The sequence below is a fragment of the Siphateles boraxobius genome, unplaced genomic scaffold, assembly GCF_051911475.1.
Source record: "Siphateles boraxobius isolate OS27281-9 unplaced genomic scaffold, OSU_SipBor_1 25, whole genome shotgun sequence".
Classification (NCBI taxonomy): domain Eukaryota; kingdom Metazoa; phylum Chordata; class Actinopteri; order Cypriniformes; family Leuciscidae; genus Siphateles; species Siphateles boraxobius.
This window is the reverse complement of record NW_027508866.1, coordinates 25,014,267-25,158,445: the sequence shown is the minus strand read 5'-3', so window position 1 is coordinate 25,158,445 and position 144,179 is coordinate 25,014,267. Positions and strand designations below refer to the sequence as shown.

Below are 144,179 nucleotides of genomic sequence, written 5' to 3'. Positions count from 1 at the left end.
TAGTTTACACAAGTCATGTCAAGTCAATCTTTAAATATGTAACAACATCAGACTGCAGTACCAGTAACTCAATTAATTTTCAAATTCTCACGTTCACATTTATGTATAGTGCATACAGAGAATGAATTATATAATTTCACTTTTTTCCTTTCATAATTAATCTTTTGGTTTTTGCCCAAGTTCGAAATAAACACAGAATACTCAAATATTCACTTTTTTGTGATAAGAATTTGCTAAATAAAACTTTTTCTACTTGAAGAAATAAAAACTACATTAGGGTATATACTGCAATTTTGGGCCAAAAATATAGAGTAAAAACAGTACAATTATTATTTAAAATAACGGTTTTGTATCGAATACATTTTAAAGTCTATGTATAACGTAAAGGGAGCTTCGCAAATTTTCTGATAGTGCTACAGTGTCCAGTGGATTTAATGCTCAAATTACATTAATTCAAATGTCAAATACATGCATGCAAACTGCATGCCGCCTTTTGTGTTTATTTCTGGGTTACCAAGTGTTGTATATATGCAAATTCACTTATAAAATGGGCACTCAGAAATAAAGATTGCATGTTTTCTAAACTGTTATCATGCATATTGTTTTGCTCATACTGGTCACCCTTATTCAGCAACATTCAGCATTTTTAATCACTGTACCATCCCAGTCAAAACCTGAGCAGTGTTGCAGAAATATTGATCTAGCTGATTGATAAATCAATAAAGAAATGTACTTTCTCTATATTAACTCTGAGATCTAGAGCTTTGGAAAGGTAGGTGTGAGTTCCTGCAATCTCTGACTGTGGTCATGAAAGGCCCCTTTGAGACCGACGGCATCTGACCGGCCCATCTACTGGCATCCTTATCCACGCTGGAGTTGTTTTCTCACTGGATCTCCCCAACTTTCCCTCTCTGTATGTGTCTTTGTTGTTTGTCAGCCCTCACCTTTCTTTATGTCAAAGTACTGTTAACGACCCTTAACAAAGCACCATTTACTCTCAGTCAAAATGAGAGCCTTTTGGCCTGAATAACACCCCTGCTTAGGCATATTGTTGGTGAAGGGTATAAAACACTGCTTCTCAGAAACATGATTTACATTGGACATCAAATTGTGATGCAACCCAGTGCCAACATTATTGTACATAAGTAAACAACAATGTCAATATAGCAATGAACTAAATAGTAGGGCTGCAAGATTTGGGGGAAAATTCTAATAAAAATTGCAATTGCGATTTAAAATGTGATTCTAATAAAACTAAATTAGGCTTGTATGGCTGCACAATTTGGCCAAAAATGTTGTGCTTATATCACTGACTGCGACATTATAATAATTGAATAATAAGATAAATAAAATAACTATTATTATTACTGATTAAATTAATTAAACAATTAATATTACTAAGAAAAAGATGCATTTAGTACTCAAAAAAATACTATGGGTGCTTCAGAAAGGATGCAAAATGCAAACAATTGTAAGTGGGTCCTTCCTCACGAAAGAGACAAAATTCCACATCCAGGCATAGGTTTTAGCATTTAAAAAGCCTTTCTTTGCAAGGCTACATATTAAATAACACCAATGTGTATTGGCCCAAACAAGCCTACATCAGGGTGCCAAACAACTGAGAGCAAGAAGTGATAGAAGTAGAAACATTCCTGTCGAAAAAAGGGACTGACAATAGATATATTACTACTTTCTATAATTTCAATTATAGAAATTATTAAATTATTAAAAATAATAATTTCATTTTATAGTACACCTGTAAAATTACAATATTTCTGGCTGGTTGAAAATTGCAGAGCGCCCTTAAAGCTTCTTTTGATAAACGACTCAAACACAGACGCTTCGATGAGTTTGTGTGGAGCAGCATTTACTGTGAACCGAGCCGCTGAGACACTGAAAACACCAGATCATGAGCTGAACGCGCGTCAACGCACTTCACTCTGAAACACGCAGATTAATTGCAGCCTTTGTGATTTAATAACCCCAATGATCCATATCACAAATTTGGGTTTATTTTGTTTAACTGTGCAGCCCTACTGTAGAAGTACAACAATATGCAAAATTATTAATCTAAATAATAAAACCATATAATTTGACTTTCTAAAATTTGAGTTATATTGTCTCATGGATTTTAATAAATTTAGGTCCCATGCTCAATTATAAATTTCAACCAAAATAATACAAGACGACTAGGGGTGTAACGATATTTAAACCGAACCGAAAAACACGATACAGCCAAATTCAGCCCAGGCCCATCGTTGAAGTTACCTTATGTCACAAAACTCATTTTTCTTCCTTGACATGCGATTAAATAGTAAGCACGGTTGTAATGGTACACGTATTCGGCCCAAAAATTTTCGTGTGTCTTATGAGTACAAGACAAATACAGCGTTGTTGCCTAACCACCATTAACAACCAATAATCGCAATAAGCTCTGCATTTTGTTATATTTCAATAAGAAACAAAGTGTCATTTTTCAAAAACTGCCCATTTTATCATGAAATTCAAACAATAAATGCCTTTTTGACACTCTTTAATGTGGCGTGACAGCTCACTAGGCGCCTCAGTTTAAGCAGCAGTGTGCGAGTGAACGAGATCATCTTTTCATGAATAAACATCTGAAGGTATGTTGAAAGATACAGTACAACTTACTGAAACATTATATCTCCTGTATCTCTGAATTCATTTAAAGACAGAGACACAATTTGTTCAGTAAACCAACATTTAAAAAAAAACAAAAAAAAAACAACGGTCTGTATAGTTTTCATTTACATTACGGGGCTGCAACCCACCAGAAGCTTTTAAAATGCGGTTTCCAAATATGGAAAGAAGACGCGACTTAGTGCTTCTTGTTCAGAGCAGACCACACACACACACACACACACACTAATGTGATAAATCCCTCACTGCTGATGTGTGTCATATACTGCCTCATGGGACTTTGATGATAATACCCAGGGCTGGAATAAACAGTGCTGGGACCCTCGTGACTCTGCACGTATAATATCATCATCATAACTTCAGTTTCCATATACACAGAGCCCTGTGGTCGGCCAGGGCTTGGCTTTTCTTCTTTGCCCTGTTTTTTTTCATAAAGCGTGCCTCTCCTAGCTTAGAGGGCTTCAATAGCGCATACTTCAGCACCTCACGCAAAGTTTACAGTTTCTCTACATAAACACAGCTCAAACAGGTCAGTGTGATTGGGATTAAGAGTCAATCTCAACCACTTTGACGTGCTGCTGGTTTTCCTTACAATACTTGGGATTAGAAGTGCAGCGAGCGGAAAAACACCTTCAGATCAGCTTCAGTGACATACTGCACATACCAGGACAATAACCTTTTCAAAACTATATTTACTGAAAGAATTGTCAACAAGCATCAGATGATTTTAAAGTGAGACCATGTGAAAGTATGAAAGAATTAAAATTTTACACTGTAAAAAAATAAGTAGTGGACTTAACTTAAAAAAGTGAGGAAACCTGTTTATTGGAAATTAAGTAAATAAACTTCATGCATAATTAAAAAAATTAAGTTATGTGGAATTATCAAGCAATTGCCAGTTATTTTTGTCAAGTTTGTTTACTTTTAAAAAAGTGAGGAAACCCGTTGCGTTAAGTAAACTGATCACTTTTTACAGTGTTATTATACTTTAGATGGCAACTTCTTGATTCTGTAATACTACTGTTTTATTTCTCACAAATACAGAAATTGTTAAAAAAAAATTAGTACGAGTAGAAATCTAATCTAGAAATCTGGTAATTTAAAATGCAATATTAAAAAACTCCAGATTTCAAGGGCAGCACAAAAATGTTGTGCTTGTATATCAATTACTATAAAATAAAATAAATATTACTACTGCAAAAATTCACTGTAAAATAAAAAGTATTATTTTTTTAAATAATTTATTTTACAATATCTGTAAAATTACAATACTACTGTTTATGGCTGTCAAAAAGAAATTGTTTTAAAAAAATATGAATAGAAATCTTAGAAATCTGGTAAGTCCGTGTGCACTGGAGATCATATAAAGAGCAAGACAATTAAAAAAATAATTCTTTGCTAATTTTACATACAGTACAGAGATAAAAAGCCAAATATGGACATATTTTTGCAGTTTCTTCTGCTGAGTAGTCCTGCCTTTTGTAAATTCCAGAATCAGAGGCAATTTCATCATAAAATTACTATTGTTTTGCATTATTAAGTCTAATAATCTTTATTTCTTGTAAAAGCACTGAACTTGAGTTGCAGATAAAACTTACTTTTAACAACAACCTAACATAACTTATTAAATGTACCATTTTTTTCTATAGTATCATACTGAACTGACCAACAGCTTCAGTGATTATAAAAGGAGTGCTTCTAATAGCTTTCTATGAAATACTTTACCATTTAAAGAAGTTTATTTCTTGATTTGATATTTTATAATAGGCATTTCATAATATCTAAACATAAATTTAAAAGCAAGTCCGTGAGGAGAAAAAAAAACGATATTAGTTAGCGGAAATGTCTAATAAGCCAATAAGTGCTCCTAGTGGTAATTTCTTTTAATTTTTTTATTTTATTTATTTATTTATTTTAATTTTTTTCCTACATCTTGAAACTTTAATGTGGAATAATTTTGATAGATAAACATAATATTTTTGCTCATCATATTAAAAATAACATTTAAGCTCATCATATTAAAAATAACATTTAAACGGGATAATATTTAGAGATTCGAAGTGCTGGAAAAAGTGTGAAGCACTTGAAAGTCCATGAAAAGTGCTTGAATTTCACTCTAAAACGGTTGTACGAATAAATGTAAACTATTTTTACTGTAACTATTTCTGCCACAATATCATGGTTACAGTTACCATTACATTAATCCCATGGTGAACGTTGGTGATTTCTGGACTGAAAAGCCTTCTTTAACTTGGTCATTCATGGCACAATGTTTCTCCTGCGCTGTTTGATCTGATATCTGTGGTCTAGAATTCAGCAGTAAATTTGAATGCTTCCCACTAGATCTCGCAGGACAACTCAAAGGAAATTATTTGTCTTTTTTGGAAGCTAAGTTGATTAATTGTTCGGATACTGGAGAAAAAAAAAAGAAAAGAAAAATAACCATGGTAGTTGGGTTGTTTCAAATGTGGAGAAGGTTATTACATTAATTATATTCTGAAAACAGGCATATGTATTTATCTGGAATAACAGGCACCAGTTGGAACCAACAATGTGCATTAATCAGGTAAAAGCAGAGCCAATGCTCAATTCTCACTTGCCAATAAACGAACCGTAACTTCCTGTGAACTGAATCTCCTTCCATTGATCATGTGCACCACAGGCGTAACTATCGGTAAGCAGGATACGCAGTTGCTTACGGGCCCGGACCAATCAGGGGCCCGCGTGACTGGAAGATATTGATTGACAGCCGGGGCCCCCTATCGCATTTTACTACTTTTAGTCTGATCGCATTTTACTTTATCGCAAATTTATTTGAATAAATAATGACAACAACATATTTTACTGATCATTGAATACATGTGTGAAACAAACAATGATGGATTTTGGTTTAATTTGTTTCGAATTGGGACTGGGGAATCCCTGGGTCGGTAAGTGAACATGATGATGGGGTCCCGCCTTGATAATCCTGCATAAGGGCCCGGTGTTGGCTCGTTGCGCCACTGATGTGCACACATTCAAATACAACTCAAGCCTCTGGTTCTTCACCTTAGGACATCACCATTTCACTTGTTGTTTTTTGTACTGGATTAAATCACAGTATTAATCATAAATGTCCAACATGCCATTCTAAAGGCCGTGCGATTAACAAGGTGTTTGTAGGATTAACACTGATCTGCAATCAAGCTTTCAGGTGTTGTGAACTTTTTCTTCTAAAGTGTAGGCAACTCAGAAGCGAAAACCAGGAGATGTTGGGATATCTTTCAAAGCAAAAGTTACTCTTTACTGAGGACTTTGCTGTTGCATCGCTGTAGTCATCATCCAAATCTAAACTTACTCAATAGCTAAAACACAGTGTTTTATACCTTTCAAGAGGGAGGGATTTACATAGAGATGGAGATCAGCATGACAGTGTAACCCAGAGCCTCTGAAACAAAGTAGGTAAATAAAAGCCTGTTTCCTGGAGATTCCTCAGAACTGCCTTATCATAGAGAAACAAAGTCCAGCTGTTCTGAAGTCATCATTTATGCCTCCAAATGGTAAACACTTGTATGAACTTTCTCAGTTAAAATACTGTTGAACCTAAATTAGATCACTTAATAAATTTGTAACACTACACAGGTAAGAAAGGATCAAACCTAACTAATGTGGCCTAATGTCTCAAATATATCTCAAAATAGGGCTAACTAGCAATCATTTTCATTATTGATTAATCTGTTGATTATTTATTTGGTTAAAAAAACGAATGAAAATGAATTTAAAATAAATAGATTTGAATCAAATCTTCACACTATTGTTATTCCACATCCTGCCCAGTGTTGTCCTCCAAACATTGTGCAATTTGAAGGCAATAAAAACAAAGAGAGATTGCTTAGATCTATAAAGGCTCTGTGTAATTAAACATTATGTACAAAAAAGTGGTTCAAATTAAACCTGGTTGCTTATGATTTGAAAGCATTAGTTAAAATCACCAAATTCAAAATAATAATCAGAAAAACAAATGAAGGAGGAGGAACACACATGCATGCTGTCAGGGCAAGCCTTTTTGCAAAATGGAAATACTCTCAAGACACTTACATAAAATTAGGGCTGCACGATTTGGGGAAAATGTCATATTGCGATTATTGAGGTCAATATTGCGAATTATTGAGGTCAATATTGCGATTGTGATATAATAAACAAATGGTTTCATTAGTGAACTTGCTTGTTTCAAAAGCAAAATGCACACACAGATTAGTGATAATTCTGAAATGTGTATTTCTCAACTAAACTAGCAACAACAATTAAATGATTGATAACACCAGTAATGATCAATAAGCCATTGAAGTCTGTGGATAAAAATGAGTTTTCTGTGAGTCACAGTCAGGACATTCACAGGCAGCGCTCCTATTTGACTTGTCGCGCATGAATGGTTTAAAAGCATTCGCACATATAAGAGCGGGATCATGAAACACTAGCCAAAGGATGACAAAAAATAACAAAATGCTGCGATAATTGCGTTAACAGCACTAATTTGTTTATTTCATATAAAATCGCAGCATTTTGCGTCATATAATTGAATAGGCTTGACATCGTGATTGCGATATAATTAATCGTGCACTGCAGCTCTACATAAAATGTACGTTTTCCCCAAGGTAGCCTCTACGACAGAGATGTCTTGACCTTATTATCTCTGTGCAACTTCACATGAAGAAACCCTGACATCTTAAAGGAAATAAGGACAGATCAGCATGGAGACAAGACGTATGAGACGGTGTGGTGAGGCACAACTGAATTAGTGTGGCCTTTTCAAAAGGTACGAACTTACAGCTGCTGGACTCCACCCGCTAGACATACTTTCTACATACCTGGAAAATAAACAGATCCTGGCCACACAACCGAGGCCTTTTGAGCAAATGTATTACACAGAGAGTAACAGTGATGCAGGGAACACCACACACACACACACACGCACGCACGCACGCACGCACGCACGCACTATATATAAAATAGGGTGAAAATTCTGGTACGAAATAAAAACTTCAGGATGCACTGGATAAACTGAAAATAAATAATAAGTTTGATAAATAGATTTTTAAATTTGTTTAATACATTTTATTTATTTAAATTGTAAAAACATTTAACTGTTTCAGCTGAAAAGTTTCATTAGCTGAAATTTCGGTGCATCCCTAATATAAAAGAGGAAATGTAATAAAGTCAATTTCACATATTCCATCTTCTTTATTAACAGCCTACACTTCAGCCAACAGTGGCATATTATAGTATGGACTTCATTTAACTATGATAGCTTCATTACACAGGAAATCAATACAAAAAAAGTTGATTTTTTTACAATTATATTGATAAAAGTAAGTTGTACACAACTTGCAATTAATTCAACTTATGGCAATGCATGGTTTTGGTGAATTCTTTGTAATTTGTTTTCACATTTGATATCTTAAGAGAAGCAAATTCAGATCGCTCCACAAATGCAAATTCACACGATACTCGTTGTCTTTTTTTTTAAGCCTTCTAATTGAGTGAAACCGGATATTCAACATACACTCATGTTTCCTTGTAGGGTTTCAGACCGATTCACTGCACTCAAAAAAATAAATTTTGCCTCTTGTTAAATTTAATTAATTAAAATAATCAAAAGTAACACGATTGTTTAATATTTTGTCACAACTTAATTTAATTGTGTTCAATCAATCTAATATATTTAAAACTGAAGTTTACTTAATTAATTTGTGTGAGAACTACTAACTTGGCAGTGGATCTGTAGCTCCCAGCATGCTTTGCAAGGGACTGCATTATGAGGGTAAATTTAGGGATTAAAATGTTATTTTATGTGTTTTTCAGTAAACGGAAAGATGTTGTTAGTTGATGTTAGTATTTAATGTTCAGTTATGTTAGAAACTTAGAGGACTTTATGTAATGTTTTTGAATTTTTTGGCTACCATTATGCAGAAGAGTGACGACTGTGTTTAGACTGTGCGAACTCAGTAAACACTCCATATGCATTAAACCTCACTTGCATCCCTGCCTAAGTCATATCTAATATTACTATGCGAAAAATTGTTCTAATTAAATCGAATGCTAGTTGCTAATATCATTGGAAGAAACTATAGAGTCAAACTAACTAAAATTATAATGTTGATGATTTTAGACAGGACAAAAATTAAATCTGGGTAACTTGACAAAATTCTATCTAGTAGAAATGACACAATTATTTTAGTAGTCTTGACCAAATTAATTTAAGTTCATAAAGCAAGATTACAACAAATCATTTCGAACAAATTTGATTGTGTTGGATAAATATAATTCAATTTCGTGGAAAACCGTTCCTTAATTTAATTAAGTTGGTTCAACAGATTATTTTTTTGAGTGTGGGTTTGCTGAGCTCAACTTCTACACACTCTGACCCAAGACTCCCGGCGGTCATACACATCAAATTGTTTGCAGGCTGGCAAGTTGGACAAAGACCACAGCTAGCTTGTGTTTGAGGCAGCAATTGCTGGACTACAGGAACAAAGTAGGAGGGATATAACACTGGCTTATGCCTCACACCTGCATTAGATTAAACTAATCGTCACAGATGTGGATGGGATTGGAATGGGTTACATTTTCACAAATTTTATCATCTGTAAATTATTAAAAAATAATTCATTGATATTTAGTAAATTAATCAGATAGTTCAAGATACAAAGTCCATCAGATGTATGATATGAATCACTTAAATCACTTGCTATGCAGTGTTTTAATGCAATGCTAAGCCAAATCAAAAGCCAAATTGAAAAAGTAATTAATAATGACTGCAGTTTTTCTTAATAAACCGCCTGTATTAAACATCATAATGCCAAAAGTAAAACAGATTTCATGGTTCAGTAACGCTACTAAAATGTCTTTCATGAGGAGGATACACATTTTGTCAAACTGTCAGAGTGCATGTGGACAGAATAGACCCCCTCAGGAGAAGACTTGTTCCTCAGACACCAGACATCAACATCTGCTCTGATCTGTGTCTCATTACACACACAGAGCTCCTCTGAATTCATGAGCATGTTTAATGGGAACAAGGCAGGACTTGTGTTGGGAGGAACACACTAGATTCTACAGCGTCTTCTGCAAAACTCCCAACATGCTTTAGGACCAGTTAAACATTGGCATGTGAATATAGCATTGAACACTGAATATATCCAGAGGTGTCAATTCCAGGGGTCAGAAAGTAAAAGTCCTGCATTTATGTTTATTCCACCCATTAACTCAGCCAGCTGATTTCACTAATTAGTTCTATCTCCTGGCTGAAAAACTGTGCTAATTAGCAAATCCAGGTGATTGAAACAAAATACTGAGGAGGAATTTTACTTTCTGAACCTGGACTTGACACCTCTGATCTGAGCCTGCCGAAACACACAGAGTCAAGCATGATTACCTCCAAGAATTCGATGGATTCATCTAAACAGTTGAATTTTTGATATGTGATGCACATTAATGCAATCATATCTTTCCAAAAAGAAAATCCCAGAACCTCAATGTTCTTGTATTGATGTCAGGATTTTAAATCAGAAAAGGAAAGCATTTTAACTTAATAAATTATACTCACTAATAAGGTCTTTTCTGCATTATTCATAAGCACACTTGAAATGGAAAGAATTACATCCCCCTGAATCCAGTTATCTTTTCTATTACAAAGCGAATCAGATTTTAATATATAGCCTATATATATATATAATATATATTAGGGCTGGGCAGGTTAACGCGTTATTATCGCGTTAACGCAATTATTAATTAATGCCAACAATTTTTTTATCGCACGTTAACGCAGTTTTTAAAAAAATTATTATTATTATTTTGAAAGTCCGTTGCTCACTGGCTCTGAATACACATAGGACTACAGTCAAACTATGATCACAGGAGGGGTGGGATGTTGGTCCGCCAGCAAATAACCCACCCAAACAAGCAGTGGAGAGAGGCAGGTTCTCTGTGGTGAACAGTTAAAGGGTTGCGCTCCGCGAGTGAATGACAGGCGCTCTCTATGGATAGTACCTATAAACCTATAGATAATAACTATTTAGATTCTAGAAACTCACTTACAGCGAGCCGAGGATCAGTCTCTCTTCTAATGATTTGTGCTGCGCGTCCTTTATAAAAAGTTATAGACAATTAAACTTCGGCAACGAGCGGGCGCGGGCGCGTGCGTGAGGCGAGCATGACCGCAACAGTTTCACAGGAACGCACCCGCTTGTCGCTGCACCTTGTGCTCGACCACTTCACCTCACTCTTGGCTGATTTATACTTCTGCGTCGGACTTACGACGAAGACTATACGCTATAGACTACGCGTTGGTTTTCATTTATATCTCTGCGTCGTTGTCCGCGTTGACGCGCAATTACACATGCAGAGGGAGCGTGTGAAACCCGGGGAGAGGTTCTAGCAATCACAGCGCTTGCGGTACGCGTAGATTTGACGTTACATTTTTGGAGAGGTGCACGTCAGGGTACGCCGAAGTGTACGCGCTCTACACAGCTACGGCGTGAGTATAAAGTGTATTTGTTTTTTTACTCTGTTTAATGTAATCTTACGTGGGAAACCATGCCATGACCAAACCTACGCTATAAGTAACATGCAAGGAAAAAGCCTTTTCTCACTAACACTCACAAACGAAAACAACAAACACTAAGTGGGTCTGGCGTAAAACAAAAGATGAGTATGCCGAAAAGCACCTCATCCCCACCGTGAAGTATGGTGGAGGATCTGTGATGCTTCTCTTCCAAAGGCCCTGGGAACCTTGTTAGGGTGCATGGCATTATGAACGCTTTGAACTACCAGGACATTTTAAATAAAAACCTGATGGCCTCTGCCAGAAAGCTGAAGATGGGTCGTCATTGGGTCTTTCAGCAGGATAATGATCCAAAACATGTGGCAAAATCTACACAAAAATGGTTCAGCAGTCACAAACTCAAGGTCCTCCCATGGCCATCTCAGTCCCCAGACCTCAACCCAATCGAAAACCTGTGGGGCGAGCTAAAGAGGAGAGTGCATAAGAGAGGACCCAGGACACTGGATGATCTAGAAAGATTGTGCAAAGAAGAATGGTCAAAGATCCCTCTCTCTCTGTGTTCTCCAATCTTGTGAAATGTTATAGGAGGAGATTAAATGCTGTCTTGTTGGCAAAAGGGGGTTGTGCAAAGTATTAACATCAGGGCAGCCAATAATTGTGGGACACATGATTTCAATTTTGGTTTTATATATATATATATATATATAGATATATATGCACACACACACGTATAAATACAAGTGTATAAATATAAAACTGGGGGTGGTGATGGCGCAATGGATAAGACACATGCCATTGGTGTGAGAGACCCGGGTTCGAATCCACTGTGATACACCAATGTGTCCCTGAGCAAGACACTTAACCCCTAGTTGCTCCAGAGGCGTGCGACCTCTGACATACAGCAATTGTAAGTCGCTTTGGATAAAAGCGTCAGCTAAATGAATAAATATAAAATGTAAAATGTAAATGTAAGTGATGGTATAACCACTTAAGTGATGGTTATAGAGAACATATGCCTCTTGAGAAGCACAATAGAAGGGTATTGGACATCTACAAGGCTAAGAACAGAAAGTGAGGAGGATTGTATTTGGACATGCTGATAATGAAGCTCTTCAGTCATTCATTTAGTCCCACTTTCAGACCAATATCTTTGAGTAACTTTCATACTGAAGTATCTCTGACAGTGAGAGTGCAACTCAATCCCCTACAGCTGACCACACTGTTCAGTGAGTTTACCCACAGCCACAATAATAGACTGCACTACAATGAAGAGGTAGATACTCAAATAATGGCACAGAAGCCTCTGTGAACAGAAAACACAGAGGAAATTGGTGGAAAAGGTTACTCTGTGCGGTAGAAATTAATAAATGCTGACAACTGCACAAATGGTACGTTTTAAACGTCTTTAAAAGAAGACGTTTAAAAATTAAAGCCTAATTACGTAAAATATTTACGGTTCTTTTATATCGTAAAGATAATTTTATAATTGGTTTTTAGCCTTTTTGCAGATAAATTATAGATCCTTTAACCCTATACACCAAACATATAGCTAAACATTATACTAAACAATATAGCATTAAAAAGATATTTTGAGCAGCTAGCCCTTCGGGTGTAAATAAATTTCATTGTATTGCTGTCAATACATAAATATTGTTTCAGTGTGTATAAAAACGTAAGAAAATGTGGTAGAACCTAACATTACGTAAAAATACACACAAACACGTGATGAGATCATGTTGAATAAAAACTAGCAATTGTGTAAAACCAGACCAGATGGACTTTTTCAAAGGCACAAATTAATTTTTCTGCGGTTGACTCTCTCTGTGGCCGAAACCAGATTTTTTTTAAATCCACGTCATCCTCTCTTTAGTAGCGAGTAGCTCATAGATCTGCACAGTCAACTACTCCAAAATCCCACCATAATAAAGGGTTTTATTTAAGGCAATGTAAAAAGTGCATGAGCAGACAAAATAACTGGTAGTGGAAAAATGATGTAGGAATAAAAACATTGTGTGAGGTGTAGCGAGAAACTTGAAATGTGTTATTTTAGGAAGAAGGGGCACAGAGAGTGCAAAAAGTCAGGATGGTTGTGGGCTGCTGTATGAAAACGGACTCGGAAATGGAGAACAGCGAGAGCCAGGGACTCCCTTTTGGGCCTGTGCTCTCTGAAAGACAAGCCCAATTTATCATGTGTGAAGTGCAGCTCTCCGTTAACACCCCGAACGATTAAACGAGCAGACATGAGATGTCCTGGGGAGCAGAAAAATAACAGAGTCTGGAAAAATCATTCAAGAATCCATGAACCTCTCGTGCCTGTTCCATCGGCAAAGAAAAACACACCTCAAATGTTATAGTTCCTCTAAGTGTCTTGGCCAGAATGATTCCGGTTAAGAGGGCCAAGACAAAAACCATCAATTTGCTCTGAACGTTGGGTTCTGTTGGAAGACTAAACAGGGTTTACTGCTAACAGTCTCATCTGCCGTTTGACCATATACACTCACAATCCATAAGAACTGTTAAATAATCAATCAAAGGGGCGGCAGCCGTTTAGTACCGCAACAGAAAGATGGGATCTCATACACTGCCTGAAGTTCGGTACAAAATTGCATGTATTGCACAAAAATGACAAAATCTTTCTCTACAACCTTATTTCAAATGTTAAAAGTCCCCCTGTGGTGAAAATCAAGCTTTTAATTTAGTTTACATGTCTATGTGGTGTTGTTAATATGCTTTAAGACAAACCATGTGTAAATTCATAAGTCAACACCATTGCTGAGTATTTTCTCCTTAAAACTGCAGTGAACCAAAGACAGTCTCAAAAACACAGTTTGAAATCGCTGGTGTTTCTGACGTCACAAACTACCTTGTAACCGATCAGATCAACGTGTGATCAACGAGTGGATCTCTGACCTGCTGTGAGTGAGTGGAGGCGGGGCTCATTTGCATATTCATAGAACCACGCATACTAAATGAGGCAAGGGTGTCAAATTACATTCAAGCTATTTTAAAGACGAAAGACTCGGACCCGTCCGAACCCGAACCAGACGAACTAATCATTTCTCTTTCCGGTACTGACAGCATAGCCTATATGGGACTGACAGGAAGAACGAAAGACTCGGACCCGGACGAACCCGAAGACTCGAGAGAGATGACCTAATCATTTCTGTTTCCAGTACAGATTCAGAACCCATATGTTGCGCAATGCGCATGCGCGGTCAACACAAAATGAACGAATCACTCTCTGAGACAACTCGGTAGTCCCGAGTCATATTAAAGATTCGTTCAAAATGAACGAATCATTCATGAACGACACATCACTGGACAGGATGCACGTGACAGATCTGTCCATTAAAGATGACGTGATAGTATGTCCCAAAGCTTGCCTACTCTTTTGCGACACACTCAAAAGTATGTACTTTTTCTTCACAAAAAGAGTACATACTTTTAGGTCGTAGTACAAGTAGGCGAATTGGGACTGGGTCCGAGTGTGTCCGAGATTTTTTCCACAATTTGCAGCACTGAATTTTTCTTTACTCTAAATGACTCAGAGAAACTTTACTACGGTATATGCTAAGAAAGGATGAGCTGTAAAATACATTACACACTATAGGAGGTGGTCAACCCATTGTATTTGTTTATTTTATTTTATATTGTATTTATATTTTACATACATTATATTTATAATTAATATTAGGATAGACTAGAGATATTTTCTTCTGTTGTAATTATTATTATTGCTATTATTATTACCTATTATCCATGCAAAAATCCAAAAAAGACTTGTCTTTTTTTGTGCATTTGCTTAATGTCAAATAATGTCAAACATTTTGTTAAAGATTACAACATCTTTGACAAAAAACAAAACAAAACAAGTTTGTGAGTGTGTGCATCTGTGAGTTTTAGAGTTTGTGAGTGTGTGCATCTGTGAGTGTGAGAGTTTGTGAGTGTGTGCATCTGTGAGTGTGAGAGTTTGTGAGTGTGTGCATCTGTGAGTGTGAGAGTTTGTGAGTGTGTGCATCTGTGAGTGTGTGAGAGTTTGTGAGTGTGTTCATCTGTGAGTGTGAGAGTTTGTGAGTGTGTGCATCTGTGAGAGTGAGAGTTTGTGAGTGTGTGCATCTGTGAGTGTGAGAGTTTGTGAGTGTGTTCATCTGTGAGTTTGAGAGTTTGAGAGTGTGTGGATCTGTGAGTGTGAGAGTTTGTGAGTGTGTGCATCTGTGAGTTTGAGAGTTTGTGAGTGTGTGCATCTGTGAGTGTGAGAGTTTGTGAGTGTGTGCATCTGTGAGAGTGAGAGTTTGTGAGTGTGTGCATCTGTGAGTGTGAGAGTTTGTGAGTGTGTGCATCTGTGAGTGTGAGAGTTTGTGAGTGTGTGCATCTGTGAGAGTGAGAGTTTGTGAGTGTGTGCATCTGTGAGTGTGAGAGTTTGTGAGTGTGTGCATCTGTGAGTGTGAGAGTTTGTGAGTGTGTTCATCTGTGAGTGTGAGAGTTTGTGAGTGTGTGCATCTGTGAGTTTTAGAGTTTGTGAGTGTGTTCATCTGTGAGTGTGAGAGTTTGTGAGTGTGTTCATCTGTGAGTGTGAGAGTTTGTGAGTGTGTTCATCTGTGAGTGTGAGAGTTTGTGAGTGTGTTCATCTGTGAGTGTGAGAGTTTGTGAGTGTGTTCATCTGTGAGTGTGAGAGTTTGTGAGTGTGTTCATCTGGGAGTGTGAGAGTTTGTGAGTGTGTGCATCTGTGAGTGTGAGAGTTTGTGAGTGTGTGCATCTGTGAGTGTGAGAGTTTGTGAGTGTGTGCATCTGTGAGTGTGAGAGTTTGTGAGTGTGTGCATCTGTGAGTGTGAGAGTTTGTGAGTGTGTGCATCTGTGAGTGTGAGAGTTTGTGAGTGTGTTCATCTGTGAGTGTGAGAGTTTGTGAGTGTGTGCATCTGTGAGTTTGAGAGTTTGTGAGTGTGTGCATCTGTGAGTGTGAGAGTTTGTGAGTGTGTGCATCTGTGAGTGTGAGAGTTTGTGAGTGTGTTCATCTGTGAGTGTGAGAGTTTGTGAGTGTGTGCATCTGTGAGTGTGAGAGTTTGTGAGTGTGTGCATCTGTGAGTGTGAGAGTTTGTGAGTGTGTTCATCTGTGAGTGTGAGAGTTTGTGAGTGTGTGCATCTGTGAGTGTGAGAGTTTGTGAGTGTGTTCATCTGTGAGTGTGAGAGTTTGTGAGTGTGTGCATCTGTGAGAGTGAGAGTTTGTGAGTGTGTGCATCTGTGAGTGTGAGAGTTTGTGAGTGTGTGCATCTGTGAGTTTGAGAGTTTGTGAGTGTGTGCATCTGTGAGTGTGAGAGTTTGTGAGTGTGTGCATCTGTGAGAGTGAGAGTTTGTGAGTGTGTGCGAGTGTAGTGTAGAAAACAAGTTCTGACATTCAAACAAATCAACAAGTTTTCTGATTTGTATTTTTCTTTATTTTTTATAAATTATTTATTGTACTGACAGCTCGGGTCCCTTTAAACAAAAATAAACATCTTTTTGTGCACTTTATTTATTTTTATTTTATATTAAAACCCTGTGTATTTGGCAGATGTAAAGCATACATGTGTATGTTTTTTTGTGTTAGTCCATTTGTTTATTCTTACTTTAAGAGCTCAGGGATGTTCAAGGAGCAACCTGTTTGTGCACTTTCTGAAGATTTTTTGCACTGTGAATATGCACTGTCAGTTCTGTTTTTGAATAAAGGGTTGGAAATTAATGCTTTTTTAAATTTTTTATCCGATTCATCAATGAATCGAAAAAACAATCGACAGATTAATCGACTATTAAAATAATTGTTAGTTGCAGCCCTAAAGATGAGTTTTAAGGGATAAAATGATGCACGAACGTACACTACAGAACCAAACTACAAGTGTGAATCGCCCAGATTTCATTAATCTGTGGTGTTTTGGACACAGGTGTGTATGGCACGCATTGAGTGCTAAAAGAGCTGCAACCAGGTGAAACATGGGCACAGGAAATGAGGAGGGAGGAATAATGAGGCTCTTTGGTTTCTGAGTCACCCTGACTGTACACTAACGCTTTTTACAGAGCGTCTCAGATGTATATCTGCACAAAGACAGGCCTGTAATTAGCGAGTCTGACGCAAACAGACTTAGACTCCACTTTTATTGCTGCCGTCCTATTCTCATGACTGATAACAACAAATGGGTTACTCGAGTGGGCAGACACATGAAAAAGCTTGAAGCCTCTTCTTACCTTACTTGGAGAGGAGCTCTCTCAGTTTGATGTGCTTTGTCATCCCCGCTAGTACATCTACCCGTATCACAGTCCTGATCAAATGAGGGCTTTCCACTTAAAGTAACCTTTCATATTACCAGCTGCTCCACTTTATCAAATTCTTGATAAGATCAAGGCATCTGAAACATCCACAGAACCAAACTCTGAACCGACAAGATCCTAAATATGTGTAACGGATAGAATATGTTTTCCATCAATGAAGATGGTGATATATACTACCGTTCAAGTTTGGGGATTACATTTTTTTTTTACTGTATTCAAAAGAATCTTGAAAACTAAAATATTCATCAGCAGAAACTGTTTTCAACATTAATGATCAGATATCTTTCTTGAGCATCAAATCAGCATATCAGAATGATTTCTGAAGGCTCATGTGACACTGAAGACTGTTACATTTTAAAATCTATTACATAAGAATATCAGTTATTTTAAATTGCAATATTGCACAATATGGCTGTTTTAGCTGTTTGGTTCAGTGAATGCAGCCTTGATGAGCATAAGAGACTATGTTTTAGAGACTTTCTAAAACATAAAATATTACGGTAGTGTATCCATGAGAACCAATGACATTTGGTGTCAAAGACATTAAATCTGGCGTGATGCAGGGGCCCTTTCTTTTCTTTTCTTTTCTTTAGAAGAGCCACAAAACAAAAGTCAGATGGACTTTCTATGTTTTTTCTACTTTGTGAAGCTTGACTGTATAAATTAAAATCCACTTTTGCTGAGTGGAAACAACAACTCAGACATTAATGATAATTATGTGTGATTAAAGGATGCCATTTTTCGTTTTGAGTGAAATATCCCTTTAAACTTCTAACATGAGTCACTACAGATGGAGTGGGATAGAGCCTTGGCCAAACTCAAATACAGGCCCTTTCGCAAACCTGCATCATCTGGTCTTTATTAATATAGTAAACCCTCCAACTGTGCTCAAAGAACGCGGTGTGAGGCGGCGTATGTGTCCCAACCAGGCAAAAACAATCCATTTCCAACTGCTGACCCCGATCTTTAGGTTTAAACTGATTCCTGAATCCAATCAGAAAGAAGAGAACTGTAAACATCATGACATCAAACACACAAGAGAGAAAGTGAGAGAGCGCTCATAACATAAGCCATGAATGATTGCACAGGCTGAGAAATGAAACGCAGATGTCATTGTGTACACGTTCAATAAATAGAGGCACATCTAGTTTCACTGCCTGTGTTCCATTAAGTAACAAACTTTTTTTATTAAGGGCATTTTATTGATAACTTAACTCTCTAGACAGTTCTCATTAGAGTTTCTTGTACTTCTAATGCTCATCCATAGAAAAGGGATTTGAACTTTGACTTCTAGCAATTTCTAACTACTTCTAATTTTGTTTATACCTTATCCTGCACCATTTGTGCTACAGACAGGATTGATATTGTACGACTGGTTTTCTTATGTTTCTTATGCTCACCAAAATTGCATTTCTTGGTCAAAAAAAACCCAGTAAAACACTAACATTCTGAATAATTATTTTTACAATTTTCTAATCAGAGCAGCGTAAACCAATTTACAACAGACTGGGTCATCTGACCAATCAGAGCAGAGTAAACCGATCACAACAGACTGGGCCATCTGACCAATCAGAGCAGAGTAGACCAATCACAACAGACTGTGCCATCTGACCAATCAGAGCAGAGTAGACCAATCACAACAGACTGTGCCATCTGACCAATCAGAGCAGAGTAAACCGATCACAACAGACTGGGTCATCTGACCAATCAGAGCAGAGTAAACCAATCACAACAGACTGGGTCATCTGACCAATCAGAGCAGAGTAAACCAATCACAACAGACTGGGTCATCTGACCAATCAGAGCAGAGTAAACCGATCACAACACACTGGGTCATCTGACCAATCAGAGTTTAGGCTCTCAGAAAGTAGATCCTTTATCGAACCGTTTGAGAAACTGTGAGAAAAGAGCTTATGCTGCCATGTAGATTATGAGAAAAATTCTCATAAGATTATAAGATTGTGGCCCAGTCCCAATTCGCCTACTTATACTACGACCTAAAAGTATACTCTTTTTGTGAAGAAAAAGTACATACTTTTGAGTGTGTAGCAAAAGAGTAGGCAAGCTTTGGGACATACTATCACGTCATCTTTAACGGACAGATCTGTCGCGTGCATCACCGTAAACTGCCTTGTCAATCATCTCGTCACAGTTAAAATCCTCCATTCAATCTAATTTGATTTCCTACCGTTTCGGAGAGCACGTTCATCTGCCAGTCGTGGGTCTTTCATGCGGAGACTCTCATCATTTGTTTGCAATTTGAATATAATGATGCATTTAAAAGGTAATGGCTAAACATCTTTACAAAAGTTCACAATGCTGCTGCAGATGCAATATAATGTAGACAACGTTGAATAAATACATTTTCGTCAGGTTAGATACTGATAATTAATCACTCAAACCCCTTTATCTAAACCTCTCTACATAACCGCCGGCCTTGCGCGTCCTCCATGTCTGTACACTCTAAAAACGAATTCAGAGGACCTTTAGTCATTACTTAAATATATATATTGGTGTGAAATAAAAAATCAAGTTCTGAAATGCTGTTAGACTTTTTACTTGTAATTGTTATTTTATTGAGCTTGGATGACACACAAATAATGCCTATTGATTAAATGTACTATCATGACTTTAACCTTCAGAGTTTAACCTTTTCAGTTAATCAAAAAATAATGTAATTTTAAGTTCTGTTAATGTAAGATACTATTTGATGACGTGTAAACGGCCCACAGTTTCCCTCTTTGCATGTGCACGCATTTTCAAAACTAGACGAGTGACCACACGGCCACAGCTGAAACTCATTGAAGCGTGATGTGGTGAATGGTAAGTAATCTTATGCTTAATTAGGCCTACATTTATTTGCATTCGCTCAGGATTCTGCTGGTGATAGCCGTTGGCGGTTCAAAACCAGAGTAAAGATAGTTTGAGGTTTGATATTTAGATTTCGCTTCGCTGTGGTCCCGCAGTGCGGTGTCGTAGACATGCAAATAATATCTCATGTCGTTATTCACGATTTGTGAATTCGTGAAAGTTGGTCACTTAGAAGTCTGAACCCAGTGTCATCTTGACATGCTAGATTTGAATTTTTTCACATCAATGCTCTGTAAACCAGTCGCTATAAGTCCGTTTTTCATGTTTAACAATGTAAGTTATAATAACAATTTATAATAAACACACACACCGCTGGATTACAAAAACACTAGACTGAGCTTGATTTGTGAAAACTTTCACAGTTCAGTTTGGGTTCGTTAACCCTTCCCTGTTTAACTTAACCATTCTGATTTGAGAAAACCTTCACATGTTAGTTTAGGTCAAGTTAACTCTTCCCTGAGTGTTTAACTTAACAGTTCTGATTTGTGAAAACGTTCACATGTCAGTTTGGGTCAGTTAACCCTTCCCTGAGTGTTTAACTTAACCATTCTGATTTGAGAACGTTCATAGGTCAGTTTGGGTCAGTTAACCTTTCCCTGAGTGTTTTAAATGAACCATTCTGATTTGTGAACACTTTCACAATGCAGTTTGGGTCAGTTAACCCTTCCCTGAGTTTAGTTTTGTGCTACTCATGACATTTTTCCACGTGGCTTTTCAAGTTCTGTCGGTATTCTGTGTTGGATTACTGTAGTACTCACCAGTGTTTTGGTTCCTGTCTGGATTTTGTCTCAAAACTGACAGTTAACAAATCAAGATAGAGGTATCAAACCAGACTAGTAGAGTTAAACTCTCAGGGTAGGGTTAACTGACCTAAAAATGCATTTTGAAAGTTTTCTCATATCAGAAAGGTTAAGTTAAACACTCAGGGAAAAAAACGAAAATACTTGGGCCAGCAGCATGTGTCCAATTTTCAATCTTAACCGTTCTATTTCATCAGAAACGATCTTAAAACCGGGCTTTAAAGGGTTAGTTCACCCAAAAATTAAAATTCTGTCAGTAATTACTCACCCATGTTGTTCCAACCCCGTAAGACTTTCGTTCATCTTCGGAACACAAATTAAGATATTTTTGATTAAATCTGAGAGCTGGACACTCCTCCATAGCCTTCTTAAGGGATCGAAACTGGTCGGCCCAAAAGTTATTAAAGACATCGTTAAAATAGTCCGAGTGATTACAGTGGCTCAATCTTAAGTTTATAAAGCGACGAAAATACTTTTTGTGCGCAAAAAACAAACAAAAATAACGACTTTATTTAACTATTCATTTCCTTCTCTGTGGGCCTCGAGTGAGTTCACGTAGTTACACTACGCAAAGCTTCTAGGTTGAACGTCACACGTAGGCTCACTATTGGCCGACGTTGGTCATGTGTGTGATGCGTGTGACGTACAACCTAGAAGCTTTGCGTAGTTTCACTTCGTGAAATATCACGGCCGTACAGAGAAGGAAATGAATAGTCGAATAAAGTCGTTTTTTTGTTTGTATTTTGCGCACAAAAAGTATTCTCGTCGCTTGATAAACTTAAGGTTGAGCCACTGTAGTCACTCAGACTATTTTAACGATGTCTTTCATAACTTTGGGCCGGCCAGTTTCGATCCCTTAAAGCCTGGTTCACACGGGACGATTTTAAAATTGTCGGCCGATTTTTCCAAACCTGAGAGACCCCACAAACGGTGATAAAAAAATCACGGATCTAACAGTTTTGGTTGTACAGTGTGAGGTGCGCAGCCACACAGCAAAAAATATCCCCGATTTGAGATCGGAGCGGTCCCCACGTCCTCCAGAGCAGACGAGAGCACTCTTAACACACCACACACGGCAGGAATATCTGATCGGATTATTTTACGATAATCGGAGCATCCTTAAGATTGTCGGAAGGGGTGAATCGGGGCTAAAATCGACCTAATTATCATGCCGTGGGAACCAGGCTTAAGAAGGCTATGGAGGAGTGATCCAGCTCTCAGATTTAATCAAAAATATCTTAATTTGTGTTCCGAAGATGAACGAAAGTCTTACGGGTTGGAACAACATGAGGGTGAGTAATTACTGACAGAATTTTCATTTTTGTTGAACTAACCCTTTAAGTGTAAAATACCGAACTTGTCCTTTAAGTTAAACACTCAGGGAAGGGTTAACTGACCCAAACTGACATGTGAAAGTTTTCACAAATCAAGCTCAATCTAGTTTTTTTGTAATCCAACGGTGTGTGTGTTTATTATAAATTGTTATTATACATTGTTAAACATGAAGACTTAGCGACCGGTTTACAGACAAGAGCTTTGCTGTGAAAAAAATCACAAATCTAGCATGTCAAGATGACACTAGGTTCAGACTTCTAAGTGAGCGACTTTGAGCTATGCCGAACTTAAAATTAAAATTCAGGGGATAAAAACACTGATTTCGGACCGGAGTAACCCGTTACACAAATTCACAAATCATAACGACACGAGATATTATTTGCATGTCTACGACACCGCACCTTTTGCTCGTATTTTAACACAAAAGGGTGTTGTTAATGTTTATGAATAAAATGTAACGTACACAAATAAAATAAAAGTGACCAGCGTCTATCTCCTGTTCTCTGCTGTTAGCGAGCAGCTGCTCTCTCCCTGGGTCTCAGTGCTTGTTTTCAACAGAAACACTCTGACAGCCTGCTCTCATTGTCTGTTGAGAATCTATTTTGAAGAACCATATTTCATTTATAAGGGTTAATAATTTAATATTCATGTTAAGACAGTTAATGTGATAAATAATTAGTTCAAAACATGGATTCAAGTTCTCCGTCGCTATCAGGCAATTTATGAGATCAATGTATCGGAGAACAAAAAAGTGTTGGCTGATTTTTATTGACAGATTGTCACACTCTACAGCCAATGGTATCGTTAACAGCGTGTGCACGCCTGACCAATGACAGTGTAGTGACCACCATACATTTCAATTGAATGTTTGATTTGAAGGGATAATTACTCTGGTTAATTTCTACGAAAATTGATGCTTTACGTTGTAGAAAGGCCAGTAATTGTAATACAGTTCATTTAAATGTTTTGAAAGGGAAATATATTAAAAGATGAATGTTACAGGTATGTTTAAAAGAGAAATATATTACAATTTAAAAATGTTGTTAAAAAGATAGTGATTGGAAAGCTGTTTAAAAATATAAATAATTCCTTATAAAAGTCAGTCATTTCATTTGTTTTATTTAACATACAGATTGTGAATTCATGATGAATAATTGTTTTGCTTGCACTAAAATATACTTGCATTCATGTTGAAAATTATTAAGTTCATGCTACTTAGAAATGTGTTTTAATGTGGCCTAAAAGCTTCTTCACCTTACTTAAAACATTATGTTGGATCAACTTAAATACTTGCATTTGTGTTAGTTAGAAATGCGTTTTATTGTGGCCTAAAACATCGCTTTGAATTAATGTAATTCTGCCAGCAGTCTTAACCTAAAAATTCTAGTGGAAAACGTTAACAGATTTTTTTTCTGTTGACCCAATGTTTTATTTTTTAGAGTGTAGTTTTTTAACACTTTTTACTCGTGTTTGTAGTTCTAACCGAATCCTCTTCCAATGCGCGAATGGGTTGTGGGCAATATTAGCCGTAGAGTGCGCATCGATCTGCACTTCGGATTCTGACCGGAAATAGTAGACCATCCGGGTATCTTTGGAACACTCATTTCAACATACTATGATTTGGGACGTACTAATTCTATTTTCGAATACTATTTAGGACGGATAGTATGCAAATTGGGGCTGGGCCTGTGAGGTTTTTTTTACCTGGGATGCATCTAAACCTATTGTAGCAGACTCCAAAACAAGATTAGGAACCTTTAAAATAGCACAACAGAGGCTCTTTAAATTGGTGCAACAATCTCCTTGGAGTAATCGTTTCCTCTTAGGCCAATATGAAATCAAAACTTATTGCATGTTCAGGGTGTAAGTGATTTATATTTGAACATTATTTCAAATAAAAAAAAGTTTGTCTTAATCTTTCATCAAAATGTAATAACTTACTAATCTCTGAAGACATCTTACAACTGCCACAGTATCACTGTATCCCGAAAGCCTCCTCGACGACCAAAACCTTTTATGACTATTATTTTCAAAGTTCCTTCTTTTCAGAATATTGAAAACAAATATATCCTACGGCCCAAAAATGTGGAAATGATCGTATAGGCAGCTCAGGTTTTGGAACAGAGATAAATGTTAAAAGCTTTTCAAAAAAAATCTTGGTTATTTCATAATGAAACACTGTTTTGGTATGAAGTAATTTGAAACGACAATTCTATTAAGATTTTGAACAAAAACAGCTAGTCTTCTTTCCAGTTTTAGAGCTGTTTTTAAGGCCAATCACATACAAACAATGTGAGACTAAACTACACAGGTTTGGAATGAAGCCCATGCGTTTCAATTATGATAAAAGAAAGTGAGACTTAAAATGAGCCTAGAGTGCAAGAAGAAAATTTACATCCCACTCCAAGAGGGCCAGCCGATGCTAGACTGTTACATACTTGTGGAAGTATGCTGTATTAAACATGAGGCAATGTCCTGTGACTGTTTATGAGGCAAATTAAAAACAGATTTCAGAGCGTTTGCTAGCGTATCATTAAAGAACCAGCATCTCAGCAGCTCAACATGAAACAGCAATCTATTGAAAATAGACTTCCATCTTTATCAGAGCAGGAATGAATCAAAATCAATGGCACAATATCACTTTCAGACAACTCCAGAGAAAAAAAACAAGTGTTCACACACCCTTCCACAGCTTACACATGAAACAGATTAAATCACTTTGCATGAATCTGCAAAAACACATCTAACATCTTGTATTAAGTGCCGGTAATGACAGTGGGAAAGGCTACTTTGATTCAAATAATTTATAGCTAAATAGTTCACAAATTACTGACTTCACAATGTCTACCAATTTACAGTATTGAAATTTTTCAAAGCTTTAAAACTAGGAACAAACTCATCATTTTCAATTGTTTCATGTACTTTTTTACTATACATTCTGTCATCATTTACTCACATCAATACAAATCTGTATGACTATGAAACAATGTTGGTAATCAAACCATTTGGTTACCACTGACTTCCATTGTATGTATGGAAAACTTAATTATTTTATGTCCCTCAGAACAAAGAAAGTCACACAGATTTGGAGTGGCATGAGTGCGAGTGAGTAAATGATGACAGTATTTACTTTTTTTTTTTTTTTTGGTGGGGGTTGAAATATCCCTTTAAGGACGTAGAAATGTTCCATGCATTTCTTTTTCTAGCTTATAAAACCAGATAAGTCCTCGTAGACATGCATAGACATGGCCAGCTACAACTCCCTCTCACCAAACACCGGCACTTCTACATTTGCCAATCTTCAAGCAGGAGGAACCAATCAACAATTCTGACTTGTGGTGCAGCCTGAATCATAAGCACACCATGTTGGTTAGTTTGGCGAGAGGAGAATTAGTCCTGGGTTCTCCCAAGGTTTTTTCCTCCATTTCTGTCACTGATGGAGTTTGGGTTCTTGTCAATGTCGCTTGTTTAGTTGAGGAAACTTAATGTTCAACAGTATTATTGATCTGACTGTTGGATGAGAACTGAACTGAGCTGTTTTCTGCAGAGCTGCTGTATAGATGAAATGAACTAATTTCATAATTGATGATTGGTAACACTTTACAATAAGGTTCATTAGTTAACATTAGTTAACTACATTAGTTACCGTGAGCTAATAATGAACTGCATTTTTACAGCATTCATTAATCTTTGTTAATGTTAATTTCAACATTTACTAATACATTATTAAAATATGGTTAACACTAGTTAATGCACTGTGAACTAACATGAACAAACAATGAACAGCTGGATTTTAATTAACTAATGTTAAAGATTAATACAGTAACGAAATACAGTAACGAATGTATTGCTCATAGTTAGTTCATGTTAGTTAATACATTAACCAATGTTAACTAATGAACCTTATTGTAAAGTGTTACCTGATGATCTTTACAGTTATTGAACTGAATCAACACTGAACAATGACACTGATGTGTTTTTAGAGCTGCTTTACAGCAGAATTGAACTTCGTTTGAATCATTGAATCATTATTTTCCTGTTCTCACTGTAAAGCTGCTTTGAAACAATCTGTATTGCATAAAGCCCTATATAAATAAAGGTGACTTGACTATTAAACTTTTTTACTTATTATGCTGATAACATAATTTACATGTGTATATATATATATATATATATATATATATACACACACACACACACACACACACACACACACACACACACACACACACACACACACATTGACCACACTGTATATTATCCACCATGGTGCTTTGCTTCATGACCCCTTCATCTAGACACAAAATATTTGCCAATCTCCTGTCAGTGCTGAATATGAACATAACGTATTTTTGAATAAATTCCTCCAGTGAGTGTGAAGCCAACAGAACATGCCTGTGGGTTATTAGTTTTTGGCTTATCTCATCTGAAAGGCTCTGAGGATCAGTCACCTGGAGGAATGCAGCGAGCCGCGCTGAACACCTGCCGAAGCAGACGTGAATGAGTGTGTGTGTGTGTGTGTGTGCGTGTGCGTGTGCGTGTGCGTGTGCGTGTGTGTGTGTGTGTGTGTGTGTGTGTGTGTGTGTGTGTGTGTGTGTGTGTGTGTGTGTGTGTGATGGACACGCTGAGATCTACCGCTGGCTGACGGCCATCACACTCCAGCAGATCCATGATTCATGAAGGTGTAAGGATTACAAACTTAAACCTATCTGGACAGGCGCGCTTGACGTTTGTTACTTTTTCTGTGGGAGAGGTAGAGGGAAGGACAGTTTATACATTTCAGATAGGATGCAAGACCTACAGGATTTACAAATGTCTTATTTAAGTGCCATTCATAAAATGTAATGTTTTTGCACTATAAAACGGTCACATTGTGCGCTGAAAACATTTCAGTTAGAAATATTCCATGTATGTTTGTTTATCCATTTGCATAACGAGACAAATTTTAAAACAAATTTGCTGTTTATATATTATATACATTATATGTGCAGCAAGATTATGGTTAAAACGAGATGAGACAGCAAAGTTATTCAGACCTCAAACTTTAAACAATGTATTTTGAACAAAATCTGGCCAAAACTAATGAGTTTGGAGTTTGTTTTGGGGTTTGCAAACACAAGCTTTCCAGAAAACTTTGCACCGTCTGTGAAATACGTTCAAATATTGACACTGAAATCTTTTCAGGTTCATTACTTCATTTAATCCAAAGTTAGACATGAGCAAAAATACAGTTCTTAGCATAAGTGAACACACCCATGCTAAAGTTGACTAAAAAGAGGAATAAAAAAATCATCTTTTGGAAATTGATCTTAATGCCTTAATTTAAAACATGAGGAAAAATCCAACCTTTAAGGACACCAATTTTCTTTGTAAATGAATAATATATCATAAATAAATAAATGTTCTTCCTTAAAATACAGGGGGCATAAGTCAGTACACCCCTGTGTTAAATTCCCATAGAGGCAGGCAGATTTTTATTTTTAAATGCCAGTTATTTCATGGATCCAGGATGCTATGCATCCTGAAAAAGTTCCCTTGGCCTTTGGAATTAAAATTACCCCACATCATCACATACTCTTCACTCTACCTAGAGATTGGCATGGTTTTATTTCAGTTCGTCTAATAGCTGGTTTGATTTGCATTGAGAGATCTTATGGAAAGTATCCCATGCCAATCTCTAGGTATGGTGAAGTGTATGTGTTCCTCATTTTTTTAATTAAGGCTTTAAGATTAATTTCCAAAAGATGATTTTTTATTCCTCTTTTTAGTCGACTTTAGCATGTGTGTGTTCACTTATGCTAAGCACTGTACATGAATACACTGGAGTGCAGAAAACCTGCAGAAAAAGTACAACGTTGTGCAGGTATTTTGGACTTGAACAAAGAACAAAAAAGTAGAGCTAGGTATTGACACAAATTACATGATCCAATTTGATTTTGATTCAGATTTCGATTAGATTCGCTTCGATATCTATTATTTTGGATATATCAGGTACAGTACATGGCAAATTTTCTCAAAGAAAAAATCTCTCTCAACTAATGCTGTAAAAACTATACATGGGAGTCAGTTGGTAGTTCTACATTACTAAAATATTGAAGGTTGAAGTTAACTGATTTGTATACAAAAAATTAAATTACCTTCAAGGTAGTTTTTATAATAATAAAGTTATAATAGGCCTACTAACATTATTTCTACTCCAACAAATTTTTGGAAAAATAAACATTGAATAAATCCGTCAAGTTGACGGCCACCATTTAAAACATGCAATATATATTGAAGAACATTAAAAATCATAATAAATATGTAATATGGTGCTTATATTTAACAAAATTCTCCTCATCTAGAGTTAATTTTTCTAGCTGTGACTAACCAATTTTTTGGTCATAGAAAATGTTTTTTCTGTGGTAAATATGACGATACGTGACATTGTTTACAAGCTGATGTCTTTATATGGTACTGATTTCAGTAAGTTGTACTGCATCTTCTAACACTTTCTGATGTTCATTCATGTTTATTTCGCGCTGTAACAGGTGTTAAAGCGGAGGAGATGATCGTTCACGTGCGCTCCGCTTCTCTTGAACTGTCAAGCCACATTAAAGAGTGCCAAAACGGTATTTATTGTTTGAATTTTGTAATAAAATGGACAGAATTTGAAATTTGAGACTTTGTTTTATAATAAACTGAAAACAGGATAGACTAATGGATTCTTGGGATTTAGGACTCGATATCGCAAAAATGAAAATCTATTAAAATCAAGAAATCAATATTTTTTACCCAGCCATACAAAATTATTTTGCCATGAGTTTATCATGGCTATTAAAGGTTTGCTAATAGTTGGAACTCAAAAACTTTCTACTTATACTTACTACTAATCTACTTATACTTCATAATTGTAACTAATAAAGTCATACCAGCTGACAAAAATATGTTCTAAGAATGTTTTGCTAATGTTCCCATTGAGTTATAATACATTATGCTCTCTGAATGTTACAAAATGTCCAGTTTTCTTTTAAATGTTTTAAACACATTTGTCTTGGTTATGTGAGCGTTATACGGGAACATTCTATGTTATCAATGCAAATATTATGAAAACATTACAGCTGAATGTACTATGAACACTCTAAAACGAGTAGAAACATTTCAAAAATGTTAGACGAACGTCCACTAAAACGTTTCAGAAAAAGCACCATGAACGATGTACAGATAATGTTTTAGTGAGTCATCACATTCTCAATGTTTAGTTGAGAACAGTATTAACATTACCGGATGAATTTTTGTTCATAAATTTGAGAGAACATAAGGGAAAATCTGAGAAGGTTCCCTGTTAGCTGGGATATTTAGGGTTGCTTTTATATGTGCTTTCCATAAATGTTACATATATATACACACTATAGAGATCTGAGGTAGCAGTAACAACAGCTTTTTTATGTCTTGATTTCAACAACATCTAGTAGTGCACTGGATGTTTGTTCAATGTCATATCTTGAAAGTAATTTTTATTCTACAGTCCTCCTTTTATCCATTTTTGCAAGTTACACCCAAGCCTCCCTTTGAGCACACAGCTTTCTAACCCTGTTTGGGAAAAATTGCCACACACACACACACACACACACACACACACACACACACACACACACACACACACACACACACACACACACACCACACACACACACACACACACACACACACGTACTGTTGATTAACATCTTACAAGGCATTAGATTAAAGGCATTTTAGCTTGAGGATCGGCCATTTCCTCATCTCAGCACATCAAGTGGTATTTATGAAGCGCACAGCTGGTTTTCACTCTGCTTTCCCCAACAGGATTCACACCCAATTAAATATGTTTGTTCCCTTCAAATTTGGACTAAATAAAACACGTTGATGTTGTACAGGTACAGTTTAACTCCTCAGACTAAAATGTCCCAAACACCAATAGTTGTTCCGGCCAAGACTCGCAGAGTTACTGAGTAAAGTGGCTTAGAAATGTCTTTAAAAAAATAATAATAATCAGCTGCCCTCACCTAAGAACTTCTCAGAGAGTATATATATTCAAACCACTGAAACATTCACCAAAACACCCTGGTTTTGGCCAGCTTTTGTTTCAAATGACATCACACCCCTCAGTTCTTCTGGTCCTTCAGTGGTCTCGTGATTTTCCTGCACGGGATTCAATTCTCCAGTAGATGTGGATAAATTGAGTAAGAAATCCAGGCGCTTTCTCAAAAGCTAATATCTTTTATAGCAGAAAAGCATCCATTTCTCTAATGAAAAACACAGCTCAAGGCAGCCATATGAATATGTATTTAAACATGAATAAGCACTTTGCTTTTTGTCTGATATTCTATTTATATCTGTCATGCAGAGTGGAAAAAACAAACTCGGAAATCAGCAGAGTGGCACCACAGAAGGAGATGCAGGCCAATTTTCCACCAGAAGGCAGCCGCATTAATGCTCTTCTCCGAGGAGAGATCAGTGCTGAAGTACTCAAGTTTATTCCCGATCTAACGCTGGGTGGCCTTTGGAAAAATGTCACCTAGTTGGTTTAATGTGGCGCTTGGACGAATTTGGGTCTTCAAGCTGCCAATGGAAATCATAGGTTTGGGAGTCAGGACAAATTCCACTGACTCAAGACATCCAACAACTGGCACTGGGAAAGTAACTCCAGAACATGTTTGGCACAAGGCATTGAAGCTGTTTATCACAGGACTGTGATAACGTATGCCTGATGTAAAATCTGAGCAGATATATAGTCCACTAATGGCTACAAACAAAGGAATGGAACGTTTAAATAACTTAAACCTGACTTTAAAAAAAATGACAATGAGGCTTGGGAACAATCAGTTCGTATGTTGTTACGAGTGCCTATCCACCTTCCTCTGAACACAGAAGTAGGCTGTCCTGTGAATGTGTGCGACACTTCCCATCTGTTAGCTGCTATAGAGAAATAACTACGAGAATAACAATGTGCAGCAACTATTTGCGCTACAAACCAGTGCGTTTATGATTTTGATAATAAATTAAAATATGATACCAAATAGTTTGCAGCAGACCAGCAAAAAAACGGACTGTTTTTGTGTGGCTAAAATAACTGGACGTGAATGACTCCAGAAGCACATCCGATCAGAGGTACATCCGATCTTGCATTAAAAATAAGGTGGATAAGTTATATCCAAGAAAGAGATCAAGGTTTTCACATTGATAATTGTTTTTATAACCCAAGAGACTGCTATATATTGCGGTAATCTATTATCATTGTAGCACTGACTTTACACTGCGTCACATTTTTTCCTATAAAATAAAATGTGTCAGTTATAACCCCTTGCGATATTCTAAAGCTTTCAAAAACAAGTGTCTAAATGAGACTACATAGGTTGTCTGGTACTACCTCTTAGCGTTTTTGATCATTTTCATAAAAATTTCATCCTGAGTCGACGCATCACATTTTTAGCTACTTGATATAATGTTAGTCCTTTTTAACCTTAGATGTTGGATTGTGATTGTCATTTCTGCAGTATTGTTATTTTTTTTATATATGTTTACTGGTTTGACAGTGGTGTCTATGTTTTTAGAGAATATGTTATGACAAGGGCGCGTAATGAATGACCACATGAATTTCCCCTTGTGGGATAATAAAGTTCACCTTGACCTTGATTTTATTCGGTAACGTTAGGCAGTTTTAATTTATATGCTGTTTATTGTTGACGATCGCGTTATTTTACATATGCACCTGCTCGTAGTAAAATCGCAGTAAAATCTGCATTTTACAGATCGCTCGTTTCTGCTACTTCTTTGCATGTGTTTTGATCTGGAGATACTGCACTTGTTCAGGAGACGTGTAATAGCGCCCCCTACCTTTTGAAAGTGAAAACGCGGAAAGCGGGAAAATCTAGTCCATGGCAGCAATGGTAACTTTCAAAGCCTCGTTGTGTTTATAATCACGCTCTTGCAAACTATTCCAACTCAAAGTTTGAGGGGAAATGGTTTTTAATAAAGACTGAGAGAGTCGGAAGCTTAATGATGATGTTGAAGTCATATGATCATTGGTCACAGAGCTCATTTTCTGCAATAATCCAAAAATCGTATTGTTTTTTGTTGTTGTTGAGGGAACCAGGGTGATGCTAATGTACGGATTGGCCCACAGAAACACATCATCACTGCAGCGCTCAATAGTGAATAATCTGAATCAGCAAGATAAGGACAACAACAAACTGCTGATAGGTACACAATAAATAAGAATATGAGAAAGTAGCACAGAAAAAAAACATAGCCTACATGATTTATTGTGGCTAAATAAGTATGAATCAAGTGCAATTCTTTTGACATTTCTTTCAGGCTTGTTCTTACACACACGAGCATTAAGTAGAGCAAGCAGTGAGTTTAACACAACAGAAGGAGGAAGAATGGTGTAATAAGTTAAAGATTACACAGGAAAAGCCATTAACTTGTTTGAATGTCACTGACCTGAATCAACATTTAAAAACAGTGTTGTTTTCATTCTGCTAAGAGGACCAATGAGTCAGTCATCACACTCTTAATTTACTAATGTATAAAACAGCAATACAGTATGCAAGAGAGATTGGCCACAGTGTTTATCACTAAGTAGTTGGTCTAATACCCATAACGTAACACATTTTATGGTATCATTCAGGAAAAAAATGTTTATTGTTATGTCACCATGTATCAATACAAAACAACAACTACACATTCAATATCCTTTTATGCACTGACAAACACTTACGCAGAGCCACTTCACACAACCAGCAACAAAGACACACAATCCTGTTTAAATGTCCTATTGTTACCAAGCTGCATTTATTTGAACAAAAATACAGTAAAAACAGTAATAGCTTGAAATGTTACAAATAGTTGTTTTCTATGTGAAGTGTAATTCATTCCTGTGATCAAAGCTGAGTTTTCAGCATCATTACTCCAGTCTCAGTGTCACATGATCCTTCAGAAATCATTCTAATGTGATGATTTGATGCTCAAGAAACATTTCTGGTGTTGAAAACCGTTGTGATGCTTCATATTTCTGTGGAAACGAGGATACATTCTATTTTCCAGGATTCTTTGATGAATAGAATGTTGAAAAAAAGAACATTTATTTGAAAGGGAAATCTTTTGTAACATTATCTCTTACCAGTAACTTTGATTAATTCAATGTGTCCGACTCCTTGACCAACAGAAGTGTTAAACCTCACTAAGCCCAAACTTTTGAACAACACATCTCTTTTGGGTTACGCCGACAGCATGCCGTCACTTCATCAGTCAGCACTGCTCTTTTCCCAGCATCACTCCAGCATTGAGTGTGTCCGCATGGATCGGGTTCCCTGATGACGCACTGCGAGATCTCTTCTTCTTATGGTGCTGTTTTCTGCTAAACACCTCGCCTTCTTCAGGACGGACACTGCGGCCCACTGGTTTCAACTTCTGCTGCTGTGTTTTGATTACAGACGCTTGGATTAGTGATGCGAGGGTTCAATAATGTTACAAAAACATATTTCCATTCCTCAAGCACGACCACCGACCGCAGAGCTCTTAACTGCTGTCAGGACTACGGCTTGGCAGTCGACGACATATTTCCTCTTTCTGATGTCTCTTTCTATGAGCAGAAGCAAAAGCTTGGGCTGATGCCATCCTGAATCTACTCGTTCATTGCAGTTTAACACATTTGTTTTCATCATATTGCAATTGCGATAAAATGGATAAAACTCACTTTTAATACCAGTCTTGCTCTGTCTGTTTGTACTAGTCAGCCTAGGGGTCACTTATTTAAATATGTTAACCAACAAGTGCATGGTATAAATCTTAACCAAAGTATATCAGCCATTTCTCCCATGCATTTTATGCAGAAATTATTTATTTTGTAATATTCCATTTGGTTTTTTGTTCCTTTCTTTAATCAAATGAAGCAGCACCACTGTTTTCAACATTGATAATAATCAGAAATGTCACTTGAGCATCAAATCATCATATTAAAATGATTTCTGAAGGATCATGTGACACTGAAGACTGGAGTAATGATGCTGAAAATTCAGCTTTGATCACAGGTATAAATTACAGTTAACAATATAATCACATAGAAAACAGCTATTTTAAATTGTAACAATATTTCACAATATTACGGTTGCATTTTTTGCTTTTTGTTGCATTTTTAATCAAATAAACACATTCAAAAACATTTAAAAATCTTACCAACCCCAAACTGTCCTCAATATCACTTCGTTCGGCTTTAGGTATAATGTATTTCTAATAATATATAATATTTCTGTAAGTCTAGTAAACCGCGCAGAACCAAAACTACTTCCTAAATATTACAGACAGGCATGTGGATTTAATAAAGGCTACAGCGGTTCTGCAGAACCAGAATGATCAAGATGTTACAACATGAGTATTTCTTCACACTAATTGACGAGGCCTTTCCCATGGTTAAATTGGCTGTTTCCAAAAGAATTAAAGGATCAGCTGCCTTAGCGCGTTTTTTTATGACGTACGCTTTGAAGATTTTCCTCTTGCCCTGGTCAACTGTGGATTAACAGACTGAACTCTGAGTAACTCTACAACCATGTCCAGTTCCTCTCCGTCCAGCTCATTTCACAGCTCAACAGCAGCGCTGCCGACGGGGGTTTGACCGAGAGCCATAAAACACGGCAATCAAACGCGTTTCTCTTTGTTTCAAAAATCAAGGCAAACCTGCTTTCTTTGAGTCAGGCCTTTTTTGATGGACTTAATGCTGATATTCTTCAGATGTCATGAACCTCATCAAGGTATAGCAGGATGGATCTCATGGAGAAAAAAAAAAAAAGTCCAGGTCATATTTCACCCCATAGTGGTAAACAAAATAAAATATATAGGGTCATTCCGTGTCAACTCAGGGGCCATTTCATGACAGCAGTTTCAAGTAAAAACAGAAAACTTTTGTGCGTTTTGGCCGTTCATTTAAACAACAACAGTGTTTTGGGAGCCTGAAAATGCGAAATTTTGAAAACGGGATTCAAAGCGCAAGTTTTTTTAAATAACAAAATAGTTATCGTTTCCATGTAAACAACAAAACCTTTGTGAAAACTGTGACATCATCCGCATGTGTATCGCCCGTTCAGTCTAGCGTTTCTTTACAAAGAAGCTTTCTTTTCTTTTCACCTGATATTTGGAGCCAAATTACAGGGGGATAAAATGACTTTAGAAAGATTGCAGCATCATTATTTTTTAGAGAGATCGGTAGGTCTATTAATAAAAAAAAAAAATTTAAATTACAAAAATATTCTTATTTTTAAGTGTTCATTTTTCTTTCATCCAAAAGCGATACTTTCAATATAAATAATCTTTTTAGGATTTTCTCCTCTCTTTATATTTTAGGAAGAGGATCCTGATATTAGGAGGGGGCCTGAGGCATCAAACAGTGTGAAAACCCCTGATGCAGAGTACAGCCTTACGCCGGCCCCTTTTGTTTTTAATGATTAACAGATTCATTCTGCATTAACATCCAAAGACTCAAAAGTGTAAACATGCAAATGGCTCAAAGGAAGCGGCATTAAAAGCTGAAAGTAACTTGACTATTTAAAATCACAAGCCCACTTCTTCTCAGTCTACATTGTTTGAAGCTGATTCAGTTGTCTGTGGGTTCAGGGACTCTTATTAGCAAGTGAATCAATTACCATGTCAATGGGCATGTTGAACATCTCCAACACCTTTTTGATGGTTGAAAGTGTGAGCCAAAAGAGATGAACCTCCTGTGGACAGGCAGAAACACAGCTGAAAGCGAGCAGCGTGAAGCCGTAGGCCGGCGAGGGCCCACCAGAACAAAAACTCATGCATTTCAACATGGACAGGGGCGCTTTGATTGTTTATATCGTCACAAAATGTAAACTGTATTGTTTACATCCCCCCCCCCATTCAACTTCCCTGAGTCTCCCGTTTTCTAAACACAAAAACGTGTTCAAGTGAACGAGTGTGTTCAAGTGTGAGGTGAAAACTGTGGCTGCTCACTTGCAGTCTTCAACAAATAGTTTGTGGCGATAGTTGCCAGGCTGATGAAGAAGAATCAGTCACGTGTTGTTGACGCACAGACACCTAATCAATGAGCCAAACACTTCCACTGCGCCCGGCCCACAGGCTCAAGAGCTGGGACAAAGCCTCGGCGCGGGGTGATAAAGGGGTCCCATCCCCCTTAAACCTCCAGACAAATGGCCAAAAGAGAGCAAATTCAAAACAGGAAATTTCAACATCTGTCACACTCCTCCCTGCAGTGAAGGAAATGAATTAACACGAAATCACTCTCAAAATATGCATCCGATTACCTACAGCCAATTTCAACAAACTAACCCATGTAAATGCATTATATCTGATTTAAAAGGGGAATAATAGAATTCTTATTTGTTAAAACAGGCACAGTGAATTACAGATCAAAGTGAAGCAAAGGTGCATTCAGTTAGAGATGCTTAGATTAAATGCACTTAAAAGGGATAGTTCGAACAAAATTTTTTAATTCGGTCATCAATTACTCACCCGAAACCTTCCAAAATTTCTTTATTCTGTTGAACACAAAAGAAGATATTTGAATAATATGGGTAACCAAACAGATGTGAGGCCCAGTGACCATAGTAGGAAAAAATTACTCAGAAGTCGATGAGGACCAGAAACTGCTTGGTTACCCATATTTTCCTTTTTCTTTTTTTATTGTGTTCAACAGATCAAAGAAATTTTGACATTTTGAAAGGTTTGGATCAACAAGAGGGTGAATAAATAAATGACAGAGTTTAAAATTTTGGGTGAACTATCCCTTTAATCTGCTTCCCTTACAGTATATTCAATAATTTTGCAGCAATATGAACACCATATTTAGGTGACAAGATAATAAATCCTCTCACATCTTCAGCAACAGGAACGGGTATTAAACTAACGTTACACGAAAAGCAAAAAAAAAACTTCTATTAATCATGCACACTCTTCAAATGATAAAATTCAGCAGACATTGCTTGCAATAGAATGTAATTAATGCGAGCATACAAATAGAAATCACGTTTATGAAAACTCAGAAAAAATTATAATAAAAGCACGAATTCTTACCTGCATGTGTAAAAGTTGCGAAGAAGATGAATATCGCCAGCAGACGAGTTAGAGTTGTAATCCTCAGTGTGTACATCCTTACAGGGAGCATTCCTCTGGAGCAGCGGGATTCCGGGATAAAGCCTCTCTCGCTCCACAAGTGAGGATGAAAGTTGAGTTTGCGCGTGCGAACAAAGCGCGTTTTCCCAAGCGCTCAAGTGTGCAGTGAATGAAACTGTTTATGACGGTTCGGTTGCGAAACAATAACGCGTTTCATCCCGCTCAGTCGAAAGGTGTTCGTCGAGCGCCGCGGATCCTGTTCAAGTGTCCCCAAAGTCTCCTAACACACCACAGTGAGCGAGTAACTCCAACTCCTAGTGACGTAGAATGGATCCGTCCCAAGGGAAAGAAGCGAATTTACCAATCCTACTACCGCAACGGCTCAGCTCATGAATATTAATTGACAAACGAAACCCTCAATTGATTTAGCTGAATAGCGAACTTCGATTGGCTCTTGAATATTAACGAGGTCCCGTGTCGCGACGCTCCACGAAGTTTTTTTAGGGAACGTCGGCATGAATTTCTAGCCATAGTAAGATTAGTGATTTGGGAATGAGAGTGAATGGAAGTTCGATCACCTGGGGAAAATACGACACCTGCCGGTGAAAGCAGTATGTTGATAAAAATTAGTGGACTTTCAAATTGTTACAAGAGCTGATTTCAAAATTGATAATAATATGAAATGTTTATTGAGCAGAAAATCAGCATATTAAACATGTAAAGCCTGAAGTATGAAATAATAGTCAGAAAATATTTTCGAAAATGGAGCAGGAGTTCGTAAAATCTAAAGGAGTGAAAAATCTGCCCAAACCGAGCAAAAATGGGCAAAAAGTCATGAAATTCTGATGCTTGTAATGCAAATCATAGCAACTATTACTAACCATAACAATATAAAAGTTATTCTTATGTTGACTTTATAAAAATCAGCAAAAAGACGTGAAGCACGAGCTAAAGGAGCACGTTTGTAGCCTACAATTATTCTGCAAGAACCTTTACTTGCTGAAAAAGTATGAACTATCAATCAGACAACAGAAGGACTTGGATTGAGTAAACCAGGCTTTTAGCTACGATTTGATCAGGTTGCTCATTTAGAGGCCTGACAAATTTGCAAATTAAACATGATTCAGCAGCTTTATAGGCTTCAGACTGATTGAATGAAGATGCTGAAAACGGAGCTTTACTAAATTACGTGCGTTACATAATCAGATTACCTTTTCAAGTAACTCAAAAAGTAGCGCAAGTTGCTGCAAACCTGCAATAATTAAATTACACGCATATATAATTTATGCATTTAATCTCACTTTATTAAACAATATCTTTTCTTCTGACCTTTGATGATCCAATTTAACCTTACGAAAAAGCAAAATTACTTCAGAGAAACATTACATTTTTGTTTATTTTTTTAAATTGCTGAAATAAGAGTGTTGAACTCTCTTCTGGTGTCACTGCACTTTTGGTGATTAAAAAAGAAGCAGGCAAGTCCAGCCCAGGTGTGAACAAGTAACGCATCACATTACTTTCCATTAAGTAATGCAATTGGTTACTTTTTTAGGGAGTAATGTAATATTGTAAATCATTACTTTTAAAAGTAGCTTTCCCCAATACTTATTACAGGAATAAATAATATTCTAAAATATGTTAAAATAGAAAAGTTATTTTAAATAGTTATAATTTCTTACTGTATTCTTGATCAAATAAATGCAGCCTTGGTGAGCAGAATTGACTTCTTTCAAAAAATGTTACAGACTTTTTCAAAAAGTTTTGAACAGTAGTGTATATTTCTGTAGGCTATATACATTTATTTTTGGAGATGAAAAAGATTATAAAAACCAATGCAACACGACTAATTTGTATAAAGGCTCAAACATGTTTTATTCCTGAATTTTGCTTGAAAACAAGTCATATTTTGACATGAAAACCACTGAATTAAATGTACTTTGATCATATTTGATATGTGTGTGAGCTTTTGATCCATTACACTCTGCACTGTAACCAGAAAGTAAAAAACAAACAAAAAACTGATTCCAAGAAAAAATAACGCATTATTTAATGTATGATTCCTCGAAGCAAGAGAAAAAATACAATTCGAATGCAGTGAATGAACATTTTTAAATGTGGTATAGAAGCAACTCTTTGGTCAAAGGTAACAAACAAAATGTAAACACTAGTGTATAACAAAAAGATACTAGTATTCCTTTTTATGGTACATTTATTGTTGATTAGTTAAGATCTCCCATCATTACTCAAGGCATTGAACGGATCATGAACAGGTTTGATGTGCACAGCAACTGCAAACAGCGTGAAGAACCAGCTCTGCATTTATTTCAACGTGAAATAAAGACTAAAATAATCCACAGTATCTGTACACATAAATATAATACAAACAGGTTAGCTCAAGTGTTGCGGAGGTTTTCAGGGTCAAAGGTCATCTAGCCACGACTCTCACTTCCATGTCTCTGCTGATCTCGTGTCGATGCGCGTGGTCATTTCAGCATCTTCACAGCTGCTTCTCCAATGCATTTCGCTGCTTTCTGGATGTCCTCCTGCGTCTGCTCCACGGTGACGACTACTCTAATGCTGAGGACACAGCAGATGTTCAGGTCAACACATCAGTTTCAGATCAGAACATCATTGCAAAGAGGTTTAACTGATGAGATCATTCCCAGCTGACCTTGGCGGTGGCAGGAATCGCTCTTCTTTGTCCAGGTATCGAGCCAAAGTGAGCGCGATCTGTCTCTCCAAACTCTACAGAAATCACCAAAACACAGATTATTTTACTCACACCGCATCAACTACACTTCCTCAAAGCCAACTTGAATTCAAAATCTACCTTTTTCAAAACTTTGTTTAATAAATGTCATATATATATACATATATATACCTGTATATATATAAAATGTAATGAGAAACTTGTTACATTTTGATTCATCACTGTATCTCTGCCCCTGAAATAATGATACTTTTCTGGTTATATAGCCATGGGTTAATAAATATCATAAAATGGACAATTCTAACTCTAAATTGTGATTGGATGAGCCACCTTCAAACGCCCACGTCATCACAAGTTGTAACCGTAAAAATCCAAAAATCAAACTATATGACTTGATGGAAGAATACATTTAATTATTTATTGAACATAAAATATGTATTTTATGATCACCAATACTGCTTTTATTGGATCAAAATACAGTAAAAACAGTAATATTATGAAATAACTATTATATCAAAATAATAATAATAATAATGCAATTTAAAATATCAGTTTTCTATGTGCATATATGGTAAAATGTAATTTATTCCTGTGATCAAAGCTGAATTTTCAGCATCATTACTCCAGTGTCACATGACCCTTCCGAAAACATTTTTGATTATTATTATTATTATCAGTGTTGAAAACAGTTGTGCTGCTGCTTCATGTTTTTGTGAATACATAACTGAGATACATTTCAGAATTATTTGATGAACAAATCTTTTGTAACATTATAAATCTCTTTACTGTCCCTTTCGTCCAATGTAATGCATCCTTGCTGAATAAAAGTATTAATAAAAGTATTTTATATTATTATTTAAACTTTTCAACGTTCATTTTGGTATCTAAAACTGCGAAATGCTTCATATTACAAAAGTAGAATGGGTTGCGAAACGCATTTATACGGACTGCTATGAGGTTACAGCGATGTTTTTTTCCATTATTACACAGGATTGAATACTTTCAACGATATGCTGATGATTGAGACTCATTTTGTCTGTGATTTGCTGGTTGAACGTACGTAATCGACGATTGTTCGGAGCAGCTTCAGGTCATTTGCTCTGGATCCTGTGCTGTTTTCCAGCTGTAGATGGAGAGCCGGAGCAAAAGACTCTCCCACCACCTTCAGTCCTGGAGTCCTGCAATAAACCCCAACATCATCACTCCAGACCAGCCAACAACACTAGTGCATTCGCTCAGTAAGAGCTTCTAATTCCTGGACATTTGGCATGTCGGCGTGCAGATATTATTGTTTCATTTTTCTAATGACAAGATTTATTTTCATGGAAAGAAGTAGGATTGACTTGCCCTTGCAGAGCTTTGTGGGCGTGTTTGCACTTCTCCCGAAGAACCCTGAAAATGCCTGTGAGAGAACATGAAAAACACTGCACTCAATGTGAGGGTTTGACAGAAACACGCTCAATTCAATTCAATTCACATGTACCTGTATAGAGCTTTTCACAATACACATCGTTTCAAAGCAGCTTTACAGAAAGTGCATGAGTCCATATTACAATGTGTTATCAGAGGTAACTGGATAAGTTATGCATTTCAGAAATTCGTTTCTCAGTTTAGCGATAAGTAGGACTTTTAATTTGACATATTTCAAAATAAGATTAAGTATAAAATAAAAGTACATACAATATAAATCTGTTTATTTTACTTTAAATGTTAATAGATTAATAGATTCATTCTCAAATTTTTTGTTGCTAATTATTTTAGTAAATATGTTAAATGAATATAAATTTAAATGCAGCAATTGTTTTGGACGGAGCCCCTAAAGGGACACTGCAGCGGAGATGGGAGGAAAAATATTAAGTCAATGCTTTTGCGCTCTCTTGAGAAACTTTATTTTTCTCCCAAAAACTTTTGAGCTCTTCGCGAGGGAATGCAAAGGTTCTCGGGAGAAACGCAAAACATTTGCAAGAGAACACAAAAGTATTGACAAGTAATTCTTATGTTAAAGTTATGGTTGTGCCATTTATGGTAGTGTTATTTACACTCTTTAAATGAAATAGTGTGATATTACATATTTTTGTCTTTATATCTGCCATCTGCTCTTTAAAATATCGGTATCTGCCATTAAAAATCAGTCGATCACAACTTGCCATAACGGTGATGCAGGAACGCACATTAAGTATATAAAACAGGACCCTGCGCTTGACACTCACAATTTGTCAGTTTGTTTGCGTATTTGCATAGAGTTTGTTTCCGCCTAAAAATATGTTACTAGAGCAAAAGATCCAGGAACAATGGGTAGTTAGTTTCTCCTGGCATGAGTCCGGCTGGAGCTCCACACACACACACACACACACACACACACACACACACACACACACACACACACACACACACACACACACACACACACACACACACACACACACACACACACACACACACACACACACACACACACACACACACACACACACACACACACACACACACACACACACACACACACACACTAAAGTGAGATGCTGGACTCACTCAACTCAAGTGTTGAACCAGTCTGAACACAGTCTCTCAACACTCATTCAAGTCAAACACCACTGACGGGCTCAGAGACACACAACTGCCCGAACACTCACTGATCAACACTATAAACATCATTATCTAATGGAGTAGTTAAAGGACCCGATATACTGACGAAGAAGTTGCTTTTTTGTTCTTCTCTTTGGGGTAAAGAGAAGTTGACCAGTGATGAACAAATAGCGAAGATCCAGACGAGCAGCGTTTAAATGATCAATATGTTAATACAGCTGCATGAGTTCCTCTCAATAACAAAATAGACACACAGCTAAAATTACAGCGTGAGAAAACAGCAGTTCAGAAAGCCTCTGATCTTAGTGATGTGGATGTTTGCAGCAGCTCTGAGATTCAGCTCTCTGGTCACGACAAGTTTATTTATATAGCACTTTATACAACAGATCGCTTTAAATCAGCAGCTTTACTGAATTAAAGATGAAAACAGTGTCAGTGTCACTTTTAGTTAGAATTACAACGATGTAATTTCCGACCTCGAGGGACTGAACAGAAGAAATGAACCGGAGAAGATTTGCACGTCAAAAAAGGCGGACCCTCAGAGCCACACCCACCTATTACATCATGGCAGCATCGGACCAATGGCAGCTCGAAGGCGTTTGCCAGCCGGAGAGAACTTTTCAAGAAAGTTCAATTTTGAAAACTGTTTCAAACTCCAAACGAACTTATTCAAAATGACATCACCAGTTCATTCCTCCATTTTGCTCGAAGTATACCTTGCCCTTAAGACTGTTTCTATACGGTTACTTCTGGAGCAAGTCAAAAAGAGCTGGGGATAATCTGGTGTTTCGACATGGCATGGTTCCCTCGTCAATGTAAGTCTATGGGATTTTCAGCCCTTTTAAAGTCCGCCAAGCAAAAGTCTGATCGTACTTAAGAGTTTTATTCAAGTGCCTGAACTAAATGATGTCTGTTTTTATGTCTGAGCGTCGCTGCATATGGTTTAGATCAGCTGATTATCAGAGGGTCTCTTTAAAGTCCAGCCAAATCAGTCACTAAAACAGTTAAAAGTTAAAAAGAAAGAAAAGAAATGGTTAGTCGTTATATAAAGGACGATGAAAAATCTTAATTCTGGTTGTGTATATATACATATATACAGTGGTGGTCAAAAACTATTAGAACAGTAAGGTTTTTTTAATGCTTTAAAAGAAGTCTCTTCTGCTCACGAAGGCTTCGTTTATTTGATCCAAAATACAGCAAAAACAGAAATAGTGTGAAATATTTTTACAATTTATTTTCTATTTGAATATATTTTAAATTGTTATTTATTCCTGTGATCGAAGCTGAATTTTCAGCATCATTACTTCAGTCTTCAGTGTCACATGACACATGACGCCTTCAGAAATCATTTTGATTTTGATCATGATGATTTGATGCTCAAGAAACATTTATTATTATTATTATGAATGTTGAAAGCAGTTGTGTACAATTTCTATTCAGGATTCTTTGATGAATAAAATTCAAAAGACAGCATTGACCCCAAGCCTTTGAACGGTAGTGTTAATGTTAAAAAAGCTTTCTATACTTACTCATCAAATAATCCTGAAAAAAATTTTTACACAACTGTTTTCAACATTGATAATAATAATAATTGTTTCTTGATCATCTAATCATCATATTAGACTGATTCCTGAAGGATCGTGTGAAACTGAAGACTGATGCTGAAAATTGAGCTTTACCAACACAGAAATAAATTGCATTTTAAAAATTATTAAAATAGAAACAGTTATTTTACAATATTCCCCAATCACAATATTACTATTTTTGCTTTCTTTTTGATCAAATAAATGAAGCCTTGGTGAGCAGAAGAGACTTCTTTTAAAACATTAAAAAATCTTACCGTTCTAATCATTTTGGCCACCACTGTATGTAGAGGTGTATCTAAAAGTATGTTCCCATCTAGCAAAAAAATGATGTACAAAATGGCTAGAGAAGATAAAATGCATGCTTTATTCAAGTAAATATTACCTGGATCTTCCTCCATGATGTTCAGGCCTTCGATAGCAGCCGCAGCCAGCATGGGTGGAAGAGACGCTGAGAAACAGTAGCCCTGACCTGACAGACGCTGACAACACAAAACAAACATTCATAATCAATTCACAACAGAAAATATTCATATTCAATTTAGAGTAGAATACTGGTGGGAAAATCTTTATTAGAAGCCAAGCAATGAAGGATCCATCTGGATTTGTGATTTTCGCAACCATTACAAAAACGAAGCTATACAACATTTCATCGCATTTAAACAAAACTTTGATTTGGACAGTGGAGACAGTGGCACCTGGTGGTTATTATTAATCATTAATATGCTTATAACTTTACAATTATAAATACGCTTTTAACCATCCCAGCAGAATCCAACAATACCACATTTATCAAGGTTGCCAATATTATTGGTTCATTTGAAAAAGACTGAAACTGCGGGATATTTGCCACACTTTGAAACTTAAGCATTTTTGGAACCAAAACTTGATAAATATGCTTTTAAAGATTCAGTTTTTTCCCCCACTGAACTCTTTCCTATCCCTTTAGGGAACAAAATCAATATTGCCCCATCTGTTTACTTGTCTGACATTTTTAACATTATAAATGTTTGTATATTTAATACATATAGTCAAACTTCACCAAAGTGGACTAAAAATTGAATGCTTGATCTTCACATCGAGCCACAGGTTATCACACTGAGTTATTGGGTTTTGAGTCTCGAGGGGCATTTTTTCAAAGTAACTGGGCAGTAAAAGTGTACGAAAATCTGCAAACAGCCCAGATTGTTGATGCTCCATATGCATTTCAGTAGAGTGTGTGGATTCACTTCCTTCACATCATTAAAGGGAAGAACGAATCTGATATGATCCGTGTGATTCGCAAGCCATGTTATACGACAGTCAAATAGGAAAGGAAAAGAATAAATGACTATATGACGGTAAAATCAAACCTCATAAATACAGAGGATGGCAAAATGCATCATATGGTAACAAGTGGAATGATGTCATAGCAAAAGATTGATTTCTGTCAATTATCAACCAGATACTTTAAAGAAACAGTGTTAGAAACTCCCATCTCATAAGGATCTGGATCACATATCAAAGAGATTCGGTCACATGAGGATAATCCCACACGTTCGTCCAGATTTTAAAAAGCATATGTATAGAATTACAGTTTTATCTTCAGAATATAAAAACCATATGTACAGAAATATACATCAAAAGAAGCCTCTTTTGCTCATTCAAAAAATAACCAGAAGGCTAAATCTTTTGGATTCGCAGCACCAAACAGCTAAGAGTATGTACAACATACAGTTCCCTAATAAAACTCTTTGCTTACTGAACACAAAGACAAAACCAACGTCAAATATTGAAAATACAGATTCTTTTCGGCTGTCACTATTTGCTGTAAACACATTTCCCATGCGCTAATATACACACCGAGTCAAAATGATTGTGTGTGGAAAAATGGACAGCAAGCCAGAGATGATGTAAACAGACATTAGACTGAAGCCAGGTATTATGCCTTCAGCCTTTCATTCAAAGTCGGATGTGGAATATTCCTCCGTGATATCGTCGGCTTCAGACAATGAAGGTGCTCCACTGCGCTACCATCAGCTTTACAGGAGTTTGACTATCAACAAAGAAGTTTCCAGGGATACACAATTTTGTGGAAATCTATCAGACATGCAGGATCTTGAGGTGCGCTTCAAGTGGCGTACTTATGCACTATTCTATACCGTTTTATTGTAGAAATATCCTGATTAGTGTGTTCACACTGAAAATCCCAAATAGAACGAGTGCACTTTAAACACCCGGATAATCATTACATCCGTGTGGAAATGTTGGACTCTTCATGGTCTCAACTGACGCAGCTATAATCACGTAGTGAATTGGGGTGGGGGGTAGATGCACTTTAATGGTGAATAGATGCCCTTTTATCACAGATAGATGCACTTTTATCACAGATAGATGCCCTTTTATCACAGATAGATGCACTTTTATCACAGATAGATGCCCTTTTATCACAGATAGATGCACTTTTATCCAGATAGATACACTTTTATCACAGATAGATACACTTTTATCATGGATAAATGCACTTTTATCACGGATATATGCACTTTTATGATGGATAGATGCACTTTTATTACGGATGGACGCACTTTTATAATGGATAAATGCAATTTTATGGACTTCAAAACATAAACAGCCATTCACCGCCATTATAAAGCTTGGAAGAGCCAGGACATTTTTAATATAACTCCGATTGTATTCGTCTGAAAGAAGAATGTCATAAACAACCAGGATGACTTGTGGGTGAGTAAATCATGGGCTGATTTTAATTTTTGGGTGAACTATCCCTAGTACTTGGTGCATCAGTTGTTTGGGACGCAACCTTGAAGATTCTGACTTTCTGAGTTGAATGGAACAATAGACATTATGCTGAATATTGTGATAATGTGCCAATTTAAAAAGTAAGTTTGATGGTGCAGATCAGTTGTTATTTTGTAGTCATACCTGATGATCAATAACGAATGATCGTCCACAGCAGAAACCTCCGATGGATGCCAACGCATTCTCCATGTTGGCACTTATGAGGTCAATATCATCAATCTGAAATTAAAACAAACATCATTATTTTTCAGCTGAGCACCTAGAACTGTAGAAAAGTGTACTGTTTATTCTAGACATTACGTACGTTGACCCCAAAATGCTCTGTGACTCCTCTTCCATGTTCTCCAAGCACCCCAAAAGACATGCTCTCCTCCAGAAAGATCCGTACTTTATATTTGTACTTCAGTTTTACCTGGAAGAAAAGATGCATCCATTAAAAACACCAGCTTGTGTGGAAAAATGCAACCAGAGCAATGTAATAGTAGCAGTGGTATGCAGAAGTTTAATATTTATGGTTAGGTGTTTGTTCAAATCCCATAAAAGTTATAAACAGTAATAGAAGAGGTATACAGAGCATTCAGAAAGATAATTGGATCCTTTTCTTTTTCTTTTAATACTTCTTATGTTGCAGCCTTATGATGAAATGCTTTATTTAAATGCTTTTTAATAATCTGCACCCCATTTGATATATTTCAGTTTTATCTTTCTATCACAAATCTGTTTATTTGTCGTTATGGAGAAAGGAGTGCAGATTTATGTGAAAAAATCATAAAGGTGAAAAGAGAAAAAGTGTGTGTGGGGGGAAAAGCTGAATTATTCTCTGAATGCGCTGCAGGTTAAATGATCTTACCAGTTCAGGCAGTGGACAGATATCTGCAGTGTTGATATAGAGACCCTCAACTAAAATGAACCGTCTGATTACTCTCGCCTTACGTGGATTCTGAAATTAAAAAACATAACTATGAATGAACTAGCATGTCTCTTTCAATATATGTTCTGAGTGAATGTAGACTGTTGCTAAGGTCTTTTGAGTGGTTGTTAGGGTGGATAGATGAATATATGTACTATATATATATACATACCGGTATGTACTATATATATGTGTGTGTGTGTGTGTGTGTGTGTGTGTGTGTGTGTGTGTGTGTGTGTGTGTGTGTGTGTGTGTGTGTGTATAATATGTACTATCGGTGCATGTTCTATTAAAAAATATTTTATTTTTTATCCTTTATCAAAAAGTAAAAAATCACTCTATTTCAAATAAAAATTCTGTTGACAAACTTTTCACTATCCAGTCAAATCCCAATTGTTAAAATCGTTTACACATTAGGGCTGCACGATTTGGGGAAAATTACATAATGTGATTATTGAAGTCAATATTGCGATTTGTGATATAATAAACAAATGGTTTCATGAGTCAACTTGCTTGGTTCTCAAGGAAAATGCACACACAGATTAGTGATAATTCTGAAATGTTTATATCTCAACTCAAACTAGCAACAAAAACTAAATGATTGATAACACCTATAATGATCAATAAGCCATTGATGTCTGGATAAAAATATAAATATTAAAATATTCATATAAATCGCAGCATTTTGAGTCATATAATCGCATAGGCTTGACATTGCGATTGCGATATGATTAATCATGCAGCACTATTACACATCAATTCAATGTGTCCTTGTTACAGTGTATTTATGTGCTGCGTAATACTAATTAACAACATGTATTTGCTATAGGTTTAGGGTTAGTTGGTTGTAATTATGCATAATTTACTGTTATTACTATAGGAAGTAAATGTAACGTGTGTAACAAGGACACAGTAAAAGAAAGTGATACCTTAAAGTTGCAGTAATTTCTGAGAAACGCTGTTGAACATTTAAAACAACACATAAACAAACAATTTTGTGAATATATGTTTGATGTCTCTTCTGTGTGTGTGTGTGCTGAAAAAATATGTTTCTCAGAAATCGCTTACTGCACCTTTAAAATCAAGTCTACATTATTTAATACTGCTTTACCAGGAAACAGGTCACGAACACCATTTTATGCTTTAGTTATTGAATTTCTTTTCATGTCACCTGGTCAAATCCCTCCTCACCTTCTGATCTTCAATCTCTTGCTCCTTCAGAAGGCGCTCTAGGTCCTCCATATCGTTGTGTTTGAAGTATTTGATGAAGCTGCGTGAAGCCTGGAGGCCTTTCTGAATGGAGAAACAGGCCGCTTCGTCGCTGAGAACACCAGAGACACACACAAATCAGGATCCGCTTTATCATCTCTAAAGATGTTCCCGTTTCACTACAGATGATCAGCTGTGGATGCGAACTTACACAAAGATGATGTCTCCTCTCTTGGAGTAAGCTGGAATGGCACTGGCGATGGTGGCGAAGCCATACGAGTAGATGATGGCCTCCTCTGTTCTCATGAACTTTGCCAAGCGCTCCTCCAACTCCAGATGAACATCTGCAGAACATTTACATGCTTTAAACTGGCACAGTATCATCAGACAGACAGACAGAAACCTGGTGATAAATCCACCCACCGAAGGTCCCATAGAATCCTCTCGGTCCACATGTTCCCACGCCGTATTTTTTTAGTGATGTCAGTGCCTTCAACTGAAAACAGATTAATGATACCGTAAAACGCAGTGGATTAATGCTTTTGTTGAAGTACGATAAGATTTTAATCACAAACAGAGTTCCGTAATGACCAAGAATATCAAAATCTTTATACTGGCCAATTTATTTACATGAATTCTTCAAGGTGAATAATAAAAATTAAAAAAATGGCCCCATTTCCTAACGTTAATTTTGTTAAAGAAAAGTATAAAGAAAAATGTTAGTTGACGACCTTTCATGACTAAAACGAGACGATGATGAGACGACACCAACGTCATTAGATGATAACTATTATTACATTCAAAAAATAGAAACTTTACCAAAATCTTGCATTGGTTTTGGTCTAAAAAAAAAAGGACAAAAACAAATATAATAGCAAGGAGGCTTTAAATTGATGAAGAAATACATTTAAGACATTTATATTATTACAAAAAAATTATAGAACAAATAAATGCTGTTCTCACAACTGTTTTCAAAATTGATAATAATCAGAAATGTTTTATCATATTAGATGATTTCTGAAAGATCATATGAGTAATGATGCTGAACATTCAGCTTTGATCACAGGACTAAATTACATTTTACAAAATATCCACATAGAAAACAGCATCAATGGTAATCATTTTTGTCAATATTACTGTTTCTACTGTATTTTTGATCAGATAAAAGCAGCCATGGTGAGTCGTAAGTCATTTACAGTAAGTGTAAGTGCCATGTTAACTACGCCTTCCCAATCAAGATGTATTTAGCACAGGTTTTGTACTCCTTTTCTAAGGTCAAATTCAAGCACTTTCAAAGTCTAATTTAAAGCTTTTTCCAGCACCTTACACCACCGTAAATTACATACCAATACATAGTCAACATTATTATTTAGTGTTTTTATCGCATTAAAAGAGATAATGCTATAAACAGACAAAATTGTGTTTCGTAATAGCAGAAGGATCAGATATTTAAGCAAATCACAAGTTTTATTTTTCAAAATGTATCACTTTTCAAGTAGATAATGCCTATAAATAATACTTTTCATTATATTAAAGGGATAGTTCACCCAAAAATGAAAATTCTGTCAGTATTTACTCACCCTCATGTTGTTCCAACCCCCTAAGACCTTCGTTCATCTTCGGAACACGAATTAAGATATTTTTGATGAAATCTGAGAGCTGGATCACTCCTCCATACTAGTCCATTGGCTCCTTGAGGGATTGAACTTGCAGGCCTCGAAAACTTAATAGTCCAAGTGACTACAGTGGCTCAATCTTAAGTTTATCAAGCGATGAGAATACTTTTTGTGTGCAAAAACAAACAAAAATAACGACTTTATTTCAACTATTCATTTCCTTCTCTGTGGGCCTCTAGTCAGTTAACGTAGTCTGATTTCTTAGAGCTACGTCACACGTAGGCTCACTATTGGCCGACACTGGTCATGTGTGTGATGCGTGTATTGTACAACAACAGAAGCTTACGAGTGATCCAGCTGTCAGATTTCATCAAAAATATCTTAATTTGTGTTCCGAAGATGAACTAAGGTCTTACGGGGTTGGAACATGAGGGTGAGTAAATACTGACAGAATTTTCATTTTTGGGTGAACTATCCCTTTAATGTCCAAATATTGCTTCCCAGATAATGTGATTTTCAGGCTATAAAACTGAAGAAATTTCAAGGGCTGAAAATATGAAGACATAGGATTTAAACAGAAATATTTAACAGGGCTTGGTTTTGGGACACATTCTAGATATAGACAAGGTTTGAACAAAATCTGAGATAGTACAACAATAACCTGTAATTCAATCTTAACCCAGAAGACTTTATTTCAATGGCTTACGCCGCGCGAGGACGTTTTGTTGCCGAGTCGACCAAAGCGGAGCGCAGCATAGGCGAACTCCCTCGCACGACGCGTTCGAAGTTAAAAATAGTTAAACTTTTGGCGCTGCGCTCTGTGACGATTACCTGCGCGGCCAAAAAAACGGGGCATCCAAACAAGCCGGAAATCAAAATGCAAAACTCTGCCTATTTTTACTCTGGCCGGCGTACCGCAAATCGCTCTGTATCTGAAGGGCTAAATTATATTTCTCCATTTAATAAATAAACTATTCAGTCAGACAGGTATTTGTTGTGAAAGAAAAACAGTTACAATTTCAAGAATTTTAAAGCATTTTATCCAAAATGTAAGCACTTTTCAAACGTTGAAAACACAACATCAAAATTCAAGCATTTCAAGCACCCGTACGAACCTTGTTAGCATTAACGATCAAACCGCACATCAAAATCAGGAACAGCTACTATGACTGTAAATGTGAAGAATGGAAAAGCACTTGGACTAGCGCCTGTGCTGCTACAAACCTTCACACGCTCGTTGTCCAGCAGACCCAAGAAGTTAAATGAGGCGAAGTTAATGCACTCTTTCCCATTTACGATGATTTTGTGGCTTGGAGGGCTGTAAAAGAAAAACACAGCCTCAGTCAGGATCATTTACGCAGTAATTATTATTCCATATGGGGGCAGACAGAGCTGTGATGGAGGGAGACATGTTAATTTGAACATTGTTTCAAGTAAGAAATGACTCGCTGACTGCACACACACAAGACGTACCCTGTGACCACATCGTAATGAAGGGAAGGATGATCTTTGGATACGGGAGTAACCAGCGGCTCAGGCTGCCACTCTTCAATTAACTCCTCTTTCTCCTGAAACACACGAATAAAGGACACAAACAAATGCTTATACAAATCAAGATACATTTCCTGTCTTGAAGTTAAATTACCATTACCAGTATAACAATACTGTCATTTCATTTTACACATTTCTAAATTGTCTTAAGTGCAAACGGTTGCTCAGGTAGGTCAAAATACACGTGAGGAAAAGCGTTAGGGTAATATAACATCAGAAATCAGACATTCACATTCGGATGGATTAGATTTCTCAGAGGACCGTTGAGCTCGCCGAAAAACAGTAGGTTTTTGATCTGTGTGAGAAAAACACAGACTTGGCAGATTCGGACGGGATCAAAATCACAAAATACATATGTGAAAATTTTATTTCCCCCCTGTCCGAATAGGGCTTATGTTGTGTTTTGATCTTATGCAGTTTTTAAATTGAATAAAAATCAATTATAGTTAACAAACAGCAACTGTATTATTCACATTAATACTTAAACTTAAATTTGTAGTATTTTATTAATGGTTATTAAAAAGAAATCTGATAGATCATGGCAGTTCGTTTCTTTAAATGGATATACAATTAGCAAAATACGTCATATTTCATATTTTTCAGTAAAACACAAAAGTTTGGGGTCAGTACAAGTTTTTTTTATTAATATATGCATTAAATTGACAGTAAGCGACAGTAAAGGTATTAATAACCTTCTATTCTTTAAAAAAATCCTCAAACATTTACATAGAAATATTAATCAGCGCAACTGTTTTCAACACTGATAATAATCAGAAATGTTTCATCATATCAGAATGATTTCTGAAGGATCATGTGACACTGAAGACTAGAGTAATGATGCTGAAAATTCAGCTTTGATTACAGGAATAAATTACATATATATTCACAGAAAACAAATATTTTAAATGGTAATAATATTTCACAATATAACTGTTTTCACTGTATTTAAAAAAAAATTGCAGTCTTGGTGAGCAGAAGAGACTTTCAAAATCAAAATCAAAAAATCATACTAGCCACAATCTTTTGAACGATGGTGAACAATAAGCTTGCCTGAATACCAAATACCCACAGAAATACAGAAATCATCCTTCAGCTAACATTGAACCAGTGTCTGATTGATGTGCAGAATGGATTGCTCACCTTTTCTGTGAGGTCTGATCTCTCCTGAAGTTTATATGTTTTGGAAAACAGCAGTCTGATAATCCACAAAATGAGAATACCTTCTAAAATCAAATGATATGCTGGTGCCTAGAGGACAAATCAACATTATTACGAAACGAACTGCATCACTTCCTCATCTGATTGAACACATTCATTAGACATGTATAATGGTATAATGGTGATAAATGAACATTTGGGATGCACATCATTTATTATGTTTTCATCATTCATCAGATGAATTTACACCATAAAATAAATGCAATGCTTTCCAGATGAAGCACTCCATGTAAGACATTCTAAAGATGAATGTGTGCTTGCTTGGCAAGATAATGGTTTATTCTACTTATTAATATTAGAAGAGTCTTATTAACATCGGTGTCTTGTTTTATAACAGTATAACTCGTCCTATAACAGCAGCAGTTGAAAGTTTTATATAACTTGCAATGAGTTGCGCAATGAAGTGATTATACCACTTACACTAAATATACCACTTGTCTTATACCACTAAATATTATATTTTATCGTCGATTATTCCTTTATTTCTCCAGTTCCAGATTCAGAATAAACAGCACAAAATCCATTAAAACATTTGCCACGATTTACACGTAAATACATTTGTTGTTTTTACTAACGTTACAATAACTTGGAATCAACCACAACATGACAGGGCGATGCTGAAAGCTTCTTATTTATATTTTTTTATGAGAGCTCATATTAATGTCATACTTTTAGTGTATTAACAGTAAGGGTAATAACTTTTTGACGGGGTAACGTTACTGTAGTAAATTCAGGTGAAGATGAGTGAGTCTCACCTGTCTGACTGTTAAACACTTCCTGGAGTTACAACACTGAAGATAATGTGTGTGAAATATAGACCAATTCAATCATATGGGCGGCGCTGTTTAGCCGAACACACGCAAAAAGTCTGTCGATATTTACGAAAATTACAAAATAAATAATAAAAGCAGAAAGTTTGTAGTTACCTCATAGAAAGCTTGCACCATCTCCACCAACACCCACTGTTGCCCCGACGCCATTTTGACTGAGTCATGTGACTGAGTGCCCGTTCCTGATTCATGTGAGGCGCCATCGCGTGGAGATCACGCGCTGGTGCCTTTTTCCTGTTTTTTTTTTAAATATATATGTATATACTGTATATATGCTGTCAATCACTAACATAGGATATCAGAATTTAACCACAGTGTCGATGTTTTATAACATCATTGTAGCAATACGGTTATTATAAACGCTCTCTTTGTTCTGTCTCTTTCCTACAGAGAATGGGGAGTTACGTCACGATCTTTTGGTCTTCTTTATTTGGGACAAAGCATGAGAAATGCGAAACAAATTTTGTTTTGGAAAGAATTACGGCGAACATTTCTACCTGCCAATTTTGCGGACTAGAAAAATAAACAGTTTTGCAATTGTGCATGAATGATAGACATTTGTTTATTTGATGCACTTTTAGGCAGAATCAGTTTTAGGCCTTGGCTATGTGAAGAACAGCTTATGCAATTATTTATTTTATTAGGAAAACACATTGGATAAAAAGTGGACTCTTTGCAAACCAAATTTGTTAGCCTATATTTTATAAAGCATTTTAAATTATGCATAAACAATGTGAAATAAACTACAAATTACTTTTTTTTTAAGGTGCACTGAAAGAATGTTTTTCTGGCAGCTAATGTTGTTAATAATGTGACTATAATATCTCCTGTTGTTGTGTAATTGTTGAAAACAGACTCGGGCTGCTTCATATTTTTGTGGAAACCATAATAAATTTTTCAGGATTGTTGTATGAGTAAAAAGTAACTTTTGATCAATTTAATGCATCACTGCTTAAAAAAAAAGAAGAAAAAATAAATAATCTAAAAATCTAACTGACACAAGCTTAAGTCAGTTGACAGAATCAGAATCACATTAACATATTATACATAAACAGTATATTTATTATGCCTAAATATCTTTTGAAATGTAGAAATAGCCTATATTCACAGTTTCTGCCTCAGCATATATCTCGGCTCTGTGTGTGTGTGTGTGTGTGTGTGTGTGTGTGTGTGTGTGTGTGTGTGTGTGTGTGTGTGTGTGTGTGTGTGTGTGTGTGTGTGTTTGTTTTGGTGTGACCCTTAAACCACCATTTGATTTCACAAATCAAAGGAGACTTTCTGATCACTTCCAGTGTGAGTCTGACACCTAGTGGGCTTTTCGAGATCTGTGATTGTACAGTAGCCTATTTCATACTCGTCGTCCTGAGACATGTGAAGTGTGACAAGGTGAGTTAAACAGAAAGTATGGCACGGAAAGAGCTTAACTTTTTATTGTGTTAATATTTACTTGTAGTCTGGTTTAGTGATGTGTTATTTTTATACACAAATGCCTCACATATCTATGTTGTCTCATATTCCACACTCATCTTTGATTTTCCTCATGCAGAATAAAGATTGTTACTGTGGCAAAGCTGAGTGACTGCTGGCCTTGTTCTGCTGCAAACACTAATATCACTAATGTGGTTTATACGGGTATGTTGCGGCTGGGTCAGTGTGTCATGTGTTCATTATCTAACCTCAGGTCACTACAGAGACAACACTCAAGAGAGCATCTTCATGTGCTCCCTCCTTCAATAGTTTATCATGAGAGATGAGACGGAAACATGCTGCATATGCTGCAAATAGTTCATTACCAACATCTATACTTTGAAATTAGTTTATTACTAGAATGTTCTTCACACAAATTTACCACAAGGTTTAAGAAATATTTATTGATCATCATATTAGAATGATTTCTGAAGGATCCTGTGACTCTGAAGACTGGAGTAATGATGCTGAAAATTCCGCTTTGATCAGGAATAAATTACACTTCACAATATATTCATATAGAAAACAGCTATTTTAAATTGTAATAATATTTCACAAAATTACTGTATTTTAATCAAATCAGTGCAGCACTTGTCCCAGCACATGCGAATCAAGAATGAGATGTTTATTATTATTTTTTTTATTTTTTTTTTGCTGTAGCCTGTGTTTTAAGTTTACAGTCTGTCATAACGTGTCCCGTAGAGATCAAGGGGAGGTGGTAGATAGGCTCAGGACTCAGATATCATCCCAAAGAGGATTTTTATTAAAGGCCAGTGGAGTAGTAGGGGTGTACAAACTCTCAGTGAAGTGTCACAAAAACAATTCCTAAATTAAACCAAAAAAAAATATACATTTACAAAAATAAACATACACTGGACTCAGTGCAAACTTTGATATGACAATAACCAAAGAAAAACAAATTGCTACAGGCAGCACAAATCTTCATGATACGTTCAGCAATATAACCCCCTCCTTTCCTCCCAATGTTCAGTTTAGACTGTCTTATATTGCCTAGAACAGGCTCATTACACTCGAGACCATATCAACTACAGGGGTATCAATACAAAACCTTTGTAGCTTAAATATATAACCAGTATACAATTAACTTTCAAAAATCAAAAATAAATAAAATAAACTCATTCAGCAACTTAAACTAAATTCAAACACCATAATACATTTATCCATGCCTACATTACCAAGGGTTAAGTTCCCTATTAGTAGAAATGGTTTAACCCAACCCAAGAAAAAGGACAGCTGTGGACCCGCCCCCTCCTTTGAGGAGTCACAGGAACAGGAAATGGTGAGTAGACAGCATGTGGGGTAACTGTTTGCAATGTGGGAATAAATACAAATTTGAAATAATAAATAACAAAAATGCATAACTAAAAACATGTCTGTGTGGTTAATGAGAAAATTAAAAAGAAACTATAGTAGACATAACATGTTGTGAAGACCACTGATATGTGCACCTATCTGCAATCAACTCCAACAGCATATCTTAAACTTATTATAAATGAGTATTATAGAATAATGAACCTAAGGGACTGCACCATAGTCATCAGAAACACAAAACGCTAAATAACATATGTAAAGAAACATAAGTCCACAAACAATTTGTAATGACTACGGCAGTGATGACGACATCTTAGCTCCCGTCATCACACCGTCTAAATACTAAAAAAGAAAAGAAAAGGAAAAGCAGATAAATACTTTCTCGTGATTGATCCCTTTTATTCAGATTTAAATGTTCTTTTTTATGAACACTTAATGTGGGTAAGTTTCATAAAAATGCAACATTTTGAACAAAAAGCTGACTGAAGCTTTTTTTTTATCAGACTAAAACGTGCATAAGCAATGCTTTTATCGCTTGTTTTTATTTCTGGAGATCCTTTACTCTTTTAGAAGATGACACACACATCTTAACAGCATACACACACACACTCTCCCCTCCTTCTCTCCGCTCTCGGAGGCATAAGTCTCCAAATTCACCCTACTACCAGTCTTCTTGATCCCACTCATCTCCTTCAAGACATTTCTTCTTCAGTCACCCCTCACTCACTCATATCATCAACACCTCTCTTCACACTGGTATATTTCCCACAGCATTTGTGCTTGGGTTACCCCGATACTTAAGAAACACACTCTAAATCCAGCACTTTTAGAAAATTACAGACAAGTACCCCATCTTCCACTCATTGCTAAAGCACTTGAACAAGTCGTGTTCAACCAAATCTTTCTCACACAGAACAACCACCAGTCTGGTTTCAGAGAGGTTACTCAGTTGAGACGGCCCTGCTCTCGGTTACTGAAGCTCTGAGAAGGCAAGAGCAGCTTCCACATCTTCAGTACTCATCCTTCAGGATCTGCTGTCTGCTGCTTGTAACAGTTAACCAGCAGATCCTCCTGTCAATCCTCATGACGAAGAGCATACGTCACAACATCTAGCTACTGGGGTGCCTCAGGGCTCAGTGCTGGGACCACTTCTCTTCTCCATCTACATGACATTACTACGATCTGTCATTCAGAAACATGGTTTTTCCAATCACTGCTACGCTGATGACACACAACTCTACCTCTCATTCCAGCCAGAGGATCCGACAGTAGCTGCTCACATCTCAGTCTGCCTGACAGATATTTCTGGCTGGATGAAGGACTAAACCTTGCGAAGAAGACAGAGCTGCTTGTGGTCCCGGCCAACCCAACACTACACCACAACTTCTCCATTGAGCTTGATTCATAATCCATAACTACATCTAGGTCAGCCAGACACCTTGGAGTTGTGATCGGTGATCAGTTGAACATCACAGACCACATTGCTAGAACTGCCCGGTCCTGCAGATTTGCCTTATACAACACTAGGAGGATCAGGCCCTTCCTATCAGAGCATGCTACACAACTCCTTGTCCAAGCGCGTGTTCTACCCAGACTGGATTATTGTAATGCTCTCCTGGCTGGCCTTCCAGCATCATTGTCAAAACCTCTGCAACTGATCCAGATGCTGCAGCAAGAGGCGTAGAATTCAAGGCACTGATGTTTTCCAACAGAACAACCACTGGCTCTGCACCCCTATATCTTAATTCATTACTTCAGATCTATGTGCCCCCCAGAAACTTTGGTGTCATCGTCCTAAAGAGGCACGAAATCACTCTCACTGACTGTTGAGAATTCCGATGGATCACATGACGTAGCCAGTCATGGGAGGAGCTAAGTCTGCTCAGGTGCACTTAATGATTGATGAATCACTATTGTTTGGTGTGTTGGTGTGTGCCATATGCAATGGAAGCAGACTGTACTTTCTTTCTCTCCTAATGAGAGCCTTTGTAGAGTGATGTGTTCCTAAGTTTGTACCCTTTTGATTTCTTTTATAATGTTAATTCTAGAGATTCTGTTTGGGTCTAACTCTGAAATGTTCCATGTGATTATGATTCTTATGTTTCAGTGTTCTTATTTTGATGTTGAATTGTTTAGGATTGGATTGTGTGTTTAATGATTTATTAGTTGAAGTTCTATGGTGTATTTAAGATTCTGTTTGTTGTTTATAGAAACATACAACTCTACATCTGATTCCCATTCTACTTTATGGCCTGATTCATGATCTATTTCAATAAATGAGTATGGACTGAGTACTGGACCCCTGTGTCATCCTTAAACTTTACACTGACCTTTTCCTGACTGTTCCTTGCTACAACAAACGGCTGGCACACTACACCACATTCCTCCCAGGTTACTGACATCACCAACCCTAAATTTACATAAGCCGAGTTAAATGTATGTATGTAACACAAATGCAATAGCATATCACTCTGTAGACATCTTACAACAGTTCCTACACAAGGGATTTTATAGATTATCATGACAGAATATGCAAATCAATGACTTGAAGATAGTTAACTCCATATCAGCAACATTAATTCATCAACTAACCATTCAGAAACGTCCTGTTGCATTTTACATTTTGTCACTTCTTCTTGAGTCTCTCCATAATTGTCTTATTCCAGTTTAAACATAAAAGGCAGAACAGTTTCTGATATTTTAGTGCTTGTCTGCATAAGGGAAGCTGCTACACCTACACACACACACACACACACACACACACACACACACACACACACACACACACACACACACACACACACAAGCTCTTAAAGCCCCGCCCCCTGTGCTAGGAGCAGCAGCTCATTTGCATTTAAAGGGACACACAAAACGATGCGTTTTTGCCAAGGGGGTAATCCATCAGCCGGAAACTGAAGCTTCACGGGGGCCGCCATTGTAGCAGACCATCACCTGCTGTTAGCATTCCATTGACTCCCATTCATTTTGGCGTCACTTTGACAGCGAATAACTTTACATCTGAGGGAACCAAATGCTTCATTTGTCCATTATTTATTTCTAAAGAAACACAACAATGTATAAAAGGCTCCATTACTTTGTATCTTATGTTATGGCCCCATAGAAGCCGTTTTTGTAAAATTAGGCTTACGATTGCATCATAACCACGTGACTTTCTGTCGCATTTTAGAGAAATTACCGTATAGACAGGAGGAGAAGCTCGCAGGCAATCTTTTACGGTCTATGAGGCAATCGTAGCGACATAGAGGCATAAAGTCAGGGGAGAAGCCCATAGATAGAGAGTCCATAAAAGTAACAGGACAAAATATTTCAACAATGTTTTTGAGGAATTAGGTGATTCAGATTTGTCTTGGCACAGCTACTAGAAGATTTACAACTGTCAGACTGTCGTCACGCTCAGTTTGAGCCTGTGCAGTCGCTCAGCCATCAGGAAGGAAGTGCAATAATCGGGCTTCAGTCTTCTCCGTTGAAATCAATGGGGTCGCTGTGTCCATTTCTTTAACAGTCTATGGTTTTTGCTCACCCTCAAAAAGGGACAATTTTAACATGCTGTAAAAAAAAATTATATTTTGAGCTAAAACTTCACATACACACTCTGGGGACAACAGAGACTTATTTTACATATTGTAAAAAGTGGCATTTTACCACCCCTTTAAATGCAGACATTTTTAATAATACACATGATCACATTTACATTTCTCACTCTAAAAATGAAAATGTGTGCAAGTAACATTGCATGTAAAAAATATTTATTTCAACAGAACACATCGGGTAATCAGTTGACACAATGTAAAATAACATGGGTACCAAAAAAAAGAAAAGAAAAGAAGTTTGACGTCTGATATTGACAAAACTGAGCTTGTTTCCCTGATGCTGAAATCCATCCATGGTAAAAAAAAAAAAAAAAAAGGCAGAGTAGATTTATTGTCATGTATTGCATGTTGGTTGACAACACTTTGGCCGCACTTAAAATAACAGTGCAATAAAATAAAGACTACTTTAGATGAGCTTCACAATGTCTTTATCATCCCATCACATATCCGCTCTGATTTCTGTCATCAGTACCATTTCAGTCCATCACCCCTTTATGAGACATGAACACCACCAATATCTGCAAATCATTTGTTAAGCCAACAACAACAGCAACAACTTACAGCAGAAATTCAGTTTACATTAAAAATGCTTGTCTTTCCTGAACAAGGCCCCAAATGACTAAGAAAAAGAGCCAAAATGGCTGATGGCTTAGGGTTGCACACCAGAGAAAGCTCTGAGCATTTGACAAATATGTTAGATATATTTTAAAGGTGTGGAAAGACCCGGGTCGGTTTAAAATCAAGCAGGAAGTCAGTGAGTTTGTGTTGCAGCGAAGGCTGAAAACATCTGACTTTCTGAGCCAGTGAAACGGCCGAAGACGGATATGCCAGCAAAAAAAACAACAAAACACAACAGGAGCAGAACAGGGACAATAATTTAAGGGAGAGTTATGGCAAAAAGAGTGCAGATATATATATATATATATATACAAACATAAAGCACTTGATAAATGACAACAGTTAACAGGGACATACACATTTAGCATTCCATGTCAAAACCTACATGGGAATTTACTTGCATTTATCTCAAATACACGTAATCTTTTGACTTTCTCAAAGCCAATATTTCAAGATTCTACATTTCATCCGGCAAATATATTCACAATGACACAGCAGGCCTTAAATTGCACAAAATACCAAACAACTAAAAGGATTTTACCCTTTATGAGTATTCATAAACCTAACCACATTGGGTCAAAATCCATGGGATACCCAAATATACAATTTTAACTGTTTATGTGACGGAACTGTAAAATAATTAAGTTTTTATCTTATACTCTTACAGAGTTTGCTTTTGTCATGACATTGGCAATACTGGCTTAATTAGGTTTCAGAAAACTTTAGCCAGTTTTATACGTACGGTCCACAACCGGCGGGACTGATTGGCTGAAATCAGCTGAAATTCTAATTAAACTTCGAGATGAATCTCACAACATCATGTCCAGGTCAAGTTCACATTCACCTCAAAATTAAAAGAATACATAACATTATTTTTTATTATTTAAGCACAATTTTCTCCTTTTTTTTCGAATCAGATTTTTTTTTTAATCATCATGGTAATGCGAAGTGAAAGGTGTGGAGGTGACTGGATTGTGTTATGATATGCATTTTGCGGACTTAAATTGAATAAGGACTTCTTCTTGACGGGTTTTATGAGATTCAACAAAATATTTGATCAGTGGCTGCGTCCGAAAACGGATAAATGCTGGCTTGGGGCGACGCTTTCCAAGGTAGGACGTCCCGATCCACTGATAGCATCACTTTCTGTCTCTTGAGACCTTCATCTGATCGATTTTTGAAGGCAGCATAGATGTATCCTTCACTGCCTTTGATATCCCACAATCCTGTGCTTTCCATTCGGTGATATTTGAGCTAAAAAATAAAGATGGCATCTGAAAGTTGCGTTTGGTGATCAGTTTGTGTGTAAATGTACGTTTTTGACCAACGTTTTCCACTTCTGATATCATTTCTAGTGAGAAATTACTATTATAGTAATTAAATATTTGCTTAGTTTTCACCAAAGCTCTCTATTTTGCTGTAGATCATTAAACCGTGACTTTGTAATAAGAAGGCCTTTCCTATATATATATATATATATGGTACCAATATATATCATATATATATATGGTACCAATGTGATATTTCCATTATACTACGGTTGGATCAAGCGGACGACCTCTACAAGCAGCCAGTGAGCAAACATCTGCGTTTGCTCATGAAGGTATTGCCTTCCCCCAAAACCTCATAAAAGCATTGCAATATAGTTTTTGCTCAAATCTCATATCATTCCAATCACCAGCTTTGAATCCAACAAAACATTTCTTGGGAAAATGCAAAATATTTGTGAGCAAATGTAAAGTCTTTTCTCTCCCATTCTAAATTTTTCCCCTTCGTCCCCTTAGGGTCTTTTACACACAAATACAGGATCTTTTTGTGTATCTCAAAGGTTTAATCATGATCTACCATCTTTAATCGGGACGCTTCGGCTGCTGATGTTTCCTGAGCGAGGTCAATTCCACCTCATATGTCTTGTTACCTTATCTATTGAAATGCCCTGTAACTGAAGCTACATCAATAAAGAACACTAGAACTAAAATAGCTTTTTATACATTTTATCCGAACAATATCTATAGCTCTACATCAAGTTTGGGACGGTAGCAGAAACGCCACTCATGCCTTTCAACATCAGTTATTATGAGAACAAATGGAACATTGTAAACATCAAAGTAACAATCAAATTTCGTTACGAATGGCATTTGTTGAGCTTATGTTAAAACACAAGCATTTCTTGACTGCGTGGCACTGATCAGTTTGGCATTGGTCATACGAACATCGTTGTCGGGCTCCGCGCTGAGGATTAATCCACAGATAAACAGCAGTCCTTACACGAGCAAACAGAAGAGAACCCAAACCAACTGTTCTGACTGGTTCCAGACCCACAGATGTGTGTGATGAGAAAGCAGAGCACAGAGGAAAGCAGGACTGGCACTGGTAGGCATGCGTAACACTGAGGCGTGTGGCGTCCCTCTTCACCACTGTCCCTGTGTTTGCTGGGTAATGAGGTGAGGAGTGGCCGTCGAGGACACATGGAGAGAAGCTGGAGCAGGAATCACTCTTCACGGAACCTGAGGAAGATATCACACACACCAGCATCAGAGCATTACTGTGAACTGGGGTTATATACACAGCGCTGCAGGGGTGACACTCCTCCTTTCTTGACGTTGTAAGCGCGCGGTTTCGAGTTAGCTTCCGCTGGTGTGAGTTGTTTCGTGGTGTTCGGATCCCGGCACTTCGGTCTAGTTAGGTTTCGGTGTTTGTCGTCTGTTGTGAGTGTATGGGATGAGTGTTCACTCATTTTTATGCGCTCTTGTCTTGTTGTGTGAGCTAGCGGTTTCAGGATTGCGTGCGGTTACACTCTTCTGTCCGGGGGTGTGTTTCGTTCGCTCATGTTTTTCATCAGCCACATGCTTTCATGTTTCTGTGGACACACAGTCGGCTCTTCCTGAGCTCTTTGTGTCATGTTTTGTTTGAGCACTAGGGTTATAGCTTTTTGACTATTTTTCAAATAAAAGATTTCTTATATCATAAATCAATTAATTTTTGCTAAAAAAAAACAATAAAAAAGGCCCTCTGAGTTTAAAAAAAGGTCATTCCAGATTAAAAATTGGAACAACCATATAATTAACAAACATTACTGCTTATAAGTAGCACTTTCTAAAACTTTCTAAGACTGTTGAGAACTTTCTGGAATTTTCTAGCACAATCCAAATATTGGTATATACATATATATAGGAGAGAGAGAGGGAGCTTTATGAGCAATCAACTTGATACTTTTTTATATTTGTTTCAGTAGCAATATATAATGTCGCACAATATAAGGTGATACTACATTACAGAAGAACAAGGACCAATAATCTAGTCAAGTCAAGTCATCCTCACTTATATAGCGCTTTTAACAATGTAGATTGTTTCAAAGCAGCTTTACAGAGATAAAGATATAATTTAAGGTAACAGAGATTGGTTTGGTTTTATAGTGGTTCTTGAAAAATGTTTTTTCCAGCTAAAGTTAGTTTTGATTACTTCAATGATTGCTAAATGATCATTTGTTATTAAATTAGGGGCCGCTAAGACGACACTGTTCTCTCTAAACAGACTTTAAACGTGAACCTGTGATAGACGCTGATGGCGTTCACATGCGCATTAAGAATTGATTCTATAGTTATGTGCGTTTGAATATATGTGCGCAGGTTTGTAATCTAAATCTTAATCTGGTAAGATTTCAGCAATCACATAGAAGAAGTGTGCTTTTAGAAGAATCTTCACTAGGAGAAAAGTGCAGAATGCCACTCCAAATGCAAATGATTGGACGCTACCAGTTTCTTGGACCAGAAATCAAAGGAAGAAAAGAGTGAATATTGGAAATTTCCATAAACGTCACAGAATTCTGGAAGAATTAATTTAATTCTAGTTCAAATTTCCATAAAGCAAACTCTCTCTCTCTCTCTCCTATATATGTATATATATATATACATATATATATGTGTGTGTGTGTGTGTGTGTGTGTGTGTGTGTGTGTGTGTGTGTGTGTGTGTGCGTGCGTGCGTGCGTGCGTGCGCGCGTGTGTGTGTGTGTTGTGTGTGTGTGTGTGTGTGTGTGTGTGTGTGTGTGTGTGTGTGTGTGTGTGTGTGTGTGTGTGTGTGTGTGTGTGATCCAAGATTTGGATTGTTCTAGAAAAACAGTTCTACAACATTACAGAAAGTTCTAAACAGTTCTTGAAAGTTTTAGGAAGTGCTACTTACTTATAAGCAATAAAGTTTGTTATATGGCCCACATTTATCAGTCTTTCTGGTTTGTTTAGATGTCTTTGGTCTGTTACATTAATTTTTCAGTCGAACTGCACCACAGTTTATTTGGAAGCGGACTAAGATCCATCTTTTCAGCGTCTCGATCTGATTGTTTGGGTTTAGATGGCAGCGTTAACACTTATTCAAATGATCCGCACTGACCGATCAATTGCACCAGAGTTTGTTTTAATCTGACCAAACATGCCAAGTGTGAACACACACACATAGATTCCAGATCAAACTTATGACACTTATGAAACCTGTGAACTTATAACATTAAATCAAATATGATGTTCCTGTAGCACACAAACAGTCCAAAGTAAAGAGTGTTAGAAGTAACTTAAAGTGACTTAGTTAAACTTAGAAATAACTTAGTTAAAGAGTAACTTAAACTCACCCCTGCCAACAACATGCATTATCCTGCTTTTGTATCCACCAGCTGCATCTGCACATTCACAGACATGGCCTCTCCTTCATACCCTCCTTTAGACTGCATCTGGTTCTGGATTGAGTTCACCTAGACACAGGATTAAAGCAAAATCAACTCAGATTAGATTAGAGCCAATCATTACGACACCAGTGAAGTCTATGGCTGAGTTCGGCACACGCTCGTTTGTCAGTGGATTACATAATGTAGGGAATTAAGGTATATTTTTAATGTAGCCTATGTCCAGGCCAGTGTCCAATCCTGATATTGATATGGAAGTCCGTTGATTAATCATCCTATTGAAGTAGAAATATAATTATATTATTAAAAAGATGATATAAACAAGCCTTAAATAATTTAAATATGTGTACAACTCAGTATTATTTGATTGTTAATTATTGAACAGATTTAAATAATTGACTATTAAGTAAACTTTAATTCTGGTTTTTGGCAAAGTGCATCCTGAATATTTAATTTCAGTGCATCATTAGTATAAATCTACTGTAATATGTTTTTTTTTTTAATTACAGTTCATTCCTTAAACAATGTGCTTTATGTAAGAACAAAATAACTGGTTTCATGTAAGTCAGAAATATTATTTCATCTGCATATCAACCTGGCACATAACATTAAAGAAATTAAAAAGTCATTTTTGTGTGTTAGATAAAGTTGAAGTCATTTTTGTGAGTTAGATAAAGTATAAATACAGTAGATCTTGAAATCAAATATGCAGGTTACCATTTTCCTTCAGTGTATGTTTTAGTGTGCCAGGATCTTTACTGTCCCCACTAAATATTTTCTGCTTGGCAACCGGTACTTCAGCGTTTTTCTCTCAAAATGCTTTACGAAGACATCACTTATGCCGTTTGTAATGCAGCAGGTCTATATATTTCATATATATTCTATATATTTTCATATATTGCTGCTTTCAAATGCTCATGTGCGCTAGTGAAGAGCAGTCATGGAAAACGCCTGTGTGCGACTCTGCACTTGCATCTCAAAATGGTTTTATGACGCAAAATTTATGTAAACACAGTCAGTTATGTCTTAAAGTCCCCCTTTGGTGAAAATCCAGTTTTTAATGTTGGACATATCTCTATGTGGTGTATTTAATATGCTTTAAGACAAACCATGTGTAAATTCACAAGTCAACACCATTGCTGAGTTTTTCTGCTTAAAACTGCAGTGAACCAAAGACAGTCTCAAAAACACGGTTTGAAATCGCTGGTGTTTCTGACGTCACAAACTACCTTGTAACCAATCAGATCAACGTATGATCGTCAACGAGTGGATCTCTGAGCTGCTGTGAGTGAGTGGAGGCGGGGCTCATTTGCATATTCATAGAACCGCGTAACTAAATAAGGCAAGGGTGGAGAGTTACATTCAAGCTATTTTAAGGAATTTTTTTTTTAATCACCTTTTGGTGATCAAAGATGAGTTTTAAGGGATAAAATTATTGACTACAGGGGGACTTAAACAGACAGAACGAAACTGATATGTCATATGTGCATATGTGTGAATGCAGCCTATTAGATCTCCTGGTGTTAGTAATAATCAAACAGCAGTAAAGCTGAGAAAGAGAAAAATCTCTTGACCAGAAAACATTCAGATAATTAACTCACTTTTAGCTACTGAAAGCACTCTTTGTTTATTGCTTGTTTCTTTGTTCCTCTTTATTATTTGCTTGTATGTTTTGAAGCTATATTTAGTCAGTCAATTCTTAGCATTTAATTGTTTTAATTTTTTATTATTTTAAAGTCCTTATAATTACATAAGTAATTAAATTAAAAATCAGTAAAGTTAGTAAACTAACTCATTAATAAGATTAAAAAAAAATGTAGATCAAGAATCAGTTTGGAATTGGATCGTGAGCCTGTGTTTGACTGAAACTCCAGAATCGCCAGCAATCTGACTCTCAAGGTAGCGCAGTGAATGTTTTGTCAACGAATGGGACGCTAAATATAATTTTGGCTTTAAATAGATTTCCCAAGAAATAGGTAAGAATAACCCCGGTGTCCTACATGATTATTTCCGACAGCAAAGCACCTGAACGCGACGAGCTCGTAATCACAACATCAGAAGTGGGAAACTGGACATTTCCGAGAGCAGCGTGAATCTGCAGGAACAGGTTTGCTCCCCCTGCAGTGCATCTAATGTCCCGCTTAGGGTGACCAGAAGTCCCGAAAAATTCGGGACAGTCCCGAACTCTAAGCTGATGTCCCGGATCCCGAATCCGGCCCTTATTGTCCCGAAAATTAAACTAAAGCAAAATCTTGAGTACTTATTGTCTGATAAAATATTAAAAACTGTCCGTGGAGGTTGAGTCATCCTACAGCCAGCCCCGCCGGCTGCTCATTGGCTGCAGGATCTTTTTTGTTTCTTTTTTTGAAGTTCTACAAAGATAAGTAGGCGCGAATTTAGATATGCATGTTTAAGCAAATTTTCATTCATTCGTTTCGTTGACATGGCTGGTGTACCGGAACCCCAACACACCGCTTTTCAGTGGCAGACTAAAGACTAATGACAGACTGTTGATTTCTGAATAAAAATATGTTTGGTTCAGGTTTGAAATTCATAATCTTTTATTATAGGCTATGTAGTCTAATATCATAGTAGGTCTACCCATAACCCCCCCTCCTCCAATTTCAGCCAATCTCGTCTGGTTACCTTATCCCCACTTTATAGCTATCAAATCCATATGGAGACCATCAAAACATCCATGTACTTCCGAAAGAGCAAAGCAAAAGGGAACTGCAAAAGATGTGCAGCCCTGCAGTGTTGTTGGTAAACTGAGATCTATTGTACAATCACTCAGAGATGGAATTCTGAATTACAGTCAAATGTGATTGTCTCTGTACTTACAGAGTTCATGCCACTGAAGATATCTCCAGATCCTACGTGGGCCGTGTGGACAAAATTGGTTGGTTCGCCGATCATACTCCGATCTATACGTCTCCGCCTCTTCTGCAGAGTGAAAAACACACAATTCAAGATTACATTTACCATGTTTGATGTGCTCGATGTATGTGTGTTGCTCAATAAAATCCTAAATGAATCTATTCATCATATAAACTGTTAGATTCATATGGATTACATTTATAATATTAATTATAACATTTTATACATATATACTTATAAATAGGAATTTCCTGGGACGTCATAACATAAGTTATTACTTCTACTACTTTTGAACTTTCTGCACGAGAGCTTCCAGTATGAATGAAACATACATTACACCAGAGTGTTTAGCGCTCCATAATGGATAAATTGCCTCGTTTTGGATAACGTCAGATCTTACAAAGACTGGCTGAATCCGAAATCGCCCCCTAGAGCCTCAAATAGGGAACGGTCATTTGCAGTGGTGTTCAAAACCATAGTGGACGTTATTGAGTGCACTCATTCAATCCCATAATGCACCACAATAACGAGTGTAGGCTACAGCCGACGTACGCTGAATGGCTGTCTGAATTCACTCACTCGTTTTCATTCACTCCCTCAAGTGAACAGTATTAGTGGACTAACGTAGGGAATAGTGAATGAGGGTTTAGGGGGAAATTTTGGATTCAGCCACTGTCTTGTTTTGACTATCTTGAATTTACATCTTATAAAAAAGCTTGGGACACGTCTCCCGTATTCTACGTCCATGTTTATAGTGTCTTCATGAACTTTTTGAAGCTTGAAAGGTTTGGTGACATGGACTTTCATTGGAGGGAAATAAATCTCCAAGATTTAATCAAAATATCTTAATTTGTGTTTTGAATATCAACGAACATTGTAGATTTGGAACAACTAATTTTTATTTTTAGTTAAACTAACCCTTTAAGGTAAACATGAATGCTGTTGGACACACATTTTACTTCTGACATAATCTGACATATTACAGACTCAGACTGGATATTCAATAAATGCTAGTGCATATACAGGTGCTGGTCATATAATTAGAATATCATCAAAAAGTTGATTTATTTCAAGAATTCAACTTAACAGGTGAAACTAATATATTGTATAGACTCATTACATGCAAAGTGAGATATTTCAAGACTTTATTTGTTATAATTTTGATGATTATGGTTTACAGCTTATGAAACCAACAAAATCAAAATCCCAGAAAATTAGAATATTACATGAAATCACACAGTAATTACACAGGAATACCATGGTCATTGAACCAGGTTTTGGTTATTTTGGCAGTGTGGGCAGGTGAAGGATGAAGGAAGCATCTCCATAAACTGTATGTGTTTGGTGTGTAATCCGGGCCTGATATAGATACTCTATGCTGGTCCTGTATGAAGGTTTCAGCACCCATCACAGGACAGAAGACAGCTCGTAATTAGGACACATAATCTTTGCTCCGGGGGAAATGTGACCTAATTTAATAAGCACAGATCTTCTTAAATTACACACTGATTTAAGATTATCTGCCCTTATATATTAAGTTTAGCAGAAAACTTTTGCACTAATGCTGTTATTCATTTGTGTAAAGCAATACTGAGAAGAACTCAGAATGGCCCCAACAAGTGCATAAATATGCCATCATGAGGGGTAATGATGAAACATTTTCAATTAATAGACTCCATCTATCTATCCTTAGAATACTAAGTATTAATCATGTGAATATTACTATTAGGAAAGGCAATATAGAACTTAAACTGAGATTTGAAAAAGTGCCACGGTCATCCTAAAGTTTTCTTTAGGGGATTTTGCACCGGAGGAATCTTTACATAGTTCCTAGAACTATTGGCGGAAGTTCGCATTTTTTGGCGAGTTCGCAGGAACTAGGAACAATTTTAGTTCTAGGAACTCCTTTTGGAGGAACTAATTTATCTCCTACTTCTTATGTTTTGGCACTATGGGCTACCATTATAGTACGGTTTTATCATCAAACCTAAAACGTCTTTTGTGTGTATTTCTTGTTGCTTGAAAACTGTGTTTTTGCTATTTTATATAAAAATGCCATTGGCTTTGTTAATTTATCTACTACAATGACATTCAATAATTTTTAAGTGTTGTTTAAGTTTGGTGTTCCTACCTTTCTTGTTATGCATTTCTTCTCTGTATTTCTCATTTCTTCACCTGTTTGTGGTGTTGTTCTGAACAATTTACTAGAGGATGGATTTAAAGCCATTGCTGAAGGGTCGGTTTAGGTACAGTTATGCTCTAAATCTGTTTTTGAGCTTACTAACACAGAATTACAGTCACCTGAGGTTGCATTATTTTACAAATGTTTATAAATTACCATTAATAAACAACATGAGAAAAATTCATTATAGCAAATAATAAAATAAAACAATAAAAGTAAAAAAGAATCAATAAGCCAATGCAAATTCATTACTTTATCTCAAAATAACATCAAAATAATTTAATTTCAACTTTCATTTTTTCTAGTCAGCATGAACTGAAAATACATCCTATCTATTTTCTAAATGCATGTTATAGATCTTGTGCAGAATTCATCCATGCATTTGTTCCATTTTTCTAAATGTTTTGACCACAAAATGTTTCATTTAAATTTCATAACTGTATCTTAAATAAAAGCATCAGACTTCTCTTGTGTGACGTATGCAGGGAAACTGCAGGATGTAGCTATCAGGGAATCTTATAGTATACATCAGTATTAAAATGCAGTAGAAAATATGGGTACAGATTTCATTCAGCGCTCAGGCAAACTTCACAAGTGCCAGTAATAACACAAGTCTCAGAAATTCCTCGTGTGCTTTAGTCTAAACACGATTCAACATATCGACTGTTTAAGAGTTCAGAAAAAAGCATCACTAAACAATACAAGTACTCCTAGACAGTTACATTTTCAGTTACAGTAGATTCTTATTGACCTTCATTTACTGAAACTGCCCTCCTTACTACATTTCATGCTGGTCAGCCTTTATTCATTGACGTGCAACAATATAAACGCCTTGAATAACAACATCCACACATTCCTTAAGAGGGACGTACACGAATGATTAACACTGCCTTCAATCAGGAAGTTTGTAGTATTGATACGCATATCAATGTATTGTTTGATCAACTTTTTGACAAACACAAGAGATGAATCATTTACAACTAATATTCCAAATTGTATTGGCAGGATTTTTTAATACTTACATCAAGAAAACGAATGAATCGATGTGTAGCCTTTTGCTTACTAGTTCAGATCTTCAAACAACTGACTACACAAGCATTACCAATAAAGTCATGTTATGGATCAATCGAATACTTCTAAATGCCAAAGCCTTTGCAAACCCGTCTTACAAACTGTACCCAGGCCAACAATGTGAAACTAGACTTCCTCACACTGATCTCATCAGTAAATCCTTCTTTGGTTTTGTGATGTCAGTATGCCTGTTGGGGCTGAAGTGTTTTTGTTGTTATAAATCTTGTCTGCTTTATTAACTGAGCAGAGACCAATTGTGACACAATGTGTTGTGACGATTAAAAATGGTTGGGGCAAAAACACTCACATCAACATAGAGCTGAGACTCAAGACAAGGATAAGAGACTCATCAAACACACACTCACACACACTCGCACTCAGGGATGCACAGTATTGAAGAAATGCGATATGCTCTATAAATATTGCCATATTCTATATAATCATGCTTTAAATGTGTAAAATAAACTTAAATTATATTTAAATACATTTAAAAACTTAAAATGATATAACCAACTTACAAGTTTCACATTATTTTTGTGAGAAAAAACAAGCATCCCTACAACTTCTGAAAGTCAACAGCAGTGTTTTACTGTAGCATTAGGCCTACATAAAAAGAAAGTCATTTTAATGTCAGTGTAAAGGCCTACATTATAGGTTTATTTAACAATAGAAATTGAATAATCAAATGTAAAAAATAAAACACTGCTTACTGTATGAATTAAATATATAATGATTCTTATAAAAGCTACAAAGTTATTCAGTCAAGAGTAGTGAGTGATTTTCTCTTTTGTTTGATAAACATCACACAGACATCAGCAGGTTTATTAGGCTGCTGTCACTTTAAGAGCTGCAAGGATCCAAAATACTGTTATATTTATGTCCACTAAAGACATAACGGACGTGTAGTAACTGACATAACTGTTTACGTGAACACTCGCCAGGATGGGTATTTTGCCGTAATTGTATGTGTGTTTGGCCATATAAACTGTAGAAGATCACGGCTGTCTGAGAGGCGGCTTTCAGTGCATGTGAGTAGGCTACTTCACTTGTTGCGCCTAATAATAACATCAAGCATAAACCTATGTAACAGTCATGTGTCCAGTCTACTCTCAGCTGTCTGTAGCGATCTAAAACATGGACTCTTTGTAAGTTATCTCAGTGATCGCAAGCTGTTGTGGTATTTCGATATAACGTGCAGCCCAATGCTTTGTAGGTGAGCATACATCTGAAGAGTGCTAAAATATATGCTTTTAAAAGGATGCACTTTAACACAGGAGTCTTTCTGCAGAGTTCGGTTTGAGGCTTCTTACTCTTAAAGAAGACACAGCGTGTTCAAACTGCAAAATTTCCTTCCCTGACTACTCATAATGTCTACTGAAACAAAACAGCTCTACACACGGCTCTACCAGCAGGAGCTGAAACTAGAACTGCAAACAAATCACACCACAACTAATTAATTAATTATTTTAAAAATATCTACTTATATATATATATATATATATATATAATGTATGGTAAATCTGTATTAAGATTGTCCCTTGAAGTACGTTTTATAACATATTTTAGCATTTAAAGATTTAAACTAAATATAGGGTTTTTTTCTCAAGCCAGAGTGTTATAACATAATATGATCTATTTTTTTTAAATGTTTTGAAAGAAGTCTCTTCTGCTCACCAAGGTGAAGTTATTTGATAAAAAATACAGTAAAACCGGTAATATGGTGAAATAATTACAGTTCAAAAGATTTGATCCTTGAGAATGACACTGAAGACTGGAGTAATAATGCTGAAAATTCTACTTTGATCACAGGAATAAATTACAGTTTAAACAACAGTATTTTAAATTGTAATAATATTGTATTTTTGATTAAATAAATGCAGCCTTGGTGAGCAGAAGAGACTTCTCTGAAAAACATTTAAAAAATCATAATTATTCCAAATTTAAGATTGGTAATGTATTTTTAGCATATTTAAAATTAATTTTGGCCAGAGAGAAAGGAAACAGGGACCCACATTATATTAGGTATCTTTAAGTACTTTTAAGTACAGAACATTTGATACAATGTACTTATCGTTTACATACATGTTGTTACTGTCATGATTCTGCCATCATGTCCTTGATTTTTCCTAGTCTTGTGGCAGGATCATGACAGACCCATATTTAATCCCCTTGTGTTTGCTGTCTTGTGCCCCTTCATTGTTTGATGTTGTGACATATGTTGTGTGATTCTATAGCCGTGAGTAACTTGTTGGAAGTCTTGTCTAAGAGAAGTGTTTGTTCCTGTTTTAGTTGTTAGTTTATTGTCTGAGTCATAGTCTAGTGTAGTCTATCCTGTCTTGTTTTGCCCCCTCGTGGGTTTTGTTTTATGTTTTTGTCATTAATAAACCCTGTGTGTATTATTTGCTGTCTGCGATTGGGTTCATCCTTCATCCACATAACAGAATGAACCGGCCAACAAGTAACCCAGCAGACAGCGCGCCTGATTTCCCCACTCAGCAGCTGTCAGACCTCGAACGATGGTGGCAGTCGACTATCGCCGATGCCCACGAAGGCAAGCTTCCTTTCCCTCCTCAGGGTAGGTTGACCCTGAGGAAGTACGCCCAGGTCGTGGAAGAAGGGAGGTTTTTATTGCCGGACGGCTTGGTCAAGAGCTACCTCATTGCGGGTCTGAACGTTCCTCCCCCTCTTGCTGAACGAGAAAGACTGGTCAGCCGCCCGTTCCACATTATGGTGGACTGTCTGTCTCGGAGGGAGCAGCAGGGAACAACAAGGTCTTCATCTCCCGCTACCCTCCCTGTGATCCCTGAGGGTCTTCTGCTAGCCGTCCCTACACTTGGGGACCAACCCAGTCCTGCCGCGACTCCTGAGACACCTTCCACGTCCATCAATCTTCATGGTAAGCATGGAAGGCACCCGTCGTGGGAGTCAGCATCGGAGTCTTCCTGCCCGGAATCCTCCTCGCCTGCGGTGAGTTCACCATTTTCGGTAACGGTTCCTGCTTCACCTCCCTCTCCGGTCACTAGTCTGGCAACCGTTTCCGCTCCGCGACCCAGGAAGAAGAAGAGGAGGAGGGGACCTTCTGGTTCTCCGTCTCTACCTCATCCTGAGCCCACGATGGCTCTCCAACCCGCCACTGAAGTCAGAAGCGCTGTTCCTGGCCCCGCTGCTGTAAGCGTGGTTCCGGCATTTGCAACAGGAGACAGATCTACAACCTGCTGCAGAAAGCGCTGTTTCCCAGTCGGTGTTGGGGAGATCCATTCCAGAGACTAGCACAGTGAATGTAGTCTCTGAGTCTTCAGTCGTGTCAGCTGAGGAGAAAGCAGTGGCCGATTCCGCTGCAAAGGCTGTGATATAGTCCGTTTCAGCTCATCAGGAGATGCCAGTCATCATCGCTGCCAGAACCCTGTCCGAATATCTATCCCGTCTTGTCCGAATTCTTGATGTCCCAGTCAGTCCTGTCTTATCCCCAGTCCCTGTTCAAAATGCTACACGGAGCACAGAACCCAAGCCAGCTGCAGTCTTCGCTGATCCCAAGTCTGCTACACAGAGCACCGATCCCATGCCAGCCGCTGAGAGCGCAGCACCCACGCCAGCCGCTGAGAGCCTAGCACCCACGCCAGCTGCTGAGAGCGCAGCACCCACGCCAGCTGCTGAGACCCGGCACCCACGCCTGCTGCTGAGAGCGCAGCACCAAGTTGGCCGCAGTTGCTGCTGTTCCCGAGTCTGCAAAATTCAACGCCTCTCCAGAGTCTGAGGTGATGAGTGTCGCTTCTTCTTGGGGAAGCTTTGACTCCGATACAGCCTCTAAGAACTCTGTTCCCGTTCCCGCTTCCTTTCCGCCTGTCAATCCCCTTGTCTCCGTTCCGTTGCCTGCTGCTGCAGTCCCCACTGTACCTGGACTTCCCCCTGTCTCCCTTGTCATGGCTCAACCCCGGACTGTTTTTCCCTCTTCCCACTCCACACCACCCAAACCCGCTCGGATCCCTCGTCCTAAGCCCACACCCCGTAGTCCCAGGACTGCCGTCCTGCCCACCCACCCTTGACAGTCGCTCAAAGACTTTGTTGTTCCTCCGCCTCCCCTTCCCTGTTTATTATTTCTGATGTTTCACCCTAACCCTGTCATTGTGTATTCATGTATGCCCTTGTTGTTATTTGTCATGTTTTGTTGGTTCATGTCTATGTCTCAGTCAGTCTTGTCCCGTGCTTGATGTCTCCTTGAGGAGCGTCTGGAAGCCGCTCCTTAAAGTGGGGGTTCTGTCATGATTCTGCAATCATGTCCTTGTTTTCTTCCTAGTCTTGTGGCAGGATCATGAAGACCCATGTTTTGTGTACAAGCGCATGTTCTGTTGTTTGGGCCATGTGCTTGTGTTGTCTCGTTATGTTACTCCGCCCCCTTGTTACCCTCGTCTTGTCATTATTGTCTAGTCAGTTTCACCTGTCCTCGTCATTAGTGTTCCCTATTTAATCCCCTTGTGTTTGCTGTCTTGCGCCGGTTCATTGTTTGATGTTGTGACATATGTTGTCTGAATCTACCTGTGAGTAACTTGTTGGAGGTCTTGTCTAAGAGAAGTGTTTGTTCAATTTTTAGTTATCAGTTTATTGTCTGAGTCTTGGTCTAGTGTAGTCTATCCTGTCTTGTTTTGCCCCCTCGTGGGTTTTGTTTTCGGTTTTTGTCGTTAATAAACCCTGTGTGTATTATTTGCTGTCTGCGATTGGGTTTATCCTTCATCCACATAACAGTTACATTGTACTTTCCTTTAAATAACTGCATGTAATTACACAGTTGATGTTCCCCAACCTAAAACTTACGGCTAACCCTAACCGTATCACAACCTAGTAGATAACAATTAAAGAAACCTAATATAAAGTGAAAATGGTCTTGAAAGAACAATATGAATGTTTATGGTGGAAGAAACCTTGACTAACACTATAATTGGGCTTGACGGATAATAAACAAAGTGAGAGAACTGGTAACTGAACTCAACAGGGGAACAGGATCCGGGAAGAACAGGTGATTACAGAAAACAAATGATTTCTTCCTGGTTTGTGTGTTTTGGAGGCTGGAGGTGATGCTGGTTCCTCTTACCGGCTGCGGCTGCTCGGCGATACAGCAGTTGAAGCACAGCCAGAATTCACTCATGACTAGCAGACGGTGCTGAAGTGCCTCTGTGCCCGTGGGGCCGGAGGGGCTCTGGGGTCCTGGACCGGGTCCCACGCCTCAGAGGGCCAGTCTGGGGTGATGGAGGAGTTATTCAGCCTGAGCTCTGGGTCCTGGGAGCGGGGAGCAGAAGATCCACACGACTCAGTCCACTTCACAAACACTCAGACCTGCGGGACACAAGCATTTGTCAGATCATTCACACCAGCGCTCCATTTGCTTATGTTAATACATTCAAATAAACAAATGGGGCTGCACAATTAATCGAAATAAAACTGAATAGCAATCAAATGGTGATTATCAAATAAAAAGCTGTGGTTTAACTGAAGTATAGTCTGTTGTGCCAGGTGTTTCAGAGTGAAGAACAACACTGTATTCTTGTTCACAGGTGTAACTATCTGTAAGCAGTACGCGGTTGCTTACGGGCCCGGACCAATCAGGGGCCCGCGTGACTGGAAGATATTGATTGACAGCCGTGAACGTGTGAACATGCATAACTGAACATGTGTATTGCGTGCAAAACAGTAAACACGTAGAACTTGAGACAGACAATATCAATATGGAGTCGTCGTCAAATTCCAAAAAACAAAAGTGGCTTTCAAAATTGAAAACGAAAAGAGGAATTCGAGAAATTTTAATTAGTAAATTACCAAAATTTCTTTAATCAACAACTTCGCACAGAGGAAAGCCCGGAAAATGCAGCTATGTGAGCATCTTTTTTAATGTATTTGAATACATTATGTACATACATGTATTCATATATTTCTATGTGTGTGTAGTCATAGCAGTGAGTAAAATTGTGTTATGATGCGTCGTCACCAGCAGTGTTTTTCATGTGTTATGGTGCGCATTCACCAGTGTTTTTTTGTGGTGCACGTAGGCTACTCCTGATTTCCTCAGTCATCGCATCTCATATATGCTGTGTCTCTATGATCCTATCCTGTCCATTCATGGTAGCTAATCGTGGACATTGCGTCATCCTGTGCTGTAGTGGGGGGGGACCGTCTTGATAATTCTGCATAAGGGCCCGGTGTTGGCTCCTTACGCCACTGTTGTTGTTCATGCGTGCAGCTTATAATAGCATGTTTTCAGAGTGGTATTTCAGGGTAAAGGCCCCGATATACACAACAATGAACTAGTGTGATGTAATTTTTAGTGATGCACCGAAATTAAAATTCTGGGCCGAAACCGAAAATTTAGGATGCACTTGGCCGAAAACCGAAACTGAAGCCGAAAATGGCTTCTTTTAAAAACTTATACTAATATATATACATATATACAGTATACACATGTAAGCCTATGTAGCCTTAGGAAACATAGTTGTGCAGTGCTACGCAAATTTTAATGTAACTGCTATACACAGAAAATTGAACTGGGGGTCTTACATGCGCTTCATGTGGCACACTAGCACACACACACAAGGTCTCTCGCTCTCTCTCTCCCTGTCTGGTGTGCGCGTGCTACACGGTTTGGAGCACGAGCTCTTGCTCGCTCGCTCGCTCTTCCGGGAGATTTGGAATAATTTGCGGGCATCAGGGAGCCGCTATCAATATGCTGGAGACATCCCTATCTTTGATAGCCAGACGCGTGATAACAGCTTGACCGTGAGTGAAACCTAAGCGCTTGCGCACGGATGGGAGGGGCGGGTGACATTCATTTTCGGTGCACCCCTAGTAATTTTGAACAAAATCAGGCCAAAAGGCAGTTTGTTTGGAGTTCATACATTCTGGGAAAGTTCGCTCTGGCTGTTAAACACCTTCGAACTGCCATTGGTCCGTGGCGATGATGTAATAGGTGGGTGTGGCTCTGTGGCTCCGCCTTCTTTGATGTAGACATCTTCTCTGGTTCATTTCTTCCGTTCAGTCTTTCGTAAAAACATGAACACACTGGAGAAAGTTCTAGTTCTAATTGAAAGCGGCATTTAAAGCTTCATGCTATACTAATAAATATGTTATAAATATCGGGGCCTTAAATGCTGCAATCACATTTGCATAATTGCTAACATTTTTGTGGACAGACTTTTGTAGCATTTTTTTTACCAGTATTCTGCTAAAATAAAAGTTTGAGGGTTTGAATGTTTGAAAGTAAATAATATTTGTCATCATAAATATTGGTATTGTAACTTGTAGTGTTAGTTGGTTCTTAAATCCAGGCCGCTGTCTACATGCATGTCTACAGACAACAGGGAAGAAAGGTTTGCGGTTGTTTTTGCACGGAGGGGAAGTATAGTCTCATGGACAAACATGACTTGAATAGAAATGATAAATATGTGGCGCAGGAACGAATTGCTCTTTATTTGTGTGTGTGTGTGTGTGTGTATGTGTGTGTGTGTGTGTGTGTGCGTGCGTGCGTGCGTGTGTGCGTGTGTGTGTGTGTGTGTGTGTGCGTGCGTGTGTGTGTGTTTGTGTGTGTGTGCAGTATTCTCTCGAATCACACAAAGTTGTACACTATGAATAAATGTATATTTGTACTTCTCCAATACATAATGAACATTTGAACATATTTTTTCCTGCTTACTCTGTCTATAGATGTTTATTCTTCTAATGTATCTTTTTGCACCCATTCATGGTTGTATGTTTTACAAATATATTTAAAAAAATACAGTACACTTCTTTTTACAAAACAATACAGTGTATGTGCCAACCATAAAAAATGGGGTTCCAAAACTTGGTTCAATGGCAATATTTTAGTAAATGAAACATGAAATTTTGGTACAAATATAGTTTTAAAAGACGTGGAATATACAACATGACACTATACTGTATGCTTTCATTCTAAAGAAAAGAACATTCTGTCTAACATTTCCTTCTGTGTTTCATGGAAGAAAGAAAGTCAAACAGGTTTGAAACAATATGATGACTTTTTGGGTGTACTATACTTTTAACATCACTTTATTATCATTTTAAATGGATATACGTTACATGTGCTGGAATATCATGTGTCATTGGTGAACGTGGAACACTTTGAAAAGAAGGTAATGCTCTTGGATTCAGTATGACAGGATGGGGTAAGATCACTTGTGTCTGCTAGATAACTAGAGTTTGCTGCTCTTTAAACTACAATTAGGCATTAATTAGCCTCCAATTACACTAATATGCAAAAAAAAAAATTAAAAAAAAGTATTTGGATGGTTAAATCACTTAAAATTGTCAAATGTCATCAGAAAGCAAATGACAAATGTTTTCTGTGTTTTTTTGCAATGACTATCAAGGGATGTGAAGGTGATTTTAGTGGAGGTATGAACTGTAGTTCATCACATTAACTATGGACATGTCTGACAACAACAAGTGTCCAAATACTTGTTTTGTCTTAACTACATCTTTTGTCATTCATAATCTAACAAACTTCATTTTGTGAACTGCTTAAAAGATCTGCAATATTCTATCGTTCTTTCAAATAAACGCCTCTTCTATTAAGGCCACAGATACTTGGGTTTCCAGGCTACTGGAAACACTTAATGTCTGAAGACTGAAGACAACAACATGAGGTTGAGTAAATAATGATTTCCAAACATTTAAATGTTTCGATGAAATATTCGTTTTAGTGTTTGGAATATTTATCATTGTTCATTTTGCTGAAAGTGTAGCCAAATTCCTACTCACAATATAATCCTGATTACAACCAGACATTGCCAGAGAAAACTCTGAAAATCGGAAATTAGTAGCTTAAGACCTTCTGGATAAGCGGCTTGTTCTAGATGATGAATTAAAGCTGAAGCTGACGGTTGCACAGCCACACCTGAAGGAAAGAGGGTTGTGTAGGGTGGGAAACTCAGCTGGTGGTGTGTTGCAGTCATTAGTGTCCAGAGTCCACGTCCGCGGTCATTAATCTACCTCACAGCACTCAGAAGCCGCTTGGGGGAATTTAAACAGGCCATGTAAACTAAACTCAACTCTTCACATATTTTAGCTTCTGTGATCAGATTACTATAATTGTCATGTGTTGCGTGCAGTAGTACTCTACAAAGATGAGATGTGTGACGCAGAATGAACAATAAAGGACGCTTTGTTGTGTTCATGATTGCGTAATGACGTAATGTGTGTGAGAACGGAAGTGAATGGGTAAACAAGTTCGCTACTCCTGTGTCGTTACTTCATTGCTTACTAACTAACTCATGACAGATGCCACACACTTTTAATAAACACAAAGAACATTAAACACTACACACTTTAACACTGACGATGCAGATCTGAGGAAACTGAGGGCTTAAATACACTGGGAATGAGCATTAACAGGGAACATGTGTGCACTAATCAGAAACTATAGTAACAAACACTGAACCATAACTGAAGGAAAGTCAAAAGTGACATAGAGTATTTTGACATATTAATGTTGCTTCTTACCCAGCAAAAGTGTCTTACAAATTAATTGTTTGGATAGAACACCAAAATGCTGGTAATGCATGCTTTTATTTCAAAGTGTGCTTTTCATGTGATCGTAGGCAAGGTGGTGGACACATGCTGGCACATCCGGTGCTGAGAACACTTAGTGCTCAAATATATGAGCCAAATGTGTATGGAAATGAACCTTTGAACAGAGCTGGTCTCTGTGCAGCATCTTCCGTTGCTAAAATGATCTGTGTATTTCAATACATTTTCATTCCTTTACTGATGTGACAGTGTCTGGTTTCCCTGCAGTCTCCATTCATCTTGGATTAATGAAGTAAAGATCTAAAAGTTGACAGGATGTGATTTCAAACTGAACTATATCCGCCACATGCTGCCTTAAACTAAATCAACTTCACAGACACATTAGAAATGTTTTCTCTTGCAAGAAGATGATTAAATTTTAAACTTATGTTTGCTTAAGTAAAGTGACTCAAGTTAATTTAGTCAACCTTTTGGGAACAGATTACCTCCAAGCTAAAAGACATGGGCTAAAACAAACACAACTCCAATTCTGATTAACTCTTTCTGCAGAAAAAAGACACCTTGAGCTCAACCAGTCAGCTAATAAATGTGAACTCTACCATTTGAAGGAGGGATCGCATTATTATTAAGTAAACAATACATGAAACTACCGCAAAAGCATCTCCATTTCCTCCTGTAGGATAGGCAGAAGGTTTCCAAGGAAGAATTCCATTTTCCTGGGCAGGACGACAGAATGGGATGCACACAGAAAACTCTCCATTAGTGGTGAGCCACAAAGAGAGGCAGGCCCATTGAAAGAGACTGTCAACGCAAGAAAACCCTCTGTGTGAGGGGTCAGTGGAAGACCTGTTCCCAGGGTGTCTACCACACAATGGCAGAAATGTGTCAGCTGCCAAACCATACCATTGTACTTTACCATACCATACCATACCATACCATACCATACCATACCAACCATAGCAAACCATAACATAGCAAACCATACCAAACCAAACCATAAAAAACATACCAAACCATAGAAAACCATACCATACCATGGCACACACCATATCAAACCACAGCAAACCATACCGTAGCAAACCAAACCAAACCAAACCATAACAAACCATGGCAAACCATACCATACCAAGGCAAACCATACCATAGCACACACCATATCAAACCATCAAACCATACCATAGCAAACCATACCAAACCATACCATAGCACACACGATATCAAACCATAGCAAACCAAACCATACCATAGCACACACCATATCAAACCATAGCAAACCCTACCATACCAAACCAAACCAAACCATACAATCCCAAACTATACCATAGCAAAACATACAATACCATAGTAAATACTTCCAACAGCTACCAGCAGACAGGACTGCTACATGTTATTTACACAGCTCTGAAAATTAATTTGATCAGAATTTAGAGTCAAAATTATCTGTTGTAAAATATTCATCTTTAGTTCACAAGTCAAGGGTTACATAATGCTAATCTGTTTTTGCACTGATGCTAAATTTATCATTGGTTGTGCCATCAAGTTTAAAATGAAAGCGAAGATGCAGATATTTCATTCACTGGATTTTCCAAATATTGAGATTACCACATGGTTATTTGATACATAATAATTTTTTATTCAATTTCCAGTAAAATAACTATATCAATATTCACTACCATTACAAATTCAGCAAGAGTGCCTCAGATGTGACAGAAAAGACATTTATAATGTTACAAGATTCCTATTACAAATAAATGTTGTTCTTTTGAACGTTATATACATCAAAAATGTTCCGTTATACACACACATATTGAGCAGCACAACCATTTTCAATAATTGTACTGTGCTAATTAAAACTCTCATAGTGCGCATAAGAGACTCCTTTCAAAAACACTAAAACAATCTCACCAACTGCAAACTTTTGAACAGTAGTGTATGTACTGTTACTATGATATAAAATGATTCATATCAGGCCATATAACGTTTCGGCTGTTCCCCAGTTTGCAAGAAACCAAGTGAATGCATTTTATAACGCCAACGCTTCACGCCAGTCTCATTAGACAGATTTAACTAAACCATATCATTATGTCTGGCACAAGTGACAGATCCCATAAATCACACACAACTGCAACTATTCCCATGGAAACTAATGAATCAGAACCTTGAGTAAAGCGTTTAATACTCACTATCCTCAGCTCACTCCATTGATGAACTGAGAGGAGAGGCGAGTCGCGTATATCCCCCTCCAGTGTGAGCAAGACTAAGGAGCTGTGAGATCCCGACTGCGCTCCCTCTCCAGGAGGCCTTTGTCCCTCACTCAGTTACGGATCAGCGGGCAAGAGGCATTCATTCACTGCATCACTGACTCCCCCCCCACCAGGGATTGTGCACGCTCCTAAGGTATAAGCTCCGCCCCCTGTCTCCCCATCCCAACCGTCCCTCTGTCGCGGAGGCTTTTATGTAAGAACCATCCTCCCACTATGCACAGCTTACGTAAGCAATACCAGGGTGGATACACTCTGAATGCACTGGCTTACAAGAAAACTAGTGACGAAAACCCCAACAATCCATAATTCCCTGTATCACATAAGAGAATTATGACTTGCCTTCCTCTCCAAGAATTACATTCCAAAGAAAAGTTTAGACTCATAAGCGCCAGTGTTGGAATATTGGCATGAACGAAACATGAGATGGATATAACATGAGCAAATGCAACTCAGCAAAAATTAGCTGATTAGAGAAGTGGAAATATAAAGCTTTTTTTCAGTAAGGGAAAACCCAGCTGCCCTTTTCCAAGCTCATTAACCAAAGCACTGCATGGGACAATTGCTTCGCTTGTTGAGTGCTGCTTTTCAATTCCTTCATCTTTGGATTTGTTGCCACAGAAGCTGCTGGTTAGTAGTAAGTGGAGTGTGTGCATGTGTATTGTGTGGGGTGGTCTACATATACACAGGCTGCATATACACACAGAGAGTAAAGAACAACCCATTTATTACTTCCCTTACTTCGAAACCAAATAACTGTGATTTCTTGTTGCATTGATGCATCAATAGGAAGATAATTACAATAATATGAATGAAGTTTCAAGTTCCCGAACAAAGGGAACACTAATCAACATAATGGTGAGTTCACGCAATTTTTTTTTTTAGGAAAATCAGCATCAATTTATGAAGTCAGCTTATATGATGTTCTCTCAAAACTTTCAGTTGTATTGACAATTCAACATTATAGATGACTTTGGGATATGAGTGAAAGCAACTAGAGAAAGATAACTGCAAAAGTGGAGGAAATGAGAGAAAAGTCTAATAAGAACTGCCTCGTCTCAAAAACTGTTGTTTTATTTTTTTGGTTGACAAAATCAATCAATCAATCAAATAATCTTAACTTGGGTTGGAGTAAACAAGGCATAGAATGTGAACAGTACAGATTACTAGATTTTTATAATTAATTTAAGACATTAAGTAAAGCTAACTATCACATGTGACTCAGAACAACTGTTGTATTTTACAGTGTATGTAGTCCATGCAATTGTACTGCTCTATACAAGAACAGTACAGTGTTGATTATACAGGCCCACAAAAACACTGGCCATCTGCACAGGCTTCAGCCCTTTTTGCAAATGCTGTCCAAAAGTGGACTGAGCAGTCTCTTTTCTTCACTTTTACTCCATTCAGGCATAATTTCTTCTTTGCCAAATAAAAAGCTGCCTTGTTGTTTCACTCCCTGCTCTTACTTAGAAGCAGCTCAATTTCAGTTTTTGTTCAGCTTTTTCTCAGAGACTTTGAATCAATAAATCCACCTTTTTGTAAAACTGGCACGAAATTATCACTCTTTTAATTTCTTAAAGGGGATGTCTAATGCCATTTCATGCATTCTGCCAAAGTATCAAAAAACGAGTTGGACGTTCAGTATGGTGGCGTATTTCTGTGCCATATACACTCCTTCAGGCGTATAAGTTTCGGAAAGTATGTATGTCGAGTATGGCCCTGTATGACGTCTTAAAGGGCATTCCTTGTATGGGCACTTTCCCCCGAAAGAGCGCACCCAACCAGAGCGAGAGCAAGAGCAACACCCATCAATGTGGTTCCTCGTTGAATGATTTGACATTTTGTTTTTAGACCACGAAATCAACAATGTCACCAAAGAAGTGAGTTTTTGGTTGTGAGGGAAAGATAACCTTGCTCAGCTTCTCAAAGAACCCAGCATTAAGGGAACAGTGGATGCCGTTAGTTTTTCCGGGGCAAGTGTGTTTGTTTGTTCCTGACATTTTGGTGACAAATGTTTTATAAACAAGTCCCAGTTCGATGCTGGATTAACAGATTGATTGAAACTGAAAGATGGAGCGGTCCCAGCTATAAAAGATCCCGGTCATGAGTCAGAACCGGATGCAATTGCAATACTACTCTATAGGTACTCAAGATTACCATGAGATTGGCAGAAAACTGAGTGTTATGTACCCTTCAATATTTTACTCACTCAAAATGAATGTGATTACAATGATGCGGCTCACACCAAACATGTTGGTCCATTTATATTTGGGATAATATAAACAACAAAAAACAATCAAGCTGTAGGTTGAAGTTCAGAGTATATATCAAGTAAGAGTATATAAAAGTAACTTTCCAATCAAGGTCAGATTAATTCAGATGCTGAATGATGTCACAGATGGTTTGTTTATGTAGCAAGACAAACAAGCAGATACAGAAGGTCTCTTGCTTCCTGAGGCTGGCCAACATTATCTTCCTCTTGGGAATGTCAAACCTTGTCCAGGATCTGGGAATTTAGCTCTACAGTCCTCAGTCCTTCCACCTTGGGTAGCTTGGATAATGGCTCTCCTGTCCTTCCTATCTGGAGGTAAAGGCATTTTACAGGAATCTTTTCGGTTGATGGAATGACCTCAACAGACTTGGAAATGGAACTTACTTTATCTTGAATCCTTGATTTTTTGTTTGTTTTGAACTTAATCCTGGCTCATTCTGTGGTATCATATTGAACCCTCAAGACCAGGGCTGGGCAACTTTGGCCCTCGAGATCCACTTTCCTGCAGAGTTTCCCAACTCTGCAGATCAATCTCCAACCTTGATCAAATTCCCCTGCCTATAGCTTTCAAATAATCCTCAAGACTTTGGCTGTGTCCAAAATCGCATAGTCTCTTCACGACTGGTAAAAAGTATGTTCTATATAATATGAGTGTGTGTATTACGAATGTAATCCAGACGTACTGCATCCACCATTTTACCCTTATCATGTGACTTACCAGCGTCAGTCACGTCACTTCACTGTCATTCACAAATTCTTTCCCATGGCCTCATAGGATGGTAAAGTGTTCATGGTATGCACACTTCAGAATCACAACGGGTAGTAGTAGGTCATCCGGTTACTTTTTGCCAACTCTTTTATGTGTCCTACTTCTTTTGTCACATACTGTTTTTTGCCTATTTACAGTAGGGAAGTATGCGATAAAGCAGCCCTTGGTTAGCCAGTGTTTGATTAGGGGTGGAGCTTGAGGGCCAGAATTGCAAGACTCATCTTGCCTTCACACGGTTTAAGGTAGTTAGAGTAGTTCAAGGGTGTCCAATCCTGCTCCTGGAGGGCTACTATCCAGCAGAGTTTAGCTTCAACCCTGTTAAACACAGCTGAACCAGCTAATCAAGGTTTTCAGGATCACTAGACACCTCCAGACAAGTGTGTTGGGGCAGGCTGGAGCAAAAATCTACAGGACAATGGTCCTCCAAGAGCAGGGTTTACAGTAGTCCATTGCTCCAGAAACCATAGGATCTTGTTGAATTGTTTTGTCCACCATATTGAGTAGACACTGCTTTGTTGCATTTATTTGGTTTCTGAATTAGCTGGAAACATTAGTGAATTGGCCAGAAACATTAGTGAATTGGCCAAGCATCCTGAGATTCCAATTTACTGGATAAAGATGTCATGAAACCCACTTTCAGTCATGTTAAGAGGTCATCCTTTCAGCCAGAACTAAGAAGATCTTGGTTTCCATGTAGAAGAGTTTGATTGTTTTGACATGAAGGATTTCAGATGAGTCTATCAGTGGTTCTTAACTCTGGTCATGAGGACCCACAGCTCTGCATATTTTATATATCTGTCTTATTTACACATAACAACCCTGTTTTTTTTTTAGAAACTAATGCCCAATAAAATCATCTACCAGCTATTTTTGCATTGTATCCAGCCACCCATCAGCCGATCGTTACACCAGACCCTCAACATCTACGTCTGATTTCATAATAAAGCTGTTGAAACATATACAACTTCTCTCCACTGTGCCGAGGGCTCATTCTAATGACATCATGCATTTTCCTCAGTATCCAGAAGACAAGTCCTCCTTTTGTGATCCAGATCACAAGACCCAATAGTCACCGGCCTCTGTAGATTGTAGCTGGTTCACTTTAAGTTTTAGAAAACAAACATCTGATCTATTATTTCAATTATCCCAGACAGATGAGATTTACAATCATTAATATATGCATGATGCCATGATGTTTCCATTATTTGCATGCATAACAGACCGCTGCTTCCCCCTTAAAACCCCTGCAGCAGATAATGGCATGATAATGCTAATTAAACATGCATGAAACTCGGATGCTAGGATGCAAGCTAATGGTTCTTTACATGCAATTGGCAAGCAATCACATCATTACTGCATGGCACAAGCTGATTGGCCACTGCTGCTCATGCAACCAATAAGATGCTTGCTCAACATTTAAACAGTCTGGTTCAGTGTTTGCTGTAGGCTAGTCCTGCACTGCACATCATAGTTCCTCTGAGACCCTCTACCTCCCCCAGCTCAGATCTGCTATGAGATTGATGTATGTCTATTTATCCAGCAGAATAACTTACATGCTCACAGCAGCGTGTCTGAGTATCTACAGTAATAGCAGTAACAAGCCCATACATGGCACCAATAATCAGCAGCAGTGTAGCACATCTAGTCTGCCAAGACCAAATACATTAACATTGCCATATTCATTAAAGGGATACCTCACCCAAAAATGAAAATTCTGTAATCATTTACTTCACTAAATCTGTATAAAGTTATGTCTTCTGTCGAACAGAAAAGAAGATATTTTGAAGAACGTGGGTAACGAAACAGATACTGGTCCCTATTGACTTTCATAAAATGAAAAAAAAAATACTATGGAAGTCAGTGGAGACCAGAAACTGTTTGGTTTTATTTTATTTTATTGTATTAAGAATGCCTTACACATTAAGCAATAAAGACATCAAATACAATCGAGGATAAAAAGACATCAAATACAATGGAGGATAAAAACAGAATAAAGTCCAGGACTTATTTCGATTTTGGTCCTCAACACATAACATCAGGACAAGACACTTACAGATTGTGCGATAATCAATGACATAACATAAAACCATAACCTGGTTCTATTCCGCTACCCTCTCTAGTAACCAGGCCTTGATTCTCTTTTTAAAAGAGTTCATGCTAGAAATGACTTTAATTTGCCGGTCTAACTTGTTCCACTGAACTGCCCCTATATAGGCAAAGGTTCCTTTCCCTAACACTGTCTTGAATGTATAAGGACAGAGGCTGCCACGAGTGTAGTTATAGTGTGTGTCCTTTACCTTAGTAATAAGACACGACAAAAAATTTGGGACATTACCAAACAATATTTTATGGGTCATGGTCAGCCTTGACATAATAACACGAGACTCAACAAGGAGCCAGTTGAGCTCAACAAAAATGAAAATTCGGTTACCAACATTGATTAAAATATTTTCTTCAGAAGAACGAAACTACAGGTTTAGAAAAACTGTAGAGTAAATGTATGACTGAATTTTCATTTTTGGATGAACTATCCCTTTAACATACTAAAACTGTTAATAACAGTCAATAGTTGTCATGATTGAAAAATTGTATATGTATACATAAAGATTATAAATATATATATTTATTTTAATGTTCTTATACACAATAAAAAAGTTGGTGATCTAGTATCTGACCCAGAATATTTGTTGTTTTGTTTTTGACAGTTCAGTGCAACTTCAGGTTCAATGTGACTTGAGATAATAATAATAATAATAATAATAACTTCAATTTATATAGCGCCTTTCAAAGTACCCAAGGACGCTTAACAATCAACATGAGAAAGGGAAGGGTAGAATTAAGATAGGGGCAAAGGCCAGGGGAGCTAGAGTCCATAGGCCTCATTGAAAAGGTGTGTTTTGAGCTGGCATTTAAAGGTTAAAAGTGAGGAGGCAGAGCGGATCTCATGGGGAAGCTTGTTCCAAAGTGACGGAGCACCAACACAGAAAGCTCTATCACCAAATGTCTTAAGCCTGGACTTAGGAACAGCAAGCAGATCCTTGTCAGAGGAACGCAGGGACCGTGACTGAGTGTAGGGATGGAGAAGATCAGTAATGTACTGGGGTGCAAGTCCATGAAGGGACTTGTACGTCAGGAGGAGGATTTTATATTTGATGCGGGACTTAACTGGCAGCCAATGAAGCTTCATCAGGATGGGAGTAATGTGAAGACCAAGTTTTGTGTGTGTGAGCATCCTAGCCGCAGAGTTCTGCACATACTGTAGTCTGTCAGTGGCTTTGCTGGGTAGACCGAACAGGATGCCATTGCAATAGTCAAGTCTGGAGGTGATGAATGAGTGGATGAGGGCCTCAGCTACAGAGTTGGAGAGGCACTGTCGGAGTCTGGAGATGTTCTTGAGATGATAGAAAGCAATTTTAGTGACGTTTTTGATGTGTTGTTGGAAGGAGAGAGTGGAGTCCATGATGACGCCCAGGTTGCGTACTTGAGGAGATGCAGAGATTGAGCAGCCATCCACATCCAGTATGATGTCATCAACTTTTTTAAGAAGTGACAGCGGGGCAAACACCATGAGTTCTGTTTTGTCTTTGTTCAGTTTGAGAAGGTTACTGTCCAACCAGTGCTTTATGTCCTTCAGGCAGTTGATAAGTGCCACTGGTGGAAGAGAAGTAGAAGGCTTGGTACTGATGTAGAGCTGAGTGTCGTCAGCATAGCAGTGGAAGTGTAATCCATGCTTCCGGACAATCATCCCAAGTGGCAACATGTAAATATTAAATAGCAGTGGGCCAAGTACAGATCCTTGTGGCACGCCATGCAGGACTGGCGCCAATTTAGAGCAAGTCCCCTTGAAGGTGACATATTGTTGCCTGTCGGTGAGATAGGATTTAAACCAGGAATACACTGTATCAGTAAGGCCAATGAGTTCAGAGAGACGTGTGAGAAGAATGGAATGGGAAACTGTATCGAAGGCTGCAGAGAGGTCAAGAAGTATTAGAATGCTGACATGGCCAGAGTCAGCTGCCATGTGGAGGTCATTCGTGATTTTGATGAGGGCAGTTTCTGTGCTATGATGTGTCCTGAAACCAGATTGAAAAGGCTCGTAGAGGTTGTGCTGTAACATGTGATGGTATCTGAGATATCTGATGCAGCATGCTACACCTTGCAGCATGCATGAAAGGAAGTGTTTTACCACAAATGTCACCGAGTCTGGCAGGATATCTTTGCATGGCACCAATGCTAGAGGGTTAATTTCCCTTGCAAAGAAAGAGGTAACAATGCTCGCCTTATACTACCATTACAGCCAGCGAGGGCAACATCAATGTCTCACTCTCATCTCTCCTGAAGGCAATGACCCAGATACTACTGACTACTGACCAGTTGCTTAATAAAGCCATTACTGTCTGCCTTGGCCCTCCTTGCCATTTTTGGCTTGTGAAGGAATAACTCAGATTCTTCATAACCATAATACCCTCCAGGGCAATCAGGAAAGAAGCTTTTTATTTTTTAGGATTTATATCTAAAATATCCTCAGAAAAGGGATGTTATTAGTGTACTAGGTTCTTGATATAATTATATTAACATCTTAAATCAACTTCGATGTGCTAATCTCACACTACAGCTTGGCATCGGCAAATAACATAACATAGGCTAATACATTACAATTAAATGCATTGCAAAGCATCATAATGTCATAATTGAATCATGATTGACATTATGTCAAATGCACAAGAGATCATCATGAGACAGACTGAAACTGTGATCAGTTTCAACCTTTATTGCATGCTTCACTTCACTTTTGTCCAGTACAGAATCTGACCACAAAGAAATGTCAGTTTTAGAATTTGCACTTATTTTGATTACTTGGTTCTTCATTATTTGATGTGTAGTAAACAATAATAATGAACTCATTAATAATAAATAATACATCAATTCAAAATAAAAAGGAATTCACGCAAAAAAAAAAAAAGCACAATGTAAAAAATGGATTCACCAATGCATCACTTTCAAATTATTTTGGGAAACAAAATCACAATTTCAATTTTAAACGAATTATCAATATTTCTGGTTATTGGAAAACATGGTGGTGTCAAGCACTGCAAAAAAGGCAGGGATGTTCTGGAGTCTTCAGATACATTTAAAATCTACGAACAAAAACCCAACAAGCTTCGTTTGAACCCAACAATCAACATTTTGCATCATAAACTCGCAATTGAAGAACACACATGCATCACATGCTTGAAAGCTGATAATTCCTGTGCAGAGCCACAGAAAACAGGAAGTACACTGATTGACAATGACATGGTTTCAGTCACTCATCTGAGCTAAAGACATGAGCTGCTCCTGATACTATAGGTCATACTCCCTTACAATATTTCCATTGGCATCTCAAAGTAGGCATTTTTTAGTGTGGCTTTCATATGAGAAATCTTTTCACAGAATTTGGTGACGAGCCAGGTTACCCCCCAGGCTTTGCTCCCCTACGCTGTCGCTAAAAAATTAAGAAACATGATGGACGGATTGTGACTATCACCTCTTCCCATTGCACACACTGACAGAATTAAAAATTGGCTCTTTTTTGATTAATTAATTAAAGTTCGGTCTTGGTCCATGTATCTCTCTGTATAAGGCCTATAAACGTTAAATCTAAAGTAAAAAAATAAAATAAAATAACTTAATAACACAACCCTGCTGTCTGTATATGAAAATACCAGTTATTGTGTTATCATTTACCCAACGTCATGTCTTTCCAAAACTTTTTAAAGCTCTTTAATGTGAGTTCAGTATCATTTTTTAAATGTTATTTTCACCTTTTCTTCAACATAATGACTAAGTGACACATTGTGAAATGTGTCACAATAATGACTAAGTGACACATCAAGAAAATCAGACAATGCACATGAGCAAATTGGAAAAATACTGTAAAGTTATAACTAATTTGAATGGTGACAAGTGCGGGTCTCTGCACTCCATGAAAGTGATTGAAATAACAGCAATATGCTGAGTTTCTCAGTTGTAGAAGAGACATTATATGGAAAAAGACTTCTGGTTCAGCTCACTTTCACTTACAGTTTCCCCAAAACTGAAGTCTAGCATTGTTCCTACATTTGACATTGCTTGATGCCGTCTTCTCACAGCAAGTTGATCATGTGGTTAGATGAGCAGTTTTTGCAGTTGCTAAGATTCAGTGGTTTTCAGTGTGATGATTTGCATGTTTTGGATAGTTTCTAGCTTGCTGCCTTGTGATTATTTACTGAAGTGAAAAGAGTGTATATGATATTTCAGTGCCTAGATAAGTCTCAGGTCCTTTAATACAGATCCTGTATTTTTATCATTAACCTGCAGTTAAATTGCTTAGAATAGTAATAACACACATTCTCAACAAGCTGCAAGGTTTGAGAGATTTTCTGATGTTCATTGAACAAATGGGACGAGTTACCACCAAAGTTTTTAAATCAGGTTCAGTGGAAAAACGTGATTGTTACGACATTTGGGCAACATGATATTACGTTGCTTCTTGCACATTTTATGACACTTTCAAAGTCAAATGTCCAGTGGTGCTATAAGTGTGTTAAGTTTAATCCAAAACAGATGAACGTGAATCTGGCAACATTTTATTGTGTTGATTGTTGCACGTATTGCGTTCTTGCGTATTGTTCTGAAAAGAGTGATGCTAAAAGGTTAATCGCGTTTGAAAATAACGCACCACTAAACCTGACTGATAGTGTTAACAAAGCAAACATGAAATAAAAACATTTGCTGAAGCAACAATGTCCTTTTAGCTGCTTCTACGAGTGAGCTTTGAGCTCTTTTAATGTGACTCGTTCTGAATTAGTTACTGGATTACATTAAAATGCTGTACAAGGTTGTGCATCGTTACAAACCTCATATATATGGAGCTGGTTATGTGATGCAAATGTCAAAATGTATTAGTTTACAAATCATGCACAATGATAAATGCGTTCTGAGCTCATAACATATTATTGCGCAAGAAGCTGCATGAAAGTAAGCCTTTATTAATTGATAATCTTCCCCTGTAATCAGAACTTGTGGGGAAAAGAATAAACTTTAATGGTGTTTTATTGCACCAGTGTTCATTTCACTGGGAAACTGCAGTTTTGAAAGTGATTTGGAATTTTGCAAACACGTTGCAAACCCATTTGCAAACCCATTGAGCCCGTGTTGCAAGTTTTAATACTTCGATTTGATGCTTGCCCTGGAATAAAAACACCAAATATTCTACACTCTTTAATATTGTTTACATCAAACACCCTGTTAGATACTCTCGTTAACATGAACTAATGTGCGTTTGGTTGTTCAGCAAAGGCCAAAACTGAATTAAAGCTGAAATGCCACAAACTCTCAGGGACAAGTGCCAAGGTACAATTATGTAAGGAATTTCTGACCATCGCACAGACGAAAGGTCTTAAGCATGGGAGGATCTCTTAAAGAGAAACATATGGAGGCTAGATTAGATTAGGACGTTCCTGAGCATTCTGCAGTGTTGACTACAAACACACAGCTTAACAGCATGCTGGAACACACTCGTAGAAAAATGCAATGGTTTGAGCGAAAAAAATGCGCTTTCACAGTCTTGGTATTAAAACAATCCTAGAATACACTCTTGTTTTGTCCCTGGATAACAATGGTGCAATCTCTCACTCAATGAGTATTTGACCAGATTTCTGTGCTTAGCACCAAATAAAGATTATTTGATTTGCACTTGGATCATATGATGAACTAGTTTACAAAAACAGTAATACACTCTTACAGAAGCTTGCAGTTATTCATACACCCTCACCTCAATTCATCAACCTATATGCTCAGATTTTTTTCTAGAACACAAAAATAGAGAATTTGACAAATCTTTTTTTATATTTATATATACGACAGGTTATATGAAAATGTTCTTTAAAAAATTGCATTTGAAAAAATCCATGCATACAACTTTGGCACATCATGGGGTGAGTAAATAATGACATCATATTAATTTTTGGGTTACTTATACTACTAACCAGTGGGTACAACTTTCCGCTCACCAATTCAATTACTAATTTGCTAACTGCTCTTGGGTTCACAAAAGTTCTGATAGGATTTGCCTGTGGATTTAATCCAAGCTGTTGGCATTTGACTAAATCCTGCTAGTATTTGGGGGGCAGTCATGGCCTAATGGTAACAGAGTTGGACTGGTGACCCAAAGGTTGCTGCTTCGATTCCAGTACCGGCAGGAATATGACTGAGGTGTCCTTGAGCAAGGCACCTAACCCCCAATCGCTCCCCGGGCGCCACTCAAGGCTGCCCGCTGCTCCGGGTGTGTGTATCCACGTTTGCAGTGTGTGTTCACTACTCACTACTCTGCTCCTAATGTGTGTGCACTTACTTGGATGGGGTAAAGCCAGAGGTCAAATTCGAAGTATGGGTTACCATACTTGGCCATCACGTGTAACTTTCACTTTCACTTAGTACAATCAAGATCCAAATAATAACAGATGCAACACTTCATACAACTTAAGCCTGAAGCTGTCCGAGATATCAGAGCTATATCAGATGTAGGCAAAAAGAAAAGCATAAAAACACTGTTCAAAAGCATCCCTCCCTCACATCAACAAGATCTTTGCTGTAACTCTTAAAGTCCCCCTGGCCCTGTAGTCAATAATTGTATCACTTAAAACTCATCTTTGATAACCAAAATGACATATTTAAATGTTTTTTCCTTGAAAAAAAGTTCTTCATGACTTAAAATAGCTTGATTGTAACTGTCTCATTTAGACAATGTCATTGAATGTAATGTCTGAATGTAATGTCTCATTGAATGTAATGTCAGTTTAGTATACGCGGGTCTATGAATATGCAAATGAGCCCCGCCTCCACTCACTCGCAGCAGCTGTTAACCAAAGACAAACTCAAAAACACGGTTTGAAATAGCTGGTGTTTCTAACGTCACAAACTACCTTGTAACCAATCAGATCAACGTGTGATCGTCAACAAGTGGATCTCTGAGCTGCTGTGAGTGAGCGGAGGCGGGGCTAATTTGCATATTCATAGAACCGTGTTTACTAAATGAGGCAAGGGTGTAGAGTTACATTCAAGCTATTTTAAGGCATGAATGAATAATTACTTTTCAAGGAAAAAAAAATTAATTGTCATTTTGGTGATCAAAGAAGAGTTTTAAGGGATAAAATTATTGACTACAGAGGGAGTTTAAGTTACACTGGGGGTCCAGTTCTTCTTAGGCTACACATTCTAAACATATTGCCAATAATTAAGTAGCTAAGTCCAGATATTGATTGAACAGAATGATTAATAATGAGCACGTTTCTTGAAGGTTTAAGCAGCGAGGTGTTCAGTACTGCACACTATGTACGTTTGACTGATGTGTTTTGATGAAGGTCATTTCCTTCCTTTCTGCACAGCCATGATGCGAGCGACTCTGCTGACTTTACTACTTTCCTGACTGCAAGTCTCACATGTCACACCGCAGAACAAAGGCCGTATCTGCTTTCCCTGCCGCAGATGATTACAATAAACAGCAAATTACTTCATGGTGATACATTGAGGTCTTTATGCTTCCTGTCGCATAATGACATACAGGGGTGCTTGAATGTTTGTGAATCCTTTAGCATTTTCTATATTTCTGCATTAATATAACCTAAAACATCATCAGATTTATAAAAGTCCTAAAAGTAAACCCAATCAAACAAATGTGACGTGTCTCAAGTCCTGAAAAGTGAAGTCAAAACTTTTCTATCGCCCCCAAGGTGGCTGGATGCAGTATAACTCATAAACCCTGCCCTCTCCATGTAATCTAATAAGACGTGAGACAAACTAAACAATCAAATTACACTTCAACTACATTTTTTTCCAAAGATGGTTTCTATCATGTTACAGTTTTTATCACGCTGATGTAAGTACAAGTGTTCGTTTATTAAATAAGTTTGGTTTTAGTTAAAAACGGGAGTGTGACATCATGATTGACAGATAGTAGTCACTGAGGCACCAACGACTTTTTTCGGGATCTTCGGGAGTAGATTGGAGCTTAAACTTTAATTTCTACATTTCCATAGCTGTTTATTTCACACCGACATATTGAGTTGTTCTGCAGTAACTGTACAAACCGATTTTGTGGGAGTGTGTGTGATACCGCGGCTCCACTTCATGCTCACTATAGTGCGCAGACTCGGGCTCCGAGATGTAAGCGCCATATCTACAATATATTTCCTTTTCTACAATGGAATATAGTCAATGTGCGTCATCCATCTTTTATTACAGTCTATGCAAAAAATATTTACTTGTGCAGCAGTAACGGCCACTAAACGTTTCCAGTAACTGCTGATCAGTCCTGCACAATGACTTGGAGGAATTTTAGTTCATTCCTCAGTACAGAACAGCTTCAACTTTTAACTGCTTGCTTCAAGTCCTTTCACAAGATTTTAAATTGGATTAAGGTCTGGACTTTGACTTGACCAATCCAAAACATTAACTTTTTTCTTCTTTAACCATTCTTTGGTAGAACGACAAATGTGCTTGGGGGTCGCTGTCTTTTTGCATTACCCACTTTCTCTTGAGCTTCAGTTCATGGACAGATGTGACATATGCCTTTAGAATTGCCTGGCATAATTCATAATTCATTGTTTCATCAATGATAGCAATTCGTCCAGGCGCAGATGCAGCAAAACAGGCCCAAACCATGATACTACCAACAACATGTTTCACAGAGGGCATCAGCATCTTATGCTGGAATGCAGTGTTTTTCTTTCTTCAAACATAACGTTTCTCATTTAAACCAAAAAGTTATATTTTTGTCTCATTCGACCACAAAACATTTTCCACAAATAGCCCTCTGGCTTGTCCTCTTAGGCGAAGCCTAATTTCACCTTCAAATTAACTGCTAATCCTAGAGCTTCAGACGGACAATTGGATCATTTTCTTGAATAAATAAATGACCAAGTATAATATTTTGTCTCATTTGTTTAAATGAGTTCTCTTTGGCTACTTTTAGGACTTGTTTGAAAATCTGATGATTTTTTAAGTCATATTTATGCAGAAATTTAGAAATTTCTAAAAGGTTCACAAACTCACGCACCTCTGTATGTGCAGGAGCAAACTCACACGTGAGCTCACTCTGTGTTTGTGTTTATGCGTGTTGTATTGCTCATCAAAGTGATACATGTGCTTGTCCCGGATGCCGCAACCTATATAGAAATATCAAGATTACATTCACTTGAGCGGTCTCAATCAGGAAGATTGACTTTTCACAGATTACCAACCTTTTGAGCTCCCGAACATACGTCATTATGCGACAGGAAGTTTGCGCTCAACTGCCATGACAGCTCAGGACCGCTTCTTGAACGGACCGATTGTGGCAAGCAGGGCGGGGCCGAGAGCCGTGGGAACGGAGCGCTGCACTACAGGCGAGTGCTAATGGGGACATTTAATTTAATATTCAACAATATTATTGATCTGCCTGCATTGACACCATTATAAGAGAACTGAACTGAGCTAGACGATGACATCACTGTTTTCTCCAGAGTGGCTATATAAATGAATTCAATTAATAACTTTTTTACAACAAAAATGAACCATCACTGAACTTACTTAAGCTGGACTGTGATGCTATTTTCTTCTAGAAACAAAATTTGTTGGATTATTTTCCTGTTATCTCTGTAAAGCTGCTTTGAAACAATCTTTATTATGTAAAAAGCGCTATAGAAATAAAGGTGACTTGATTTGACTAATGAACCTCACCTGCACGGCACACCGGTCTCGAGTCCCACGGATGAGCTCAAGAAGGATAAAAGGAGGAGTGACGACAGTGAAGGACGAGAGAGGACCAGGCCTGGACTACATGTTTTGCTTTGTTTATGCTTGCTTGTTTTGTTACGCTTTACTTTCGTTTAGTGTTTGGTTACCGTCTCCTCCTTCACTCCGATTTAACTTTGCTACACCGATTATTTCGCTTCATACGACATCAATCCATCGTAAGGAGTCATTGGAATTAATTTAGTTTTGCCTGTATATGTTTTTTTTTATACTCGCAAAGGGATGGTAGCCATTGACTTACATTTTATGAATCACCAATGACCATGGTTTCAGCTAAAAAGCTTCTTTAAATTTCTACTGAAGAAAAAAACACCTACATATTAGATGGCCTGAGTGTGAGTAAATTAACAGCAATTTTTCATTTTTGGGTGAACTACCCCTTTAATGAGAGTTGCAGTGATTTACCACCACAGGTAGGAGAAGTTACAGTTATTTTACATATCAATATGATAAAAGACACCAATTTTCAATAAATTATTTAATTCATTAATAGTAATAAATATAATGTGAAAAATAAAAATATCTTCCACCAAGTCAAATCTTTCAAATGTTTTCTGTTTTTGGTTGCCAACAACAACAACACTTGTTGTGCATTTAAAGAATGTGCGGTCACAAGTGTGTGTTTATCTGCATTTTCGACAAGTATTCATTACTTCAATGAGCTCATTGTTTCTGCCTTAAATTATTATATTGGTAAATTAATACATTTTAGCTAACTGTGATTTTGTATATGATGCCTACATTTCTGAAATAGGCCTACATAACTTAGACACCTCTGATAACACATCACTCTAAATTGTATTGTGGATGTGGACTCATGCATTTTCTGAAAAGCTGCTTTGAAATGATGTGTATTGTGAAAAGCGCTAAACAAATAAATGTGAATTGGATTTTACGCACCAGGTTTAACCATATCATGAATTTGCGTTTGCAACACGTGAGCGTTTGCAATGCAACACTAAGACTAAAATTCTCATTTTCATAACAATGAGTGAGTCATCAGATTTTGCTTTGCTAATAAAGGCAAGTCAAAACAGAATGAATATAAACTACTTCCTAAAATGTAATGGTATTAATCAACAGTTCCTACTGCATTTCTGTAAGGCTGAGTCTTGTACCATAATGTGCAGTACCAGTATCATAATGTTCCAGCATACATGAACGCCTATAGTCTAGGCTACAATACCATCAAACAATTAAGGTGTAACACTTACACACTGACGTTATGTCTTGCTATATATCCCGTTATGCCTTGCTATAAAAGAAACAAATCCATTAATTATGAAAAATTGCTGCATTTCCCTCTTATGAAACCAGTTACTATTATTTAAAAAATAAATCAATTTACAGGGAAATGTGGTTTCATTAGGCTACTTATTCAGGCTGATTAATAAAGCAGTTTACTGAGTCGTATCGTCAAGTTCATTGATGTGAAGGCATGAATCATTTATGAGTAGACTAGTTGTCTTACCGACTGATGCTGATGCTGATGTCCGAGGCTCAGCTGATGAATGCGGTAAATGATCCACCTGCGCCCGACAGGAGATCAGATCATCACACGATCCGCAGAGAGCATGAACACGGACACACACACACACACACACACACTCACATCCAGCACTGTCACGCGCTCAGATTTACACTCTCACCAGTCGTCTTTCTTTGTGTCTTTTCTGGTTGTAAATGACAGCAGTGCTGGAGAAGGAGCCCTTGAACGAGGCGGAACACTCCCACTGTGCGCTAACTGGACACAACACAGAGAAACAGCGCCGCCTATGCGTCAATGCGGAATCATGCAACACCTTCCTACATCAGCCAACCCTCATGTTCTGTTGAGAATGTTTCCAGATCGAAATGAATCATGCTAAATTCGAATTTAAACCATTATTTCCTAAAAAAAATCATCTTAAAATCAAGCAAGAATGTGTTATTGAAACTCTGGACGAGTTTAATCAAGTATACTTTTCTGTTATTATAACTGTAGCAATTTGACCCCATCAATAAACAATTAAAAAAAATAAATGAAGCAATAAATACTTTTTTTTTATTACTACTTAATATTCAAAATTAATGTTTGAGAGAATACTTGGAATTAGCAAAATGCCGTTAAAAATACTTAGCAGTAGACATTTCACTCGGCCACATGTCAGCTGTTTCAGTCATACAGCTCATATCTCTTCCAATCAAATTATCCAAAGCTATTCACCAAGATTACGATTAAATTTCATATTTGATGCAGTGAAATCTGACAAGAACTGTCTCAAAAGTTTGATTTCGCATGGGGGGGGGGGGGGGGTGTAAATCATTTTACAATTAAATAAGTAAAAGCATAAACAAAAGTACAAAAATGATTATTATAATAATAATAATTTAATAATGTGTGATCAAGTAATTTTGCAGTATTCTTGAAGATATCCTTTAACCAACAGGAAACAAGATTAATCACCAAAATGTTTGAATCTTTTTTTTTTTTTTTTTTTTTTTTTTTACATTTTACACTTTTTTTCCCATGTATAACATCATGTAAGAAATAAGTCAGTCTTTAACAGGTCTCGGTCTGAAGCACAGCTTTCAGCGCTCTCCTCCTCTGAAGCTTCATGAATCGGGACTGGAACACCACTCTCCTCTTTGATTTCGTCTTGGTTGACGAGACTGAAACTGATGATCTAGAAAATGGATATAATATTTTATTAGATATAAGAGCTCCAAATCTTCCGCAAAACATTTCCATCATGTCTATGGTCATTTCTATTTTAAAAATAAATAAATTTTAGTTTTGATCATTTCATCTCAAAGAGCAATTTCTGAATTATTGTTGAGCTTATAAATGCTCACTGACTATATTAATATCCATATTTGGTTTGGAAGTTTTCTATGTCTGCAGGAACTCTGTCAACGGTTAATAATTTCGTCAGATATGCGATAGCTCTGTCACCTGTCCATGGCTTCCCAAAGTCGCTGCTTCAGTTATGTGCCGGTAGAGATTGTGGCGGGCTATGAAACTATTAAGCCAATCTCGACCTACAGGAATCGCAAACTGAAGTCAGCAACACAAGAAGAGTGTGTAGATTTACTGCAAGAGTTGTCAGGACAAGCCGTACCTGCTAACCTCTGCTCCCCCCAGTTGTTGGGCACAGGAATGTTGTTCTTCTGTGCAAATTCAAATGCCATTTCCCTACATTTCTTTGGAGTAAGACTGTGTGTGCGTTCAGCCAGCGTCCTGATGTTTTCTGCGAGCTCCTCCTCCGATTCCTCGGACAAGATCCTCTTGGCTTCTGCCGTTCCTCTGTACCCGACAGTTTTCTCTCTTTTTTCTTCAGCCTTCTTCATGTACCTCTGCAGGGTGGACCTGCCGATCTTCCTTTCCTTCGCCACTGTTCTGATCGATTTGCCACGCTTGACTTCAACGAACGCTTTCTCCAGCTCATCGTAGGTCACCGAGCCCCAGTCAGTCTTTCGAATATAGTTCCGTGGCATGATAGCTTTCCTAGTTTTGACAACAACATGAAATGCATATTAAATTGCATTTTAACATTACATACACAAGTTGGTGTCAGTAAGATTTTTTTTTAATAGTTTTATACAGAAAGGATGCATTAAATGGATCAAAAGTGACTGTAAACCCAGACAGCAACTTAGTGTCGGCCCGGATCCGGGCCACATCTGGTACATGTGGATTTCACGCGTATCAGATGTGGGCCGATACTATGTTGCTGTCTGGGAAGACATTGAAACAAATATTGTTTGTTTGAACTTTCTATTCATCAAAAACTCCTTCATAAGATGTATCAGGAGCAGCACAACTGTTTTGAACACTGATAATAATCAGGAATGATTCTTGAGCATCAAATCATTATATTAGAATGATTTCTGAAGGATCATGTGACACTGAGGTAACGATGCAGAAAATTCAGCTTTGATCACAGGAAAGAATTACATACATATAACATAACATATATTCACATAGAAAACAAATTGGAATAATAATATTTCAAAATAATACTGCTTTAACTGTATTTTGATCAAATAAATGCAGCCTTGGTGATCAAAAGAGACTTATTTTAAAAAATCATGAACAAAACTTATTTTATGATTTGCAGTGGTCAACGAGTCAAAATGCTTCTATTTTGCATTTCTCTAATTTAATAATTTTTTCCATTAAAAATTCGTATAAAATGAATAAAATATCAACATATATTATTTTGAATTCATAACGTTTTTTGTTTTTGTTTTTTCAAAATGACAAAAATTTCTGTTTATTTTTTTAAACGGTTTAGTTTAAATCTTGTTTTGAACTTCAGATTTTAAGTCTGGGCGGCATTGTATAATTTTAGAGCTTAATAATATACTTCGACATGGGGGGAAAAAAACACTTTCCAAGTAAAACAAACTTACTTCTCCTTTGTGTTTCTCTCATTTACAGACAGCCAGATATGATGTGCAACTTCAGAATGTTTGGTCACATGACAAAGCAATGGACAGTTGCCTAGATACAACGGCGTCTCAACTTACCCACTGGTTCATCTTACCCGTCTCAACCCTATGTTCTACTTTCTGTTCTACCACCAATGAAGAGAGTGATGCCGTCTGACAGTCTCTGCTTCAGGACTTGTACTCTGAAAGAAATCATTTTGTTGTAGCCATCTGAAGGTATAACAACTCATATTTACTTAACACAGAAATTAAAAGAAAGCTCAAATTAGGTTATTCAAGTAAGAAAATGAATGTCATTTTATTTGTTATGGAAATATGGTCCCTGCCCACATATTGTCAGGGAAGACATTCAGCAATGTTAAAACATGCTGTATATTATTACATTGGATTTTTACTGGATGAATTCTACAGCTAAATGTTTAAAGTTCACTTAACAGTATGAGGAAGAAAAAAAGCATAATTCAATTTTTTTGCTTGATCCGAGCGTTTTGTTATGTCAGGCTATATCTTCTCAGCCAGGGGTTCGGGGCCCACTAGGGGGCTCTAGTAAGTATTAAAATTATTTAAACAAAGTTTTATTAATACAATCTTAATTAAAAAAAAAAAGCTAAACACACTAAAAAATAAAGTTGTACAACATTAAACTCACATCATATTTTTGAGCAAATCTTGATCTAATCTTGGAATCAAAAAGGTTGGGAATCTCTGCTTTAGCATAAAGCTGTGGTCACACTGGACTTTGGGTATGAGAAATTTCTGACGTCACAAACATGAATTCAACATATTAGAAATAATAATATTGACGTATTGATCTTCTACTGGTCACACATGTTCAGGTGAAGCGAATTCGCAGGTCAGAGTTCACCAAACTTGAACTTTGGAACGCAGCGAAATGGTAAACGTTTCGCCTGGTCTTGCGTTTGTGGTCTGAAGCATTGGCATGCGTATGAACCAAAGTCAATGGAACGAAAAATGTATTGTGATGAATTTATGCTGTAAATGGAAATTATAATAAAAGCAATAAAGCACTTGCTATATTGTGAATATAGTCATGGCTCAATTGTCATGTGCTTGTAACCATATTTAAAGCAGATTTAGCATACTTAAGGACCATTTTGTAAAAATGTTGACATTGTACATTTATTGTATAATAAACTTTAAATCTAAATATATAAATTCTATAAATCGTTAGCATCAACATTTAGACAACACTCTGTTCCCTCAAATGGTCTTTTTGAAGCGGTTTTTTATTAAGAAGCATTCAGATTGATTTAACAGCAATTTCACTTCTACATTCTATCATTATGCACAAATGCTTATACACTAGTTCTTATAGCTACTGTTTGTGCTACCAAAAAAAAACAAGAACGATTGTTGTTTAGACATACTGTGCAATGTAAAAACATCTTTAAATTACCATGGTAAATGAATGTTAATCACTTTTAGTCAGAACTCAGAACCAACGGGGTTTGTGTAAAGCAGATTCTATTGAGCTTGTTTATGTTTGCTTATCAATGGTAATATGTCAATAAAAGCCTAAATTCTATCTGTTCATCATATAAACCGCTCGATTCACGTGGATTAGTTTTACGATCTATTTATGAACTTTTTGAAGCGTCAAAGTGGTAGTTGCGTTGCTGTCAATGGAGGGACAGAAATCTTTCAGATTTCATCACAAATATGTTCATTTGAGTGTCGAAGATGAACGAAAGTCATACGGGTTTGGAACGACATGAGGGTGAGTAAATAATGACAGCATTTTCACTTTTGATTGAACTAATCATTTAACATTTAATAATACCATCACTGTACCATGGTACTGCCACAGTACTGCGTGTAAATGCATTGATTATACACTGTCAATCTGTCCACAGTGAATATGATATCATACAATAAACTTTCTACATGCAAACATATTCTTACAAATCGCCGAAGCAGCTAAAAGCATCACTACGTGAGATTTGAGAAGTACAAACACACACACGGTGCCAAAAAAAACTCAAACACAACACACACACTTACAGGACAACACAGAGTTCTTCCGCCGGAATGGGAGTTGTTGCCGGAAGTCGTCACGGAAGTGGGCGGGGCTTGTGGTGCCACGTTGATGGACAGCAGTGGGGACGTGGAATACAGTCCATCTGCAGCCGGGGCAAATCTCACACAAAACACACAAACCCTCGGATCTTATAAAGTTATTCTGCTAAATCACTGCAACGCTCGTGTTTGTGTGTGGATGAATCTGTGTGTTTGACCGCTGAAAGAACGAAACTGAAGGTAAACACTTTCAAAACTAAAGAAAATCCTTCTGTTGACTAAGTTACTGCATTAACTTAGCCTCTCTGCTACATTATTATCTGTTTTAAATGGACATTACGTGTGTAGATTGCATGTTTCATTCAATAAGACATGTCTGCTGTGATCTTGTCTCCTCGAATGCTGACAGTGTTTGATTATGAAACCCTAGTTAAGAGTAATCCCATGCAATTGTCCAATTGTGATAGGTTCCTGATGTCTTAAGTTATTTAGCAGCATGATCTTGTTAGATTTGTTGGCATTTCAAGGTCCCAGCTGCTCTTGCACTATTGCTTTTATAATATATCACGTGTTTATTGTCATAATAATTATTCACGTTTAATTGCATTATTTTCAGGAGATTCCTCCCATTGAGTGATGCAGTCTACTAAACAGAACAAGCATTATTACCTTTCCTAGAAAATTTGGACACCAACTTTAAATGGTGACATTTGTTAAAGTAATAATACCATATAACATGTGTGTTGTTGTTTTAATGTTAGGATGAAGCTAAAAGAGATCAACCGAACCGCTATCCAGGCCTGGAGTCCAGCGCAGCAGCACCCCATCTATCTGGCAGCAGGTAACGGTGTTCACTCCTCCACCAGCTGCCGTTAAAGGGATAGTACACCCAAAAATGAAAATTCTGTCAGTATTTATTCACCCTCATGTTTTTCCAACCCCGTAAGACCTTTGTTCATCTTCGAAACAAGAATTAAGATATTTTTAGTTGAAATCTGAGAGCTGGATCACTCCTCCATACTAGTCATAGGCTTCTTGAGGGATTGAACTTGGCAGCCTCGAAAAGTTATTAAAGACATCGTTAAAATAGTCCAAGTGACTACAGTGGCTCAATCTTAAGTTTATCAAACGACGAGAACACTTTTTGTGCGCAAAAAAACAACAAAAAAATAACGACTTTATTTCAACTACTCATTTCCTTCTCTATGGGCCTCGAGTCAGGTTACTAGCAAAGAGTATAGAAGTAACAAGAGGCGAAACTCCGTTGCAGTTTTGGTAACAATCGCTAGATGGCGCTGCTGTCGCGCTGACGCCATTTTGGACTGAACCGACGGTTTTACCGTTAGCACAACTGTACAGCATTATGTCTGGAAATAATTGGAAACAAAGAAAACAGTGTTCTGCTATCAACTGCAACAACTAGCAGTGTACAACCAATCAACTTGCATTTCATAGATTCCCCAAAGATACAGAGAGGTAAAGTAGAAAAGGTTTTTATTAACGTTAAAGTGAGCATCGTACGTACGTCTCCATACGTAAATAGAGGCATGGATGTGTACAACAGTGAGTGCAGGGAAGTTGTGTGTGACAAGGAAAAGTGCAAAAACACTCTTGTATACATGGTGAAACTATTCAATAAATTCAGAATCCATCATATATTACGGTCCCTAAATCGACAACTCTCACAGCCCAAACAGAAGCGCAACATAATTTTTTTAAAGCTGTCATCTGTAGGCTATATCTGTACATAAACTCTCTCTTTCTGTATCAAATGTAACATGTGTTCTACAAAGTTTTTATCAGTCAAGATGAATTAAATTATAATAAAACTAAAGACTAAAACATAGAACAGCTAATATACTTACCATTGTCATTCTATTTGTAGTAAATGTGTGCACTTTACTTGCACAATGTTTGATTTGTTGTGTGTAATGCAGCCAGAAATGATGTGATCTACTTACCGTCACCAATTTTATTACTGTTCATTTTGTGATGATCTTCTATTACTATTAAATATTCTCTCTTGACTAATGTGTTGTCCCTTTCACCTACTCACTGTTCATTGTGTTTCGGCTTTTTCAATGAATTTGTCAATAATTTCATGAGGAACATGGGCTGTTACTGGTGTTGTAAAATTGTGCTGTATGAAAACGGGAGTTATCCCTAAAAGTTATTGGGGTAAATAAATAGCATATTTGACAGCTTCATGCTCTATGACGAAATTGTTTAATAAACCGATCCATAATCATTATTTTGTTGTACATTATTCAACACGCCGTTTTAGTTTAGACTATAGAGATAATAAAAACTAGAAACTACTATTTAGTTCCCTTAAACGCTTTTGAATTGGAACCGTCAATCGTTCAATTCTATGACAGCTGTGTTTCGTTCAGTCCAAGATGGCGGAACTGCTGCTCTGCGCATGGGCACGTTTGTTGCAATGGAACGTTCTATTGAGTTTCGCCTCTTGTTACTTCTATACTCTTTGTTACTAGTTTAACAGCGTATGATCTGTTGTTGTACGTTACACGGATCACACGCATGACCAGCGTCAGCCAATAGTGAGCATACGTGTGACGTAGCTCTACGCAATTACACTAGTTTAACTGACTAGAGGCCCAAAGAGAAGGAGATGAATAGTTGAAATAGTCGTTTTTTATGTTTGTTTTTGCGCACAAAAAGTGTTCTCGTCGCTTGATAAACTTAATATTGAGCCACTGTAGTCACTTGGACTATTTTAACGATCTCTTTAGTAACTTTTCGAGGCCGGCAAGTTTCAATCCCTCAAGAAGCCTATGGACCAGTATGGAGGAGTGATCCAGCTCTCAGATTTCATCAAAAATATCTTAAATCGTGTTCCGATATTGAACGAAGGTCTTACGGGGCTGGAACAACATGAGGGTGACCGATATTTTCATTTTTGGGTGAACTATCCCTTTAAACACAGGACAGCTGACATGATGGGACATTTCATTGGCACCAGCTAAGCAGTGAAAGAGAAACACTACATTTATTTACACTTTCACAAATTACTAACAGATTGACAGTCATTAACAGTCAAATATGATGATAAAATATGATTCATAACTAATCGTATGCAATTTTGTATTATAGCTTCATAGTCATTACAGGAAAAATCGGTCACAAATCAGTCCAAATGAATCATTAGTGAAGTGATTCTGGATTTGATTTTGATTCTTAAAGATCCCTTTATAGTCAGGACTCAACGCAAAGGATATTTTTTACTTGCCGGTCAGGCCAGTGGTTCAAACGTTTGGTTTCCTGCCAAAAGTTTCACTGGCCCCACCACAAAATAAAGTAAAATTGTAAAATTGGCCTAGTTATTGTCTTCATTGTTTTTAACCCATAACCTTAATAAATAAGGTTGTGACACTTAAAACTACTAGCCTAACTCATATACATTTAAAATATTGTTAAAGACAAGTAATCTGACAGTGATAAAATTGAACAAATAATGAAAGTATAAGTAATAGAACACGCATACAAATAAAATAAACACTGCTTTTCATGGTTTTCAGTTAAGTCTAACAGTAATTTTCAGGTAGAGAAAATTAATAAATAAATGTAAAATATCACTGCATAGTCTTTACTGGATCAATTAAATATAGATTAATCCTTATTAAAGTTACAAAAGTTAATCAGTCAAGAGCAGTGTGTGAGATTTTGTCCTTTGTTGTTTGATTAACATTAGAACAAAGACAGCAGCAGGTTTATTATGCTGCTGTCACTTTAAGAGCTGCACAGATCCAATATACTGTAACACATGTGGTTTATTTCTCAACTGTTTGTTCACTTAAGACATAACAGACTATGTTTACTAGGATACTCGCTGAGACCGCAGGGAGATGTGAAAGAGAGTTCAGTTCAGCATTCGCACGCTGTCTGAGAAGCAGCTTTCTAGATGTGTGCATACACAAAACTTCTCACACTGTTGAATTGAGTTCTCTTTCGTGTTTTCTTACGCTTGAATATTTAAATTGGCAATGCTTAAAAACACATCATGCAAATGTTAAATGCAGCACTGTCCCGATCGGGCAAGTGACAGTATCAACTCTCCCGAGCAACGTTTCTTCGCGTCCCGAATAGTCCTTATTGTCGAGACCTGATAGTAATCACAAGGAACTGGAAAATACATGGAAAATGTCTGCGAACCCTGGTTATTTGGTCTAATTAGTCTTCTTGATGAACAATTGTCAGGTACCTCGGCCCAGCAGCTTGATGCCACCTTCAGCACCACTGCATCACTGGAGATCTTTGAACTGGATCTGGCTGATCCCACTTTAGCCATGAAGTCATGTGGCTCTTTCGCCTCTCCGCACAGGTACTGAGTTGTGCTCACATTGTGTGCTTACAGTTAATTTTATATTTAACAATATTATTGCACCATTATTTTCCTGTTATCTCTGTAAAGCTGCATTGAAACAATCTGTATTGTAAAAAGCGCTATATAAATAAAGGTGACTTGACTAATGATTTATTGAAAACAGTGCTGACAGACACTTACTCACAGACACTGCTTTTAATGTAATCCTGTAACAGTTCTCCAAAAATAGGCAAATGATGACTTATTTTGTATGACTTCGGAAGACTTGGAATAAATCTTAAATGTAAGCGCCAATCCCCATTTACTTTCATTTAGAGCTGAATTGGATAAATTGAGAATACTGCTTTTTTTGGTTTGTTTGTTTCAAACAGATCACAATTTTAAACGGCTAAACTAAACAAAACAAAACAAAATCCCGGCGCCCCCCGCATGTTGGTCTGGTTTCACACTCAACTTGATTCTATCGAATCCTCGTGCATTTACGCGAATCGTACGTCATCGCAAACGTGCACGACGCATGATAGAAAACAATGTGGGTCAATATATTGTGTTTTTTATTAATTTGGTGCTATTATGCGCAGCTGAGTGAACAACACCGGTTTACTGTGTGTCGCATTTGGCTTTCTGCTGATTGCAAACGCAGGAGACAGTGGATTTCCATTAATGTGTTGCCCTGAGTCCACGCGCTATGTGTGTGCGAATACACTGCAGACTCACTCTCGCTCTTATCCGAGGTAAATTATCAACACTATCATCCCTTACATGTGTTTTATTTAACTAAATACATCAAAATCAGCTAAAAAGCATGCACAGGTCACTTTACTTCCTGAACTATGGAAGCATATGGGTAGCAATATTCAATTTGACATGTAATATGCAAAATGATAATGCAATATGTAAAATGGCAATGCATTTCTGTATTTAAATGCACATTTTCCATTACATTTGTGCAACGTTTGATGCAAAATGAAAATGATAATTCAATTATATTATTTGCATTTGCCATTTCATACACTAGTTTTAATATGCAAATTGAATACAAATTTTAACGCTTTATAAGTTGCAAAATGAAAATGTATTCAAGAAATGATTATATCTGTTTAACATGTTCAAGCAAAAACTGTAACAAAATAATCATTTAAATGTTATTTTTCTTAATTGCATTTACACTCACAGTTAAAGTAGCAGTGTGTAATTTTTAGCGGCATCTAGTGGTGAGTTTTGCGAATTGCAAACAGCTAGTCACTCGCGGTCTATCCCTCGGTTTTCAAACTCGAATGAGAAGCTACGGTGGCCGACGTAAGACAAAAGATGTCGTCGTCTGAGTCTGAGTCAGCAGCAGAGAGTAGTAAGTCAAGCAATGAGGTTTCTTTAGCGCTGTTTGTTCGCTTTCGGCTACTGTAGACACATGACGTCACAATATGTCGACCTTCATAGAAGGGGATTCCCGCGCCTATGTAGATATAAATGTCTCATTCTAAGGTAATAAAAACATAACGGCTCATTGAGTATGTCTTTATACACCACTGAAAACATAGTTATGGATCTTATATTGCATTTCTGTCAATAGATCCTAAGAAATATCACACATTGCACCTTTAAGACACTCGCGATTACATTTTCATTAAATGTCCCGCAATGAATGTAGCAAAGTTCAATGTGCAAATTGAAAATCGAAAATGCATTCCGAGCCGATCACATCCCCGCCCCGCCTCCTCCCGCCCTGTCAATCACTACGTGAAGTTGGCCCCGCCCCCACCCAATGAAAACGTCGGCAAAATAGGCTCAATCGTTTTTACTTTGTTTGTGCTGTTATTCGCTTTTTTGTTTGTGCAGCTTTGGTTTCTTACATATTAAAATACTATTTATTGGTCATTCCGGTGCTTGCTGCTTCGGTTTTTAAAATATTAGACACTGAATTATAGATGATGTCACCAGCCCCCGACCTGCTCCACATTCACCCAAAAAAGGCTAGTCTTCTATGAATTTGACCCGTCAGATTCCGTGACCCTATATATTTATTAATATCTGATCAATATGATTTAAAATAGAAACAGGAGATGGTTACACATCAAATGAGTCACTTTATTGAACATTACAGTTATGAAGAAATTAAGAGCGTTCAGATTTTTTGGTAGCTATGAATTTTACCCGTCATATTCTGTGATCTCAGAGTAATAGGCCTATGCATTTGTAAGGAAAAACTGTAGGATCTCCAACATTATTGGGTAATTATAGTTAATAGTTATAAGAATAAAGATAAGCATATGTGTATCAGACAATGAGGATATTTAATACAAAACGAATCCATCATTAACACAGTCCAGCATCAGACAACAACAGCGCTGCATAATGTTCACACCAAACGGGTGTCGACGCCTGATAAGGCAGAAAGTTATCACAGACGTTCCAAAAACGCACTGGTTCTATCACCTGCAGACGCGTAATAATCTTCAGAAACGCAACAATTTATCTGTTCACACCCCCCTCATCTGCCAGTAAATTTAACACTCGTATCAGCTCTGCCGCCACTGTTTCCTTCCAACACCTCAAAATACGTAACATACATAGCCTATGTTTACCTGTTGCCGAGCCCCTCCTTGATCCAGTGATTGACAGGGCGGGAGGAGGCGGGGTGGGGACGTGATCGGTTCGGAATGCATTTTCATTTAGCACATTGAATTTTGCTACATTCATTGCGGGACATTTAATGAAAATGTAATCGCAACTGTCTTAACTGTGAGTGAAAATGCAATTAAGAAAAATAACATTTAAAATTATCATTTTGCCACAGTTTTTGCTTGAACATGTTAAACAGATATAATCATTTATTTAATACATTTTAATTTTAATTTTGCAACTTATAAAGCGTTAAAATATGTATTCAATTTACATATTAAAACTAGTGTATGAAATGGCAAATGCAAATTATATTATTGATTTTTCATTTTCATTTTGAACCAACGTTGCACAAATGTAAATTCAAATACAGAAATGCATTGCCATTTTACAAATTGCATTGTCATTTTGCACATTACATCTCAGATTGAATATTGCTACTCATATGCTTCCATACTGAACAAGTGCGCACCCGAGTCCGTGATGCTTTCACATTCACGTGAACCGCGGCACGGTTCGAGTGCAACCGAACTCAGACTGAGGGTGCTTTCACACTGGCGGTTTAGTTCGGTAACTAAATAACTTTAGCCCAGTGCATAACAACAATCGTTAATTGCTGAACAGAAATCGTGTCAAATGATGTGTCATACAAGTAGCCTACTGCAAGGTTGAGGATGGCCTTATTTACACTGCTCTATTCCAGTAGATAAATGTATACGTCTTGACAATGAATTTTTTTTTTTCTTCTTCAATTAATATAGGCTATTTATCAGGCAGGGGCCTGTGCACTGTCAGAGGCTTCTGGGTTAAAATGGAATTACAGGTTGCTGTTGCACTGTCTCAGATTTTGTTCAAACCTTGTCTATATCAAGAATGTGTCCCAAAACCAAGGCCTGTAAAATATTTCTTTTCAAATCCTGTCTTCATATTTTCAGACCTTGAAATTACTTCAGTTTTACAGCCTGAAAATCACATTATCTGGGAAGCAATATTTGGACATTAATATAATGAAAAGTATTATTCGGCAGCCTAAACTTTGTAGGGTGAAAGACAAACCTGTCAATATGACTGAACAATTACAAGTTTGTACGGCATGACCTAGATTTCCAAAAAAGTGTGAAAAGACTGACAGTAGCATAAACAGAGCAAAATCTAGGAGGATGCAGCAACTGTTTTCCTGGATTTTGTCTGATTTGACACAGAATGACCCAGCTGCATGTCATTTGGCTCAAATCCTCCCACTCAGTGCTACTAGACAGTGATACATTTTGAAAAATAAAACCTGTGTTGCTTAAATGTCTGATCCTTCTGCTATTACGAAACACAATTTTGGCTGTTTATAGCATTATCTCTTTTAAAGGGACATTGTGTTGGAATTTCTCCCATCTAGCGGTGAAATTGTATTGTGCATTGAAACGAATTGTGCTCTCCAGCGCCTCGCTTTTTCAAATGCGTGTTGCATCTAGGGTAGCTGTTATGTACCAAAAAGCTATGACAGGATGTCTTCTAATAGCACTTCGTCGAGTTTTCCTTTGGGTGAACAGGTTTGTTATTTCAAAGAAACTGCAACTTGACACAACGAACAAACGAATGTTAAAGTATGAATTACCGACTGACTTGCCGGGGCAGTGACAAGCGCCTCTCACTGCTCTGCTCCTCCGTTTCTGCTGCTTTCAGTTACGTGACGCTGGCTCTGAACGAAAACGTGTTGTGGAAACGCGTTGGCCTAGTACTTTCTGACCCTCTCTGCTATTATAGTTTTTCAAGATGGCATGGAAGCCTTCGTGGACCTACCCGTCACATGTATATAAAGATAATAAATTCTTCGTTTACGAGGATAAGTCAGATAATTGGCAGAGGTATTTGTACACCATTGAGGACATATTTATGAATAAAAATATTGATTTTAGATAATAAAATACCTAAAAAAACTACACATTATCCCTTTAATGAAATAAAAACACAAAATAATAATTTTGACTATGTATTGGTATGTAATTTACGGTGGTGTAAAGTGCTGGAAAAAGCTTTAAAATGGACCTTGAAAGTGCTTGAAAAGTGCTTGAATTTGACCTTGGAAAAGGTGTACAAAACCTGTAAACAGTTTAATGTTGCAATTCCGAATAAAGTTATGGGCCAATTGGTGAAAGCAAATTTTGCTCTCATCTCAGTACTTGGGGTTAGTTTTGAACACCACTAGTAACCCTTGTGTTCTGTCTCCAGATACCATAAACTAGTCTGGGGTCCGCAGGGCATTGAAGACCAGGGTTTGCCATCAGGCGTTCTCATCGCTGGAGGGGAGAACGGCAACATCATCCTCTACGACGCCTCCAAAGTCATTGCTGGAGATAGTGAAGTGATCATTTCCCAGAGCGAGAAACATTCGGGGCCAGTGAGAGCCCTTGATGTCAACTCATTTCAGGTAATGACCCTAACCAAGTTCTTATACTTAAGTCAGTTTGTACAAGAATAATTATTTGTCCATATCATGGCAGTTAGTGGTGTTTTGATCAGTGTACATGACTGTTTTTTTTCTTCAGCCAAACCTTGTGGCCTCCGGGGGAAACGAGTCCGAAATCTACATTTGGGATTTGAACAACTTCAGCTCCCCAATGACGCCAGGACCCAAAACACAGGTACAGATCTCATGTGCACTCAGGAGAATGATAAACTTTGTGCAAATGTGTTACATTTAATTATGTTTTTATCACTGACCGAGTTGCACCATTGAGTGTTTCAGAAATCAACACAAGTCTTTAGTTCACTGGTTAAACAACTTTTTTTGAACTAGTTCAAAAAAAGGGACCTCAAAATAAAGTGAAACCCATATATCTAGGGCTGGAAACGTCATAGAGACTTGTGCTGGACTGTTTTGTCCTGGGACAGTGAGCAGCCCTGTCCAGTTTAACTGGTGTTTGTTCTTCCAGCCCCTGGAGGACATCAGCTGTGTAGCGTGGAACAAGCAGGTTCAGCACATCCTAGCCTCGGCCAGTCCTAGCGGAAAAGCTTCAGTCTGGGACCTGAGAAAGAACGACCTGATCATCAAAGTCAGCGACCACAGCAACAGGGTTTGTGCAGTTATTCATCTTTGCCTAAACCTCCTAATAATAAACGTGAACTTGCATTAATAAAACCTAATAACTTGTGTCTACTTCACTAATGACAAAGTATCATGTTATGACTGTGGTACTTCTATAATATTTCTTTGACAACTTTTACTGTTATCATCTGAGACCGTGCCGGTGTTCATGCAGTGATGTGTGTGTGTGTGTGTGTGTTGTGGTTCAGATGCACTGCTCTGGCCTGTCCTGGAACCCAGAGGTGGCCACTCAGCTGGTTCTGGCCTCTGAAGACGACCGGATGCCCGTCATCCAAATGTGGGACCTGCGCTTTGCCACCTCGCCTCTCAAAGTGCTAGAGAACCACACTAGGTAGATTTAAACCAATATTGTGCGGTATTGACCAAATATTTTTCATATTCTGTGTGGTGGTCAGTTTACAGCACTGACAGAAATTACATTTTTCATTAAGGCGTGATATTTGCCACCTTAAATTGATTTCCAGGAGCATTTTTACCTTTATAAGGGCATTGTTTATGCATAATCCGTTATGTAAAATTCTTACATTTAATTAATTAATTAATTAGAACAAGACACTATACTTTTACCAATCAAAATCCAGTTTTGTACTGTAAAAGTTGCACAGAAACTGCATCTAAAGCATCATTTAGATTTATTTATTGTGTAAATACTATGAGATTATTATTTTAAAAATAATATTTAAGAGTATTTAAATTTGGAATGGTAGAAAACAAAAAAACGTTTAAATATTAAACTAAAACTTCCATTAGATGGTGGAATGTCATTTGTCTTTGTCTTAATGATTGAGTCAGTGACCGATTAGTTCAAACAACTGAATCATTCAAGAATGAAGCAACTGTATTTATGAATGAGTCATTGGATCATTGATTCATTGAAAATGCCTATATTCAGGAACGAAGTACAACAGTTCCGCTGTGGCTTTGTTTGCGACTATAGTTGCAAATGTAGCGTCTATGTTACTAGATTAACGACTTTTCAGACCCCGGTAGCGACTGGTGACAAATTTAGCATTTTTGATTTGCTGGTTAACATGTAGTCAGTCACTATATCATACTCTTTCCGTTATCTGACAAAAAATAAGTAAATGATAACAACTTTATTGGTCATTTTTACTGTATATTACATTATAATTACAATATGTAAGCATGGATTAGGAGAGAAAATGGATGTAAACTGCCAACATTACGTCAGGCTTTAAGCTACTTTTCATTGGAAATAGTTGGCAACATACATCATTCCATTTAAAAAATAGTTGGCGATACACATAACACACCCCTAACCCTTGTGTGTGTGTCTGTGTCTGTGTGTGTCTGTGTGTATGTGTGTGTGCGCTTTCAGAGGTATCTTGTCCATAGCGTGGAGTGTAGCAGATCCAGAGCTGCTTCTGAGCTGTGGGAAAGATAACCGGATCCTGTGCTGGAACCCCAACACGGCTGAGGTGAGACTTGAAGAACACCGTGGCCCCGTCAATACTGTGAGCGGTATGACATGCTTGTCCTCCTATCTCCTGTCAGGTCCTGTACGAGCTGCCCACCAGTGCGCAGTGGTGTTTTGACATCCAGTGGTGCCCGAGGAACCCAGCTGTGCTCTCCGCCGCCGCCTTTGATGGCCATATCAGCATCTACTCCATTATGGGAGGAAGCAATGATGATGCAATTCATTTACAGGCTGATCAGGTACAACTGAACTCTGAATACACACATTCTCATAAGCTAGCATGGACATTGATGATCTCACAGTTGCTCCTGATGTCCTTTGGGTCAATAGTTAAGTAGCTCGTTTGGAAATATGGATCCTTTTGGTATGGGGAAGACACTGCCGCCTCTACCGCTGCCTCAGCCCTCCTCCTCCCAGAGCACCATCACTCCTCTGAAGAAACCGCCCAAGTGGATCCGGAGACCCGTCGGAGCATCGTTTGCTGTGAGTGGCCACAGATCTATCATGAGGGGTGTTCACACCAGTTAAACCTTTTCATAGTTCCTAGAACTATTGCGGGAAGTAACCGGATTTTGGTGTGTTCACACCACAGGAACTAGGAACAATTTTAGTTCTAGGAATTTCTTTTGGACGAACTGATTTAGCTCCTACTTCAGAGTCGGTCTAAACCAGCACTATAGGAACTACAGTGACATTAGAAATAAATAAACTGGTCAAACCGTCCACCGTAGCTCTTACTGGTTCTGCTGAACTTTGTGAAGATTTTCAGTCTTTCTTCCTACAAAAAATTGACAACATCTATCAGTCATTCTCCTCTACTGCCACTACCCCTTCAACTCCATATTTGATTGGTTGTCCGCTAGACACTTTTTCACTCACAAATACATCTGTGGTTGCAAATATGATTAACAAATCAAACTCATCTTCCTGTACACTTGATCCTATTCCAACATACCTGTTAAAAACTCATTCCTCCTTACTCATTCAACCTATTACCCACCTTATAAACAGGTCTCTTGCCACTGCCACTGTCCCACTTAATCTGAAATTAGCAGCCATTACCCCAATCCTTAAGAAGCCTGGTCTCGACAACGCCACTCACAGTAATTATAGACCAATATCAAATCTCGCTTTCGTTGGCAAGCTACTTGAGAAGGTAGTTGTGGCGCAGCTGCAATCACACTTAGAGAGACATAATCTCTTTGAACCCCTTCAATCCGGTTTCCGTACACATCACAGTACAGAAACAGCACTCCTAAAAGTATTAAACGATCTTCTTCTAGCTTCTGATTTAAGTGCACATAGTATCCTGGTTCTCCTTGACCTCAGTGCAGCATTTGACACTGTGTGCCACTCTACACTTATCTCACGACTGTCTGAAATAGGCATCACGGGTGCGGCACTTCAGTGGTTGACCTCATATCTATGCGATAGACAACAATTTGTTAAGATAGGCAACAATCGCTCACGGTCAGTTTGTGTTTCCCATGGTGTGCCCCAAGGCTCTGTACTTGGCCCGCTTCTATTTCTAATATACTTACTACCGTTAGGCCAGATCATCAGACAGCATGGTCTCAATTTTCATAGCTACGCTGATGATATTCAAATCTACTTCACGATTGACCCGAACTCATCTTTTCCGCCCCCTTCAGTTATCTCCTGCCTTCACGACCTTAAAACATGGATGTCCTCTAACTTTTTGCAGCTTAATGCTGGTAAAACAGAAATCCTGTTGATTAACCCTAGATCACAAAACTCACCCAGACATGACATTTTTATTGACATTGATGGTGTTGAGATTAGGCCTTCAAAAACTGTACAGAATCTGGGAGTTTTGTTCGACTCCACGCTCTGCTTTCACTCACACATTAGTCAGACTGTCAAATCATGCTTCTTCCACCTGCGGAATATTGCTCGTATTCGCCCCTCTCTTACCTTTACAGATGCGGAAACTGTTATTCATGCTTTTATCACTTCCAGATTGGACTTCTGTAATTCATTATATAGTGGACTACCCACCAAAGCAATACACCGCCTCCAAATGGTTCAAACTCTGCTGCACGCACCCTCACGTATAATAAAAAATCTGCTCACATCACTCCTTTACCAACTGCACTGGCTTCCTGTTATACACCGCATCCAATTTAAACTGTTAATCCTAATATTTAAAGCCCTACATGGCCCGGCACCCAAATACCTTGTTGACTTGGTACAGCCATATGTTCCAACTCGGGCCCTCAGATCTAGCACGGCAAACCTTCTCGTGGTACCCCGGGTCAGACTCTCCACGGTGGGCGGAAGGGCTTTTAATGTTGCTGGCCCTACGCTCTGGAATAAGCTGCCCCCGAATCTTCGTGCGAACGACAACATCCGGTCCTTCAAAAAACATCTTTAAACTCATTTCTTCAAGCTTGCCCAATAAATCATCTTCCTTATCACTGTTTTCTATGTTCTGCACTTTTCCAACTCTATCTGCTACATACTTTATCATAATAGCATATTTTGATAAATAATGCAATATCTCCTTCTTTTCATGCAAACCAGTGTATGCTTGTTTCCATCTGTTTTGTCTCTCGTAAGCAGATGGCCTTTGTATTTGTTCGCTTGTTGTCTGTTTGCTATTTGTTTTTTGTATTACATTGTGAAGCGACCTTGGGTTCTTGAAAGGCGCTATAGAAAATAAACATGTTATTATTATTATTATTATTAGTGTTCGCTGATTGGCCGAACGCACGTGAAACACCAATACCCGCCATTTTTAAAAAAGCTGTGTAAACACAGATTATAGCCTATATATCCAACGTAACTTTGAGGGGACCAAGAGAAACTAATTATGTATTTCTGCTCAGCTAGCAACACTGGACATCAACCACACGGCATACGCTAATGCCTTTTCATATATTGTTTTTCTATTAGGGGTGTAACGATACATGTGTTCGTATTGAACCATTCGGTATAAGGCTTTCGGTTCAGTAATCGGTACGCAATACAAACCGAATGATTCGTTGTACCATTTTTCCTTTCCATTTTTCCCACGAAACTGCGCTACTCATTATTTTGTGCTTCACAGACCATTTATCAGTTTGGACCAATGTCAGTGCAGCGTGAGCCGATATTGATCAAGCTACACTGTTACTACAGCGCTAAGAGATCCAGTAAAGAAAGCATTTGAATTCGCCACTGAAGTAATAACATTGCTGCGAGATCTAGTGAGAAGCATTAAAAATTTTCCATTATTAATGTATCAAACACCACTGACGTGGAAACCAGGAGAAACTTTGTTCCATGAATGAACTAGTTATAGGCTTTAAGTCCACAGATCAGCAATATTCACCATGGATTTAATGTAGTAACACTAACTTGTAACCATGGAAGTTTGGCAGATATAGTAAAATGCTTTCAAGTACATCACACATCTTTTTCCAGCACTTTAAAACTCAAATATTATCATATTTAAATGTTATTTTTAATGTGATGACCAAAACATTATTTGTTCATCCTTCAAAGATAACCCCCATTTATAAAACTAAAAGTTTCAAGATGTAAGAAAACTCACACTTATTTAAAGATATTTTTTCTTTTAATAAATAGGAAATTTCTCTGGCATTTCTTTCTTTTTGCTGTATCGAAAACGTACTGAACCATGACACCACTGTATCGTATCGAACCGAACCGTGAATTTTGTGAACCGTTACACCCCTATTTTCTATGTATAACAGTTCTATATAATAACATATTAGACAGGACTGTTAGACAGATCGTGAACTAATGAACAACGAGAATGTGAGCGCTGTTTCTTTGCTCAAGCTCTGTAGTTCTCAGCGCCGTCAAAATAAGTCACAACATCAAGCGCGGCTACTGCTACTGGCTCAGTTAATTTCAGTTCCCTCAAAATAGCAACGCGCCAACAATGCAATGAAAATGATAACTGCGTCAGGCTGAGACTAGCAAAACACACTTGCGTCGCGCCTGGCGCTGCATTGCGCCAAGTGTATATGATAGGGCCCTGAAGCTTGTGTGCTTGTTTTAAATCTGCTTTGTCTTTTTGTGAACAGTTTGGTGGAAAACTAGTCACTTTGGACAACATCAAGCCACCGGCCCATCAGCCCCAGCAGACTTCTGCTCATGTTGTGCATGTCAGTCAGGTTGTAACAGAAACCGATTTCCTTGATCGTTCAAACCAACTTCAGGCGACACTCACCGCAGGAAACTTCCTTGAGTACTGCCAAACCAAGATTGAAGCTGCTCAGAATGAATTTGAGAAGACCATTTGGTCTTTTTTGAAGGTAGGACACTTGAATACTTCCTAAACTGGCGTATTTGTGTTACAAGAACAGCAGGCTTGTGTTCATCAAGGTGTAACCAATAGATTTATGTTCTCAGGTAAACTTTGAAGAAGATGCACGTGGCAAATATTTGGAGCTTTTGGGATACAAGAAGGAAGAGCTCACCTTAAAGGTATTTGTTTAAAAAAAGTATGGTGTGAATATCTGAATCTGCTTTTTTGGGTCTCAAAGTGTAGGACTTGATTAGATTTGCTTGTGCTTTTCAGATTGCATCAGCATTAGAAGAAAACTGCAAATCTGATGCGGCCGATGTGGTGAGTGCACCAGTCGTTTTTATCTACAGGTCCTTTTTCTATTTCCACAACTTGTTCAGGCAGGCTCTGACAAGTTCAGCATGTTTGACTTCATAATAATATGAATTATATTTTATTTAATTATATAAAACAAGACAGGAACACAAACTTTTTTCCCCATGAGCTTCCCTCTTAGGACGGGGATGATTTGGAGAAGAAACTTGTACAGTAAAAACATTCAGCAGCTCAAGAAACTCTTTTTCTATAAACCAAACAAAATGGAAAATACACTGAGCCAAAACATTCTGACCAGTCACAGGGGAGCAAATATCGTTGATCATCTCCTAACAAGGCCACATATTAAGGTCAGGGTGGATAAGGCTACATCTACATTAATCCGAACACATTAGAAAACAGCATTTTCACTTCAAAACATGGGAATAGCACATAACAGGCAAAATACCGGCATAATATCTATGGGTTCAACATTTACTAGGGCCGGGACTTTAACGCGTTAATTAAGATTAATTAATTACAAAAACATTGTAAGCATTGTTGCTTAAGCTTATGTATTCAGTCATTATTCAATGGTATACTAAAAATCCATGTGAAAAAATGTATTTATCACTGTTCTCAGGTCAAATATTTATGCAATTAAAATGCGATTCATTTCGATTAATTAATTACAAAGCCTCTAATTAATTAGATTAATTTTTTTAATCGAGTCCCGGCCCTAATATTTACATTTATGAATTTGGTAGACGGTTTTATCCAAAGCTACTTACATTGCATTTCAAGATACTCATTTACATTCATATCAGTTCTTGCTTTCCCTGGGAATCGAACCCATGACCTTGGCGTTGCAAGCTCCAACGCTCTACTGTTTGAGCAACTGTTGAGTTGAAATTGATGAAAAAGAAAAAGCCATCTCAGTGTGGACTAAAATGAAGAGAAAAAGATGTTTTCAAACGAAAACGTATTAGTGTGGACAAGGCCTTAGATTCAGTTTCATTATCAACTTGTGACAGATGCAGGAGAAATGGGCAACTGAAAATCTGACTGGCTTTGACGAGGGCCAAACTGTTATGGCAAGGCGACTGGGTCAGTTTATCTCTGAGACGGCAAGGCATGTGGGTTGATCCCGGTCGGCAGTGCTGAGAATTTACCAACAGTATCCGAGGTGGGACAAACACAAAACCGTTGTTGGGCGTCCATGGCTCATCAATGCTCGAAGGCTATCCCGTCTGGTCTGAGCCAACAGAAGGTCTAACTCGTAACTTTGTATAATGTTATTGGAATTGAAATCATTAAGCTGGACTAGACTTTATAAAAATATAGGGAAACTTGCAACGTTTTTTTGTGGGTGAAGCCTTGAAATTATGGTCTTGTGGGGAAAATGCATGGATTTTTTCTACCACCTGTTGTGTACATGGAAAACCTGCACCTACCAATGAGAGTTGACTAACCAAATGGCCATTGTAAGATCGTTATTTTCTTGTGTATATCCATTTGCCTGTAGGTGGTCATTTGCTTATTTACAACATGTTTTTTGACAGCAGATCTTTACTTCCATAATGTGTTGTACATCCGAGTGTGAAGTGGATTATCGGAAAAGAAACAAATGAGACTTGCTTCTGTGCATCGGTTGTTGATTGAATGGAGGCAGATCTGAACGCAAGCTGGCAGTCGATTGTAAGAAAGGGGCATAGTTTAAATCAGTGGTCTCAAACTCAATTCCTGGAGGGCCAGAGCTCTGCACAGTTTTGCTCCAACCCTAATCAAACAAACCTGATTCAGCTAATCAAGGTCTTCAGGATTGCTATAAACGTCCTTGCAGGTGTGAGTTTGAGCTGGTTGGAGCTAAACTGTGCAGAGCTGTGGCCCTCCAGGAATTGAGTTTGAGACCACTGGTTTAAATGGACGAAATGATTGGAGGAGTCCAGTATACAGTAATTCAGTAATCAGTATTCAGTAATCTGTCATTCCAGTAATGATGTTTTGATTAGGATTTACAAGGTCAATTGAAAAAAAAAAAGAAGAACAATTAAATTGTTCAGAAGAAGATCAATAACATGCATTTAGAAAATAGATTGATTTATTTTAATTTAAAGCCGACTTTAATTATAACAAGAAATGGTTATTTAACCGTTCTAAAATCAGTGGCTATGTTAATATCCACAATTATAATGTGATTAAGCTCATGTAAGCAAAATACATATGAACATATGCTTATTTATAGTTAGTAAGGTGGTTGCTAAATTTAGGTATTGGGTAGATTAATGGATGTAAAATTAGCTCATGCAGAATAAGGCATTAATATGTGCTTTATAAGTACTAATAAACAGACAATATCCTAGTAATATGCATGATGATAAGCAACTAGTTCATAGTGAGAATTGAACACTAAAATTAAGTGTTAGCTATGTTTTTCTAATCCAGGTTGAAGAGGAAAGCCCTGTCGAGATCGAGGAAGAAGCAGAACCTCCTGCCACGGAGACGCCTGACCTAGACGAGATTCCTGTTGACGATGAAGAAGAGCCCGTTGATGATGAAGAAGGGCCCGTTGTTGAGGAAACATCCAACATAGACTTTACTCCAGCTCCATCCTCCGAGGCCATTAACCTCAAAGTTAGCCAGGGCAAGTTCCTTTTCAAGAACCCTACCTGATATAACAATAGTTGATTGATCAAATATCACTAGGAGCCAAATTCTTCTGAGGGAAGCTGAGTTTTTACTTTTCATGAATTGCTGGATTTGTCATGTTTGCTGCATTTCAGATATCGACGGGCTGATCACACAAGCTCTGCTGACTGGGGATTTCGAAGCTGCTGTTAATCTCTGTCTCCATGACAGTCGAATGGCCGACGGCATCATCCTGGCTATTGCTGGCGGTCCTGAGCTTCTGGAAAAGACTCAGAGGAAATATTTCACCAAAACTCAGAGCAAAATCTCTAAGGTGAGGTGCTACGGCTGGGCATGGACACAAAATTCACGTTTTGATTCACAAGCATACGATCGTGATTAATTAGGGCCTATCAGATACATTATAGGGCAAATTTCCTCAAAAAAATAAAACAAAAAATCTCTTAACTAATGCTTAACTATACAGGGAATCCCAATTGGTGCATTACTATAACATTAAGGGTTAAAATTAAATTATTTGTATATACAACTTACATTTAAATTACAAATAAGGATGTTTTTTGTGCATTATAATAATACATTGTTAATGACATAATTATGTTTCTTCTCATTTTTGTTTTATATATAAACATTGAAATCTTGACTGTCATTACATGGATTTATGCAAACATATATTCAAGAACAGGTTGAGTAAATGCCTTGAACATTAAAGTTTTTTTCTGAGGTAAATATAACATTACGTGACATTGTTTACAAGCTGTTTTATTGACATCTTTGAGCAGTTGAAACGCTACAATGCTTTGTTCATTCATCAACTGAAAACAGCATGGACTGAAAGATTGATTCTTGGCATTTAAGAACCAATATTGGTTCAGAATGAGAATTGATTTAAATAAAACAAATCTGTATTTTTAACCCAGTTCCCACTACTGTTCTTCAGTACTAGTTACAGGAGTTATGAATCCTTCTCATTTTTTTGTTATTTGGACCAGACCAAGAACCAGTCCCTTGATGTTTTCCTTTTTATAGTTATTGAATATAATAAAATTATTTATGCAGCCTTTCAAAATATGAGTCAATAATTACACTTTCACTTCAGGCTCTCAGATGTGTTCTGAATGTTTAATATTGTACTGAAATTATCTGAAATGCACATCTTGACAGGGTCTCAATGTGTTTTAGCTCATTAGTGCCGTGGTGATGAAGGACTGGTCGGATATTTTGGAGACCTGTGACCTCCAGAACTGGAAGGAGGCTTTGGCTGCAGTGATGACATACGCCAAGCCAGATGAGTTCTCCTCACTGTGTGGTGAGTCTGCTGACTTTTACATAATGTTTTTACACGTTTACATAACAGTTCGACAGCATTAGACTTGCTGGTCTGATAAGGTCAAGCGTTATATAATGAACTGGTGCTACTGTAAGAGAACTACATGGCTATCTAGCAGGTCAATAAAATATTTTAAAACCTGTTGAGTATAGCCAAGTTCACACTGTACGATTTTGGCCACGATTTAGATGTCTGAGTCCTAAAAAAAGAATGATATCTACGTTTTTTTTTTTACCTTATTGTAATCGAATTTAATTAAGATTCAAACGATACCCAAGCCTAGACATGAATGACAACTGAGATCCTACAGTGTGACATGGCTAACAGTGGGAATCATGTTCATACAGTCTGACAAGCATCAGTCGTAAAGGACTATTATAAATCGTACAGTGTGAAGCACTGTGTGAGTGTGTGCCATTTCATAGCAAATACATTAAAGTCCCCCTGTAGTCAATAGTTTTATCCATTAAAACTCATCTTTGATCACCAAAATTACATATTTAAATGTTTTTTCCTTTCCTTATTTAAATAGCTTGAATGTAACTCTCCACCCTTGCCTCATTTAGTATGCGCGGTTCTATGAATATGCAAATGAGCCCCACCTCCACTCACTCACAGCAGCTCAGAGATCCACTCGTTGACAATCACACGTTGATCTGATTGGTTACAAGGTAGTTTGTGACGTCAGAAACACCAGCGATTTCAAACTGTGTTTTTGAGACTGTCTTTGGTTCACTGCAGTTTTAAGGAGAAAATACTCAGCAATGGTGTCGACTTATGAATTTACACATGGTTTGTCTTAAAAAATATTAAAAACATCACATAGACATATAAACAACATTTAAAGCTTAACTTTCACCACAGGGAGACTTTAATATCAGATTTTATATATATATATATATATATATATATATATACTGGATGTCATCAAAAGGCTTTTTGCTATATTGCCCAGCCTTAGTTTTGGTTTCTCCATTCACCTATAGTCATGGCCGTTTGTGTGTGTTTAATGTTAGACTGAATGTGAGTGTGTTCCTCCTGCAGGTCTGCTTGGCTCCAGGCTGGAGGCGTCTGAGGACTCGACGCTGCAAGATCAGGCCTGTCTCTGCTACATCTGCGCCGGCACAGTCGAGCAGCTCGTCGCCCACTGGGCCAAAGCTCAGGAGTCCACCGGCCCACTGTCACTGCAGGTCAGACCCGACTGCAGGAACACACTCACACAGGTCCATGTGTAATATATAGGAGGATCTGTTGATAGAAATGCAATAACTATGTTTTCAGTGGTGGCCTTACATAATGAGCCCTTACATTGAAATAGCCATTTTGCACCACCATGTTTCTCCAGTAGCCCTAAACGGACAAACTGCTCTACAGAGCGCGTTTCGTCACTGCTGTTCTTCGTGCAAAGAAGCTAGCTAAATTCAGCGAATAAAACACTGACACAATGATGAACAAGTAACAGTAATATTCGCAATGCCATATCGTTTTACTGAATAATTAAGTAAACAAAATTTCTTAATTTATCTTTGTAAAGAAACCTCATTGCTTAACTGGCTACTCTCAAGACGTACGACGACATCTTTCTCAGACTACGACATCTTTTCCTAACGGCCACCGTAACTTCTGTTGCTTGCAATTCACAACTTCACTAGATGCCGCTAAAAATCACACACTGCATTTTTAGTTAGTTAGTTTATTTAAGAGTTTGACAAGGCAGGATATTGAAGGACAAAACCCTGAAATGTATCAAACAGAACACATACTCAAGACAACCGTATATACCTAATTAAAAATAAAAAAAAAATAGAAGAAACAAACAGGAGGGGTAAAACAGATGCATACAAAAACCTGAAATACATCAGGCTTCATACAAGCAGAACCTGCAAGTTATTTATAAAACAGTTTAAGAGCACGTGGAATAAAAGAAAGTTCATGTCTTTTTGATTTACTCCTGGGCACAATAAGTTCTCTACGCTGCCGTAGTAGGTAAGTAGGTGTTGGAGCCAGAGACAGAAAACAATGCAGCGGTGATGAACTGTCCTTGAGTATAAACTGTCCTTGAGTAAATGCATGTTTTTATTGGGCTTGATAGTGAATCGTGTTGTTCTTGTGTACTGAGCACAGCATGAGCATTGGAGTATGGTTCAGTGGACTGATGTAGCTATATGGTGATCACCTGAATCTGTAGGAGCTGGTGGAGAAGGTGGTGGTCCTGCAGAGAGCAGTGGTGAAGACTCAGGCCGGGATTTCTCCTGATATGGGTGCGCTGCTGGCAGAGAAGATGAATCAATATGCCAGTCTGCTGGCATCTCAGGGCAGCTTACAGACGGCCATATCCTACCTGCCCACCAACACTCAGCAGGTAAGCATTTATTATGTGGGAAATGTTCCTTAAAGCGAAAGTTCACTCAAAAATGAAAATTAGCCCATTATTTACTCACCCTCAAGTCATGATAAGTGACATTCTTCTTTCAGACGAATACAGTCAGAGTTATATAAAAAAATGTCCTGGCTCTTCCAAGCGTTATATCACATATGCACAAAGTGCATCTATCCATGATAAAAGTGCATCTATCCATGATAAAAGTAATCCACACGGCTCAGGGGGGTTAATAAAGACCTTCTGAAGTGAGTTGATGTGTTCGTGTAAGAAAAATATTTAAAACTTTATAAAGTAAAATAACTAGCTTCCGGCCAAACATGCGTATATACAGATTCCACTTAAAATTTAACTTGTAATGCACAACTTATGCACGTAATGCGACGTACTACTGATATTTACGTTACGCTATGACACACTACGCTAATTCTGACATCACAAGATGCGCATTAGGCGTAAGTAGACTGCGATGGCCGTTTGGCCAGAAGCTAGAATGTACAATTTTTTAAAATCTCTTTTTAGAAATCGAATTCGTGACTGGTGTTTTGTTTTGCTCTATCCTCTGCTTTTCCGCGTTCGTCAGGTGTTACTCTACCACAGTAAATCGGTGCGTACGGCCGTCTGCTGGTAGCTAGATATTTTAGTCGATAAAGTTTTAAATGTTTTTTTTTCTTACATAAACGCATCGCTTCACTTCAGAAGGCCTTTATTAACCCCCCAGAGCCAGGAATTTTTTTTTTATATATAACTCCGATGGAATTTGTCTGAAAGAATGTCATATACACCTAGGAGGGCTTGAAGGCGAGTAAATCATGGACTAATGTTAATTTTTGGGTGAACTATCCCTTTAACTAATAATTAAAATTTGATTTTAAAGATGATGATTGAAACTGTGTTGAATGGAGAGACTCCATTCCACTCTAACACCGGGGTCTCGTGTTGTCCATAAGTTTTAATGTCAGCTTTGTGAATGTGATGTTTGTTTTGTGCCTGCAGGTTTCTGTTCAGAAGCTGCGAGATCGTTTAAGCAGAGCTCTGGGACAGCAGACGCCTGTGGCCACAATGACCGGCAACCAGAACACACACCAAACTCAGACACACACACAACCACAACCTCCACCTCCACAGCCCGCTGCGCCGCCTCAGTACTACCAACAGGTACGAGAGACACTCACATACAGCTGGGAAACACACGCACATGCTTTATTTGACTGCAGCGTGTGTCTTTGTTTTTGTTGTGTTCAGGGTAGATCCGCCACTACTGTAACGTCCTGGAGTAACCAAACCTCCACAGCTCTGTCCAGTGTCCCTCGCCAGCCTGTGCCCGCCGCTGACCCGCAGGTACACACTGACAGAGCTCACACTCACAGATACAGGCTCCATACACCACATGAGCAATACTCAATCTCCACAATGCTCCTTTTATGATGTTTTCTTTATTGTTCCATCTCTAGTGGAGTTGGCTCCATGTGAACTGTATTTAAGGAATAAACCGTAATGTACCTTTTTTTAGTTTATTCCAGTGGCCAGAAGAGACTCGTGAATTTTACCGTAGGCACAAACCTGTTTGTTTTCTAACCTCAAAAAACAAGTTTCATACTTTCAAGCTTGTGTGTCTCTCTCTGAAATGCAACTTTACGCACAACTGCCAGCCTGCATGAAGTGGTTCTTGAGAGTCCAGAGACACCAGCAGCGTTAAATACCTGTTTGCTGCTCTGTGTCCTTTTAATACAATTAAAAAAAAATTGACAGAAACTTTCCTTAATAAGCCTGACCGAGTTCTCTTGTGCTGTAAATTACTCACAAATCTTATGATAGTTCTTATGATAATCTCTATTCAGTTTTCACACGATATTAGTTGTTTTCGTGACTTTTGCATAACATTGCACCATTTAATGCTTTTCATCTTCAGAAAGATTTTTTTTCCTCCCCATATTGAATGACAACTGTGACTTGCTTAGTAATGTTAAACAACCTCTTTAAATAGGGTTTCCATTTACCTAAGTAGACCTATTTAAACTATTTAACAAAGCAGATTCTGCTTTGACCTTGAGGCGGAAGAGCATCTCTGAACGCTCAACACGTCTGACCTTGAGGCAGAAGAGCATCTCTGAACACTCAACATGTCCAACCTTGAGGCAGAAGAGCATCTCTGAACACTCAACACGTCCAACCTTGAAGCAGAAGATCATCTCTGAACGCTCAACATGTCTGACCTTGAGGCAGAAGAGCATGTCTGAACACTCAACACCTCCAACCTTGAGGCAGAAGAGCATCTCTGAACGCTCAACACGTCCAACCTTGAGGCAGAAGAGCATGTCTGAACACTCAACACGTCCAACCTTAAGGCAGAAGAGCATCTCTGAACACTCAACACGTCCAACCTTGAAGCAGAAGATTATCTCTGAAAGCTCAACACGTCCAACCTTGAGGCAGAAGAGCATCTCTGAACACTCAACACGTCCGACCTAGAGGCAGAATATCATCTCTGAACACTCAACATGTCCAACCTTGAGGCAGAAGAGCATCTCTGAACACTCAACACGTCCAACCTTGAAGCAGAAGATCATCTCTGAACGCTCAACACGTCCAACCTTGAGGCAGAAGAGCATGTCTGAACACTCAACACCTCCAACCTTGAGGCAGAAGAGCATCTCTGAACACTCAACACGTCCAACCTTGAGGCAGAAGAGCATGTCTGAACACTCAACACCTCCAACCTTAAGGCAGAAGAGCATCTCTGAACGCTCAACACGTCTGACCTTGAGGCAGAAGATCATCTCTGAACGCTCAACACGTCTGACCTTGAGGTAGAAGAGCATCTCTGAACGCTCAACACGTCTGACCTTGAGGTAGAAGAGCATCTCTAAACACTCAACATGTCTGACCATGAGGCAGAAGAGCATCTCTGAACGCTCAACACGTCTGACCTTGAGGCAGAAGAGCATCTCTGAACGCTCAACACGTCTGACCTTGAGGCAGAAGAGCATCTCTGAACGCTCAACACGTCTGACCTTGAGGCAGAAGAGCATCTCTGAACGCTCAACACGTCTGACCTTGAGGCAGAAGAGCATCTCTGAACGCTCAACACGTCTGACCTTGAGGCAGAAGAGCATCTCTGAACGCTCAACACGTCTGACCTTGAGGCAGAAGAGCATCTCTGAACGCTCAACACGTCTGACCTTGAGGCAGAAGAGCATCTCTGACCACTCAACACTTCAAGGTTGGACGTGTTGAGCGTTCAGAGATGCTCTTCTGCTTCAAGGTTGGATGTGTTAAGCAGAAGAGCATCTCTGAGCGTTGAACACTTCCAACCTTGAGGCAAACGGGCTACAGCAACTGAAGACACACACTGGTGCCATTGCTGTCAGCTGAGAACAGGAAACTGAGGCTACAAATTGACTCTGGCTCACCAAAACTGGACAATAGAAGATTGGACAAAAGTTGCCTGGTCTGACGAGTCTCGATTTCTACTCCGAATTTTAAATGGGAGGGTCAGAAATTGGTGTAAACCACATGGATCCATCCTGCCTTGTTTCAGCGGTTCAGGCTGTTGGTGGTGTAATGGTGTGTGGGATATTTTCTTGGCACACTTTGGTCCCCTTACTACCAATTGAGCATAATTTATACACCACAGCCGTCCTGAGTATTGTTGCTGACCGTGTCCATCCCTTTATGGCCACAGTGGACCATCTTCTGATGGCATCTTCCAGCAGGATAATAACACATGTCAGAAAGCTCAAATCTTCTCAAACTGGTTTCTTGAACATGACAGTGAGTTCACTAAACTCAAGTGATCTCCACAGTCTCCAGATCTCAATCCAATAGAGCAGATTTGGGATGTGCTGGAACGGGAGATTCACATCATGGATGTGCAGATGACAAATCTGATGCAATTATTAAATATATAATATATAATTTTAGATAATTATTAAATATTTTTATGAAAAAATAACTTATTTTTTATTTCCGTTTTTTATGATTTATAAGTACTGTAACAAATGTATTGCTCATTGTTAGTTAATGAACTTACTAATGTTAACTAATTGGAACTTATAAAGTGTTACCAAAAAATCTTGATGACCCCAAACTTTTGAGTGGTACTGTAGTATAATAACAACATTTAAATAGGAAAAAGAATATGTAGATTTGCACATCTAGTTTTGGTGTCAGCCTGGATCATTGGATCACGCTGTGACAGAAGGCTCTCTAACTTCACGTGTGTGTGTCTGTGTCTGTGTCTTTCTCTCTGTTCTCAGGCCGAGTCCACATCTCCAGTCTTCGGCCTTCAGTCTCCAGTGATGGCGTCAGTACCCGCCTCCACTCCATTCATGTACTCGCAGCAGTACCAGAGTAAGTGCACTGACACAGTGTGTGGTGTAAGATTTACTAACATAAAAATGTTTATGAATTACAATAAACAAATCACATAATTGATTTGGGCTATTTTCGATTCAAAGGTAATTAGTTTATGGCCATTAAAATTGTTCTATATAGTTTGAATCTAGGACAGTCTTATTTTAGTATTATCTATTAATATTTTGAATGTTTTTTCATATTAAGTAGATTTTTTCAAATATTTAGTTAGCTTTATTAATTTCATATCAGTTTTACATTTGGTAATGTTAGCTCTTCAGCTTAAACTTATTGAGCGCTTTAGTGATGACGTAAATTTGTAGGCCAGCCCGTAACTTCGCATCACACTTATTCCCTCCTTTTGGATTATTTACAAAAAAAAAGCTCTGTGATCAACAAAAGTTTTTGGTACTTGGCACGTTTTGTGCATCAAGATTATTTTCACAAATGAACAAGTCTAAATACAATCGGCAGAAGTTAAAGTTAGGCTTTAAATGAACTACAGCACAGTCACATGAAATCAATTTCACACCATTAAAGGGGTCATGACATGAGAAACCAAATTTGCCTTGATCTTTTGGTATATAAGAGGTCTTTGTACCATTGAAACTTCCTTTAAGTTTCATAGCTTAAGACGTCCTCCCCATTATAAACGAACAATTTATTTAATCAAGCTCTAAATACAGTTCGTTGTTGATCCATGGTATGAAGTGACGTCACGGTAGGAAGTGACGTAGCAGTCGTTTGCATATGACCGCTGCAAGCGCAAAACAACTATGCCTCATTTCGCATCATTGCAGTTGTTGCGCCCACATGTGTTCAGTCGACGTGCAGCGAGTGGGTCTGTTTACAAGAAGATTACGATGCCACGCAGATGTGCTGTTCCTGGCTGTGGACAAACAACATGTTTGAATACGCTGCCGAAAGATCCAGATGTCAGGGAAAAATGGATGCAGTTTATTTTTCGCGGACGTCCCAGTCACAGCAGTGTTAATTTAAGCGTGTGTTCTCTACATTTCAAGGATGACTATTTTGAGAAATAATCGCAGTATGATGCTGGCTTTACCAGAAAACTTTTGCTTAAAGATCAGGCCGTGCCGACTATTCTGGGCCCAACAATGACGCTGCAAACTGTAAGTAATGTATTTCATCTTAAAACTACTTTTTATGCATAAGCACTGTCGTTAGCCAATCCTAACAGTTGGCGTCAACACTGAACTCTTAAAGGGGAAAAAAAACCCAAAACAGACTTTGAATCAGAGGATGAGAAACAGGGTGGGAAAAGGTCATAAATCACTAAATTTTAAAATGTTTTTGTCCAAAAAACTAGCCTGGCAAGCCAGACCTACATCAAGATGTTAGGTCTGGGAACTCACAATTGGCAAACCTCAAACCGAGGGGCGGGATAAACTGTTGTCTTTCAAATTCCCTCTGCACGCAATAGGACAGCGCTACAACCAACCAGAGCAACGGACGGCTGTGGCTGAGTGAGTCCCATGCGTTTTTCCACCAGCTGAGCTAGTTGATATATTAAACTTTTGCCATATCCGTCCATCAAATCTCCGAACACATCTTCCTTTTTTAAGAATGACTTAAGTGACATTCTCTTAACTCCAAATCGTCCAGAGTCGCGGCCAAAGTCGATTGGAAAGACCGCTGTTCGCCAGCAGCATCTTCTTTGTTTTCAAGTAGCAGGGAGATCACCTATAAAAATCACGCGGAACCGTCACAACTCTACCGTCATTATGTTAAGCCCGCCCACCAACAACTCTATACACGATGTGATTGGCCTGACCAGAGTTTGGTTTTTCCAGCTCGAATGCCAACGGAGAGTTGCTAAACCACACTTTGCTGCAAAATAATTTTTGCTGTCGCTAGGGTGCGTCTAGATTTCTAGGCTACCAAAAAACTATAGTAATACTATAATTGCACCTAAGGGAACATAATAAAACAAAAACAAAAAAACATGTCATATGACCCCTTTAAGCTTCCAACTCTTTCTGTGTTTTTTCGCTGAGAGTTTGAGTTTTAAAAGTTTTCAAGAGCATGATAATAAACACAACGAGGCTGTGAAAGTGTTTAATGTCCCCAATCCCCATCAACTTCTGTAGTCTCATTTAGACACTTGTTAGCAACACGTAAAAGCTTAAAAAAATTATGAAAATGATCAGTTAATGGAAATTTAGAATAGTTTTTGTGAAAAATAACCACTGGTTTGGCGTGGATCGTTTCGTCTTGGTCAGTGAGCATCTGTCTGGAACCCCCTTGGAAATGCATGGGAAATCTGCTAAAAACACTTCAAATCGGCTAGATCAGCGAGCGACACTCCAGTCTTGTTATTTTTGGAGTTCTAACTTGAACTGCAAAGGTTAAACTTAAGCAGTGCATGTTTTTTTTTGTAAGAATGCTGTAAATTCTTTGCATGAACCTTATGCTTATGTATTCATATGTATGTTTATGGCTGAAGATAATTTCACCAGAGCGGTTTCAGATGTACTGAATTAATATTTGCACGCAGCTGTAATGTGAAATATCTCTATAAATGACTAACTGCATATGCCTGTTCTCTCCTCTTCCTCACGAACATCAGATTACCCCCCTGTTCAGCAGTTCACACCCGGCATCTATCAGCCTGTGCCGTACTCTTCCTCCACGGCCTCTCCTCTTCCTCCTCCTCCTCCTTCATCATCCTCCTCTTCTTCTGTCTATCCTCCACACTTCATGCACCCTGCCTCCTCTCAGCCAGCAGCTCCTGGTCTGGTGTCTGGGTCTTTCTCTCCTCCTGCTCTGTCTTCTGACGTGTGTTTCCAGCATGGCGGGCCAGGGTCGCCCTCAGCTTATCTTCCTCCTCCAGTAGCCAGAGCTCCAGGTACTCAGAACGAACCCGCACTGATTCCAGCCTCCCAGAGAACAGGTCTGCACACCAGCTCTAAAACATACCAGACATGCTCGATCAATCTCATCAATCAGTACACGTGTGTGTGTGTGTGTGTATATATATATATATATATATATATATATTAGGGGTGTGACGAGATCTCGCGATACTAAAATGTGATGAGATTTCTCGTCGAGTGAAAAGCTGTCTCGCGATATCTCAATGACGGAACGTGAGGGTGAAATTAGCATTGAATATGCTACTGCTACATTCACATTACATGCCTCCACTCATTTTGTTGTTTTATAAAAATAAAAACCATAGTAAACTATTGTAAACGTCTGCTCTGCTCATCCAGCACGAGTTGCAGTCGCACACAGTGCAACAGGAATCGCTGATTGCGTGACGATGGCGGGGGATTCGTTGCGCAACGGAGCCTAAACATCTGATAAATGTCTTATCTTGTAGAATGCGTTCCACACCGCCGCTCCCTATAACAGAGTACGTGAGATCATGAATTTAAAGTAAAACACGAGCTCCCTGATGCGCATAAATTAGGCTGCATAAATACAATAGCCTGTCTCCCAATATCAATCCTATCTTTGGACTGTGTAGTTTGTGGCTCTGGTCTCTGTTATCACTTTGAATATTGCAAGAGTACTTTCATTATGGTTACACTTGCACTTATTGTTTGCACTTAATAAGACCTTGATGATCGTTATTTATTTTTATTATTTATACTGTTTTTATTTCTATGTTCAATTTGTGAGAAGGAGTTCAATTATGAGGTCACACACAGCCTCAATCAGAAGTTCTGGAAGCTCATATTTCATGTACAGTATAAGATCTGAAGAGACTCATGTGAAATCATACAGGAGAAAAGCCAGTCAGTTGAGTTTGTGGCTAAACCTTTTACAGTGCTTGTATATTGTTGTCTTTCGATGCATTTGATAATTCATACCCATAAAGTAGAACTGAAGTTACATTCATTACAAGATTATTAATTAAAACATTTCAATATGCACCTTCAGACTACTTTTCTAGTCATTAATTTTGTCAGTGAGAATTTCTGTGCAAAAATCTCATCTAGTTCTCGTGAACCCAATCTCGTGTCTCGTCTCGTGAGAGAAGTGTCTCATCACACCCCTAATAAATATATTCTTCTCAATCTCAAAGAAGCATTTGGTATTTAGATCAAAATACTGCATCAGAATGCATTAATTAAAAACTGTCCGGTGGTGGTGTGACATGCTCCATTTAAACTATTTTTAGTATTTTGTTCATTTAAACTTTAATGACCAAATATTAATTAAAAGACTGCATGGACGTTTGTAGTGCAGGGCTATTTTTGAACAGACAGACCGGTGATTAAAAGTGGTGATCAGTTGAGTTGCACAGTTAAAAATGGTTACCAGTATTCACTTAAATGTTAAAGTAATATCTTCATGTTGATTAAAAATAAGTTCTTGGTAAAGTTATGCGTCAGCTACCTTGTTTATTTACAGGAGGATTAAACCAAGACGTCTGGTCTTTGGAAGGTGAATTATAAAGAGATTTTTAACTATTTAATATGGTGGACCATAATTGTCCAGCTCAAATTATTAATGAATAAGTCTAACAATCAGTGAGGCACAGATTATCTCTTTTTTTTTTCTCACATTGATGATTTTGTTTTTCTGAAGTGATTCTAAAATGTATTAATCACTAATTTTGAAGTATTTATATATGTAATGATCACGTAGTGGCTGAAAATAAGCAATGGTTTAGCTCTGCATTTGCATGGTAAGTAATGTAAGCCGGTGGAAACTTCCAGAACCTCACTCTGGCTTTAGCTTATCATTTACATTGCTTGTCCAAGACATTGATTGTTTTCTTGTGTTCATTGATGCCTGCAGAAAAAAAAATCCTTAACTAGTCCTACAGTAGCTGTGATTAAGAACCTGCTTGCGATCAGTATGTTGTGATAAACATAACAGGTCTATGCTGTGCATTTTGAAAATGAATTTGAGGTCCAGCTGGCATGAACCTCTCAGAGGTACAGCAGGTTGAAAGGTTTTGAAATCTAAACTGAGAAGATATGTTTTGTTCTGCTTCAGGACCTCAGAACGGCTGGAACGACCCCCCCACTCTCAACAGAGCAGCCAAAAAGAAGAAGGTGGGTTCGACTGAAGATCCTTTTGCTCATAACGTACATGGGTTTGCCTTGATTTGAAGAAAAAATGCTCTGTTTTTGGTCTCCAGATCCCAGAACACTTCACTCCACCAGCACCGATCACCGCTCCCATCATGGCCCCTGTAGGGGAACCTCAGGCCCCCGCTGTCCCAGGCATGCAGACCCTCCCACCGCAACAACAGGCCCCAGATCAGCACGTGGGCCCAACAACCTTCACCCCCATCCATCAGCAGCCACTGGGACCCCCATGCAGGAATCCCAACATGCCTCAGGTTAACATGGAAGGGGCGCCTGGAGCTCCAATTGGAGATGTGATAAAGGTATTAGTTTATGTAACATTAAAAAACCCTTAAGTGGTCATACTTTTTGTCTTTTCCCCATGTTATATGTTATTCTGTGTTCTCTCTCGTCCACATCAGTCCATACCCACTGAGAAGATCACCAAGAAGCCGATCCCTGAGGAACACATGGTCCTGAAGACCACATTTGAGGGACTGATACAGAAATGTTTGACTGCTGCTTCAGACCCGGTTTGTTTACTGTGAAATGACACTAATTAAAGCAATCTCATATTTCATGATTTAGGGCCCTATTAAATCCGTTTGATCTTTTCCCAAAAATGTTTTTGTTGTTTTATATATATATATATATATATATATATATATATATATAATAACAGCAACAGCGAAACAGATCTATTTTGCCAAGACCAAACATCAACATTGTCAACTCCTTTTACCCTCTGGTGCTCTTCGGTCATTTTTAACTGAAAAATTTTACTTTTTTTTATTTTTATTATTATAATATTTTTTTTACTTCATTGGAATGGTGCGAAACTTGGCAAATGTTTTGGCACTTGCTATGTGAACACACAAAAAGGTTTAATGGTTTGGAGTAAAACGTGAAAATATACATTTCATTAAAACATTTAAAATAGTATTTTTGTGCATTTTTCATAACAATACACATAAAAATGTTTACAAAAGTTTAAGTTAATTTTTTCCCCAACTTTTTTCACTTCAGCAATAATCTGCCAAGTGTCATCTTTGAAAAGAGATCAAACATCAGTCTGTGCGTTAAAGCATTTAAGATTTATGACAGTTTAAGTTGGAAATTAAATCTTTCAGGTCTATGCTCAAAAACTTAATAAAAGGATTATAAATATGGCGTAAATATCATTTAGTATTTAAAAAATCCCCTAAAAATACAAAATATTAAATAAAAAAACATGATCAAACTAAATGTAGTACATTCATTTCATTGACAAAAGACTGATATTTTTGACCGACACATGAAGAGAAAAACAGCTTTGGAAGTTATCAACAATAATGATAATGTTTGTTTGCCTATTCTTTTGCAACTTCTGTCTATCCATTTTCAAATTCCCCAGCATTTTAAATAACCAAGTTTTTCCCCTTCATCCTCACAGCAAACCAAGAGGAAGTTGGATGATGCTCATAAGAGGCTTGAGTATCTCTATGACAAGCTGAGAGAACAAACAGTGAGTAACACACATTTGCACAGTGATTTCCCAATTAGTTGTCTGAGACACACACTTAGAGGCGGTTTCTTCTCTCCAGCTGTCTCCAGCTATTGTCGGTGGTCTTCACAATATGGCCCGCAGCATCGAGTGCCGCTGCTACACCGACGGGCTCAACATCCACACACACATCGTGAGCAACAGCAACTTCAGCGAGACGTCGGCCTTCATGCCGGTCCTGAAGGTGGTGCTGACACAGGCCAACAGGCTGGGTGTTTGATGACCACCGTCTCAATGTGCACACACACCAACAAGTATTCTCACAAACCCTCAAGCCATCATTCCTCAAGGACCAGCTGTGCATTTCGCCAGTCTTAACAGATCTGGTTTACACTCACGTTTGTTTATTTTGTCTTCTTAATATTTTAATGTTATGTATTTGTAATCATGACAGAGCAGAGTGCAATAGGGCTTTCCCTTTTTATGTCTCGAATTGTAATGGTAAATTAGCTTCATTAAATGAAATGCGTGTTTTATGCTTTAAGTGAAGAGTAGTCTAAGCAGAGAGCTCATTGTTTCAGGTTCACCATGCATTATTCTTTAGTCACACCATTAATTTGGCATTATTTTTATTTTATCTTTCATGTTTGATTAGGATATTTGATGTTTACAATTATCACAACTCCTCTGCATTTCATCTTATTATAGAGTCTTCTCTGATATGATTTATGGCATTATTTCTGCAGATGAAACTTATGGCGGCAACAAAATGACATGCTAAGATGTTCAATAAATTTTTAATTGATTCAGTATTTGTCACTCGATTTGTACAATAGGAAATTTAGATTTATACCTTGACTCGTGCTTGTCTCATAATAATGCTGCCTGTCTTTATTGTACGCCACTAAAAAAGAAACAGGATCTGATGTGTAGAAAGGGAATAAAAGGTCAGGCTACAGTAAAGGGGAATATGCTATTTTTATAATCATCTTTTTTTATTTTTATCACGTCTCTGCTAGCTGTCATTCTGTTAGTAAGTCTGAAATGAGCAGTTTTGCATATGGCTGCACAAAAGCTTTGGAGGCTTGCTCTAAAATGTTGGGGTTTTTAATGCAATCCATGTACTGTCTCAATAATTGAGGTTGTACTGTAAATCTGATGACTGTTTTGCAGTTTTATTAAAAACAAATTGAGATTGCTGTTTTGAAGTTTCTTTTTATAGATGCTTTATTTAAAATGTTAAATTCATGTAGTAGGCTACCCATGTATTTAAAAATTAATTCGCTACAGTATTCACATTCTATACTATTATGCCAATTTATACCTAATACGGTAATTTTATTTGCTTATCTCTAATTCATTTGCTAATCCTTAACAAAACAGAACTTGATTGCTGTACTTTCAAAAACACAGACACATTTATTTCCATTTCAACTAATGATTACGTCCTTGGATGTTTGATTTAGCACACTTCTGGGGCCTGTTTCAGAAAGGAGGTTAAGTGAAAACTCTGAGTATGTTAACCCTGAAATGAGGCAAACTCTGGGTTTTCCGTTTCAGAATGGGAAGGTATGTCAAACCTGAGAAAGCAGAGTTAGTCAAACCTGTTTCTGAAAGAGGGGTAACTTGTACTCAGAGTCAGTTACCATGGTAACTAACTCTGAACCTAACCTGGTTGGGAGCCGGTTTACTTATGTAAACCCTTTCTTGATTGTGGGAGAGATAAGAATGTTTTTTTATACTTAGATATAAACTTAGTTTCTATAGGCTATACTCATAAAAATTTGAAGAAATGTGAATGTGTAGATTGTTTGATGTATAGACGCACAATATTAACATTACCCTATAGGCCTCTCTGTGGCATCAGAACCCGTTTCTTCACCCCCATCGTCCAGTGAAGAACCCTTTATAATACTATTTGTCATAATTTCTGGTGTATTGAGTAGGCTACTTCCAACTGCCTGGGGTTCTGTTGGGACACGAAGCTCTAAAAGACAGATATTACCATCAGAATCTGTTGGGAACAACGAAAAACCAAACCCAAAGTAAAATAAATGGAAATGTCAAAAATTACCTATATGAAAAAAAAATTTGTGAGCCTCTACCTTCTTTCTGTTGGCTGAGTAGAAGTCAAATTAAATTGTGTGAAAAAAGAATTAGACATATGTCAGAAATGCTGCAGCACTGCTAGACACTGGATGCTATTTAGTTATTTAATATGTCAAATGTCTGTAAAGTCATGTAGCCTACATCCATGAACCTTTTATGCTTAAAAGATCTGCTTTGGATTATGAATTTATTGTTAATTTTTAGTTGATGCCACGTTTTTTTCTTTGTTTTTTCTTCTTTTTTTGCCTGTGGGAAATCCATGAAAATGAGGATTACTTCAATAACTGACCTTTCTGTCAGTTTTCACCTGATAATATAACAATGAATAAGAATTACACTTGTGTATTGACTCGGAAGTATGTGGATGTCTTTTTGTCGGGTGCTGTTGCCATGGTGAATCGCAATTTCAGAGCTCCATTGATCATGGCTTTTCATAGTCGTGGTGCACGTGCTTAACTCAGAGTCAACCTACTCAGAGTTGATTGAACTAGCTCAATTCAGCTGTTCTGAAACCGAAAACTAAAAGTTTCCCATCTCAGGGTAAGTCAACTCAGAGTTCAAGTTTTAACTATACTGTAGTTTTAACTCAGAGTTGGTTGAACCTCCTTATTGAAACAGGGCCCTGGATACAAATTTGTCCCCAAATTATGATTGGCACACACGTTTTATACAAATTTACATCTGTAATGTTATTTTCTCCATATTTTGGTTCTCTCTCTTATAATTGGACAGTTGACGGTAGGTATGTTTTTGTATGACATTCAATGAATGAACAATCTGATGATCATTGGATCACATGCAGAAACAAGATTGTTACACTTAAAACGACAAAGAGCTTAAATATACTTAGTTTACATACATTTAAGAATGAATAGTCATATCTGGGGCCTATTTCAATAAGGAGGTTCAACCAACTCTGAGTTAAAACTTGAACTCTGAGTTGACTTACCCTGAGATGGGAAACTTTGAGTTTTCGGTTTCAGAACAGCTGAATTGAGCTAGTTCAATCAACTCTGAGTAGGTTGACTCTGAGTTAAGCACGTGCACCACGACTATCAAAAGCCATGATCAATGGAGCTCTGAAATTGCGATTCACCATGGCAACAGCACCCGACAAAAAGACATCCACATACTTCCGAGTCAATACACAAGTATAATTCTTATTCATTGTTATATTATCAGGTGAAAACTGACAGAAAGGTCAGTTATTGAACTAATCCTCATTTTCATGGATTTCCCACAGGCAAAAAAAGAAGAAAAAAACAAAGAAAAAAACGTGGCATCAACTAAAATGAACAATACATTCATAATTCAATCAGTTAAATCTTTAAGCATAAAAGGTTCATGGCTGTAGGCTATATGACTTTACAAACATTTGACATATTTAATAAATATAATTCAGTGTCTATTTCAATGTGCAGCAGCTGTTTCCACATAGTATAATGCTCTTTTCACATAATTAAATGTTCTCTAATACAACCTGTTACCTTTTTTTAATTAGGCTAATGAAATTAACATTTGACTTCTACTCCGCCAACAGAGGCTGGACCTGCACCACCACTGATAGATGAAGAGGAGATACACAATACTGGAAGAATATTCAAATCCAACAGGAAAAAGAATAACTGTTGCTTTTGTATTTGTAGGAAATAAAGATGAAGATAAATTGTGAATAATTTGTGTGTATTTAACAGCTGTGGTGGTTACGGCATATATCTCAGACTATCCTTCCATTCCATACAGTAATCTGTTTCATTTTCGGAAGGTGTGATGATGGGAATATGCATGTCATCAATGCATCCAACCACATTGGAAATCCTAAAGGAAAATCTCATTTTTAGGTTACTTTCAGAGGTCACAGCAAGATGTTATCAAGTGAACGTCATTTATCAGATTATCCTCATTTAAACCGATTTCTCCACCACTGTCCTGCAATCCTGTGAAACTTCTCTTTGATGGATCTCATGCGTTTGTGTCCAGGAAACAACACAAAAACTCTCAGAAAGAGCGTGAGAGATTGAGGCACATTTTCCTTCCCGCTCTGATACAGCAGCTTTACTAATGTGCTCTCTCTGATGTTATATAGAAAAATGTGCAATGAATGAATGTACTGCACCTCAAAAAATGCTTTTCTTACTAGGAAATTTTTGTCTTGTTGTTTCCAGTCAAAATATCTAAAGATTATTATATCAAATTGCATTTACTAAAAGAAAAATTCTGGTTTTATATAAGAAAACATGCTCCCGACCAGGTTATGTTCACAGAGTAAGTTACCATGGTAACTGACTCTGAGTATAAGTTACCCCTCTTTCAGAAACGGGTTTGACTAACTCTGCTTTCTCAGGTTTGACATACCTCCCATTCTGAAACAGAAAACTCAGAGTTTGCCTCATTTCAGGGTTAACATACTCAGAGTTTTCACTTAACCTCCTTTTTGAAACAGGCCCCTGGTGTTTTAAAACAGGGTTAACATACTCGTGTTTTAATTAATGCCCATCTTTAAGTCTTTTATTAAAGATTTAATGCATTTATACAGAAATATAAATTGTCCTATTTGTGCTAACGTCCTCCATGCTCTCAACATGTGCGACTACAGTGTCAACTCCCTCAACTTTATGTCCCACAAGCTTCAGTCTGTCAGACAGAGGACACTGTGGCACCTCAGTTGAGCCGGCAGCAGTATCAGACAATAACTATGGGTCAGTTTGCTAACCCAACACACACACACACACACACACACACACACACACACACACACACACACACACACACACACACACACACACACACACACACACACACACACACACACACACACACACACACACACACACACACACACAATCAGGAGTTTGATAGATAATTCGGTAACACTTTATTTAAAGTGTCCTTGTTACATGTACTTACCATAGTAATAACAGTAGGCTACTGGTTGTTGTTGACGTGACATGCCATTTTCACTGTCACACAAGATAAAAATAAATACAATAAGTATTATCATCATTTAAAAAGCAGTACATGATTAAAAATGTCTTTGTCTTACGTGGACCTGTTGTTATGAAAACTGCTTTGTTATTAGATTTTTTATTTTCTTTAGCCAAATCTTAACATTGTCCTATGGTGTGACTGTCTCAAGCATGGTTCAATAAATTACTTTTATAAATTAA

At 37.8% G+C, this 144,179-nt stretch overlaps 5 protein-coding genes across 14 annotated transcripts in view; 1 reads left to right on the top strand and 4 right to left on the bottom strand.

Moving 5' to 3' along the window:
• The window catches only part of ror2 (receptor tyrosine kinase-like orphan receptor 2), a 97,071-nt gene extending 58,920 nt beyond the window's left edge, over positions 1 to 38,151 (bottom strand). Inside the window, exon 1 of the mRNA XM_077243318.1 lies at positions 37,582 to 38,151. Coding sequence (XP_077099433.1) covers positions 37,582 to 37,672 — 91 coding nt within the window. The 5' untranslated portion in view covers positions 37,673 to 38,151. The remainder of the gene's footprint in view (positions 1 to 37,581) is intronic.
• A 1,316-nt stretch (positions 38,152 to 39,467) lies between these two features.
• On the bottom strand, positions 39,468 to 54,828 carry sptlc1 (serine palmitoyltransferase, long chain base subunit 1). Of its 2 annotated transcripts, none has more exons than XM_077243303.1 (15): positions 54,729 to 54,828; positions 53,725 to 53,832; positions 52,507 to 52,601; positions 52,258 to 52,351; positions 49,841 to 49,913; positions 49,629 to 49,761; positions 49,400 to 49,529; positions 48,149 to 48,238; positions 47,603 to 47,710; positions 47,422 to 47,517; positions 44,885 to 44,981; positions 41,678 to 41,732; positions 41,391 to 41,508; positions 40,292 to 40,365; positions 39,468 to 40,197 (listed from the first exon to the last, which is right to left on the bottom strand). In XM_077243303.1, the coding sequence occupies exons 1-15, from the start codon at positions 54,780 to 54,782 to the stop codon at positions 40,104 to 40,106; spliced, it is 1,419 nt and encodes a 472-aa protein (XP_077099418.1). In that variant the 5' UTR covers positions 54,783 to 54,828; the 3' UTR covers positions 39,468 to 40,103. The 2 variants fall into 2 exon arrangements, with proteins under 2 accessions (XP_077099418.1, XP_077099419.1); XM_077243304.1 differs by lacking the exon at positions 54,729 to 54,828 and adding an exon at positions 54,558 to 54,639.
• Positions 54,829 to 56,841: 2,013 nt separating this feature from the next.
• On the bottom strand, positions 56,842 to 100,850 carry cdc42se2 (CDC42 small effector 2). Of its 3 annotated transcripts, XM_077243301.1 has the most exons (6): positions 100,761 to 100,841; positions 100,583 to 100,640; positions 77,551 to 77,792; positions 69,176 to 69,277; positions 66,284 to 66,403; positions 56,842 to 64,167 (listed from the first exon to the last, which is right to left on the bottom strand). In XM_077243301.1, exons 3-5 carry the CDS (start codon positions 77,602 to 77,604, stop codon positions 66,302 to 66,304), a joined length of 258 nt encoding a protein of 85 aa, XP_077099416.1. In that variant the 5' UTR covers positions 77,605 to 77,792; positions 100,583 to 100,640; positions 100,761 to 100,841; the 3' UTR covers positions 56,842 to 64,167; positions 66,284 to 66,301. The 3 variants fall into 3 exon arrangements, with proteins under 3 accessions (XP_077099416.1, XP_077099415.1, XP_077099417.1); XM_077243300.1 differs by having other exon boundaries at positions 100,583 to 100,850; XM_077243302.1 differs by lacking the exons at positions 100,583 to 100,640; positions 100,761 to 100,841 and adding an exon at positions 84,176 to 84,492.
• A 649-nt stretch (positions 100,851 to 101,499) lies between these two features.
• On the bottom strand, positions 101,500 to 103,643 carry LOC143750323 (uncharacterized). Of its 2 annotated transcripts, XM_077243299.1 has the most exons (4): positions 103,507 to 103,643; positions 102,213 to 102,598; positions 102,047 to 102,132; positions 101,500 to 101,777 (listed from the first exon to the last, which is right to left on the bottom strand). In XM_077243299.1, the coding sequence occupies exons 2-4, from the start codon at positions 102,586 to 102,588 to the stop codon at positions 101,631 to 101,633; spliced, it is 609 nt and encodes a 202-aa protein (XP_077099414.1). In that variant the 5' UTR covers positions 102,589 to 102,598; positions 103,507 to 103,643; the 3' UTR covers positions 101,500 to 101,630. The 2 variants fall into 2 exon arrangements, with proteins under 2 accessions (XP_077099414.1, XP_077099413.1); XM_077243298.1 differs by lacking the exon at positions 103,507 to 103,643 and having other exon boundaries at positions 102,213 to 102,746.
• Positions 103,644 to 105,612: 1,969 nt separating this feature from the next.
• On the top strand, positions 105,613 to 140,102 carry sec31a (SEC31 homolog A, COPII coat complex component). Of its 6 annotated transcripts, none has more exons than XM_077243292.1 (28): positions 105,617 to 105,822; positions 106,344 to 106,423; positions 109,801 to 109,924; positions 114,770 to 114,968; positions 115,087 to 115,182; positions 115,474 to 115,614; positions 115,835 to 115,977; positions 116,986 to 117,085; positions 117,162 to 117,323; positions 117,415 to 117,567; positions 121,140 to 121,370; positions 121,468 to 121,542; positions 121,637 to 121,684; positions 124,103 to 124,301; positions 124,441 to 124,619; positions 125,489 to 125,615; positions 126,681 to 126,826; positions 127,825 to 127,998; positions 129,013 to 129,174; positions 129,262 to 129,357; positions 132,276 to 132,369; positions 134,963 to 135,286; positions 136,756 to 136,788; positions 137,347 to 137,405; positions 137,492 to 137,743; positions 137,843 to 137,953; positions 138,853 to 138,924; positions 139,004 to 140,102. In XM_077243292.1, exons 2-28 carry the CDS (start codon positions 106,345 to 106,347, stop codon positions 139,181 to 139,183), a joined length of 3,759 nt encoding a protein of 1,252 aa, XP_077099407.1. In that variant the 5' UTR covers positions 105,617 to 105,822; position 106,344; the 3' UTR covers positions 139,184 to 140,102. The 6 variants fall into 6 exon arrangements, with proteins under 6 accessions (XP_077099412.1, XP_077099407.1, XP_077099408.1 ...); XM_077243294.1 differs by having other exon boundaries at positions 105,620 to 105,822; positions 134,963 to 135,241; XM_077243293.1 differs by lacking the exon at positions 136,756 to 136,788.
• Positions 140,103 to 144,179: the final 4,077 nt, after the last annotated feature.

Excerpts from the sequence above, each read along its gene's own strand:
- sptlc1 (XM_077243303.1), bottom strand. The coding sequence starts at position 54,782 with ATGGCGTCGGGGCAACAGTGGGTGTTGGTGGAGATGGTGCAAGCTTTC. Across the intron at positions 49,762-49,840 it reads AGGATTCTATGGGACCTTCG|ATGTTCATCTGGAGTTGGAG; the intron begins GTGGGTGGATTT and ends AATGTTCTGCAG. Across the intron at positions 48,239-49,399 it reads AAGAGATTGAAGATCAGAAG|AATCCACGTAAGGCGAGAGT; the intron begins GTGAGGAGGGAT and ends TTTTAATTTCAG.
- cdc42se2 (XM_077243300.1), bottom strand. The coding sequence starts at position 77,604 with ATGAGTGAATTCTGGCTGTGCTTCAACTGCTGTATCGCCGAGCAGCCG. Across the intron at positions 69,278-77,550 it reads TCGCCGAGCAGCCGCAGCCG|AAGAGGCGGAGACGTATAGA; the intron begins GTAAGAGGAACC and ends TTCACTCTGCAG. Across the intron at positions 66,404-69,175 it reads TCTTCAGTGGCATGAACTCT|GTGAACTCAATCCAGAACCA; the intron begins GTAAGTACAGAG and ends TCCTGTGTCTAG.
- LOC143750323 (XM_077243299.1), bottom strand. The coding sequence starts at position 102,588 with ATGCCACGGAACTATATTCGAAAGACTGACTGGGGCTCGGTGACCTAC. Across the intron at positions 102,133-102,212 it reads GGGGGAGCAGAGGTTAGCAG|GTCGAGATTGGCTTAATAGT; the intron begins GTACGGCTTGTC and ends CGATTCCTGTAG. Across the intron at positions 101,778-102,046 it reads CTTTGGGAAGCCATGGACAG|ATCATCAGTTTCAGTCTCGT; the intron begins GTGACAGAGCTA and ends TCCATTTTCTAG.
- sec31a (XM_077243292.1), top strand. The coding sequence starts at position 106,345 with ATGAAGCTAAAAGAGATCAACCGAACCGCTATCCAGGCCTGGAGTCCA. Across the intron at positions 121,371-121,467 it reads CCATTTGGTCTTTTTTGAAG|GTAAACTTTGAAGAAGATGC; the intron begins GTAGGACACTTG and ends TTATGTTCTCAG. Across the intron at positions 137,744-137,842 it reads CAATTGGAGATGTGATAAAG|TCCATACCCACTGAGAAGAT; the intron begins GTATTAGTTTAT and ends CGTCCACATCAG.